At 40.4% G+C, this 128,664-nt stretch overlaps 9 protein-coding genes across 10 annotated transcripts; 5 read left to right on the forward strand and 4 right to left on the reverse strand.

Annotated features, from left to right (window-relative positions):
- Nucleotides 1-1,948: 1,948 nt before the first annotated feature.
- pkp3a (plakophilin 3a) lies at nt 1,949-18,621 on the forward strand. Its single transcript, XM_073471410.1, has 13 exons — nt 1,949-2,247; nt 8,270-8,364; nt 8,900-9,675; nt 10,864-10,987; nt 12,111-12,315; nt 13,600-13,774; nt 14,144-14,261; nt 14,352-14,516; nt 14,613-14,795; nt 14,884-15,037; nt 15,828-16,023; nt 16,177-16,264; nt 17,417-18,621. The coding sequence occupies exons 1-13, from the start codon at nt 2,025-2,027 to the stop codon at nt 17,456-17,458; spliced, it is 2,544 nt and encodes an 847-aa protein (XP_073327511.1). The 5' UTR covers nt 1,949-2,024; the 3' UTR covers nt 17,459-18,621.
- A 206-nt stretch (nt 18,622-18,827) lies between these two features.
- Nucleotides 18,828-27,597, reverse strand: sigirr (single immunoglobulin and toll-interleukin 1 receptor (TIR) domain). 2 transcript variants are annotated; one of them, XM_073471412.1, is made up of 10 exons: nt 27,370-27,597; nt 25,011-25,289; nt 24,580-24,787; nt 24,120-24,250; nt 23,161-23,301; nt 22,922-23,065; nt 22,557-22,659; nt 22,231-22,381; nt 21,047-21,224; nt 18,828-19,502 (listed from the first exon to the last, which is right to left on the reverse strand). In XM_073471412.1, exons 1-10 carry the CDS (start codon nt 27,437-27,439, stop codon nt 19,330-19,332), a joined length of 1,578 nt encoding a protein of 525 aa, XP_073327513.1. In that variant the 5' UTR covers nt 27,440-27,597; the 3' UTR covers nt 18,828-19,329. The 2 variants fall into 2 exon arrangements, with proteins under 2 accessions (XP_073327513.1, XP_073327514.1); XM_073471413.1 differs by having other exon boundaries at nt 18,947-19,502; nt 25,011-25,284; nt 27,370-27,526.
- Nucleotides 27,598-30,210: 2,613 nt separating this feature from the next.
- LOC141001475 (anoctamin-9) lies at nt 30,211-43,586 on the reverse strand. Its single transcript, XM_073472563.1, has 23 exons — nt 43,566-43,586; nt 41,441-41,515; nt 41,196-41,318; nt 40,953-41,089; nt 40,398-40,447; nt 40,256-40,314; nt 39,387-39,466; nt 37,945-38,079; nt 37,768-37,861; nt 37,628-37,688; nt 35,944-36,026; nt 35,744-35,848; nt 35,409-35,573; nt 35,292-35,328; nt 33,222-33,333; nt 32,975-33,032; nt 32,778-32,875; nt 32,489-32,685; nt 31,242-31,394; nt 31,009-31,156; nt 30,803-30,925; nt 30,526-30,619; nt 30,211-30,327 (listed from the first exon to the last, which is right to left on the reverse strand). The coding sequence occupies exons 1-23, from the start codon at nt 43,584-43,586 to the stop codon at nt 30,211-30,213; spliced, it is 2,325 nt and encodes a 774-aa protein (XP_073328664.1).
- A 4,763-nt stretch (nt 43,587-48,349) lies between these two features.
- ano5a (anoctamin 5a) lies at nt 48,350-68,520 on the forward strand. The gene is made up of 20 exons (XM_073471569.1): nt 48,350-48,590; nt 51,764-51,831; nt 56,878-56,985; nt 57,978-58,046; nt 58,717-59,001; nt 59,274-59,393; nt 59,586-59,701; nt 59,779-59,913; nt 60,022-60,127; nt 60,278-60,338; nt 60,574-60,725; nt 61,548-61,622; nt 62,136-62,364; nt 62,521-62,699; nt 62,811-62,908; nt 63,647-63,777; nt 64,064-64,269; nt 64,358-64,557; nt 64,908-65,013; nt 65,204-68,520. Exons 1-20 carry the CDS (start codon nt 48,521-48,523, stop codon nt 65,435-65,437), a joined length of 2,748 nt encoding a protein of 915 aa, XP_073327670.1. The 5' UTR covers nt 48,350-48,520; the 3' UTR covers nt 65,438-68,520.
- A 97-nt stretch (nt 68,521-68,617) lies between these two features.
- Nucleotides 68,618-70,065, forward strand: LOC141000756 (P2Y purinoceptor 3-like). Its single transcript, XM_073471573.1, has one exon. The coding sequence runs from the start codon at nt 69,021-69,023 to the stop codon at nt 70,041-70,043; it is 1,023 nt and encodes a 340-aa protein (XP_073327674.1). The 5' UTR covers nt 68,618-69,020; the 3' UTR covers nt 70,044-70,065.
- Nucleotides 70,066-72,054: 1,989 nt separating this feature from the next.
- On the forward strand, nt 72,055-82,696 carry LOC141000753 (vesicular glutamate transporter 2.1-like). Its single transcript, XM_073471570.1, has 12 exons — nt 72,055-72,140; nt 73,560-73,815; nt 74,250-74,368; nt 75,273-75,387; nt 76,381-76,468; nt 76,676-76,762; nt 78,422-78,564; nt 78,649-78,798; nt 81,264-81,396; nt 81,483-81,593; nt 81,690-81,817; nt 82,367-82,696. The coding sequence occupies exons 1-12, from the start codon at nt 72,055-72,057 to the stop codon at nt 82,694-82,696; spliced, it is 1,746 nt and encodes a 581-aa protein (XP_073327671.1).
- Nucleotides 82,697-91,986: 9,290 nt separating this feature from the next.
- fancf (FA complementation group F) lies at nt 91,987-93,800 on the reverse strand. The gene is made up of 2 exons (XM_073471572.1): nt 93,751-93,800; nt 91,987-93,479 (listed from the first exon to the last, which is right to left on the reverse strand). Exon 2 carries the CDS (start codon nt 93,423-93,425, stop codon nt 92,400-92,402), a length of 1,026 nt encoding a protein of 341 aa, XP_073327673.1. The 5' UTR covers nt 93,426-93,479; nt 93,751-93,800; the 3' UTR covers nt 91,987-92,399.
- A 639-nt stretch (nt 93,801-94,439) lies between these two features.
- On the forward strand, nt 94,440-114,849 carry gas2a (growth arrest-specific 2a). The gene is made up of 8 exons (XM_073471571.1): nt 94,440-94,607; nt 98,976-99,137; nt 101,909-102,039; nt 106,270-106,411; nt 107,603-107,666; nt 107,761-108,031; nt 108,144-108,251; nt 113,031-114,849. Exons 2-8 carry the CDS (start codon nt 98,993-98,995, stop codon nt 113,241-113,243), a joined length of 1,074 nt encoding a protein of 357 aa, XP_073327672.1. The 5' UTR covers nt 94,440-94,607; nt 98,976-98,992; the 3' UTR covers nt 113,244-114,849.
- Nucleotides 114,850-115,426: 577 nt separating this feature from the next.
- Nucleotides 115,427-120,315, reverse strand: svip (small VCP interacting protein). Its single transcript, XM_073471574.1, has 4 exons — nt 119,839-120,315; nt 119,490-119,540; nt 117,327-117,440; nt 115,427-116,747 (listed from the first exon to the last, which is right to left on the reverse strand). The coding sequence occupies exons 1-4, from the start codon at nt 119,899-119,901 to the stop codon at nt 116,733-116,735; spliced, it is 243 nt and encodes an 80-aa protein (XP_073327675.1). The 5' UTR covers nt 119,902-120,315; the 3' UTR covers nt 115,427-116,732.
- Between the last annotated feature and the right edge of the window lie 8,349 nt (nt 120,316-128,664).

Below are 128,664 nucleotides of genomic sequence, written 5' to 3' on the forward strand. Positions count from 1 at the left end.
GGAAGGATAAATCAGCTTCAGCTGAGGCCCTGTACACATAACATGTGGGTTTTATATAACAATGTTTACGATCCCTGTTAAATAAACAAATAAATAAAACTGTTTTTTGCAAAATTAAACAACCACTGGTGGAAGAAGCACTCACCTTACCAAAGTAAAAGTAGGAGCAATACCACAATGTAGAAATACTCTGTTACAAGAAAAAGACTTGCAAAAGTACACGAGTATTAGCATCAAAATATACTTTAAGTACCAAAAGTAAAAGTAGCCATCGTGCAGAATGGCCTATTACAGAATCACGTATATTATACAACTGAAATGTAAATAGTGACGCATGAATGTCTTCATCAATTTAATGTTGCAGCTGATATAGATGATGGCGCTAATTTCAGTTACTTTATTTACTATTACTGAATCTATAATAACATATCATAATTTATGTGTTTATTTATATTTTATATTAATAAACTGAGTTTAAAAAGTCACTAATGTGTAATAAATGTAGGGGAGTAGAAGTATAAAGTAGCATAAAATGAAAATACTCATACTTTTATTTAGTTGTATTACACCACTGTAAACAATACAGTTGAACTGTTGCATCATGGTGTTAATGAAAGAGAGAGTTTGGCTAACTTCATTGTTAAATTCACTGACTAATAATCACTGGACGGAATGATTGACAGTTGTTGAACCTGATTTGCCAACACTCTTACTTTCACTGTTTACATTTACTGTTTAAAAGGCCTGCAGGGTCCATGATGATACATTAAATGACTTTTTTGTACTTAAGAAAACAAATACACAGCACAGAGGAATATACTTTAAAAACTAAAACATATTAATACACAGGCACACATCAGAGCTTAACCTTAGTCAAACAGCAGTGGGGAATTATAACTAAAAGCAGGCCTAGTAATACAGCAGTATAAAAATAATCCCTTACAAATGAAAGTCCTGCGTTGAAAGTGTGACTTTTTATGTAAATATTATCAGCAAAATGTACTTGTACTCAGTGCAGAAACCCTAGTGTAATTCTATTATATGTATTTGTGTTTAAGTAATATACCACTGTTGTAGTTGTTCCAGGTGGAGCTAGCTTTAACTATTTTGCTGGGTAGTTTAATCTGAAACAGTGCATCATATTTTATAAGCTTCTTATTTGTTTTCTGAGTAAAATCTTAATCTACCAAGTAGCCGAGAAATAAAGCTGTCATATGGAATAAAAAACATTCCCCTCTGAATTGTCGTGCATTAGAAATATTAAGCAGCATGGTATGGAAATATTCAAGTAAAGTATAATACTTGGTCAATTGTAAATTGTAGTAGTCAACTTGAGTCAACTGTACGTTGGCCCCCGAGGGTCAGAACACAACATTTCAGAAAACATGACAATATTTGGAAAACACAATAACATTTAAGGACACATAACAACATTTCACGAAACACAACATTTCAGAAAACATAACCACATTTCATACATGTTGTGTTTACTGAAAGGTTTTCGTGTTTTGAGCCTATAGGGGCCACATTACATGTACTTACAGAAGCCTACCTCCTCCACAAAGAAAGTGAAATCAAATCGTTTTATTGTTGGTCTTTCCTTAAAAACCGTTAATCTGATTTGAGATCTGGCTGAACCAGCAGCACAGTGAGATTCTTATCTTAAAGAATAGCTGACCTGTGAGTCAGGAGCACAGGGCAGGTAGAGGCAAGATATATTAGAGGCAAGAGTAAAGATTATATTTGAGCGTGGAGACGGTGTGGACACTGAGAAAGACTTTATCCGGAGGAAGGCAATCATACTTTAATAAAGATGCAGACTGCGGCACAAGCTCAAAGCAGAGGAAGCAGAAGATCAGCACCTGTAATTCAGGTACTGTGATATCAGCTCACGAGGCTCCACCTCCTGCTGCTCCCTGCGCCTCTCTGCGCTCCTCCACACACTTCCAGTCGCGCACAGTCTGTCCACACCGCTGTTTAAGCCAGACGCCGTACTTCGCGTCCCGCTTTTTTAACTCGTCACTATGAGTGCCATGGCTTCAGATAACATATTTTTCTCCGCTTTACAGCCAAACAGCTCGGTCACCACCTACGGGCTGCCGTCCGAGATGCAAATCGGGAACGGGAGCTCCGTGTCGGACGCGGTGGCCAGAGAGCGGCGCGTCCAGCAGCAGGTCCAGATGAGAATGGCGGAGAAGTCCACACTTCCGCGTCAGAACGGGTCCGCCTCACAGTACGCCATGTCAGGTAAATAACAACAAGTCTTGACTCACTTTCATTGGGATCTACATGGGTTTTTATGATCAGCGTCATGACAGTGTTTCCGTGGGAGAGCGCACTTTGAGCTGGCGAGGCTCAGGGTGGGACTGCTCAAGGTAAACCACTCAAAGTCCCCACAGCTACAGGTGTCATTGTCTGGCATGGTACTGACATTATTGTCCCCTATCTGTGCTGTAGACAGGTAATTACAGCTCTTATCTAACCAGCCAGTCCTGTAACCTTGTTTCCTTTGGCTTAGCTCCAAATAACTGGCATAAAATTGGGCTGTAGGTTTGTTATCTGTAGCTGTTACAGATTACACATCAACAATTGAACATCTCTCATAGCAAATACAATATGTTCCTGTTTATATTTCGAAATTAAAACCCCTCCAAGGTTTATGTCATGTCACAGAAACACATCCATAGATTGTGAACTGATGGGTATTTTCCCTTTAGGCTTATCTACTGAACATTGTCCCCATTTACTGATTGTTTTGTGCATAAAATGTCACAAAAAAATCAAAAATGTCCTTCATAGTGTCTTCAAACATCTTGTCTGACAGTTTTGTCACGTTGAAACACAAAGACAATCAGTTTACTCTCATAGGAGACCAAGAAAATGAGAAATGTTCACATTTCAGTGACTTTTTGCACGAGGAATTACTTAAATGATTAATCCAATTTCAAGAGTGGATGATAGACTGATCGAGGTTGCTTCAAAGTTCCCCAAAGTGACTCAGATCAGTGTAGTTGCTTTTACTTTCAAATGCAAGAGTGTGTGTTGCACTTATATGCCCTCTGTGTGTGTGTGTGTGTGTGTGTGTGTGTGTGTGTGTGTGTGTGTGTGTACGCTTGTCTCATCTGCATTACTGAAGACTTCTTTGCATCAAATCATCAAGGAATTTGTCCATCAGCTGCTCTTGAGGTTCGTCTCATACGGCAGCGATCCTGTGTGTGGTGTACCTGCACATGAGAAAGGGTTAATGTGTAACAGGCCCAAACAAGCGCTGCTTTCATGAACTTCCCTGATAGCAGGCTGAGGTGAAAGTCGCCCTCTGTGGGATTGGGTTTCAGGTCTTACTCAGCTTTAAGAGGTGAGGGTTCGAGCGGAGGTACCTGGGAGATGACGGTGTCGTGAGAACCAGCAGTTGTGTTGTCGGTTTAGAGAGTTCACATTGTTAAACGGCGTCCGTCTGAGCCTAGTGGCACACAGACAGTCAAGGGGGGACTGTTACGAAAGCAGGGACGAGACTCCCGCAGGGGAAATTAAAGATTTCCAGGAAGATTTGTAATTAGTTTACTAGATCGTTATGACATATTTGATGGTCTGATGCGCTTAAAGAGCTGAATTAGAGTCAAGTGGCGAGCTCCACAAGGACACAGTGTTGTCTTGTGTTGCTTTTGAAATCTGGTGACTGAGGCCTGTACACCTGCCTGCTTTTCTCATGCAGACATTCCTTCACGACCCATAATTCATTGTGTTCCCTCAGATTACAGGGAGCAGCTCAGTGTCAGGTCCATTTTTATTTTATGATCTCTGAAAGTAGAATCTTTTTCTCACCCTTCTTGTTTCTGCAGTTTCCCAAGGCGCCAACAATACCTGCCTCCACAGAAATACATACTGCGCATGTCGTCTTTGATAGCTGGAATGTAAAAACTCACACAACTCCTCTGCTAAATGGGTCACAGCTTTCTGTCTTTACCTCCATTATAGTACAGTGTACACCCAGTAGGCTGGGCGAGATGTTTTACAGTGTTATCTCTCCTGGGGCTTTGCTGGGAGGAAAACATACCGTACAGTCATAAAATGCCGCCATGTCATATCCACCCTCGTTTGAGACACATTTCAGTGGTTTGTGGCCTTACTCTGAACTCACTTAAGACATACTTAACACTTTACTCTTAATTGACTCAGCAGACGAAATGTGTATCTCTGACTCAACTTGTAGCGTAACAATGTGTATATTTCCCAATGACAAACTGTCATGTGCAATGATTTAGCTAGATTCATCGCAGGATTTGTATTGTATATAGGTGTCATGGTTGTCACAATATCAGATTCTCACGACATGATTATCATGGTCAACGATATTATCGCAATATCTATAGAAATTTGAAAAAAAAATTAATGCAAGCAATCAGATCTATCTTTAACATTGTTTACTGGCAAATTAATTACTCTTTAAATAAATAATAAATACGTGTCCAAAAAGAATGATTACTATCAACTCCTCGTGAAAAGGCAACAAGATTAACTCATAAATAAAACGATGCACAAGGCCCAACATCTTCGCGGGATTATCACATGTGTATCATTAACACGTTATCAATATTTCATTTTTTAATATCATGGTAACTGTGGATATCACAACATTGCAAAATCCTTACTAGGTATAATAATATAGTGTTAAGTGCATTTATTACATTTGTATTGACCATATGTGAGCAGATTGCAACGCGATGTGAAAAATGAGACCAAGGAAGGAGTCTGACAGCTTCAGCTGCTTCACATGGAGCTGAAAGCTTGTCTGGTGCTCTCAGAGTAAGGCATTCTAGTTTCAGGAAAAACTACAGGAACCCAGTCCAAAGTGCAGTATAGTCCAGCACATGGATTAAGACAACAAACTTTTATTCACTGACTAGCATTTCGATGCCGTGTCTGTCTTCATGTGAGTCAGAAAATCACATGCCATCTAAAAGTTAGTCATCGAATAAAAGTTTCGCTCTTGGTTGTCTCTGCCCACCAGTGGGCGATTTGTTTATGTTGCATAATGCCGCTGGACTGTGGATTTCTTTGTGAATGACACAATTTTTCTGCAACAGTCCACATGATGTTACTTTATGCACATTCTCACTCTGCTAACAAAGAGAAACAGAAGCTAATGTTAGTTTAGAAAATGGCGCCAGCTAAGATAAACTCACAATCAGCCTCCACGGAGCCACTTTAATACCCAGATCTCTTCTTCTATTCTTTTATTTTCACTTCTTCTTTCTTGCACTGCCAAGGACAGCCATTACATCTCATTGACAATAAAGGCACTGATTCATTTAAAGTAGCTCATTGTGAATACCAATTAAAAACAAGTGCTTCAGTGTTCTTATATGAGAAAAAAACCCAGATGACTCTGCGGGAAGACTCCACCTCTGTATCTACATTCTTTAACAACTGCTGCATTTACGGCAGTGACTGTGTGCAGGTGGACAAGTCCCAGCAGATAGTGTGTTTGTGTGTGTGCGTGTGTGTGTGTGAAGTCTTGGCTTTATGACCGTTGTTCATTTTTCAAGACACCACAGAGAAGGGGGAAAAAAAGTTTTCTTGCCGACGGAGTTTTTAAGGTGTGTTTTCTGTTGCTAATTTCTGTTGGGCGTTGCCAGGGTTGGGCTGGGGCCGGGCCAAGGTGTCATACTCATCTATACCAACTGGTTTGGTGTGTGTGTGTGTGTGTGTGTGTGTTGTATGGAAATTAAGTGTGAAGGCAGCTCACACTTTTACATTTCCTTGTTTCTTTAGTAATGTGTCGGCACTTTTAGATTTGCAGTCGGACACATGTAAATCAGTGCCTGTGTTCACATTAGACTGGTTAGATTTCACCCACCTCAAGAACCAAAGTCAGTACATGTTGATGTTGATTGATATGAGGAGGGTAGAAGATAAGTCTGGTGATCATCTTTAACTTTATGATTGATGACATACCCCAAGAAAAAACAACAATAAACTGATCCTACCAATAAGAATAGTCTGTGTAAGCAAAGCCTGATCTACAGTAGTTTAATCCTTTGCGTCTGTGCGCCTCCATTGGCCAAAAACTACAGTTTTGTGTCCCTTTATTACAGTGAACATGGGCACTGTAGTTTATTTTGAGTCAATCCTACATACACTGTCCTGCTGCCTGCACTGGTGCACCAAATGTGAATTCATCCGCTGCTGAAAATAGTCCCAAACAAATGCTCTATATCCCCCAGTTTGAGTAAAGTTTGTGAAAAGTACAGTTAGGATTATTGAGCTTTATTTAGGAACAGAAGGGTTTGGAGCTGAGAACCACAGACAGGGAAGTGAAGGCAGACAGTCTTGAGAAACATCTAAAGCATCATCAGTTTTGGCTTTTTAATGGGATTTGTTGTGTGTTTGTGTGTGAGGGCACCTCACGCTTTTACATTTCCTTGATTCTTTAATAATGTGTCAGCACTTTTAGTTGCAGTGGGACAGTTTGAGAGTAAAATGCATTGAGAGAATGTCTTTGTGTGTCAGACCCAAGTGAAGGGTAATCAGAGACCGCTCAGGTCCCACTGTCAAAGAGTATGTGTCCACAATTGAATCACCAGTGCAACAAGACACCTGCTGCACTCCAAACCGTATGTCTTTCATCGTTTTAATAGAAGAGCCGTGCCACCCCATTGTGGCTGTCACGCAGTGATTAAATCTCCCTTCCTTCACTGTGCCACTTGCTACAAAGAAGAGGCTTTTGATCATTTTTCTTGTTTTCGTTGATCCTTTTTTTTTACTTTAAACTTTTCCATGTAAGCTAGGTCTGGTACACAACAAGTCAAAGAAACGTCTGTTTAGGATCATCCTCCCTCTTTTGTTGTTGTGTCATTTAAATTTGGAAACATGAGCTTTGTGAACATAAACAGGATTAAATTTTAATTGTTTCTCTCATTGGTCAGGGGTGACCCGATGCTATATTATTCATGTATGTGGCAGAGCTCAAAGATCAGTTGACACAACAAACGTCTTTAAGTTCCTCTCTTGGCCAAGCTTGTACACCAGGATAGCCAACATTGTTCTGCTTCTACATGCTATCAAAACAACATTAATCAGTGTTTTTAGACAAATTCAAAATAATAAGAAAAATGTAAAAATACATTTGTCTTTGCTGAATGCTGACTTCAAGAAGAGGCCTTTGTCTCATTGTCTGTGCACTGTTGACCTCTCAGTAGTCAGCTCAGGAACACAGTCAGCAGCTGAGTCAAGCTGCTTTCAGAATGCAGACAACTGGGAACTCCTTGCTTGCAAAAAGAGAAAATGTTTATCCATTTTTATTTATTCAATTAAGTTTACACAAGAGAGTTCTAACTCGACACATTTTAAGCACCACAGCAGTGCTTTTTGCAATCAGAGAGCTTCCGCTTGTCTTTGTTTTGTCTCGGCCTCCGCCTGTTCGTAGACTTTGCCCCCACCCTCCCTCTCAGCCTCACCCACAGAGTCAGAATAAATGCAAAAACTCCCCATGAAGTGCAGACTGGTTGTGAAACTTTTTTTTTTTTTACAAAAAAATGGGATTACAAGAAGTGAGAAATGACTCATTTAGACTTAGAAGTGCTTGTTCTCACCAGTTTTAAGTTTAGCAACACTTTAAATCAGAGAGGGAAAATCCTTTTTTTCATCACTTTCAGTTTTGCACATATTTTTTTGATTGATTCAAAGATTTCCAAGTCTTAACTTGATGGTCAGGTTCCCACATGTACATTAAAAACAGTTTTGGTTAGCTGTGGTCATTCCCTCTAAATGCCTTCACGATGCAGTAAATGATGGAGTCCTCATTCTATGCAAAATTATGTCTGGAAAAGTGTATCTGAAGTTGAGGCTTCAGCAGTCTGACTTAATCAAATGAAGCATAATAAATAAAGAAATAAAGAAAAAGTCAGTCTTTTTAGTACAATTCCCTCTTTGTGTTACTGTCAGCGTAACAAGGAAATGCCGTTGAACCCTCATAACCTTTGTGATCTTTTTGTTCCGACCCAGCCGTAACTCAAAATACGAGCTTGTTTTGCTCTAATGTTTAGACACATGGCTTTAAAGCACATCTAAAACTCATGTTCAAACGTACATGTGGGCATGAGAGTATTGTTTCAAGACAGACCTGAAAAAATGTGAATCTAATGTTACTGTTAGGACATGACGACAATATAACTAACAGTTATTGCCGTTGTGTCACTGATATATTAATTTGATGTGATACTGAATGTGTGGTATTCATTCATCATTCTGTTTTTCTGCTTCTTTCCAGACTACGGTGGCTCTTCAACCATGAAATATAACACCTATCAACCAGCAGGTTACAGCTCCAAATCATCCTACATGTACTCAGGCTCCAGAACAATGGTGAGTACTACATCATCTCACCGTTTCAGCATATATTCACACATATCCTGGAAATATTGAGCCAATCGTGTAATGTGTCATTCAGCGGGACGTTCCACAAAACAAAACAAGCACTAGAAATCAGTGACCCACTGCTGGTGTCACAGCGAGTCACCCAGGACTTAGTAGGTGTGGTATTTCACAGCAGGCTGTGATGAGATCAGCTCAGGGTTTTCAAGTCCGCCCTCTAGATTCCTACGGAGAGACACTGGATTTGTGCCACAGTAGTTTGAGCTCGAGAGACCTTCGACGTGCTTTCCAGTGTGTCTCAGTTTTATATTTGACCTCCTCTCCTGAATGAATCATATTTTTAGATGAGAAATCAGTATGACAAAAAATACTAAAGGTCTGACCTGTCTTTCTTGAATGTTAGTCACCTCCTTGTGATTATATTTAGAAAACATTTTTGTCGATATGCAGTAAAACTAATCCACCCACGCATACAGTTCATAATGAGTACACATTTGATTGTAACTACTCCTCTCTTCATCCTCAGGGTCCACGCGTGTCCACCCAGAGGTCGGGCTTCAGCTGCCGGTCTGCTGGCCCAGACATGGCCCAGATCCACAGGATCAGTGTCGGCGGTGGAGGGGTCAGTGGTGGTGGTGGTGGTGGTGGTGGCAGTTATTATCGAGAAGACATACGTTTAGGAGGCTACCAAGGGGGCATGAGGCAGCAAATGGAGCCCCTCTCCATGAACGCTGTGAGGCAGCACACTATGCAGGTGAACCCCTGGATGGTTGAAAGCAGCGATGCTGGCAGCCTGGTCTCCGACCGGGACGCCACCTACGCCCACCAGTACGCTCAGAGCGCAGTCAATGGCTACACTAGCCAGATGAGTCAAGGAGGAGGCACCATGAACTTTCCAGCACCCATGCGCCGGTCTCTTAGTGGCACTCTGTCCCGCGGCGGAGGGATGACAGGAGGAGAAGTGGAGATGGTCCAGCAACAACATTCCTTCAAAGGCCCCTCCCACCGCACCATCAGCAGGATTACAAACCGAAACCGGATGAGCATGGGCTCCATGTCTGGTGGGACCATGTCTGGTGGGACCATGATGTCCTCAGGTGGAAGCATGTATGGTGGAGGGATGGACAAAGTGGACACAGGGTTCATAAGTGGGGTGGCCTCTGCCTCCCAGGGGAACCTGATGCAGCGTCAGGGCACCCTGTCCCGCGCCATGTCAGTCAAGAGCATGCAGAGTGTGGGCAGAGGCGTGGACATCTTCAATGGGCAGATGGAGCTGGGAGCCAGCATGGGCAACCTCAGCGGGTGAGAAGATCACACGAATGTTCTCATATGATTACTGATAGTAATGCAGGCAGACACATGTAAATCAGTGCCTGTGTTCACATTAGACTGGTTAGATTTCACCCACCTCAAGAACCAAAGTCAGTACATGTTGATGTTGATTGATATGAGGAGGGTAGAAGATAAGTCTGGTGATCATCTTTAACTTTATGATTGACGACATATCCCAAGAAAAAACAACAATAAACTGATCCTACTAATAAGAATAGTCTGTGTAAGCAAAGCCTGATCTACAGTAGTTTAATCCTTTGCGTCTGTGCGCCTCCATTGGCCAAAAACTACAGTTTTGTGTCCCTTTATTACAGTGAACACTGTAGTTTATTTTGAGTCAATCCTACATACACTGTCCTGCTGCCTGCACTGGTGCACCAAATGTGAATTCATCCGCTGCTGAAAATAGTCCCAAACAAATGCTCTATATCCCCCAGTTTGAGTAAAGTTTGTGAAAAGTACAGTTAGGATTATTGAGCTTAATTTTCAAGCTTTATGTCTTCAGTAGAAACAGAAGGGTTTGGAGCTGAGAACCACAGACAGGGAGGTGAAGGCAGACAGTCTTGAGAAACATCTAAAGCATCATCAGTTTTGGCCTTTTAATGGGATTTATTGACATTAAGAAAAATATTGTATTGTATAGCAGTCTTATCCTTTAATTATGTTATAACACCCAATGACGGAGGTATCAGCTGGCGTCATCCCGGTGACTCAGTTTGTTACATTTTCCGTGACATTCTAGTGAATGTGATACGCACCAGTACGACGGTGTCACAACTTTCAGCTGGTTTAAGTGAGGGAGTGTGTGACGTGAGTATTTCCTAAGAGCTGTGGATTGGGAGGCGGCTCCATAGCGGCAGGACTGGTTTTGGGTGTGGCAGCTCAGTTTCAGGCCTCGCATTTCACACATCCCACAGCGTGTGGTTAGCTGAGCGGATATGCAGACCACTGTGTGATTTGGGAGAAATCCAACGAGCTGAAATTTGCAGACAAGAAACAAATCATCTTTGAATAATTACTGCGGCTGCTCTGATGCGTTTCATTCAAACATCCCAAAGACATTTTGTGCTGCCATACATAACAGCTGGGTAATTACAAAATGACTGTAAATGTTTTAGATTTCTTTGGTTCAGTTTGTCCATTTGCTCCATTCTGTAGGATCATGGCTTTGGACATGCCCGGAGCAGTGCAGAACCTGAGAGAGCCCGATGCGGAGATGCAGGTCCTGGGCGCCGCCTACATTCAACATGAGTGTTACAATGACAATGACGCCAAAAACGAGGTACTTAAAACCGATGTAACATGTGGTCAGAATTCCTCTGGGTCTTTTCCCTCTGCGATCCCTTATTATGAAACTCAGTTATGAAAATTGTTTTCCTCCAACTGTGGACGATGCATCAATTTTGTTGACATAAAGTAGCTTCAGTTTTCTGTTCTGGTGTGCTCTAGTTGTTCCACATGTTACTTGATTTTTGTCAGCACTGTAAACAAATCTGGACTCTGACCTGTGCTGAATGGCAGATACACAGTAGAGATTATAACTCTTATCTTACGTAACACACCATGTGCTTTTTAACTTGTTGAAGTTATCCCCAGCTCTGAAGATACAACATCATGTGACCTGGTTTTAAAAGTTTTCAAAATTATTTCATACTAAAAAGAAATAATTTGACATTTCGGGAAATTAATGTATTTAACTTCTTGCTGAGGCTTAGACGAGAAGATTGATACCACACCTATCTTTGTACGGTAATAAATATGGAGCTGCAGCCAGTTAGCCTAGCTTAGCATAAACACTGGAAACAGAGGGAAACAGCTAGCCTGCCTCTCTCCAAAGGTAACAAAATAATTTCTGCACCTTAGAAATATTTACTATACAGAGATGAGAGTAATATTGTCTCATTTATGTTTCGCTAATAAAGCAAATAAATGTATTTCCCAAAATGTTGAGCTTCTGTATGTCAGAATTTGGCAAATCATGGTACACTGTACAACTTCACCTCCAAATGACCAAGTAAACTAACAATTTTAAGGTTGTAAAGACTTTTTAGTACAAACAACTTACATTTAACTTTACATTTAATTTCTTTTTTCACTTGGTATTTCTGAGATAAGCGGTTTCCTAACTTTTTAAAATGTAAAGTCAACTTTTAAAAGTTACAGTGTATAAAAAAAGATACTGTGGCTGACAGCAATGCACTTTATGCTTAATGGATCCCTCCCAGGGACACTGAGATGAATGGCATGAAACACAAAAAAACATTTCTAAGTTAAAATAATTACAAGACGCCAGACTCAAATAGAAATAGAAAACACCTGGAATCACTTAATCATGGGAGAAAATAGAGATTGGAAACATTACCAAAGTGAGGAATGCACTAAGCAAAACTGTTTTCCTTCTCTAGGTGCGTCGCTTGAAGGGCATCAGTGAGCTGGTGAAGCTGTTCAACAGTGACAACCCGGAAGTGCAGCGCTTTGCCACGGGTGCCACACGCAACCTCATCTACGAGAACATGGACAACAAGGTGGCCCTGATCGACGAGGGCGGCATCCCACAGCTGGTGGAGGCGCTGAAGGAGCCCGACGATGAGCTTCGCAAAAACATCACGGGTAGGAAAATCCTGATGGCAGTCATCAAAATAAGAGACATGACCAAACAGGCAAAGGTGATCTCAGAACGCTTGTTTCGCCTCAAGTACAAATGAATGTGAATGAGTTAGTCACATAATTTGGATGCAACATGATCTTGGCAGTGGCCAAGCGTCCTTGAAGTGAGGGATAAACTTCTGATATTATTCTGCACCAAACAAATAGCATGCGGGTGGCAAGCTATAACAAGACACTTTTACGAGAATCCACAGATTATGAGGATTCACTGTAACTAAATCACAGTTCCTCATTCACAGTTGTCTGTTTTCAGCATAACTGGCAGTCATACTTTCTCACAAGTTAATGGTGAAATTCGGTGCAAATGGATGTTGCGACTCTGTAGTGTGGACATTTGCAATGTGTTTTTAAAAGTTTAGAAGGTGGGACTTAAGGCTTTTCTATAGGGTGTGTGAACTAGGTGTTAAGGCAGTGAGTAGGAGCTGTCTGGGCCTGTGGACTGACAGTATCTGCCGCTCCCTTTTATGAGTGAAGGCCCTGTCACTATCTCCTCTGGGCTATAACACCTTGATTAGTATCTGTTGGATTGCCAAAGAAATCACCAGTGACTACTCAGAATCTTGTAATAGATAACTAGATCATTTTCTGTCATAATAGAGATCTTATGTTACCCGCATAGTGACATCTTCACTGCCATTTGAGGTTTTGACAATGTAATCCTCAAGCAGGTAGTTCAACATTTGGGGAACAGTTAGCGGAGAAGACTGATACCACTCTCAAAGATGCAAACTACAAATAAAGCTACAGCTAGCGGCTGCCTAGCTCACCTTAGCAGAAAGACTGGAAACGGGGGATAACAGTTGGCCTGGCTCTGCACAACAGTAACAAATCTTCCTTTTGTTTCAGAAAACAGCTGATCCAGGTTAGCCGTTTCAGTGCTCACAAAAACTGCCTTCGAGCTCTTCTAAAGTTGACTGGTTAACACTGTTAAATCCTGTTAGTGTGACCAAACAAAAGGCAGATTTGTTACCATTGTATGGAGCCAGGCTAACTGTCTACCCATTTCCAGTCTTTGTGCGAAGCTAAGCTAACGAGCTGTTGGTCGTAGCTTCACACTGAACAGATAGACGTCAGTCAGTGGTGTTGATCTTCTCATCCAACTCTCTGCAAGAAAGCGAATAAGCCCAAAATGTTAAGGTTAAGGATTGTAAAATAATCAAAGAAACTACGAGAAAATGAGGCATAAATGACAGTATTGCTGACACTCTCCTGGTGTGATTTGTGCAGGTATCTTGTGGAACCTTTCATCCAAAGACACCCTGAAGACGAAACTGGCCAGGGAGACCCTTCCTGATCTGACCGACAAGATCCTCATTCCTCTGTCAGGCGGCGGAGAAAGTAGTGAAATCCAGCAATCAGCCTCTGAGGCAGAGATTTTCTATAACACTACCGGATGCCTCAGGTGAACCTCACTAATTTGTCTTCTTCCCTTTGTGGTTGCAGCATGCTCCTTCGTAGAAATGTATTTCTCCCTCGTTCACCCGTGTTCATCTTTTTCTGTCATGAGAGCTGATTTTGGTAACCTGTCCTGGCATGTGTCAGATCAGTTGACAGCTTCTTCAGCGTTTACCGCACCCATCACTTTTCACTGTTGTTTTCAAAGCTATGTCACTCCAACCTTCAGACAGCAGTTGCTTCGGCTCTACTCTGTTTATGTGACGCTGGAGGTGTTTTATCTCCAAATTATTTACCATGTGGGGAATATTTCCATTGCACCCTCAGTGATGTGTCATGATGAAATTAAAGCTTTAAACCTCTCACTCGCTCTCAGGAATCTGAGCTCTGTGAATGACAAGACCCGTCAGCAGATGAGAGAAACTCATGGACTGGTGGACTCTTTGGTGCACTACGTCAAGGCCTCTCTTGAGGAGAGCAAGGCAGAAGATAAGGTGAGACAAGAACAAGAATAATATGACAATCAGAATACACAAAACCCCAGGCTTGTGTATTAAGTTGTCTGTGTCTGTATGTATTCGCAGGGGGTTGAAAATGCCATGTGTGTCTTGAGGAACCTCTCCTTCCAGCTCTATGGTGAGATTCCTCCATCGGCTCTCATGCGCCTGGAAGGACCAACCAGAGATCAGGCCTCAGGGAAGGGTGAAGCCATTGGTTGCTTTACACCTCAGAGCAGGAAAGCCAAAAATGTACGCAGAAGTGAGATTTACCCATCAGCATTTTGTCAGCGTGGAGCAGACTGTTCATCTCAACACTGCCCTCTTTTATCTTTCTTCTCCTGACAGAGCAAGAACCAGGATCTGTCCACTTTCACCGAGGTTGCTCGGGTGCCAAAGGGTATGGAGTGGCTGTGGCACCCTCAGATAGTGGGAGTGTACAACAAGGTGCTGCATGAGTGTGAGATCAACTCCACCACCCGCGAGGCCGCCGCTGGAGCGATGCAGAATATCACCGCTGGAGACAAGAGGGTAAGCAACTTTTTTGTCTTTTCACTTGTAAAATCATTCAAATGCAAAAGTTTCGTATCTGAATTTCCTCTCTCTCTTCGTCCTGCAGTGGGCGTCAGTGCTGAGCCGGGTGGCTCTGGAGCAGGAGCGCATGCTGCCGGTGCTGCTGGACAACATGCGAACCCACAAGGATCTGGAGATGCGTTCTCTCACAGGCCTTATCCGAAATTTGTCCCGCCACGCCAAAGATAAGAATGATATGGGTACGTTTCTACCATTTTTTATCCTTGTTGGGTTTAAATAATTTGATACCTCTGAGTTGCCTGGAAATTAAATCATCTGTAACCTCTTTGGTAAAATGTGTTGTGGCCTTATTCGAGTCGAACGCCAGTAACCTGTGCGTTGTGAGATGACTTTAGATGGTTATGACGCATCTATGTATTTAATATATACACATAATGTGAATGTTGAAATGTAAATAACACTGAATTTATAGCACTGAAATATTTTATTTTGAAAAACATTTGACTGAATGGATGCTGGTGGAATTCTTTTACATTACCAGGAGGTAAATCCAAGTTGTGCAAATTCAAAAATAAAAAAATAATCCAGTTAAAAATAATAATTGGGTCTCTCAAATTGGATTGATTAAATTCAGACACCAAATGATTTACAATAATATTCCAAATTTCAACATTCAGGATACCAAGAATAGCCAATCGAGCCCGATTGGAATTATTCAAGTTGTCCATAACTTTAAATATTAATTATTAAAGTTCAACAATTAAAGTTTAAATTCGAACACAACTTTGTTTGGTAATATATTTGGTAAGTCTTTAACACTGAAAACTCAGCTCGTCTGTTTCATAATGATTGTGTGGGAGTGACCTGGTAACATAAACAAAAACAAACAACACCATGACTGTCATTATATAAAACAAGACAAAAAATACATACAATCTTCATATTAAACAACAAAACTGATCAAAGAAAATTGTGTGTTCATGCAGTGTTTTAGCATTTTATCCTAACAATAATTATTGGTTTATCCAGCCACGAAGGTGGTGAACAACCTGGTGATGAAGCTCCCTGCCAGCGGACGTGAGAAGGAGCCCTCCAGCGAGGTGGTGATCAACATCTGTGGTATTCTTAATAACCTGGTGACCAGCAGCTCTGTAGCTGCCAGAGACATCAACTTCTTTGATGGCGTGGCAAAACTGATTGGCATCAAAAACGAACATGACAACAGGTGAGTGGTCAGTGGGCCAAGTTAGATGTGTACTCACATGAACCTTGATACAGACATTTATACATCTGTTACAAAAAATATTACAGCATACAAATTCTTCACACACAAGAGTTTCTGTAGGGAGTGTTAACCTTGGATGAATCTTTTTTCTAGCCCTGGAAGGGCAAAAGCAGCCAAAGCAGCAGCCACAGTTCTCAGCAACATGTTCCAGTACAAGAAACTGCACAGCTCATACAAAACGGTAAGAAGACTGTAAAAAATACTAAAAAAGGAGCTCTGCAGCTAGAGGAGAGAGAGGAGCTTCTGTTGGTGCAGACTTTGACCTTGAAACTTTCAAGATCTTTTTATATGCACAAGAAAACTTAAAAGCATTATAGGTCTCCTTTAAGTGTTAATACATCTAAATAGAGTCCTTAAAAAGATTTCTCAAATTAGTGTTAAAAGTTAATTATAATAGCTACCATCAAATCTCACAGTTAGCAGATTTTAAACATTAAAAAGTATTGGTGAAACGTATTCTGAAACTATCTGCAATTTTCATCTGACTAAAGCTTCACTGCTTTTTTCCATCATCTTTGAACTTTGCTCTCAGTACTCATATATTATAGTCATATTTAATTCAGTAAAACATATTATCTATAAGACGCACATCAGAGTAAAACATGCCCTCAGTTTAGTATGACACTAAGAATCTTCAAAGTTGTCATCCTGTAACAGAAGCGACAACAAGTTAGATTCTGCTTGTTTACTGTCGAACAAAAGTCAAAACTCAGTGGAAAGTGTTCCCTTCATGGAGCCCCACCCTCGTTCTTATTTCACGTGTTTGTGCGCGAATGTGAAGAAGAGTGAGAGTGACAGACATGTTGTGGGCATGTGATTATGTGTGTGACGGATGACATTCCTGTAACTGTAACTCCCTCTTCGGTTGGGTGTCACATGTTCAAAACCCATATATCTGCTCACACTGCTGCTCTTTCAACGCACACAGTCCTGCACCTCCCCGTCTTGGGCAGGACCCAGGTAGGTTTACTGCCTTTCGCAGATTACAGCCTGCCCCTCCCAAGGGCGCGGCGATCAGGTTCAGTTCATTTCCTAATGAACAAGTCTGAGCAGAGCAAAAAATGCGTCAGTACTTGTCTTACATACATTTAATACTCAGATACCTGCAACACCTTGGTACATGCTACAAGAGGTTTGTCCAAGTTTAAAAAATAGCTTAGAGATCACTCCAGGTCACATTTCAACACAGAGGGAGCAGCTGTTGACACCTTTGTGGTTTACAGTTTAAGTAATATTTGAATAGATCCTTTAAGAAATAATACACAATCACTTACTGTGTTTCACATCCATACACTGTCATAACACTGCTTTTGTTTGTTTCTTTGTGTTACAGAAAGGGTTTACGAGGCAGGATTTTGCAGACACGACTATCTAAAACAAGGCTAATCTAGTTCACTTCAACAACATAAGCAGTCAGCACTGTACCACCCGCATTTGGATTATATCTTCTCAGATGTGCGGATGTAAATAGACTCTTTATACTATTCAAACATGACATAGGCTCAGTTTTTGTCTGCCGTAATTTGTGATGAGAACATGAACACACCAGTGGTGGAGGATCTACCTGATGGAAAAAGGACTTCCTGTATGTTTTTAAAACTCGATGGACAGCGCAGTTCAAGAAGTGTGGATCCAGTACGTTCGGACTATTGATGGACTCTGATACAAGTGTGTGCACCTTAACCATGTACTTTCTTATTTGTTTGAACACTGTATGTTTTAGTGTGGAATCAGGGATTTCTTTTCTGTCAGAGCAACATGTATTCAGATGTTTTTCTTTGGACAATCTGCTGGACACTTGTGCCTTATCTTCTCACTGTCGCACCTCAAATACAGCATCAGTGCAAACTAATGTGGAGCTAACTCTGCATTTGTGTAAATATTGCTTTCTCTTTTACAAAGAAATCAAATGTTTTTTATACTGTAGGTAAGAACTTTATACTTGTAGTTTTTGGATAGATAAATGTGTTTGTTATGTGTCAAAGTTATATAGTTAAAGGAGAATGTAAACCACAGGAGATTTATAGAAACACTGATAATTTGGATGTTAATAAATCTTGGGATAATGATTGTGCCTTCAAAGTTGACTTTTGTATTTAGGCAATGTGCCTTTTTAAGCTTGCAAAATCTCAGTCTGGTCATATGAAATGCTGATGAGTGACATCTATAATAACTTCAAACAGAACTCATATCAGCACAATTATGTCTGTTTGTTTTTCATTAACATGCTATTATAAATGATGCATGTCCATTCTGAAAAAGGGTGCGAGTGTGAATGCTTAGTACTTGTTATGTGTTTTCAAAAATAACTTCTTTTCAGATTGAGACCACATTGAAACATACTTTTATTGGCAGTTATAAGAGTTTAATTCTATTTGAATATTCATGCAAAAACTCTGGTTAAATTGTAACTATTACTGCTCTGTGGTGTAAATGGTGACCTAGTGTTTCTGTTAATATTTGCTTTTGTGTTGTATGGAGGCAGATCTATCATCTGGATGTTTTTCAGCCAATAAAGAGACAGATTTGGAAGTGAAATGTCATTTTGCGAGCATTTTTTCGTGTGTGTGCAACTTACATGGTGAAACGTCGGCCACGCCCTATTTACATATTTGCTCCTGCTCAGACAGGAACAATACCAGACCTGCCCTGCTGCACCCTTATTTAAGCACTTATTTCACTGCAGGTAATCATTGCTCCACGAGGACAGAGATCATCAGGCCCTGCAGAGGAATAGCCAGACATTTTGTCAATCTGCTTTATTAGCGTGACTGCCATGTTGTCATCACAGTCGGGTTACATCATACACAAAGCCACCACCTGTGCAGAAAGGTCAAGAACAGTGATTCTTCAGTCGTGAGCGTCCTCCTGCTCCAGTCGATGTGCAAACGGATACCAGTGTTCAAATCTGACTTAAGGAGCTTCACATGTATTTTTTTTCTGTCAGCTGTCAAATTAAGACAAGAAAACCGAAAAAGCAGACGATCTGTTCTGACATTGCTCTGCCCTCTGCTGGGGACTGGGACCTTGGCTGTGAAATAAAAATCATTCAAAAATTATATATATATGTTAAGTTAATTATTCTCCTGATTGACACACATAATTCAGATAATTTCTAGTACAATTTACAGTAAAATCAGTAAAAAAAAACAGCAAAAAAGTCTTTGGCAAGTAGAAACAACGAAGGTAACACTTTGATTTTAACAACACACTGTACAGGAAAGAAACAAATGAGGGGACTGTGGATCACATGTCCTCCTCAGTGACCAGGCAGTAGAAGTCTGAGCGGGCTCCGTAGTTGCGGGATCCCAGGTCCGATACGTCGATGTCTGAGGGTTTGGGCTCAGCTGCAGTAATGGGAGCAGCGGGGAGGACAGGAGCTTTACAGGCCAGGGCCTTGTACACAGGGAGACGCAGCCCTGCAACAAAAAGAGAAAATGAAACATGTATCCTTCAACAAAGCAAGTGCATTATATTTTTCTCTGATTAGGTGTTGAACTTTGAGCTGTAACTCCCATGAACTTGTATGACTTGGTTTTGGTCATATAAACTTTTTTGCCCCAACAGAAAGAGACACATTTAAGGGTAACATACTTTTTTACCATATAGGGACAATATGCCACACCTGGACTCATTAAAGAAGCAATACATAAGAAATTTAGTAAAAGAAAAATACAAAACAAAACAAACAAATATCATGTATCATGTATTGCAGGGACATATAACCAGCGAGCCCAGCCCGTCCTTTCTCTTAAAACCACTCTGACTTCCCAGTCCTGGCCGCTGGCTGCACGGCTAACTGAGCTAACTAGCTAATAGCAGCTACAGTTAGCAGTTTCTCTGGTGACATGTTGCACTGTGTGTACTTGTCAAACCGGAATAAAAAAAACAAACATCTTGACTCCTGATTTATTATTAAGCCACAGCCAGCAGTATTTTATAGTGTGTTCAGTGACAAAGCCACAGACCACATGTTGTTTATTGGCAAAATGAAATAACAAAGTGACGCCGGAAACTAACTGATGCGAAATAAATCAAAACTGAGCTGGCCTCAACTTGTCAGTGGCCACACTTGGCAGTTTTGTAACTCTGAACATAACATTAGCTTAGCATAAAGACTGGAAATGGGGAAAAAGCTAGCCTGGCTTTATCCAAAGATATTAAAATTAATCTACCAGAGTGACTCTTTGTAATGTTTGTTGTCCATACACAAATAAGTTGTTACGTGTTAATTAGTGAGCTTTAGATGTGCTGGTCGGCAGATTTTGTTGCCTTTTGGACTGAGCCAGGTTAGCTGTGTCCATGTTTCCATTCTTTGTTAAGCTAACTGCCTGTAGTTTCATGTTTAAGAGTAGGATAAAACAGCGATATCGATCTATTCATCTAACTCTTCGAGTTAGCAAATGCTGAGCTGTTCCTCTAACATGAAAGCATTTCCCCCTTATATCTACTTCACATGTCTTGATCCAAAACATCACAGACAAGCTGCTTTAGCAAATATGTGAAACCACATCAAGTCACAGGATTTCCTAGTACTGAGGTTACAGATTAACTGTACATGAGTCTGTGTTTTTTCATTCAAACTAGTCTCAAATTAGATCATGTAGATTAAGTTTTAATGGCACACTGCGTGCTGACAAAGAAAAAAGAGTCTCTGTCAGGCTGAGCCATGAATATAGGCAATAACATTTTATATTTAAGCATTTACATCTCTGGATTAGAGTTAGTACCTGGTGGTTGTTTCATATGAGCATGCTTGCTTCAGTATATTGTCTAAAGTTTAAAAGTTTGAAATACATTCAACTTGCAGCTTTGGTAGACATTTCTTCATTTGCATGTGCAAAACAATGAACGGCATTTTTCATTTACGCAAATGTTTTTTTTGCATAATGATATTCATGTAAAGAGTGCATCTAACAATAGTGCTTGAGGACTGTTCTGGTCCAGTAGCTGTGGTTCTTACCCAGATCTCCAGCAGGGTCAGTGTCTGAGCTGCAGTCCAGATAGTCGGGGTTGAGGGACAGCATGGGGTCCTTGTCGTCCTGTAGCATTGTCTGAGGGTCGCCTGCAGACTCACTGCGGAAGACGACTTTGCGAGGCATCGCTAAGGCGAGCTCCTTCCAGAAGACTGAGGAGGGAATCTGTGAACACAGAACACACATGACACAAAACATGGCACGTTACACCAGGCTTTACTTGAAAGTATCATAATATTTGGTTTATTTTGTAGATTTTTAATTCTTATTTGGATGTATATTTGTTTTGCACGTTGAAACACATTTCTACTCTGAGACAGAAATGCTTTTATTTGCCACAGCTACACAGAGCAAAACTCAGGCTGACATCATCAATGCTATGAATGATACCTGCGGCAATAAACTGACACTGCTGACTAACGACACTCATTATTCAAACAAAACAAATATTTATGATCACTTCATGGTGCCAGAAAACTCTGGCGCCATGAAGTGATTATGTTGGCTAAATAAGTCACCCAACCAAAGATGGTGTCTCCTAGATTGCAAGTAAAGAGGACAATGTGCTGGAGTTTTTGTTCTGTTCTTGCATCAGCTAGAAAATAATTTCCACTGCATTTAAAATCAACTTTGGCTCCATCAATATAATACTTTTGACCTTGATAATCTCAATCAGCCTCTCGTTATTAGCAATTTGGTCGTACATGCTGGGTTCAGTTGGAGGAAGGCGATACTTTTGTGCACTAATCAGGATTCAGCCAGTTTCGGATCATAAGGTGAGAACAGCCTCACCTTCTATTTAATGATATCTGATCAAACCAAACCCACACGGCCATAAGCAAGCAGATCTTGATCAGTGAGTTTTTAAGTGTTAAATACTTACCCAAAAAAATTATGTTTTTCTGAACTCTGATTGCTGCTTATCTATTTAGTCTTATAGAAAAATACTTCAAATTTAAAGCAGAGTTTTCAGAGGCTTTTAGAGATCTTAAAAATGTCTTTTCACGTAATTTATTTAACGTAATAGTGGCTTCAAGGGGAGCTATACTACATACTACATATTTTGCACATATTTCTACTGTATATATATATATTGTATATTAACATAATATATTATTTCCATGTGAGTTTGCTGAAATCCAGTTTACCCTAGTGACCCCTCCCATCTTACCACGGAGTTGTGCCTCCAGGTGAGTATGGTGAGGCAGTGCTGATGCTCACTGAGCAGCTGCTTGATCTCAGGCCTCATGCGTTTGGACTGACCCTCCAACATGATGAGGATGGGACGCTCACATAACTCCAACAAGTACAGAAAGCCCTGTCTGAAAACACACACAGCCACAGTACATCATGAAGGGACACAGTGTAGACACTGCAGTAAACAGCAGCAACACTGACCTCATGTGGTGTATAATAATGATGCCACTGCAATCTGTTTTACACAAAATATGAAGTGCAGTTTATTTCTACATTAAAATGAATCTGTGCGAGTCTGACCTGAAGTTATCGGAGCACCAGTCCTGCTCAAGGTAAGCATGAGAGAGCAACACGATCAGACGGCGAGAGCGGCTCATGTTCATCAGCAGCTCTGCAGAAGGTTCTGGAGACGCATAATATTGTTGTTCAAAGATCAATGTTAAAAGGGAACAATTTGTTACCCAGGGGGCTGAAACGTCTCAAAATTAACATGAGAGAAATGTATCACGTGCTGCAAATATTGCAGTCTGCATTTTTCAAATTGGTTTAACAAGCTGCAGCATATCAGGTAATGATTGTGACAGCAGAATCTTAAAATCCTGCGTCATGAAGATTAAAACAGACAAAAACGTTATGAACAATGGGTTGTATATCAGAAGTCTTACCTGAGCCAGGTAGGATTACGTTTTCATTGAGATGCACCTTGTATGTATTTTTAGTCTCCAAGTATGGTTTGAGAATAAAGTTGACAAACTTCCTGTCATGATCATTGTTCACATAGGAGATATAGGCATCATATAACTTGCCACCTGAGGACACGGAGACACAAGCATACCAGTTGTGTTATTACTACAGTCTTATACACAAGTATAGAAACCTCATATCACATCAACAGAAGTCTCACCATTGAGTTCATAGTCTCCGTAGGAGTTCTTGTACCAGAGTTTGATGTTCAGGTGACACCTGGAGTACACAACAGCAGCTACAGCCAGGAGGAGGAGGAGGAGGATGGCTGCAATAACAGCAGCTGTGTGGCTGGGGCTGCCTGAGCAGGAAATAAGCATCAAATCATCAACCAATATTTTAATTACAAAGTATGTCCCTATATGTAAAATCCTTAAATCCATCCACTGCGAGTGAGTTGTCATAGTGTGTGGTGCTCTCCCATCATAGTTTTGATGCATCATGTCTACAATGTACTTTCATACGCTTTCTGGTGTAGATACAAGACATGACTGGTGCTTCTCTTTATTATGGAGTCTTGCCTTTCACTATTTTCTCCAATCAACTTTGTCCCATTTGCGTGGCAGGTCGGCCAGTCGGTCCGCGAAATTATTCCCACCCTTTGGTGGCCACAGTTTTCACTGTAGGAGGCTGAAATTTGCCATGGAGGTCAAGTATGTGTGTGTGTGAAGGTGGCCTCACTCCAATCTGATCCCTACACACCCTCCAGTCACACTTAGACCTGCGGAGAGTGTCTTAATTAACAGGGAGGAACTGGCAAGCTTTGGGACGCCTTCTTTGACAAAAACAGGAACATTCACATGGCCTATGATACATATTTTACATATTTGCAAAATGAATTTTGTGGAAAGGCTGGTCATGAGCCAAAGGACAGCTGATTAACTGTTCATGTCCACTGGTAAACAAAAAAGACGGTGTTGCAGTGGCTTCATAGCCACACAGGCTATCTATTAGGCTGTTTGTGTGACTGCATGACCGTGTGAGCATGCATGTATGTGGTCGCAGCTATTGCGAATATTAACTTTTTCAGGAGGTAATTTTTTTAGATAGATAACACTAGTTGCAGGACAGCATGTAAAAGACCCAACATATGTAGGAAGGTATCTTGACTTGTCTTACTTATTGAACTGTCCAGGCGAAAGTCAGCTGAAACATTCCTCACTGTGCAGCTGTAGAGCCCAAAATCGTCCGGCTGTCTGAGGGTGATCCCTAGTAGACTGTTTACCATCAGCTGGCCGACAACAGGAGACCTGAAAAGTAGGACAGGAAACTTGAGCTTAGTTCCACTCTCAGATAATGTTTTTGAGGCAGGTACAACCCAGATTCCAGAAATGTTGGGACGCGGTGTAACCAAAAATAAAAACAGAAGGCAATTACTTTCAGACAAACTGTGTTTAGTGGCAACTGTTTTATGAAGTGTTCCCAAGCCCATGTATTAATCTCCTGTCTCTCACAAAGAGTTTTATCAAACAATCACATTGTGTTTTATTTATGGTTCACACAGCTTTCCAATGTTTTTGGAATCAGGGTTGTACACTATAAATGATGAAAAACTGATTTCTTAAAAGCTTCAAATCACCATGACGAAGTATTCTGCGTGTAGAGTGTGTGATTGGTGAGGGGTTGGCCATCTTTCCTCCACTGCAATGTGGTGTCACATTGCTCCTCTGTTGGGTCCCAGAGGAGGAGGGCGGTGCAGTTTAGTATCACAGAGGATCCCACATTCCTCCAGAGTCTGGTCAGGCCCCCATTAGGTTTAAACTCCGGGGCTTTGGAGCACTGGGACTCTGTGTGAAGACATACCACTGTTATCTGTGTTCACTCCAGACAATAGAGGCCTTCATGTGCACTGCACGGCAGGTTGAAACAAAATGCCTTCTTGCAGGTGTATCCGTTCAACTAGCCTCTTCAAGGACATAAAAACTCTGCGTTTACTGCAGAGACAAATAACATGTTACAGAGAGAGCCACAGATGACTTCATTGCACTTACACATGGACATAATATGTACCTTTAACTATGAGACGCACAGTGAACGATGCGGTGCTGTTGTCCTGTCGCATACAGGTGTAATTCCCTTGGTCCTCCAAGCTGAGGCTGGAAAACTCCAGGGAGGCCTTCCCTTCCTGGGCGACGAGCTGCTGGCAGTCCTTCTGCCAGGTCAGCTTGAGCTGTGGGGAGCTCTGGGGCTGAACAAGCTCCAGGGGGCAGTTCAGCCGATACGGAGGCGTCTGTTGCCCCACATAGAGCACCTGCTCCTTAAACCTGCTCTCATCCACACAGGTCTGCGCTACAAATAGAGACAGAGGGAGTTAGAATAGTCCTTGTTACATTAATTAAGCAACAATCAGACTTTTCTGTACAAAAAAAGATTCGGATTGCTCAAGTCAGGGACACATTCAGAGCTGCAACTAATGGTTTTACCTCCACCAAAGAGGTCATGTTTTCATCTGTGCCAGTTTTAAACAAAAACTACTGAACGGATTTCCACAAAACTTGGATGGAGGATGGGTCTTGGCCCAGAATAGACCCACTGACTTTTAGTCCAGATCCAGGTAAAAAGAGACAGATGCAGGAATTTTTTCTCACTTTTCTCACACTCACAAAGGAATAAATACAGAAGGTGTTTTTTTAGTTGAACAAATGCTTTACTATAATGTCACAAATGTCCTGACTAGGGGTAAACGGATTATCGGCCCTGGCCGAATATCGGAGCCGGTATTCAGCATTTTTCAGATTATCGGTATCGTTGATTTTTCTGTCAAGATTGCCGTTAAAATGAACTAATTTAAAAATGTGCTACTTTGGCTCTGATGCAGCATCCTCTCACACAATGTCCCGCCCACAACACTATCTGACTGGTTACACGTCACAATTAACAGCCTATAAACACTGAATAATCTGAATCTGCAAAGTAACTAGTGACTATATTTATCAAATAAATGTACTGGAGAGGAAGTATAGAGTAGCAGAAAATCAAAGTACTCAAGCCAAGTACATGAAAATTGTACTTACGACCACCACTGGCTGTTTGAAATTTTGACACAAAGAGTTTCATTTTACTACAAATGAATATCGGTCCCAAAAAGTTTTCTGTCTCCTTGATTTCTAACAATCTGTATCAGCCCTGAAAAAGCCATATCGGTCAACCCCTAATCCTCACAGACATAAAACTTAATATAGTCTTTAAATATAGTGAATATATAAATTCAAGATTATTATGGGAGAATTCATTAGCGTATATAAGCAAATGTACATTTGCAGTATGTATTACAGTATATCTTAAGTATATCTTGAAAGTGGCATATAGCTACAACTTTATTGACAACTAATCGATTAATCAAATAATTGTGCAGCTCTTGACACAGAGCACCGATCCTTTATGAGGCCAGGATTTGCTGTGACACTAACAACTGAGTCACTACTTGCCATGACCTGGCCTGAACTGACTTATTAGTGACTAAAATGAAAATAAAAAAAAGCTGTATTCACTGTGTCGGTCATGTCATGGTCACATCAAAGTAAGCTGAGTGTCAGCTGTATTGTATTGTTACATCTCTACTTTATGGTGTGGACAGGCAGCAATGAATAGAGAGGATGTGGTTTTCCTTCACTTTGAATACAGCCTGTGGAGTTTCATTAGACTGTGGAGTAGCTTTTGGCTGAAGACTGAGTGTCTAATGGTGCATGAAGGTGAACTTGTTTACTCTTTCACCCTGGCAGACTGAGAGCAAATTGCTTTTTGCTGACTGAGATGAAAGCACTGACTCTTCTTTGCTGTTTTAGGACGTATTCAGTGCTTATAACTCTCACATCAGCTGACTGCTCCTGTGTCAGGACACATCTGAGACAGTTTGACTAATGAGGACTGCCCTGTGGAAACCTGTTCTTCAGGGTATTCTGCGCATGCGCCCATCGTGACTGTTTGTGACCAAAACCGACGAATAACCCGAACAACTGCCCTCTCTGGTTCCTGTCTCGTCCCTGTCTAGTCCCTGTCTCGTCCCTGTCTGGTCCATCAATGGTTCCTCTCTGGTCCCTCTCTGTTTCCTCTCTTGTTCCTCTCTGACTTGCCTTTGTTTTATTTTCCTTGTTTTAAAACAAAGGGATATGTATCCGGGTCCAAAGTCCGGGTCTGGTCTCCATGTTGCCAGGCAACATCATGTGACTGTGTGGTACTGTGACCCTGCACACACACTGACAACATGTGTTTACCCATCCAGCATCCCGTCACTCTTACTCATAGTTCATTATGTACAAACATAACAAGGTGAATCCTACAACTATCAACACACTTAGAGTATTTAAAACTCGAGTTCACAATAAAAACCTTCATATAACTCCAGTAAACACATTGTATTCTTCCTTACCGGCTGCGTGGAAAGTCTTGTCCCATTGAACACAGCACACCAACAAGAAAGCGACATAAATCACAGCCATGAGCCGCAGTCTTCCTCCTCCTCTTCCTCAGGTGAGAAATGAACCGAGTGAAGATCTGATCTAACCTACATCACTGCCTGTAAGTAACGCGTTACTTTATTACAGTTTAGTTACGTGGAGCAGAGCCGCAGAAGTGACTGTGTAGACGTCAGTCTTCTGGTTGATGAGCTGCACCTGTAGAGACATGAAACTCTGCTGCCTATTGGCTCCTCGTGGTCACGTGACGCGTGCACCGGCTTTCACCTGCGTTTCAGTGAAACTGTAAAAAGTGAAGATAGGGGGGGGTGGAGGAAAACTAAAACAGGCTACATCCACTTGTGTGGAAACCCGTTTCCGTCAGTTAAACTAAAACAAAGGATGAAAACTTAGCCTTGATGAAAAAAATATATATATATTCCCATGGTATAATTATTATATAGCCTAATTATAAGAAAAAAAGGCAAACTTATGTGATAGAAAGGTCATAATTATGTGATAAAAAATAAAAATTACGAGGCATAGTCATAATTATTAGACAAATAGTCGAAATTATGAGATAAAAGTCTAAATGATTAGATAAAGAGTCATATAAAAAGTCATAAATATGACATAAATATCATAATGACTTTTTATCTAATCATTTTGAATTATGATATTTTGTCTAAGAATTTTGACTTTTTAAGTCTCGTTTGACGTGTGTGTGTGTATACCAACACAATGCATCCCTAAAGTAGACCTACTTTTTAAAAAATAGTGTTCAAATGTAGGCACCTTATACATGAAAAACTTTGGGTTGCCAGGTTGTTAAAAAAAAAAAAAAGAAAAACATTACATACATGTTTTCAGTGGCCTTTCAGTGGGTTTATTGTAGTGGTTTTAGTAGTAGTTTTAGTATTTTACAATCTGTGATTCATATAAATTGATCTTACAAGCTGTTTTTCTTTTACATTCATGCACATATTGCACTTTTTTTTGCTATCGCCTTATTTGTACAGCACATTGGTCAACTCTTGTTGTTTTTAAACATGATAGATGAATATTATTTGCAGTTATACATGTTGGTAATCCATTAAACCATGTTAACAAGTTTCTCAATTTCTAATAACCCATCTATATTGTAGGTGTAAATTTAAATATCAGGCTTAAGTAATCAAGGTTTTTCACGATCAAGTCTGCAGTTAACATGTCCAAAGGTTTTTATTTTTTTTATTTTTTTACCTAGATTGTAAGAAGCCTGTTTCCAGCAATTAAGTACAACAGGTAACAAAATAAGGTACAAATACTGAGACTAATAAATACCACTAAATGTGACTTCTGTGTACTGAAGGAATGCAAAAATCATAAACAATAGAGAACGAGAACCTGGTCTGGGTGTCCTCAATTATAGCTGCAGCCCTGAGGAAAACACTTACATAACTATTATTGAAATACTGTAGTTTAGACAAAAAAGGCAGATGACACCAGCACAGAAAGTTTTCACTTAAATTCAAAATCTCAACTATGACACACATTGTAATTGAGTAAGCCTAAATGTAAAAGACATAAGATGAGGCCAAAAGTTTCCTCTTTTATTCAATAATACAAAATATTCAAATGCAAAACATTCTTGTGTCTGATTAGCAAAAAGTCAGCAACAGAATCTGTCTGCAGCAAAGACATTCATCGCAGTGCATTTTTACAGTGTAAGGCAACATCGTAACACACAATCGGTACGGTATGTACAGGAGCAGTATAAATTAGGTTTAGGCGTTTAATAAAAACACTCACATACGTCTCACAAATATAGAGATCCAACAGTAAGCTATAAGTGCATTCTTAAAATAGAATAAGAATAATCTCATGTCAGTAAAATCAGTTACTGTACAATCAGTTCTGTCCAAGAAAAATTAGTCTGTCTTCAAAGTCCATTTCACAGATGAGAATCCAGATAGCCAGCACTTCACATTTGACTGCAAACAATAAAAGGGAGCGAGAGTCCCCCGGAGCTCTGAACTCTTCAGGGAGGTGATTAATGGCTTTGAAGTTTGACTCAACACTGTGATAGTCTGGACACTTTTAATGCACAAGGCAGCACTGGGTTCATATCCTCAGGGGGAAAATGTGTAACATTTAAGTGTCTGAATGCTGTCACGCTTCAAATGAACTGGAAGAAATGAAAGAAAGGATTTGTTAGTGGAAGCATCTACAAGAAGTGGTCACAGCACAAAGCACATCTTAAAAACAGACAGATTTGAATTGAGAATCTTGCTTTTGAGATCTCCACAAATATGGCAGGAGCACCTTTTGTGTCTTTTGTTTGTTAAAACTGGCAGTAAGGCTAATATTTAACTAGATTTTTTCATTTGAAATAATAATAAAAAAAACATGCAGTTCATGTTTGGACAAGAGATGCTCTCTCTTGTTCTCTCCTGTGTTCATTTTGATGTAGATTAATTCAGGGATTGCAGTGGCGCTGAAAACAAAGTCAGCAGAAACACTACATGTTCAGACTGACACTAATAAGGAAACTGCATTTCTTGTGAATCAGACACACCATGGACGATACCAGATCCAACAAATAAGATCAGTATCAGCACCAATACTGATCCAGCGTATCAGATGAGTGAATCCATAGCTAGGGCATGACAGAAAAACTTTGGGAACCGCTGTATTAACTTACAGTATGAACAATACTTAAGCAAAGTCACGAGAGGCATGTGTCATATTATATTACGTTATTGCATAACAGTTTGAAAACAAAGGGGCAAGAGCGGGTTTCTTACATTCCAGTCTAACCACATATTATTTGAGACTCACCTGAGTTCCTCTTTTAGCCTGTTGAGTTTATCAAAGAGTCTGTCGTTCTTGACCTGCATGGGAGCGCTCGGCACAAACCAGGCTGCAATGAACTTGCATATGACGACAACGTGCTGCGAGCAGAGAGGAAAATGTTAGGAATGTAAACTTACTGCACTGAAACGTGTGTGTGTCAACCTCGGTTTTAAAATAGACAAACAGAAAGCAGGGAGGACTTTGGTGTTGTCTTACTACAGTGCATAAAAATACAAACAGGAGGTCATAAGAAAAGGTGGTTAGCAGTTTCTTATAAAGTAATGGTTGGGACTCACCTCAAACAGGATGACAAATGCAAAGCGCACAGCTAAAATGAGCCAGAACTGAGGGGTTAAGCTGTAGTCCTCATTGCTCCTGTAGTCCTTGTAGCTGTGAAGGGTGACAGAAAGCAGATATTATCAGCAAACACTGAACTAGAATGACCCCTTTCCACTATGTTGTTATTCAAATTATATGTTTTGACTTGGGTTTCTTCTATCCTAAATCTCAGAGTCGTGCCAGTTAAATAACTCATCAGTTGTTGAAGACAAATAAGACAAAAAGAGAACAAACCTGCATTGAGAGACATTCAGGCCACTCGCAGTGACCATCTGACTGCCGGAAAACTCCTTGAGAAGGTTCTGGTCGCCCATTCGTGCGATGGAAAGAGAGTTGTTGATGTAGCCAGCCATGCAGCTTGAAAAAAAGAGAAATTTATTCAAATGTGGGCGTTGCACACAACATGACAGAATATAAACATTTTCAAGAAGAATTCTCACTCAACATCTGTTGCATTGCCTTTGGCACATGGGCCATAGCGGTACTGGTACACCAATCGAGGGATGAAGTCTGAAGATACACCAATGACCAGCCCGTTCGCAATGACAGCTAAGACACCGATAGCCTCCAACACATCTATCCACACACCTGAGCGAAGGAAACATTCAGTTTTAAAAAGGCAAACAACATTTTACAGTCATAATGCCGACTAAGACTCGAATGTGACCCTCACCGATATCGTTGGTTTTCTTGGGAACCAGTCTGCGCTCCAGAGTGACCATTTTAATGGCATCCAATCGTATCTCAATGACATTATTAATGAGGGCGAGCAGAGGAGCCAGAGGAAATGCTGCCACGAATATGGTGGTAAAGCTGAACTGGATCACTGAGGAGAGAGTAAAGAAGAATGTTATTTACCAAAAGCAGACCAGTATTTTACATGGACTTGCACCATCCTACTTATCCCTTGTGTTGTAAAAAATATTGAAATATTGATAAATATGAGTTCTGAGTATTTGAAATGGTTTCAATACTCATTCTGTGCAGTGTCGATACACTCGTACCGGCTGCTTTTTCTCATTCTTTATTCTTTTCGACAGTGAGTTGACACATTATTCCTAAAAGCTCAATATATAAAAAGAAAAACACAAATGTTTCTGTAAAACGTGATCTTTAATGTTTACTACAGCCTTTCTGCTGTTTTATTGCCATATTATATTTATCTTTTAATAAAACTCTCTCTCTATCTTTTAGCCCTCAATGTCGTGTCATTTTTTCACAGTGGTATCAAATATCGATATTTTTCAAGGTATTATATGTTAGAAATTTCAGTATCGTGACATCACTACTTATCACCTGTAGTTACTTGACATATACGTTTAGGGCTCTACAATCTCAAATTACCAGTTTCCCATCTACTCCAAGAAATGAATAAAACATTAGTTGGTGGTAGGGCCTTCATACCCAGCCCCTCTGTTTTGGAATTGTCATCCTACGCAGACTCGAGAGGCGAGCTCAGTCGACTCCTTTGAACATAAACTCAAAACACATCTTTTCACATCAGCCTCCAATCCCACTTAGTTTGCCCTAAATATTAAACTTCAGCTATCCAACATTTACTCAGTCAGTGCGGGCACAGTTATAGATACTTTACACTTTCTTTTTGTCCATATACACATGTTTTTGTGTATGTATTGTCTCATTTCTGTACGTTTTTGTATATTTTGCTGATGTTGCTCATTACCGTTATAGATAAATAGAAGAAACTAGTGATGATGATGGTTATGAAACTGCATGACAAAATGCGTTCTAAACTATCCTTGGTGTAGGTATAAAATAAAAAAACAGTGGTTCTTTTGTAAATAACAGTATTTTTTTTAATACCTCAGGGCCCTCCCACTTTGGGAACCACTGATGTAGACAGTGAACCATGACTTGACTTAGTGTTTTTGTTGTTAAAGCATTCAGCAGAGTACATACCCATCTCCAGAAACTCATTGAACAGGCTGAAGGAGTCCACATCGTTGAGACGGTAGTTGCTGAGCCAGTCTCGAAGCTTGCAGTTATCGCACAGCTCGGCTCCGTGTTTGGCCTCTGACTCGTCTTTCAGGTAGCAGTGGGCACATTTTCTCTGGAGCTTCTGTGTCCTTTTTCTCTTCAACCACCTGCAGAGCCAGCTGATGCAAACAAGAGACAGAGACCCAACACAGTAAAGTGGATATACAGTGCACATGTACAGTGTATAATCAGAAACCTGATTTACACTTACGGGCCGGTGAACTCAAAGACGTTGCTGATGGTTTGCTTGAGCACCATTATGATTGCCATTTGGATGAACAGGTCTGTGAGACATCCACTAGGATGACACTGAAATAAGACACAATATTTCACTATACGATACAAGAATAATTACTTTAAAAAGGGCAGTTAGTCATTATTAATGGGATCCATATTTATGTAACTCACCTCCTCTAACCGCCATTTTCCTGCAATTCGGACATAACCACCAGGATGGCCATTTATCCTGTCATGCACGTTACAAAAACACATCATTATCAGTTATATTAGGACACTGGGCGTTCATAAGTAATGTCAATGTGTTCCTTTTGTTTTGATATTAATTTAAGGTCCTTTAGGGTGGGAAGCTGAGTTTAGAGCTGAGTTATATGGTTGAAATATATGTTAGAAATCATCAGAGTCCACCGGCTCTTACCTGCCAAGAAAAAAAGCTACGTAGAAGAGGGAGGAGAAATAGGTGAAGAACTGGAAGGTGAACATCTTGACTGTGAAACTCTTTTCTGTGGCAGCAAATGATCTTGTTTTCTCTGGAAAAGACAGGCTTCATGTCAGTGTTCAATGCAGTTCACTATCTAGTCAGTGGATGGCACAATCTCACACACAGAAAAGCCCTGCTACAGATCTTAAATCTATTTATATTATTACTTATCCTTACTTTTTATTTATCTGAATAATTGTGTGAAAATGCCCACATTATTAAGGTACAATTAGCATTTCATTCAGCACTTCCATTTCCACTGGCTCCCTACACAATGGCCAAAAAGACTGTTTTTACACAGACGATCGACATATCACAGCAGGAAAAACACAGGTGCAATTAATGACCTCATGATGGCTGCAATTAATGTAGGAGTGCCGGTCCAACTTACCAGACATGCAGCCTCGCTAACATGGGGCAGTTCGAATGGACGGAGCAATCATTCATTAGAGTTACATCATTAATTACACCTGTGCTTCGCCTGCCATGAGTTAGAATATCTGTTGTAAAAAGGTCTATTAAGTTACTCTTGAGTCTGTATCTTGAGTCTCTATTATTACATCCTTTTTTGGTGTGTGACCATTTCAGTTGGAGAAATGTCTCCTCATGACCTCTTGTCACTTGTTGCGAGTTGTAAGTAGTTCAAAGTGTACTGTTCCCTTTTCCGATTGTTTCATTTTAGTAATCTTTAGAGGCTTGGCTTCTGCATTGTACTGTAATTGTAAACAAGTTGTTTTCCTCGATCTTGTTCTTCATTTCGCGAACCTTCAGGTTTGTCTTATGACCCTTTGGGTTCTCTGACCCACAGCCCTAATTTTAGTCATGATTCCTTCACCGTCTTCCTCTTCTACCTCTCTTTCTCTTTCAGTTCCAACTATATTTTCTGAAAAATCTACATCATGCCATGCCTCATGTTCCCTCTACTTGCCCTCAGTTCACCTCATCTGAATCACCTGACCCATCACACTTTACATTTCCCCAATCAGTGTATGTGATGGCCCAGTTCCAATGTCCATCCGGAGCCCTGAGCTCTTCATGAACATGATCATTACAAAGACACTGTGCTTGCTGCAATGTATATGTACCCTTGTCCTTGGCATTTGTAGAAAATATATATTTTGAGTTAATTAAAAAATGTCTAGTGTATATTTCCAGACCACTTCAGAACTTATAAACATTCTTCTAACTTAAAGGTTAGCATTAAATTCATTCTTTACCCCCTCACACTATTAGACTTTGACAAAAGTTAACTGGGAGTGGTTTTACAGCATCTTTGCACATATATAAGGAGGATCAAAGTAGCTCCAACATGAGCAGCTACAGCAGTTGTTTTTCTGTGATAAAGTTGACATAACAAAGTCGGGTAAACAAGATATTTTAGGCAGACTGAGTTGTGGTATTTTTAGCTTCGGAAAGATTATGTTGACTCAACCAGAGACTTTTACAGAAACTGAATATTGATTTTCATAAACTAAAGGATTTAAGGGCAACTGAATTATATGACTATTGATACTGATATATTAATAGTCATATAATAAGTTTATATGACTAGAAAAGTTTATTTGTTTTGAATCATTACAAAAATAGCCTATCTTAATTTCTCAATTTCAGTCAATTTAAAACTTTAAGGCAACACTAACTTTTTTAAGACAAATTTGATTTGTGGTTAATTCCCACACAGAGATTGGGAGAAAGTGGCCAACAGGTGAAAGCTCTTCACAGCTTCATAAAAAACATGTTTAAAGAAAACAGCTGTAAGTCTCCTTAGTCTGAAAGCTGCTGCGAGTTATTTGTCTGTTATCTGTGTGTCTGACCTGCTTTCTGTCTGATTTCCTGCCTTCTTGTTTCAGCCCCATGCATTTATTTGACTGCTCTCACTGGCAGCCACACTGGCAACTGAAAACCTGTTATTTACTATTCATTCAACAGTTTCTGACCCTAAAGCTCATTATATTCTGAAATAAAATTGTAAAAGGAAAATATTTTAAAGCTAAAGTGTAATTGTACCTATTTCACAGAGCTTCATGGCCACAATCCTGTTGATCTGCAAAGACAAAGACATGTCAGAGTCACAGAGGATATTTCTAATAGGAAACAGAGATGCACATTGAGAGACCTGTGTACCCGTGTCATGACGGTGATGATGAGGTAATGGAGGACGGCCCCTAGCATCATTGCTCCGCTGTTCGAGTGGTTGCTGAGAAATTCCCATGATCCTTCAGCCAAGAGCACTGCTGCAATCACCCTAAACACCACCAAGGCATGTGTCAGGCCGATGATCACCAATATCTGCAGAAACACAAAAACACTCATTTGTAACACCGTACATGTGAGGACCACCATTAACTCCGTCTTTTTTGCAGCACATGCTGAAACTTGAACCTCACGACTTTTATCTGCCCTAAAGATGCACAAGCCCTTTAAATATAATATGTGAAGAGGGTTAAAATGAGACCCACCATAGCTGTCACGCAGATCAAAACCAGAGTGCTGCGCAGATACGAGTGCTTGTGTTTTTTTGGTTCACATTTGGCATTGTTCACAATTTCCAGGATCAGTTCCTCCTACATAATAGAAAAAAACACAGCCATGAATTCCAATGAGCACTGACCTGGTATTATTGAAATATAATAAAAACAATGTATAAGACTGATCATACCTCCTCCTCACACCAATCAGACACTTTCCATTCGCACACGTAGGAAGCCCGATGCCTTTTCCAGAACTCCAAAAACAGTGTTGCTGTGAAGATCAGAGATGAGTTCATAAAATCTACTGGACCAACAATATGTGCACTGAACAACAGTGAGTTTTTAAAACCCAAATTCATTGTGATGCTGATAACTTATGCCACCTAGCAGTTTTGCACTAACGGCACAGATGCAATTTCCACCACTAGGTGGTTTTGTATAGGTTCTTGTGCACATAAAGATCTGAGTTAAAAAGGTCAATGTCTGCACCAACAGAAGGTCCTCTCTCCCACAGACAACACTGCTCCTTAAACGCCTCATCAGTAGTCTTGCCTTTAATTTTGTGACTTTGTGACATCACACTATGTCACAGAGTTACACATTTGCTTAATTAATACCTTGCGGTAAGTTTGGCATGTAAGAATTGATTAAGCACAGCTCCTCTATTGTTGTGAGCAGTGCTGGCTCAGGCGTGTGTAAGCTGACCAATGAGAGGAGACTGGGTAATTAGCTCCGGCTCCTCCTTTAAAGAGACAGGAGCTAAAACTGAGCGTTTTAGACAGAGGGGGAATACAGAGCTGCAGCACTGGACAGTATGAGAAAACTGATGTTATTTGAGCACTAAAACATTTAAACCCATTCTAGCAGCTGAAACAACTTATTAGACATACAGTTACAAAAACAGATGTTGTGTTTAAGTTTTAGGAAGCAAAACATCTTTGGACAGACTTTGGGTCAGGTTTAAAAGCTTAAGTTAAAAATAGAAAAAATGAATCAGCAGAAGAACACTCAGGAACTGATCCCTACGTCTTACGGGAAACTGCTTCTGCAATAGTAAATTGCATCATATGAGCTCCAAGCCTCGCTGAACTTTTCCTCAGATGGTGAAACCAAAATTAAAGTGTACTACTTCTTGTTTTCCATGAGTTTTTTTTTAGCGGTATTATAGGGGACTTCCATTCAGCTGGACATATTATCAATGTCCACTTTTCTTACCTTGACACATTCTTTCTCTTTCTGTATCTCAACCCTCCCTCACACACTTCCTTACATACAGTCACGTCAAGACTGCGGTTGCTGTTCTTGATAACCGGACTCTTCCCACAGCTGTTAATAAACTTCACTCAAGTAAATCCTCATCTTGCCTGAATCCTTACTTTGAACGACAGATATCAATTTAATTAAAAATGTACAAAAACACAGAGGTATTAAAAGTAGAAAAAACGAATAATACAGTGAAAGAGTATTTATATGTTCTTATAGATGACTGCATGACCACCCCCACTGCCAGATGGCCAGGGCTGATTAAGATGAGAGTAGCCAGGACGAGAAGGTTCTCTCAGCGATGTGGCATCTCATTGGCAGTGCATGTCTCAGTTATCAGTTATTTGTTCAAGTTGTCCTGTATAGCCAAAATTGTCTGGGCGAAGAAACAACAGAATTGGAGAAGAGTCCTGCACGCTGATTTTCAATTATTTTCTATCAAATGTGCCTATTTCATGTGATTTAATTGCTATGGAGCCAATTCCATCTCCAGGAAGTATGACTTTGTCAAATCACACTAATCTTAAAACTGGGATCTTAATATTGAAAATGCATGATTATATCTATCAACACAAGAGTAATTGTATCATATAGACACACAGCACTCACCCCACACTGCCATGAACATCGCAAAGAGCACTGTGCCGTTATTATCGAACAGCAGGCTCACCTGAAGGCAGACAAAACCAGCAGTGAGCACAAACAGACGAGCAAACATTCAGTTGTCTTTTGTAAATGCACTGATGTACCTTGGCATATGTGCAGGTGTCGGAGAGCTGCCACACTTTGCATCTCTTGTCACACAGTGGGCACATGACTGTGTCAGCCTCACAAACCTCCTTTCTACAACACAGTAGGCACTTCATTTATTACTGTGCACATGTTCTGTTATGACACAGATACTGTGGAGCTGTGGAGAAACTTACATGAGGGGTGAGCTGTTGAAGAAGGCAAGGCCATAAAGGAAGACTATGACCCCAATGAGAGCAGGCGGGATGAGCAGATAAGTGTACCAGCCCAACCACAGGTAGTACAAGGCCACCTTCTCACCAAAGTAGTTCCTAATATGAGAACACACACATTACCACAGACACACAGGGGAAAAAAATGACAAAACTCATGAGCTGGTGATATCTACTTGTACATTTGCAATTTATAAACATTGTATATAAAGATAGAATGACAACATTATACTTAAAGGTATGTACATGCGTTCTGTATATACTGTAAGAATATATAAATGTTTATAATATGTTAGTATGTTATACACGTAATGTACATGTCTCAGTGTTGCCAGATTGGTTAAAACAATACAAATGAATTAATTTAGAATTGTTCAATATTACATATTAATAAAAAACAACAATTAAAGTGTTCACAAGTGTGCTAGAACACAAAGGATGCTAAATGGGACAGTGTCACTATAAATGCCACCATTTCTGCCCTCTGCCTTGACACATAATGAAAAAATAAAGAAGACATAACTTATCTGACTAAAATGCAACAAGCCTTTTTTCCCAGTTAAAGTTCACCTCCCACACAATGTATGACACAATAGAGAGAGAGAAAAAAGGGAAGGGGGAGATGTAGGCTACATGCATTCTCATGCAAACACACGATGCGGTTGCTGTTACAATGGAAACACAGATTTGCAAATAAAACACTACAGCTCGTGTGTGCTTATATGGTAAGTCGTGGGTGGTAATATTAGTAACTCCTATCTCCTCTCAATATAATAAATACAATTACATCATATCAAAGTGAATAAAATGAATTCAATTTATGACTATATTCTAAATATACTGTAGACCCCAAAACGCCCAACTCGTCAGAAAACTTATATTGTGCAATATAATGTATAAAATCTGTTTAAATGTCACATAGACAGAAACACTGAATGTTCATCAACGTTAAACACTTTCATGTGGGTGTTTCAGTCTCTTGGTATTTTGAATAATTACACCTCCAGGACAACAAATACTTGACTGATTTTGACAAAGTGTGGAGTGATGATGTCATTGAATCTTGTCACTATGCTGATAGGCTTAATGTGGCTGACATGGACGACGCCAAGCTTATACTGTTTTTTATTTCAAAGTGGGAACATGTCGCATGCATGTTTGTGTTGTGAATCTGAAGACAAAGACAACAGCAACTCAGATCTGTGCCAGCATTAAGTACTGTACATCACTTTAAATAATGAGTCCAAACAATGCCCGCATCATGCGTGGGTGGTTACTTGATTGCTGTTGTCTTGTTAATACTTGAACCTATTTAATGGTGGGACGACATGGAAAACAATAACGCTGCATCAACTGCAAGTGTAAAGAGCGGAGTGATGAATAGGCTGTTATGTTGTAGTCCAAACCTGACAGCAGTTATGGGTTGCCCTTGGAGACAGGCTGTCCATCGTGCCCAGCTCTCCTTCAGTTCTCTCTGTTTCTTTTTCTGAAAGCAGACGGGAAAAAAATTCAAAGGAAACCACCAACATGAAGAAGATCTTCGTACATACTGGTTAAAACAGCATACAGTCAAATCTGAAAACAGGAGCTTACAATGTCGAAATATAATCTACCTGTGATTAAACTAATTTTACTGGTTTATACTTACAATTAAAAACATCTAAGATTAATTAAGTTTAATGCTGCTTCATATTTTGGGTTGGATATTTTCTTTTTTATCTTGATTTCATTGACATTTACCTTTGTGGAAACGACTTTACCTCCCACGGTGTAAACAGTAAACATGCTATATGTTCACATACAGCACCTATCAGTGTATGCACACACACATGCCCACTTACTCACAGGTTTGCATGACTCACTGCATTAACATGACTCACGTGGAACTCACACAGAACAGAAGAAGCCCCATGGATAAGAGGCAAATATTTTTAAGAATCTACAACCAAGTCCGGTTGCCCTGGATTCAACTCTCCTTGGATGACTCACAAAGCCTCTTTGTGAATTCTTATTTGGCAGCAATCTATTGTTTTGTAGGGCCACTGCCAGGCTTCACTTCATAATTTCAGCAGTTTTTAAGAAAAGCAAAACAATTGAGCAGCTACATGAAAAGAAGATATTTACGGGATGATTATAGTGTCACTTTCTTCAGTATGAGGATGTGTGGATCCTGTTTTCAGTCTTTATTCATACAGTCTTGAAGGTCCAAGTGAACTGTTTTAAGACCTGGTAGTAACGCATTGATCGTGATGAATAATAGAAACAGGATTTTTACCTCATGCAAGCAGAACCTTGCCTCAAAAACCTTCGTCTTCAGAAGATCCCTCAAACTCTCTAGCAAGAAGAATAACATGAAAGATTAGTTCTCCGGTTACCTGAGGAGCATCAGGAATGTAAATACACCAAGTCTGTCTCACCTCCTGTACGAATAGGGGTGTGATTCATGATGAAGTGGACAATCCTTATTCTGAAACGAGGACAAGAAACACTCGTGAAGCTGAACTTGCAGCAAGAGATTTCAAACTGTCTTTCAGATCATTTAGAAGATCACATTCATTCGAACACACAGACCAGGATTTCCTCTTCATGTCCCATATTTAGAAAAAAACGAATTGCATTGTCTTAATGTGGAACTTTTAGAGATCATTTGCACAAGACCAACATCCTACGGAGCATCTAAACAATCATTGTGTTTTAGTCATTTTACTAACAAGGGGGATGCAGTTTGGTTATTTTACTAACAAGCGGGATACATTTTGGTCATTTTGCTAACAAGGGGGATGCATTTTGTTTATTTTGCTAACAAGGGGGATGCATTTTGCTCACAAGGGGATGTATATTGGTTATGTTACTAACAAGGGAGGTACATTTTGGTTATTTTGCTCACAAGGGGGATGGCATCACCTCCTCATCCCCCCTACAATCGCCTACTGCCCATGATGGTCAAAAATAGCTACGGCAACATGTTTTACCTGGTACTGAGTGGTACAATGTTCTGATCCGAGCTCCAGTTACAAGCATCAGACACTTTGAGCAGATACCTGTACTTCTCAAAGGTTTCTTTAGGCGCTTGAATCCCATAGAAGATGAGATCATCATCTATAATTTCCTAACAGAAGTAAATAAAGACGGGGGAAAACAAGTTAATCATGACCTTTGCAAAGCATGTTCACCTGTAAAGTTTAAAGAAAAGAACGGGTAAAGATAGATCTTACTGTGACTTTCATGTTCTTCTTTTTCAATTCTTCAATGTATTCAGTTTGCTTCCTGAAAGCTTCCCTTTCCTGGTTTTCAATTGTTTTGGCAACCAGGACATAGTCGTACGATAGTGGTGTGTGCTGTGTGACAAAATAATAAGCAAGAGTCAGACTTTCAGATATTATGTGGATCCATCTTTTTGATTTTGAAGGTCTACAGGACTTGTTAGCATGTTGTTAAAGTGGACACATTAAGTTCTTACCACAGGAGGAAGTGATGTCTGGTCATTGCCATTCTCTCTCACCACTCCCATTAATTCCAGCAGTTCGATACTGGGCTGCATAACAAAATGTTGACAGATATTATCAGTCGAGGAGAAGTCCTCCCCACATGTACAGCAAATTCACACATCATGAGTGAGTGATTTAATTTTTAAAAAGATGCAACTGTGAGTGATATATAATGATTTTACTATAAGGGATAATTTGATATCATCACTCCACTGATATGTAATAATAAGCTTGTGAAAATCAGCTGAAAGGTCATCATCTGCACAGGAATCCTGTCTAACTCTGACGTAGGAGGTGTGTCAGTGAATGCCACAGTGCTGAGAGACACCTGTGATGATCCTGACTCACCGAAGAGGACTGTCAGTGAGGAGGGTTTAATCTCACCTGACTGAATGGCATGGCATGTAGATGTGCTCTCACCGTCATGACAATCTGTGCTATTCACAGTTCACACACGTTCCAGTGAGGCTAAAATAGGGAAGGTGTGGCAGAGCTAGAAATACAACTGATCATGCAGATACCAGTGGTATACAAACATCCCATTAAGTTCCTGGTTCGATTATAGTAGAATTACATGATATGGTAAAAAATGTATTGTGATTATGTTGGAAGCTATTGTGTTTGAGATATGATTCAGAATTGGCAAGAATTAGGAATAATTACATGTTTCTAATGGCCGATACCGAAAAGATGACCCATAAGTTTACATTATTGTATTTTTAGAAGAAGTACATTACCTGTTGTTTATACACACCCAAAGATAAGAAAGGCTTACACGTAGTGCGCTATTGTTTTAAATAATCAGACACCAACAAACATATTTGAAATTGAACCTTTTTTTTTTATCTCAAATGTTCACATTAGCAGCATTATCAAATATCAATAACATTAAAAACCAGCACAATCAAAACCTAAATGAATAACTAAAAACTTCAGTGTTGTGACATTGTAAATAACCCACAGTGATCATCAACACATAAAGTATTGATTTTGAGGTAGTGGTGGTGCACAGTACAGTGCCTTTATGGGATGTTAAAAGGGGGGTTTATAGTTGTCATTGCAAAATGTGCCAGCATAAAATTTGTTTGGGTTTGGCTCTCCTTATGGTGCGCCTCTGACTCTTAATACACACAATAAATGTGTTGTCTTCCTCTGAAACTGTAAAAAAAAAACGTCACCGGTGATTGGCTTTACTGTCTAGACTGTGTGTGACATCACAAGTGCAACAAGTTCCACTTTTTCTGCTTTCTTCACTGTGTTTATTAGTAGATCGAAAACTAACTTGTACTGTGAAAATATCCGCCAATGTATCAGAGTTTGTGAAATGTTGTGCTTGCTAAGTAAATGAAAGCAGTTTGGCTTCATATTTTTGGCTCAATGAATAGCAGATATTATAGTTTTCCCAATATTGAGCTGATAATATATCGTTAATACACTATAAACACTGTATACACTAATCAAAATGAGTTAGGGATACTGCGATATGGGTGCATATATACATGTGCATGGATATGCAATAAAAGTCAAATTAAATGTGTCGCATTATTTATTTTTTTGACCAGAACTATACACAAAACACAAAATAAAAATTCACATCACAGAATAAACAATCAAGTGAAACACTAAAATATCCCTGACTCATTTTGAGTAGCGTATACCGCACAGTAATTATCATTTTTGCATCACAATTTTAATTTTCCCTGAAAAAAATCATGATGATGTGACATTTGTTGGGGTTCTCTCACATCTGGAGGACAAGATGTGTAGACCAGGACACCTCTGCAGCACTTCACTACCACACATTTTACCTTAATCCAGCTTCTACCATTTGGTAATTACACTTAGCCATACTGTGATTTCGATTATATTGTGGTTAACTGTTCAGTCCTAGATTACAGCATGACTGTGTAGTCTTTAAAGGGTGAGGTCTTGTACAGCACTGGCTTCTGTTGGAGCTGTTTAGTCTGACAAGTGCAGGATTGGCAGTCACGTTCGGATAAAGCAGCAGGCCTATGAGAGCATAACAGCAGCTTTCAGTAGTAGCTCCATTATGTATCGATACAATCTCTGCATTAGTATGTACAGAGGGTCACCTACCTGCCTCCTGTGGACGGGCATGACGAGAAGGTGCTGAATGCAGATGCGACTTTCCCGGATTAGAGGAGAAAAAAAGCCTCAGGCACCAGTCAGTGATCCCGAAGGTGTCAGCCTCGCTCTCCGATCAAGCCCGACTATAAAACTGACAGGATCCCTTTTGAACAGGCTGCAAGGAACTTCCGTACTTCCTCAAGGAACAGACGTGCTGTTGTATCACTAGCTGAGGAATGTACAAAAGCGACTCTACCTGTTGCTGGTGGTGTCACACAGCATAAATCTTTGTAGCCTCCACCTGTTTTTGTTCTCAGTTCAGTCACTTCAGCGATGCGTTCATCAAACACACACAAACACAAAAAAAAAACACACACACACAGGGTTAACTGTGTGTTTCGGAGGCTGGAGACAAGTGTAGAGTATCTCGATGTCGCTTGGTCAGGTGCAGTGGAATGACATATTTCTGTTGCCTCCTCCTCAAGCGTGCAGACCAGATTAACACACACCAGCCGCTAGATGGAAGCAAACACAGTGAGTTTAAGAGCCTGCTAAAAGCATTGAGTTGGCTGTGACTGAATCCTCCCACTCATCAGTGACATTTGTTTAAAAAACCACAAAAAAAACCCTTCTACACTTTGAGGCAATTACAATTTGAAAGCATCTCGAGGTCCCTAATGGAAAGGCTGAGCTTCCTCCATTACCATCACCACAGCAAAATAGGTTATTCAGTCTTCAGTGACTGAACCAACATTAAAATGAACAAAATGGAGAAAATTAAGCATTTTTTTGTGGATATACTAAACAGGCCTATGTAGGTTGAGCATTAATTAAAGGATAAGTTCACCCAAATATGAAAATTCAGTCATTATGTACTCACGCCCATGCTGATGGAAAGTTGGGTGAAGTTTTCGTAGTCCACAAAACATTTCTGGAGCTTCACAGTCAAACAATGTTGCATCATTCTCCTGAACAGCTGAAGTAAATGGGGACTTGTTTTAAAAAACAACCCCTGTGCACAAATGCTTTAAGTTTAACAGCTACAGTCAAGATTACATCTTAAAAAGAGTTTGAATAACATCTTTTCACATCAATTTGGGATCTTAAGGCTTTTGGAAACGTTATACGAGCTGTATGGAGACATTATGTGTTTTCTTGCCGTTGAATATTTACATTTTAAAACAAGTCCCCAGCCACCTCAGCATTTGTTTAGAAGAATACTGCAATTTGCTGTGAAGCTCAAGAAATGTTTTGTGGACTACAAACTTCACCCGGCTTTCCATGAGGGTTAGTAGGTCATTACTGAATTTTTATTTTTGGGTGAACTTATCCTTTAATGCCTTGTGCCATTATGATAACATTTGTTTTGCAACAAATAATTTACCACAAACTAAATAGATTCTGGTATCTACAGTAATTATACAATCCCACTTTATTATATGTTTGCTCGTGGCAATTTATTACATTTTGTATGTAACAAAGGTAAATATTTGTGGATGAAGATTACAGTGTTACTGAAGGTTTCTAAGTTGCTCAGCAGTTTTACTTTTATTGACAATTTCCAGGGTCATCTATCGAACAGATTAAACCACCCAACAGTATATGAAACTACTAAACTTTACTCCACCTTAATGACTTCATTAAAATGCTGCTTAATGCATGAACAGTAACAATCCGGTAGATTTAAATACTACCATCATAAAAGCTTCATTCTGCATAATGAGTACTTTCGGCTGCTTTTAATAATTGACTGTATGTCAACACTTTTAATGCTTTAAGTATATTATACTAATACTTGATTGCAGAACTTTTACTTGTATGGTATTTTTCATAATTGTGTATTGTTGTGTTTGAACATGGCTGTATATTTCTAGGTATCTATCTGATCTATCTAAGTAGGCCTACTTGATATTTGTGAGCTTATACTCCATGTAATTCCCATGTCTCCCAGTCCTGTGGACCTATTTCTGTCAACCACAAAAAAGAAAAATGAACATGTCAGACGGTAGGCCCTCCACACCTTGTTATTAAAGATGATTTTTACCATTAAGTCTTTGAAACTGTGAGCGTCAGTGCACACCCAAGAAGACCCACATGTCAAAGGGGAGAGGCTGAAGAAAAAGTGGTCGAGAAAATAAGCAGCTGTATTTCTGTACCCGGCCACACCCCACAGAGACGGATAACATAATTACAACAGTACAGGACTGTGTAAACCACTTGAAGGGCGACAGAGGGGGCCGCTGCTACTAAATTTGACCGGAGTGGAAGTACAGGGTAGAGAGGTGGCTGGGAGGAGCTGGGAGCTGCTGATAGACGCTTTCCTGAACTCCCTGTCATAGAGGAAAACTGATATACAGATGTGTGAACAACAGGGAAGAGAAGCCAAACATCACACTACTGTAAACCAAACAAGAAACAACAAAGCAAAACAAAGCAAAGCAAAACAGTCCACAGTCATGGTCCTTGAAGCAAAGAATGATTTACTGAGGTCTTTTTACAATTATAGCTACATGATAATTGATGGTTCACCCTCCAGTTATAATGGGAACAGATGTCTCTCCTTAAATGTCTTAACTAAATCTCAGGTGGGAGACTGAAGTCTTTTTGTGGAAATCAATGATATAAAACAGTTCTGAAAAGGCATGAGTTAAGTATAATGTGGCTGGTTGTGAAGGAGTTCCTGGAAGCTCTCGCTCTCGACATTGTGCCAAACAAATTGAATCAAACGTAAATGATCTAAGGGAACATAGTGACAGAGCATTAAAACCAAAGAAACCCTTAGTCAGTCTTGGTTTAAAGGGCAACTCCACCAATGAACACATTAAAGTGACTGCCAAAGATTTATATAGAACTACATAGTAGACGCAAAGACGCCGCCTGTTCAATCCAATTGAATTGGAAGAATTGCTCTCCTAGCACGTACACCAAAAAAAGTTTTCTAGCTTCCAGGTTTACTTCCTGGTTATGCAGCCCACTGCATATGTGCAGTAGTGTCTCTCCGACTGGCCCCGCCCATAAGTTCCTTAAAAATTTCAAAAGTCGTAGCTTGTCATAAAACTAATGAAATCTAAGACTGCGAAAATACGTAATTATAAAAACTGTGATGTTGTCTCGCTGAACAGTCACCAAAACCTGTAACTTAAACATTGTAGAGCTAGTCGCATATATTAGTTTGCTCGCAGAACTATCAAACTACTGTTTCACATAACTGCAACTGTCAATATAGCCAGATTTATTGGAATTTCCCGCTTTTAAATAACTTTTCTGTGATAAGTTGGCGACCATGTTGGTGTTGGCGATGTGTGTTGAGCGAGACGAGGTAGTTCACTGAGCGGTTTCACACAAAACTACATGTTATTTTACCTAAATTACGACAAACTGTGACCCCCTTGACCCTGAAAATTATCTTTTAAATTGACAGACATCATATGTGTAGATCATGGCACAATTCAAGCAGGATCCAAAAAACATTTGTCTTATTAACTACCATACAGTAGTAGTTTTCCCAAAATAACTCCCATTGGTTCCACCGGTAGGGGCGTGACTTCGGCTCTCTATCTAGGTTCTATTAAAATCTATGTGGACTGCTTTTCAAAACTTGATGCCGACATTACCCACAATGCAACTCAGTCACCGAGTGACATCACTGGAGGCAATATATCATATTACATGCAGCTTCTTCTGGAGCCACAAATTCAAGATTCAAGATTCAAGATGTTTATTGTCACAGTGGAAACATAGTTTGCACCAGGCAATGAAATTCTTAATTTGCTAGTTTCCCTTCACACAAAATATACTTTAAAAAAAATAATAGATAAATAAACTAAACTATAAAGGGAAAAAAAGCATGTAAGCATGTGCAATGTTCGCATACAGCAGAAGGCACTGAAAGACATTGAAATATAAGAATATTGAATATATCCAATGCATATATTATGTACATATCCAATAAAAGCTAATACTAATAGTTCACAGGTGACTATAGTTCAAAGTATTGAATATAGTGCAAAAAGAAATATGTTACCTTTTAACAGTACCCTAACTCACATATTAACAAATTATATGACTTTGACTGCTGTTGAATATATTTAAGTTGTGTTGTAGTCCACCCACCACACCCACTTCACTTCTCTAGCCTATTTTTCAACCATAAAGTTACAAAAAAGATCCTGTTTTAAACACTGATGCAAAGTCAACAGAGACTCTCAATATATTTGTTTTATCAAATTGTCAATAACTTAATTCAATTTCTTTCTATTTTTACAGGTTATGGCTTCATGAAATTGTGGCCCGGATGTGAAAGTCGTTTCTGATTGGCTGACAGGTGTCAAATCTCAAACCATTTGAGAACCGTTAAACCAGCGACATACTCCACCAACTCTCATCTCAATAACATTCAGCCTCTGACTAGCTGTTACTTAAAAATAGGCAACTGTTTAGTTACAATATAGCATTTTTATATATTTTTCCTTTCTTGGTAAGTATAATACTGAGCTGCAAAAGTACAATTAAGTTAATAAACTCCATGGAGGAAAGTTCGCCTCCAACTTGCTTTCATAGCTAGCTAACGTTAGCTTCTGTATGCTAACACCTGCTAAATTAATCTGACATGTTTGGACTCCATTTAGCTATGTTAAGTCTTGACATGCCAAAAAATGTAGACATTTGGGTACAATATCTGTTCACCCCCAGGCAGGCTCAAACCATTGGCTTGTGGCGTGGAGCCACTCCCCTCACAAACCTCCCTCTGTGCCGGAGTAATGCAGCAGTCGGCGGTCGGTCAGTGGGTGAAGGAGGGCAGCCTGCCAAGTATCCTGGTCCGTTAGCTTAAGGCGTCTCTGAAGAGCACGGGTGTGAAGGAGAACAGCTCGGAGTTCAGACGTGGGACAGGACTCATCTGTCAGGGGAGACCTGTGTGTACATGAGGACCGGTAAACACGACCCGGGTACACGAGGGACTCAACATGAACCGAATAACGGGGAGAACAGGAGAGGACAGTTTGATTGAGATGAGCCCAACAAACTCTTACAATGGTGAGTAGCTAAAAGTCGGAGCCAGATGCGTATTTTCACATTTATTGTTGATCCTCATTAGTTGCTGTAAACCGTCATTAGATACCGTCCTACTGGGAAATCATAAGACTAAACTGAGGTAGGTACTGTATTCCCCAGTCTGTATGGCTTTAAGAAGAACTAAAAAATCAGGCTAAAGTTTTGAGGAATACTGGACAAATACTACATTTAAACTACAAACCTTAAAACATATTTCTGTCTAATTTTATCTATATTGTGTGTATATATAGCTTACACAAAAATAAACTTCCAAACAACCATAATGACATAACATTTCTAAATTGACAGCTAAGGTAAACAGCACACAGCTGACAAATTACAGTGTTTACTTCACTGTGCCAGCCTGTACACATTTGCACAACACATTTCAAATTAATTTAAATAAACAGTTTCTTAACTATTTTAAACTGTATCCACCCTGTACGGTACATTACCCCTTTAACGCCATAACGAGCTCATGGTCTGACTGTCTTTCCATGCATGCAGTGACTCAAAGCCTGCCAGCCTCTGACAGCTGGCCTGCTTACTGGAAACACTCCGTCACTTGCTAACAGCCACGTTATCCACCAGCACAAACCCCAAATCCTTCTCTGCTTCTTGCTAAAGTTGAGTTTTAAACAAACAATTAGAGAGAGGACTGCGTTTTTAGCCATTTATGGTCTGGCTGAATGGAAAATGAATCACCCTGGATGTTCTCCAGCAATCCTTACCTGAATGAATCAATACAAAAGTGTTGTGTTTCATCTGCAGCATGGAGAGGATTATATTATAGCAGTCTAGATAAGACTGAAGTGTGAGCAATCACTATAGGATCATGAACTACAGTTGGATTTTACTTCCACAAAACATCAGAACGGAACATCTTTGTTGTATTTCTGTTTTATGACAGGGGGCCAGCAAAACTGAATGTTCAGGTTGTAAATATACACTCACAAGTATTTTAGTGTTACACATCTCGACAGGCTGCTAGTATTTCCAGACAACACAGAGTTTAAATGAAAGAAAAACATAATCTGAGATCTAAGATCTATAATCTTTAAATGTAATTTTGAGGTTACTCCAACTGCACATTCGCACAAGTCAAAACAATGTGGACTGCTGAGAGGTCTCACAGTTTGCTTACAAACTATTTGTGTACAGGATTTAAATACAGATTCAAACCACGTTGAATTTACTGTAGGTACATATTTCCAAACTATTCGTGGTTGTGGATTGACCACGCAGATTTTGACTAACTGACTAGCTTGTTGTTGCATCAGTGCTCAGCCTGACTGTAAATATGGGTTTAATTTCTTGTCTTGATATGTGAACTGGCCTGTTAAAGCAGGTGTATGCATTCACCTCAACATGACTCTAAACATGATGACGAAAATTAGACAAACCCAGCCACTTTGTTTATATACAGAATTGTGTAGTTTGAAGTGAGGTTGCTGGATTTATGTTAACACCCTTGCAAGGTGGCAGTGGTAACACTGAAAACTTATGGCTGCAAAATTTACTACAAGAGCAGTAAGATCTTAGAGATCATATCACTGTTATTTCAATAAACAGCTGTATTTGTTTTTCAATTCAGCAGGATTTGCTTTGAATTGGGAATAAAGCTGGTTGTAAAATATCTTTCTTTGTGCAAATAATAGATGTACAGGAGGTCTGTTCTCTTGTTGGGTCGCTGTGGTAATGAAGAAAGACAGACAGAAGCAGCGCTGTGGCATTTCCACTGTGATCAGCTGCTCTCTCTTGAACAAAGGCCTAACTGTAGAGGCTTCTTAGCTAGGTGGGAAAAGTCTCTTGGCATAGCTGAGTGGATAATACTGGGTGCTCTAACACTTGTGTCCAACTGTGCAAAAATATGCTAAGCCGTTTGAGAGGTATTCTCATGTGTTGTGAAAGAAATATAATTTGGAAGCATCCAAACCTAAGTCAATATCATAACAGTTTTTTAAGGAGGATGACACAAAAAGTTGGCTTTAATGTTGGTGTGAAGCCATTCTCAAACTATGAATATGTGTTTAAGCTTTAAGTCTAAATCTGCTGTTAATTGTACTGTATAGTAGCCATCGTCAAGAATTCTTCAAGGGGTCACTGCTGGTGGATAACAGGCCTCCCTAAACTTCAACATCCTGCTGTATCTCCAAAGATACTGGTAACAATAAGTGTGCTGTGTATGCACGATAACAGCAGACTTGATTTTAAACTTCCAGATACAATTATGTGTCTCTTTGTTGTTAGATTCGTACTGTGAGACACTATGAAGAGCTTTGTCATTAAGTAGAACTTAAGTGAAAAACAGTGATTTAGTCCAGCAAAATAAAAAAGCAAAGATCTGCATCACAGACTGTTCTGCTGTTTTTCAGATCTGGCAAGGAGCTTTTATGATGAGTGTCATCCATTTTACTTTTGAACCACTAACTTGTACTTTGTTGGCTTGCTTTGTAATAACGGAGAGACAGAGAAGGTTTACATATTACATGGTTCGAATGCTTGTTTCAGGTCTGTGTAAGCACATTTTCTGTGTGGAGTCCAGACTAAATATAACCTCAGAGAGACCATCAATTAGGATGGTTGCATTTCTATTTAAAAACACAGACACTGAGGCTGAAACCTTGTTTTGCTTTATTTTTTTTGGCAATAGTCATGCCAGCAGTACATGATGCTTGTTTTTACTTTTTTCATCTGCCCTGCCTTTTCTTGATCTTATTTCAAAATGTACTCTCAAAGGGTTTAGTTGCATTTTCCTCACATGTTCCTCACACAGGCTGCTTTCACTCTTAAACACATCAAGGTGGTTTACCAGTCTTCTCAGTCTCATTTCCTGCAGTGACTCCTGTAGTAACAGAATTGCAACGCAAGAACATGGCTGTGTGTATTTGTCGACAGTGATCCTGTTAAGTCATGCTGTCTGGCCTGTGGGAGTGCTGCACAAATATAGACAGCAACATTTCCTGTCAGTCAGTGCTCCTCTGGTAACTCAAGCAGCTGTTCATGAGCCTGAAACTTAACTTTACTGCCACCAATCTGCCTGTATGAGATTTGCTATGCCACTCTTTATTGTTCTTTTGCAGTAATTAGAGGATTGTGTCATAATTAACACTGGTAATTCTGTTGTTAATCTAAGTGTTCCTTATGTCTTGCAGATGATATAAATGGCTACCAGCAACATGCCTCATCCAGTGCAGGATCCCTCCAGCAGGGACAATCTGGGGTAAACACCAAACTCACCATGTGCTCATATTTACTCAGCACCTTCATACAGACATTTCTGTAAAGCAACTTCTTTTGATTGTGCATAATCAGAGTGAGAGTTTCTTTTCATACGAATTCCAAATGTCATTACATATGTTTGTCTCAGAAAAGTTGGCAAAAAATGTATATATTAATATTTATCTTTCCAAGACTAATGCATGGAAGATATCTGTTTAGAAATGGTTTTATCTTCACCTCCAGTTTACCTCCTGTAAACATGGTAGCAGGAAGCTCACTGTGTACAAGTACAATGCTTTATTTAGATTTCCTTCCTTCTCTCCTTCCAGTTTAATAATCACACTGAGTTTCCTGTTGTAAATCCCCTATCGATCAACAGCCCACATGTGGCATTCAGCTTGTGGCTCTTAGTAGAGCCCATGGCATTTATTCACAGTTTTGAGACTACATAAATTTTTTCCAACCTAATCATTATAGTTTGCAAACTGTAAATGTCATGAGAGAGTCAGAGATAACCTTTATGCTCCTGTCTATTCTCCCCCTTTCACACTGTACTTAAAGTCTCCTTTAATGCCTGATGTGTGTATAGAGACATGTGAGTCTCTCAACACCAGCCTGGCCTCCCTGGCCCCCTCTGATCACAGCGACACTCCACAGTATGAGACTCAGACCTTAGAGCAAATCAATTCTTTGACTGGGGTAAGACACCAGCCGAGGACACGAATGCATGCTGCTGTGTCACTGTCCGTGTGTTTTTCTCCCAACTCAAACCTGTAACTGAGTAAGACCTGACTGTGACCATGCCTGACTTATAACATCTATTGGTTGCTAGTGAGTCTGTAACAAATGTTTATGTGTGGAGTGTCTGACATTTTGATCCGGTTTGAACAACAATTATATGTAAGGTTGCTGCTACAGTCTGTTGAATTTGTTGTGTTGTCAGGATTTCCCTCACTCTCCATTCGGTTCCTCCACAGCTGTCGAGAAAGCGGGCGCTATTCCTGAAGTTTCGTTCCAGGGTATGGCATGGTAAAACAGGCTTGTGATGTGATGCAACTTTATGCATATGTCTGCCTGCCTGCCAACCTTTATTTGCTTCTTGAGGAGAGTCTGTTCAGTGTTGAGTTTCTCCACCAGCAATCGATTCTCAGGGAATAAAGCTTGGACATTGGAGTTGAAATTGATATACATTACTATGTAGAGAGCTGATGTTGGCTTCTGAAGGGCATGTTTTTTTCTGAAGAGGGTAATGGAAACTTGCAGGCACGAGCTATGTGTTGATGCATCATGAGAGTTCATTAAAACTGGAAAAGTCCTTTTCACTCGGTTTGTTCTCACCTGTGATAATCGTCTGCTTCACTGAAGAGAAAGCAACAGTCTGGTGGTGTTACAGCATAATTAGAAAGTGCACACGCACACACACATGCTACTGCCTTGCTGTTTTTGTGTGTGCACATCCATGTCTATGTGTGCACTTTAAGTGTATACAGTCTATACTGTAATCATGACCCTGCCCTGTGCTCATGACAGGACCGAACCTGCTGTGGTTACCCGTATAATGAACTGTAGGCTTCTTCTTTTAAAATGTGGTCTTCCTTAAACGCCACCACCCCATTTAATGAAAAGTGGAATCATGACCCCGTTTAACAGTGGCTTATCTTTAGGGGGGAAAAAATACCCTGCAATAAGCTTTTCAAGTGATCTGACTCCCTCCAACTAAAGGCTATGATTTAGCAGAGAGGAAGATCATATCAAGGAGTTTTAGAGGGGAGGCAGCTGCACATCTATAAATTGCCTCTGTAATGAAGAATGGAAACAAAAGCTGACTGTATGGCCTTTCTCATGCTAGAAGTTTCAGCTGTATGCAACTTTTCTAGCTCTGCAAATCACTGCAGTTGATTTCATTGTTGATTAATCTGTCGACTATTTTCTAGATTAATCAATTAGTTGTTTGGTCTATAAAATGTCCTAAAATTGTGAAAAATGTCGATCAATGTTTCCAAAAGCCCCAGACGACGTCCTCCAATGTCTTGTTTTGTCCACAACCCAAGATATTCATTATGCTGTCATAGAGGACAAAGAAACCAGAAAAATGTGTACATTTAAGAAGCTGGAATCAGAGAAATTGGACTTTTTTAACTCCTCCAAGGAGGTTATGTTGTCACCCGTGTCCATTTCTTTGTTGGTTGTTAGCAGAATTACAGAATAAGTACTGAATGGATTTCCACTAAACTTGGTTGGAGGATGGGTCTCTTCCCAGAATAGACACCATTAACTTTTGGTGTGGATACAGATAAAGGAACAGATCAAGAATTTTTTTCCTCGCTGTAATTAACATTAAAAGATAGGGCGTTTTTTTGACATTTCCTTAATTTCTCCGGGAATAATGCATGGATCTTGATGAAAAAGATCAGGCTTGTTTAGGTGGCTGGTATCTATGAGTTAGTAAAAATGGGACTATTGGGCCTTGGCGGATATATGCGCTCAACTGAGTGCCATTCTAGTTTTACTTAAAAATTACTTAAACAGATCAATACATATGTAAAAATCTGGCAATTAATTTAAGCTTTAGCTGACAACTAGTTGATTAATCGTTGCAGCCCTCAATTTTTCTGCAGTGTTGTTAATGTGATATATTAGAAAGGTGTACTGAATCAGGTACAAAAATCTAGTATTTTCCTTTTTAAGCTCTAGAGAAAACCCCAATACCCCCATGTTTAGAACATGTTTGAGGATTGCAGCGATTTATTGCACTAAAATAATGCTACAATCCAGAGATATAGATGCAACCATTTACTAAACTTAGCAGTACAGAACTTTGTTCTTATATGCAAAGGAAAATAGAGAGAAGAGAAAGACTCTTTGGTTTTATATTGTTGAAATAATATAGCAAACAAAAAAATTGAGAAAAGAGAATTGCAACCCTGCCATGACATTTTGTAGAACTAATACCTGAGTGGATATGTAGAAAATGAGGCTAGACAGAGGAGATGTCCTCAGAAAGTCATGGTGTGTAGAGAGGATTCTACATCATAATGATATACTTAAAATCAAAGAGGTGACCAGTTTCGTAGAAGTTCTGTCCAACACTCTTTTAGCCCCAAAAAAGACATGCTTTCGAAGTATCTTTTTAAAGAAACCCCTCCCTGAAACTACAAGCCTATTTATCTTACACCATTTTCTACATTTACCCTCCTAATTAAGATGAAAGATGTGCATACGTCTGAACACCCAGTAGTTAAGGGTTTGTTGGCAAATGTAAAGAACTCTGTGGCCTCTACCAGCTTTTAGAGCTGAAGCAGGTCCCAGCAGATGCACTGATTCCATATGGCTGATCTATAATTACGGAAAATTAAAGAGTTTCTGCAGCGACGTCCCAGTTAAAGAAAGAACCCATCCTGCCATGGTCAACATAGTTCAATCCGGTCCGTGAGGCAATGTGGACCGGTGGTTAGAACATATGTTTAAATTGGGCTAAGAATACCATAAAAAGGTTGAACATGTAGACACAAATGACCCTACAAGTAAGTACAGTAGGAACTAGGTGTAGATCCCGCTGGAAACATCTTACTGAATATTTCTTAGATTTGTGCCAACATGTCTGAGGCAATTTAAGGGCAGTTCTCATTTGTAGTCTCCCTTTTGCACTTTGAACACTGTTGTTTCAAGCTCTCCAGATTGTATAATTGTCTGCGGGACTGTTGCTTTTATTCTCCTGAGGGTCAGTGTGTTACAGTACTATGATGTCACCTCCCCTTCTCTGGTGCTGTGCTCTTATTACATTAGCTAGCTAGCTGGCAGCAGCTATGCTTTCCCCACGTGCTGATGTCATCTCTAGGAGTCTCCTCCACCTCTCTCCTAGTATCCCTCCTCCTGTCTCTCTCCCTTTTCTGGATGTCTGAGCATGTGAGGGCTTGTCCTGGGGGGTGAGTGGACTGGATGGAGCCCCGCTGGCCGGGGGATCAGAGTGGAGTGAGAGTGAGAGAAGCAGTGCTTTCAGGGCCGGACTGTGCTCCATAGAGAAAGGCAATTTTGCTCTATCAATCAGCCGGCCTTTCCGCTGATGCATCATAACCATAAATGGAGTGGGCCATGGAGGTAAAGTGCTCTTCCTTTCCTCCCTAACCCACAGCAGTCTGACAGGCCAACTCTGTCAGAGCTACAGTATAGTAGCCATTGATGTTGTGATGCTAAATGTCTGAGTTCTCTGAATTGTATGCAGTCCTATGTATGTAGTTTATGTGGAGTAGCGATGACAGAGGTTCATGGTACGTGGTTATTTTTAGCTTTCTGAACAGCTGAAGCAGCACCAACAGTAAGCAGTCATACCTTCCTGTCCTCCTTTAAAGCATTCCTGTGTAGTTCATTTCTCTTCAGCCCTGTAGCGGCTAAAGAGAGAGCCACTAAACTGCTAGCATTTGCTGATACACATGCTTGGAATTTCCTCAGCCACCAATACAGGTGTTTTCAGATACTGTGGCTTTCAGGATTTACAGAAAAGCAGAGACAAATAGAGTACAACAATGTGAGAGTGTGAAGGCCAATATGGCTGCTGGATGTCCCTGATGTGTAGAGAATGGTATTCATTGAGTTGTAGTCCTATACTCCGTTGCTATGACACGTAACCTGAGATTGTGTGTAATGAGTTGACAGATGACCTGAATTAAAAGCATTCACAGGATTCTGGATTTGATTCTGTGATACAACAAAGACTCCTTTAAAAATCTCTTTTCTTCTTTTACAAGTGATCCTACAAAGGGGGGACACGAGCAACATAAAACATCTCAATCATAGCGAATGCCCTCCATTTAGCATGCTGTTTGTGTCTGGAGTGAAAATATGATAATCAGTATTCTTGACAAACATTCGAGTTTGATGTGGTGTGGAGGCCTTGTTGTTTGGGTTTTGCTGTTAGCCACTGACACATGCTGTAGACTGACTGACTGCTCTGCTGTGCTGAATGCATCCAGAGTCTTGTTAAGCTGATACTGTGCCTGTGTATGTGTGTGTTTTAATGTTGTGACCTCTGCACTATCTGGTTTTATAGATCGACAAACAACAACACAGTAAAGACTCGGTGTTCTTCCGTGATGGACGGCGCAGGATTGATTTTGTCCTGTCCTATGTTGATGATAAAGATGGCGAGAGAAAACAGGTAAGAAATAACCTCTCGGTATTGTTTACAGTTATATTTCCCTAGTTCACTTACTGCAAGCATATGTTTCTAATACCTTATATTTTTTGGATGTATGTTTTACAACGGTGGTGTTGTTATTGTATTTCCAATTCAGAATGACAGAGAATATAATTGATTGAAATCCTAGAATATCACATAAAAGAACAGTTGATGTTATCTCCACTTCTTGATAAACAATAGGAACTGTTTCTTACATGATATCCTCAGAGTTCACTGTGTGTGCCAGTGGCATACCCTAAATACCACAACACTGATAAAGTCAGATAAACTGTTCTCAGCTGTTTCACTAATCCTCTCAAGGAAATTTCTTAAAGGTCACTTTTAGAGATACACTTACAACCCTATTTTCTAAATCTGAAGTATTTCCATACTGTTGCTGGTCTATTTTATCAGCTGTGAAGGGCTGAAAGGCTTTTAGTGTTTGACACTGAGCTGTTACTCTTCACATCTCTGTGCCACCACCCCTTGGGTATGAGGCACTTTTTACCCACCTGCTTCATCAGTGAGTTAACACACAGACCTCTGGCCTCGTCAGGAAGTCGCTAATTTTTTCCGCTATACGAGGAAGGGCAGACAAGAGGCCAGTTCCTGTGTGTTATCCACATGTGCTGTAAAATGTGACTAACAAGCTCTAACAAGGATGTGCATTTTTTCATTTCTGTTAGCCTTTTTCTGAAAACATTACACCTAATTCCAGGTGATACGAGGTCATCCCACTGCACTACCACAAGGGACTTTCACTACCTTTTTCCTGTTTTTTCACTACCTGTTGTTTTGTTTGAACAGGTCTTACTTTAAAATGTTTCGAATCACATTCAAACCTGCTGCACTGACTGTTTTACATGTTTATTTGTGTTTTGACAGATGTGCACTCTTCGCCTTTTACACTTCATATCACATGGACTGAATAAGTAAATGTCTGTATTTTTGCATTGTTTTGTTTTTTAAAGGAGAGGAGGAAGATGTATGAGGCCAATCTAGAGAAAGTTGGCCTGGAGCTGGAGATGGAAGATAAAATGGTAAGAGCATCAAGTTACTGCTTTGATTATGTAGAACGTAAAAAGGAATTAAATGGCCCACAAAAACACATGTATCTATGTGTGTGTATTTTCTCACATATCTGTCTTATTTAGAATGTAGTCTAGTTTAACAACGACAAAACAATGCTAAAAAACAAACCAGTGTCTTCATGATGCAGCAAAAGCAAACACTTGTCTTTATACTACATAGTCAGCAAACTGAATTTTACATAAAACTTGTAAAAAGGACTTTGCAGGGATCTCCTTTCATTCATGAATTGTGGTTTTAGTTTTAAATAATTTTAACAGTACAATAACCATCTCAGAAAATGTCACGGTTGAACAGTATACAGTATTTAGTATATATACTGTGTACAGTTACAGTGTGTAAAGGAATGAAAATAGAAGCTTTTGTTTTTTTTATCAAACAAATGCTTTATTATAATTTCACTATTATTATGTCCTGACAAGCGTGGAACTTGATAAAAACTTGAAATATATATATATATTTCATAACACTTATATGGTAGAAACTCTAGATAAATAATTGTACACTATATGATAACTCTTCATTCTGAATGTACTGTCTCTCTTGAAATCGGTATACTAGTATACTGCTGCAACCATAGCCCTACGCTCATTATACTGTGACATCTGTCTCACTCATCAGGAGTCAGATGATGGAAAGACTTATTTCGTGAAGATTCACGCTCCTTGGGAGGTGTTAGCCACCTATGCAGACGTGCTGAAGATCAAGGTCCCGTTCAAGGCCAACGACATCCCAGACAACAGCGAGATGCCCATGAACTGGCTGTCCACCCCCTTCCGTCTGCCGGAGCACATCATGCACCCTGAGCCAGACTATTTCACAGCTCCCTTCAACAAGGACAAGTCTGACTTCTTCCTTATCGACGACAAGGAGACGTTCTTCCCCCCTTCCACTCGCAACAGGATAGTAAGGATGCTTTGACCATAACTGTCTTATCTTGTTTGTGACCTTCATTTGAAAACATTCCTCTGACATTGAGATCATGCAGTTCTGTTTGCAGGTTGACTCACATGGTTACATTTTAGTTCAGTTTTTGAAAAGGCTCCTTTAATTGACGAAGCTTTAAATTCAGTAGGTTATTTCTGTTGAATAAATAAATGTCCGTTATCTTAAACTGCTGTAAATACAGACTATTCATAATTCTCTTTCTATCCATACAACTTTCTCTCTCTGCCCAGGTCTACTACATCCTGTCCCGCTGTTCGTACTTCAGGGACGAGTGTGGAGATAAAGACAAGAAGGGAATCAAGAGGTTACTCAACAACGGCACCTACACTGCTGCCTTCCCGCTACATGATGTGAGCCTCTTCTAGTGAACTTTTGGCACTTTTTTATCATTGGAAAAAGAGTCTTCAGTGGAATGTGTACTCATTCCTTTCCAACAGTAACATCCTGTTAGAGGCAATGTTGGACGCTCATTGCAAGGATGAATAACATTTCAATAACTCAATGAATGTGTTAGTGACCTGTTTGTTTCTGTGTGCACACAGTGTAGATACTGGATAAGATCGAAGGACCCTAACTGCGAAAGTGAGAGATACAATCTGCACAAACACTGGGCCAGATTTTTCTGTTTCTTTAAGGAGCAGCCTCTCAATCTCATAAGGTACAGCTTGACCATAACATAACTTAATATGTCAACAGGGGAATTTACAACAAATATGTTGTCTTTCCTTTCAACAGGAAGTATTATGGAGAGAAGATAGGTATTTATTTTGCTTGGCTTGGTTTCTACACTGAGATGCTGTTGTTTGCTGCAATAGTCGGGACCATTTGTTTCGTCTACGGATTCCTCACCTACGATGACAACGAGTGGAGGTGATTTTTACCAAGAATACTTTTTGTAGCACTTTAAGATATAATTTCTATCATTGTCATTACTCCTTTTATTGATCCTTTTATTTTATCCTTTTCATTTCCCTACAGTAAAGAAATCTGTAGTGCGGAAATTGGAGGTAAAATTGTCATGTGCCCGCTGTGTGACAAGAAATGTGGCTACTGGAAACTGAACACAACATGCAACTCCTCATGGGTGAGACATCCTGGCTTTTGGACTGAGTTGTTTTTGTTCATCATGATTCATGTTCTACCCACATATGTGACATTTAAAGGATGGTTGCAGCTGAGTGTTAACAAAGGATTTTTTTCATATCTCACTTTCTAAAACATGTTTTTCTTACAGCAATCACACCTGTTTGACAATGTGGGAACGGTGTTTTTTGCCATATTTATGGGTATATGGGGTGAGTAAAAAAAAGTCTGCTCTCTGCATTTTGTATTTTCTAAACCAGTGCACCACCTAGTGGGAGCTGATGGACTATTATTAGTCATTTCAAATCACTGTGAATCACTGTTACTCACTCTCACTTAGTTTTCATCTACTGAGCCACTGACAATTCTGCTACCACACCAATATAGTAGATTTGAATGGGGGTCAAGGCACTGAAAACTGATATTTTGGGGTTATATGCTCTGCAGTGACGCTGTTTCTGGAGTTCTGGAAGAGGCGACAGGCTCGTCTCGAGTACGAGTGGGATCTGGTCGACTTTGAGGAGGAGCAACAGCAGCTGCAGCTTCGGCCAGAGTATGAGACCAAGTGCACCAACCGCAAGATGAACCGCATCACTCAGGTGTTTGTGTGCTCATGAAATACTAATATAATGTTCTAATGTATAGATCTAAGTCTTTCTACAGCGCTTAACCAGACAGATATGTAGGACTTGGACAATTAAAGCATCTGTTGTTTTTATTGGATACAGGTTCTTCACACTGAGTTGATTGTAGTTATTCATCAAGGCCAGTCCCTGGACTAAACAACTGGTTTGACTGGAGACTCTTTGACTAGAACAGTATAACGAAGTAAAATTGACCTGCTGTGATTTCAGGGAATCAGGAATTCATAGTAGTGATAGTAGCAGACACAGACATGTGAAATGAACAAAAACAGGGTGTTGTAATTTTCCTTCACTACATCCCACCCATCTTCAGGAAATGGAGTGGGTGCTCAAAAGGACTCCTTCTGACCTAATGGGCAAATTACTTCTGTGCTGGGCCACCGTGTTACTCTGGGTAAGGGTAGCACTTAACGTGGAATGCCAAATTGGTGAGGAAGAGGTTTTGGTGTGGTGTAGCTTGTATGAATAACACAGACATAACTGGAAAGACGGAGAGGCACAAGTTTCCTTCTGTACTACATTACTGTTTCTCTTGTGGATGAGCATTTTGAAAAGGGGTTTTGCAAAAGCATTGTTTCACCAGGAGACCGCTAGATGAAAAATTTGGACTGGGACTGAAATGCCTACCCAAAAAGAGCTGTGACTAGGCAACCTCGCACTGCCTCACATCTGAGGCCAGAGTTAATTAAAGGAAACTGGCCTTTTAGAGCTGTCTTTTCAGGATATAACAAAGGGTGACTGACTCCCATGTCCATGCTTTGCTTGCTTATGATTTAGGAAATGGAGCCATACTTACCTATAACAAGCAAGTGTGCACGCACATGTCTGTCTGGAGCCACCGTCCTGTTCTGGGTGAGCATTGTATCTTTGGTGTAGGTGATGAATCTAAACTGCTATCGTCCTCTACCTGTTCCTTCACCCTATGTCTTTATTATCTTTCCTATCACACTCTTCATCATTTTCACTAGTATCATATGACCAGGGAAAATCTGTATAAAACCTCAAAGAGATAAAGCTCTCTTAAACAGCTGAGACCAAGTCAGAACACTCCTGCATGTTTATGCATGGCACTTTTAAGACCCATTTAAGACCAAAGTTTTATGACTTTATACAAACAGCACATATTTTATTACTGTTGTGTCTTGTTTGTAAAGGAATGTATCATGTGAATGAGCTGATAGGAAGTTTATGGGCATGTGTACACACTTCAAGCATGACAGTTACTCCTAACGTCTGTGTTGGCAATAATTCACCTCGCTTCACTCCTTTGTATGTGTTTTGATGTTGGCATGTCTCACTGTACTTTTGTGACTGTGACTTCCTGTAGTTGTCTTTGATGTTGTCACTGTTGTCTCTGTCCTGAAGATCTCATTGATCATTGCCTGCATCATTGGGGTGATAGCGTACCGCCTGGCGGTATACGCAGCCTTCGCCAGCATCATGAAGGACAATCCCACCACCCACCTGCAGGTGGTCGGTCCCTTCATCACGCCACAGCTGGCAACATCTGTCACCGCCTCCTGCATCAACTTTGTCATCATCATGATCCTCAACCTCATGTATGAGAGAGTGGCTGTTTGGATCACTGACATGGGTGAGGGTCAGAGTGAGAGAGCGAATCCCAGATTATTCAGTTTCCCTGTCTTTATTTAACCATTGTGTAACTGATAATGATCCTTGAAATTGTGTTAAAAAATATGTTCCTTTTTTGGTTTATGTTTTAAATTTTTTATTCCCCTTGTATCGGCAGAAATTCCCAAGACTCACCTGGAGTATGAGAACAAGCTGACGGTAAAGATGTTCCTCTTCCAATTTGTCAACTACTACTCCTCCTGCTTCTACGTGGCTTTCTTTAAGGGCAAGTTTGTGGGCTATCCTGGAGATTATGCTTATATGTTTGGCCCATGGAGCAAACTGAGGAATGAAGAGGTACCAGATATAATTACATCATATTAGATTATAACTAGTAATTCAACTTGAGCCTGAGATAACGTTTGTTTCCTTCCCATTTCTCCGCTCTCTTAACTTGTCTACATTAAGTGTGACCCTGGTGGCTGTTTGATTGAGTTGACCACCCAACTGGTGATAGTGATGACTGGTAAACAGGTGTGGGGCAACATCCAGGAGGCTCTGGTCCCGTGAGTACTGACCATCTAAGGCACAGTTTATTTGCATGCAGATACAGAAGGGTTGAATTCACACACTCTTTAAAGGCTTGGCTTGTGCATCAAATAGATTTTTTTTCCAGCTTTTCAATGTTTAGAGTCATCTCTGTTAAGACGAGGATTTTTTTGTCATAGAGCCAAAAGAGGCTATAGACAAGTACTCAAAGCAATGTCACCAGGTACTTACTTACCACTACTCATCAGCTTGTGCAGAGTTGAACAAAACAGAGATTTCTTGCTAACGAGCTGGCTTTATGTCAACACAAAATCAGTAAGTTTATGAAATCCAAAGAAAGACGGGAAGGCATTTTAATATGCAACAGTCAAAAGCACACAGGTATAAATAATACAATTAATCATGACTAAATCACATTTAGCTGCATCAGTTTCAGAATCCTAGTTTTGTTCATGGTGGCTCACTGTTACACTGTCACAACTCACTGGGACACTAAAACTGATTAGAGTCATTGCGTTGCTTTTGCTACTATTAGTCAGAATGTCTGCTGTGAAAAAGCCTATTATCAGTGGCTGCATAACCCAGTGTCCAGTCAAAACAAGTGAAGAAATTAACTTTGAGGGAGGGGTTCAAAGTTTAGAGATGCGGTCATCTGTTTAGCCATTGTTTACAGTTCATTACAGCCTCCTCTCTGGCTGTCAGAGGGGGAATTATGTTCCCTCACTGCTCTCTATCGCCCCCTTGTGGTCGTTCAGGTGGCTGATGAACTGGTGGGGCAGCAGGAAGGCACGAAGCCACCCAGAGAGTCTGTACAGCCGCTGGGAGCAGGACCACGACCTGCAGGGCTTTGGACAGCTTGGCCTTTTCTACGAGTACTTGGAAATGGGTAAAGATTCAGCACACAGTCAATCTGTTCACAGAGAGAAAGATTCAAAGACAAGCCAAGCTGCAGTCAAGACCATTTTAGATAGATAGATAGATAGATAGAGAGAAAGAGAGAGTGTGAGAGAGAGAGAAATGGATAGATAGATAGATGGATGGATGGATGGATGGATGGATGGATGGATGGATGGATGGATGGATGGATGGATACACTGTTCTCTGAGATTCTGCAGATGGTGCTGTTTCCCTCCCATTGTCTCTCACTGGCCTCTTTCTTGTCTGTGTCCCAGTGATCCAGTTTGGTTTCATCACGCTGTTTGTCGCCTCCTTCCCCCTGGCACCCCTGATGGCACTTATCAACAACATCATCGAGGTCAGAGTGGACTCCTGGAAGCTCACGACTCAGTTCAGACGTCCTGTGGCAGCAAAGGCCCACAGCATCGGAGCTTGGCAGGAAATCCTCAATGGGATGGCCGTACTCTCTGTTGTCACAAATGTGAGTGCCGGTCTACATCTGTGTGCTTTTTATCACTCATTATTTACTCTGTAGTTTTCTTAACACTGTTTCTTTCCCTGCTTTCCAGGCGTTCATTGTGGCCTTCACTTCTGATATGATCCCTCGGCTCGTGTACATGTACGCCTATCAGCCACAGGGGGAGATGAATATGAAAGGCTACATAAACAACAGCCTGTCGGTGTTTAATATCTCTGAGTTCAAATTGGCCAACAGGCCGGAGGATGGGGAGAACCCTTTCTGGTTCAACAGCTCCATCACTACCTGCAGGTGTGTGAGATTTGGGGATCTGTATATGAGAGAGAGAGAGAGAGAGAGAGATTTTTTATGTTAATATGTGACTGTGGGGGAAGAAGTACTTGGATCCTTTGATAAAGTACTAAAATAATAATAATAATTAAAGATTATTCTTGATTTCTTGTACAGGATTATTACCTGCATTAAGGTATTAAAAGTAGAAGTACAGCATATGAAGCCCTTTGTCCTCAGACCCTTGATTTGAATAACTAGTAGTTTACACTTCAATATCAGAGTAATTATTTCTTTTTCTATTTTCATTTGCACAACAAAGTCTGTATAAAAATCTGCAGGAAATGTGAGTCTCTGTTCTTTCTTTGTAGGTACCGTGATTACCGCTACCCACCTGGCCATGAGAAGCAGTATGCCCACACGATGCAGTTCTGGCATATTCTGGCTGCCAAGCTGGCTTTCATCATTATCATGGAGGTAAAACCAGGCTGCAGCGCTTTCACCAGCACCACCAACACTTACTGGGCAGCAGGCGATTGTTAAATTAATAGTAACACCCATTTTCCCACACACAATTTTTCAGATGAAATGCAAATCCATGCAGAGTTACTTCTGCAGCTCTTAGCTTTGAGGTAAAACTCACCTGTTGTGCTTTCTTCCTCCGCAGCATGTCGTGTTTCTGGTCAAGTTCTTCGTGGCCTGGATGATTCCTGATGTTCCCTCTGATGTGAGGGCTCGGATAAAGAGAGAGCGGTACCTTGTCCAGGAGTATCTCCATAACTATGAAGTGGAGAAGCTGAAAATCCAGCTCAGCCAAACCAACCACGAGGAGGAGTGCTGCTGCACACCCATGATCTACCCGTCATTACCCAAACATGAGGTGCTGTCAGAGTGTCTCTAGCCCAGCGAGCTGCTGGTCAATCAGCTGGACATGATGGGAGGACGTGGTGATGTAGATTGCCCTGCTTGTGTATTATGATACTGACCATCACTTTGCTGTAGTGCCTGTGTTGTTTGTGCCAGAAACACACACACACACACACACACACACACACACACACACACACACACACACAGAACTTTATCAAAGAGCTAGAGGTTTCCTCAATTCACAGCCATCCCTCTTCTACTTATCTGCTAATGGTGGAAGTGTGCACAGGTGAAAGACCAATTCTCCATGCATGCTGAAACATGAGGCACATGGCTTTGTCTCATATTTATGGCTTTTCACTCTCTATGTTGTAACCATAGTGCAAAGGATAATCAAAATTTGCTGTATTTAAAGAAAGGAAGGAAATACACTGTGTCTAAGACAGGCAACTTACTGGTGATTTATTATAAAGCTATTTATTCAAGTGCCACTACGAGTAACCAAAGATTGAATGCCTTATATATGAACATATATATATATATACATACATAAATATATGACAAAGTTATGATTGGCTCTATCTGCCAGTAGAATAATAATTGATATTATTGGAGACTGAAAGCTTGCTTATGATGAGGTCCGAGCACAGACTGTATATAAAGGTGGACAATGCGTCTTCATGTCCTACTGTACAAAATTGAAGCCAAAATATCCTATTTATGATTGCTGCCATCTTGTGCTGATGACATTATTTGGAGCCAGAGTCTGCATAGCACTGATCAAGTGATGGAGGTGGAGCAACCTATACACACGCCGACTGCAGCGCAAGCAGGGCTCAGTTGTCAATCCTGCTATCACAACGTCATCTTTTTATGGCATCAATTAACTAATTAAAACCAAACTTTTCAGAAAAATGAACACTTTAACCGCATGATAAGAACTACCTAAAATGACAAAAAATACATCTTTGGGAAAAATTTATTTGACGTGTACTTTGAGTTTTTAGTTTGGCACATGTCGACCCGCTAAATTGAGGGAGAGGGATTTAAGACCTGCCAACAGGGAGCGATCAAGTTTTGGCTTCACTTTTAGGTTGTGTTCATACCAACCATCCTTATATAGAAAGGCAAAGTCACGCCCCTTCTGGTGGAACACCATTGCATGTTATTTCAGAAGAAATGTGAATGGAAGTCAATGGCAAGAGACAGTATAATATTTTTTTTATCCTATTGTGTGAATTGTGCCCTGTCTTACACATATGATGTTTGTCAAGTTGCAGTTTGTCATAAAACTTATCACATAAGACACTGACAGACTGCAAACCCAACAGTCGTCTAAGTGATGTCGTCTCATGTTACGCTCACCAAAACCCATAAGGAAACCTTATTGAGCCAGTTCTGTTTATTAGCTTGCTCACCACATCGACTAACTCTTCTTTTGCTTAACTGCAGCTCCCAGTATGACCAGACATGTTGGGATTTTCATGTTTTTTTGTGCCAAGGTGGCGGCCATGTTGGTCTTGTTGACGTGTTTTGAGCGAGACGATGTAGTTTACTGAGCAGTTTTACACAAAACTAAATGGTATTTTACTACTTTTATGACAAACTGTGACTTTCCTTACTTGCAAAATTACATTTTAAATTGACTAACATCATACAACTCGAACAGGCTCAAAACATTTTTTTATTTTTTATTTATTCAATACATTTATTTGTCTCTCCAATTAACTACTGTGAGATTTTCTTTGCAAAATGAGGTCCCATGGTATATACCAGAAGGGGTGGGACTTCACCTCTCTATACAGTCAATGGGTTTGAATATTTCCCTTGTTCATATGTACAGCTGTATGAAGGGTTCCAGTGTCATATTCTGTACATTCATGTTATGTTTTTTTGTTGTTGTTTTACAGTTACTGCAACAAATGTGAGCATTGTTTATTTGACAGCATTGAGGTCACAGCACAGATGTAACAAAACTTTACCAAATTATTTTCCTCACTACACTGGCAGTGCACCAGTAAATCAGCTAGTCACATTTACCTTTAATCTCATAACAGCCCGACAGTTTCTCCAGGACGTAATCTGACATGTAAAGTATCTTTTTTGTTATGAAGACAAATCTGTGCTGCTGTAACTACTGTGAGTAAGGACCGATGGTGTCCTGCAATGGCCAGTTTTTGAGCAGCTGGTGCATGTTGACTTTTTGACAGTGAGTCCAGAGAAGTGTAAAGCCTCTGAGAGAGTGAAGAGATCCCTTTTTAATGTGCCTCTGTTTACCAACATGTCGACGCTAATGAAAGCCTGCCCCTGCCTACTGAACTATGTTTGCTCCATTACACAAAGCACATCAGCCATCGCCCACTTCATGTGCTGCTGGTTTCCTCAGCTGTGTCTGTGTAGAGAAGGAAAGATACACATTCTTTTTTTTTTTTTTTTATTTTGCACAAAGCACTTAATGAAACTTGACTACCAAACCCTAAACATGTCAGTCGAATTGTTGTCATGACACTACGTATTCACAATCAGTGTTTTGAAGGAGCAGTGTGTGGTAATCTCTGTTCATTTAAGCGGAACAAGAGTGGCATGTAGGTAAGAAGGTGATCCCTGTTCTGAGAAGAATGCAGCTTTTTGTTTTTAATTATATGAAGGACATTTTATGTTTATCAGGCTGCCTACATAGTAATACGTGAGAATTTTCTGTTGTTGAAGTATCTAAATTTTAGGTAAAATAGCTGTCTTGCTGTGCTACAAACTCTGACCACTTAGCCAAGAGCGATTTTGGATTGTTCTAGTTTCCCTTTACCTGCCCTGCGCTCAGCTAAACTGTTGCCTGTTGATGCCTTAATACATCTAATACTTTGTTTTCTATCTGTACATCTCCTTTAAACTTTTTTTTAAATGTCTTTTTGTCTTCTTTTATGTTTTAGTCATAATGTTTTTTATTTTATACTGTCACCAAGCTCTGAAAATGGTGACCCTGTTTACTGTATGCCTAAATTTACAATCTCTTGTTTTCATTCATTTGTTTCCTCTTATTTTTTGTAATTGTCCTGTATCCAAGTGTGTATTGTAAACCAAGACTAATCTCCAAAATAAAGTACCAGTTCAACTTGAGTAATTGTCGGATCAGTCCTGAGTACTGTGGACCGCCAGCCTCTTTGCCGAGGACATGAAAGTTGCCGTTCACATAACAGATGGCCTGAGAGAACACTGATAACTATTCAGTGTTTGCTCTCACTGCTGGTGGGTGTGCTTTACACCAAAATATGTTGGCATGGTTGATTCACTTGGCACACAGAGAAGCCACTGTAACAAAGACATGGGCAACACTCAGGTTCAGGTAGGTTGAATGGGTTCACTGTGGGTTTAAACATGTTATATAAGGTGAGATAAAGTTGTTTTAGGTATTGTAGTTATTGCAAAGAATGGTTTGTAAACTATCTCTCTATATCTTTAATGTTTCTGTAATGAAGCTCAGGGGGTTTAATTAAAGTTTTCCATGAAGAAACTGAGGGTAGAAATCTTGATCTGTGCCCCTGACCATCCAGCCTCCAGAGGAAGCCTTCTGCCACCTGGACACACATCAGGGTTTACCGGTGGTCCAGCTCTACGTGATGCCGTCCTTCTTCCTGGTGGTTATGATCCTCGGGCTTCCCCTCAACCTGCTCTCCCTCTGGGTGTTCTTCCACCGCCTGCGGCGCTGGACCCGCAGCACGGTGTTCCTCTTCAACCTGACCCTGGCTGACACCTCGTGGCTGGTGGTCCTGCCTTTCCTCATCAACTACCACCTGGACCATCTGTACTGGAAGCTGGGGCTGGGCTTCTGCACGGGTGTGAGGATGTTCTACCACAACTACTTCTACCTGAGCATCTTCTTCGTCACCTGCATCAGTGTGGACCGGTACCTGGCCATCGTGCACCCTCTGCGCTCCCTGGTGCTGCTGGGCCGGAGGCAGACCTGCCTGCTGTGTGTGGCGGTGTGGGTGGCCGCTGTGCTCCTCAGCATACCTGTTGCCACCATGAGTATGATCCAGACTTGCCCTGGGAGCAACCGCACCGTCTGTACCCTGTACATAATGCTGAGTGAGACCACAGAGAGCCTCCCCTACACCGTCGTTTGCTCCGTCGTCGGTTTCTTGCTCCCGCTGCTCTCCATCTGCTACTGCGGCCTGCACAGCCTCAGAGAGCTGCGCCACCGGCCCAACCGCCCCGACCCGCACAACAAGCAGCGGCGGCTCCGGCGGGTGCTGAGCACAGTCCTGGTCCTCTTTGCGCTGTTTTACCTGCCCTACCACGTGTGCCGCAACGCAGCCGTCGTGATGCGGGCAGTGTACCCCGACAACCCCGCCTCCTGGCAGCGCGCAGACCTGGCCTTCTCCCTGCAGATGTGCTTGTGCGGCCTCATCACCTGCGTTAACCCGCTGTTCAGCTGCTTCATAGGCGGACAGTTCAGGAGGGAGTTTCACGGCACCTTTGCTCTCCTGCTCTCCCAGTGTCCAGGTACACATGTGGCCTCCAGGATATCTAAGCGGACCCGTCAGACGGTGAGGACGAGGCAGGGCATGTCCACTGTGGCACCTGCGTGCGCAGTGTCTGAACCCAGCCATAAGGAGCTAAGAGACATTTCAAAGAAATAATGTTCTCTGTCTAATACTTGTGTAAGACATCATGAAAAAGTATTGAAAACCTGAGTAGCCTATGTCACTTGTTTAATCACTTGTTTTGTTTAATTTGCTGAATAAGATAAATACTGTATATAACAAAGGTTTCCAGTCTCCTTTGTCTCATTTACTCTCACATCAGTTGAGCTCAGCACAGTCACAGGATGAATGTCAGCAGTGAAAATTTCCAGCCATGTTTGTGGCAACAAAAAAATGACAATTCTGATGGGAAATCAAGTCGTCTGCAGCCGTGTTTGTGGCGACAAAACTGGGTGTTTTTAACAAGACCTCAGGACGTCTGTAGCCATGTTTATGGTGTTTTTAAACCAGAGCTCGGAACAATTTCCAGCTGTGTTTGTGGCGACCAAAATCTGATATTTCTGACTGGAGGTTTGGCCTCTGCAGCCGTGATTGTGGTGACAAAACAGAGTGTTTTAAACCAGACCTCAGGACACATGTTAGCAGTTAAAATTTCCAGCAGATTTGTGGCAGCAACAAAAAACAATATTTTTATGGGAAATCCAATCATCTGTAGTCGTGTTAGTGGCAACAAAACCAGGTGTCTTAAGGAGACTTCGGGACATCTCCAGCTGTGCTTGTGGCGACAAAACTGGGTGTTTTTAACAGGACCTCAGGACGTCTGTAGCCATGTTTTTGATAGCAGTACTGAGTGTTTTAAACAAGACCTTGGGACATTTCCAGCCTAGTTTGCTGTTACAAAACCAGGTGTTTTTAACAAGACCTTGAGACACCTCCAGTCATATTTGTGCCAACGAAACTGGGTGTTTTTTCACAAGACCTCTGTACATCTCCAAAACAGGTATGTTAAGCCAAAACATGATCTGTTCCTGACCCTAACCAAGTGGAGAAACATTTTAAATGGGACCATCAAAGAAACATAAAGATGCAACATAAAGAGGTGTGAATTGTTAACATATCTGTGGTTTTGCAGAAACCCGATTTTGCCCCTTGCCAACATGTATTCTGGTGATGGGGTTGGGTCTCCTGAACTTCCTTACACAACACTGCCTCTGTGTGGTTGACTGCATACTGTACTTTACAGTCTGGCTCCACATGCGTGAACAGCATCTTTCTTGTGGTCAGTAAAAAAACAATATTAAGAGCCCACAGTTTAATTGACTGAAAAAAGCTCTCGGCACATCTGTCCCTGAAGTTTTAGCAGGGCTTTAAACACCGCAGGTCAAACTAAACCCGAGAAATAACCGGATGTAGAGGGAGGGTGGTGGTGGTGGAGGAGGAAGAGGAAGAGGAAGAGGGGGGGATGCTTTGTGGCTGCTGCAGTAAGTGTTTATAAGTGGTCGGAGCCCATCCTGAAATCTTTTTCTTTTCAGTGAGATAAAAGTGAAGGAGGGAGTTTATACATTTGGCAGTTTTGTCTGTGGATAGATGTTGAAGTGTTGTGACTGAATGAGAGGAGCAGGGAGGAGGAGGGAGGAGGAGGAGAGAGGAGGGAGGAGGGGCGCTGCTCGGAGCTGCTGACAGGTAGATGAGCTGTGAGCTGTCCGCGGTGCTGAAGCCTCCTCCGGCTGCCGCCTCCACCGGAGATCCTCACCTCAGATTAGACCGGAGCTCCTCCAACCTGCACCGGCTCAACATCCACACTTTCCCCCACCTCCATTTCTCCAAGAACACTGAAAAAAATCGTCAACTTTTGTATTTGCTATTTTTCTGTTGAGGTTTTTCCAATCGCTGACGGGATCTTAAGATGGCACTGCATGGATTAACATTGCGCAAGGCAGAAGCGGACTTATTTGACTGCTGTTTTGTGACTGTGGAAGCAGCCCTTTCAGACTGAGCGCTTTCTCCATTTTCCTCCTCATCTTTTCCAGGACATCGAGACGTTTTTCTGCTCTAAAAGACCGAGGCGCGTTATTTGGATTAATATCTTAACAATATGCTCTTTTATGCAGCACTTCCATTTGTTATAGTGTTATAGAAATTAAAAAAAGAAGAAGAAGATATGGATATGGAGCCAGGAAAGGAGAAAGCTCCCCCCACCACTAAAGAGGGACTAAAACAAATCGCAGGGAAGGCCCTCGGGAACCTGTACAGGTAAGAGAAGAAATACACATTTCTGCATGTTTTTTCATCGCAGAATTACATTTATTTATGAACCAATAATGACGGAAAATCCAGATGTTAACATCACACATGAAACGTGCGCTGACTTCAGATGCGCTTATTAGTGAATTACAATGAAAGCAGGGGGGGAAATCTCCTCTTTCTGAGAAGAATCACGGGCAGGATGCTGAAGGCAGAGTCGTGTGGCCCGAATATTTAAGGATCAGATATTTCCCTGGAGGATGATCCCCTCCACCAGCAGCTGTGGGTGTTTTTTTTTTTTTTTTTAATAATTAATGAAACAGAGCGAGTCGTGACACAAGGTCGGAGGATATCTATTACCTTATGTATCCATCTGTATTAATTCAAGATCGATGGACTTTCATATCAATTGACTTCCTTTATTCTTTATACTGTCACCAGGAGCTAAAAGGGAAACTGATAAGTGACTGAGAAACATTTTTTAAAATCAGAGCAGAGCAGGATGAAGAGGAACAGCTTATCGGGTGTATAACATTGATTTATGTTTTAATTCACATCGGAAATGTGAATAAATAGGTTGAATAAAAAGCAGGAAAAAAGGATTATAACACAAATAATCTGCTTTTATAAAATACACGTATTTTAGATGAACATTTGTGCAGAAACACATGAAATTCGTTTATTTTTCTTGGTCTTAAAATGGCTCTCAGGTGTTGAACTTGATTCCAAGCTGCCACACAGAAACGTGACTCGAAGCTGTGAAAGGAAAAAAAAAAATCTGTTCATTCATTTGAGCTGTAGCAGGCCTGTTATTGCTCTGGACGAGGCCTTCACATCTCATTCCTCGGCTTTTAAATTAACCTTACATTTCTTTGCGGCAAAATCCAAGCGAGCCAAGCAGAAAAGCCAAAGACACATTTATGAGAGCTAATTAAAAATAAAAATAAATAAATAAAAAAAGGCGCTAAATGAAGTCTAAACAACGGTGATGCTGGTATTGCTGCAATGCGGTATTAAGGTCATTTTCTCTTCGTTTGCCAACGAGCCTTTCTCTGACAGGAACGTGGAGAATTTCAGCAGGGAACGAAACGAATAATTAAAAATAAAGATAATGTCGAGGCCTGTCGCTGAAAGAGCAGAAAGTGAGGACGAAAGCCAATTTCCTCTGCAGAATAAGATGCAAATCACCTGTGAGAGGCGTGAGAATAAATACATGAGGATATTCAGGTGGTTTTTGAACGTTTTCCTGCAGAAAATCAACGAAATCTCACATTTTTTTTAACCTCTTCTGGCTCTCGCCCCCTGCTTCTTTTTTTAAAAAAGCAGCTGAATCTGCAGGATGTTTTAATTTCACACACCAACACAAGTGTTGAATTTGAACTTTAAAAAAAAAAAAAAAAACGAGCATGTCATCGGCTTGTCGTGCAGGAAGCTGGAGAAGCGGCAGCAGCCAGGTGAGCAGATCGAGCTGACCGAGGATGGGAGACCGTCGGCGGAGCAGGAGCGGAAGGCGCCGCTGTGTGACTGCACGTGCTTCGGCGCCCCGCGCAGATACATCATCGCGATGCTGAGCGGCCTCGGCTTCTGCATCTCCTTCGGTATCCGGTGTAACTTGGGTGTGGCCATCGTCAGCATGGTCAATAACCACACCATCCATCAAAACGGCAAGATCATCATCAAAGAGGTGCCTGCAGACTCCGCCCCGTTACACCCCCGCACACGAGCCACCGCATGTTCGATTTGATGCGTGATCAGGCCCGCAGCCTGGATAGGGTTTGGTTAAACACACATTAGAGAGCCACAATTGAGTTTATCTTTACTTTTAAATTGTATTTCAGGCGTTGGGCCTGTGAATTATAGTGAGTTAGAAGCACATTTGTGTATTTATGGTCGCAATTTTCCTAAAAAATCTGTTTATTTTGTGCTTTAATAAGTAACTGCAAACGTTTTTAAAGCATCAAATAAAATACGTGTCTGTCTGAAATTATTCTCCACTGACACACTTTGATAAAAAGCATTTCAACGAATAGCCTATGTTTCACCGTTTCACACCTGTTTTTTGTGCTTCCCTCCTGGAAAAGTGCTTGAAATTTGTGTTTATTTTTGTGTGTCTGAAAGAAAGCGAAATTCAACTGGGACCCAGAGACCGTGGGGATGATCCATGGCTCCTTCTTCTGGGGCTACATAGTTACCCAGATTCCAGGGGGGTATATATCCTCCAGACTGGCTGCAAACAGGTACTAAAACTGAGGGTGTCCATATCTCTCAATATCAGTTAGACATGTCTCTATTTTAATTTTCAGTGTAGATGTGAGTGTGATATTTGTGCTATCCAGTCAGTGCATGTCATGGTTAGAATAAAGGAGTCTGACCTTACAGCAGATAAACTGGGGATTTGGCTGATGCACACCAGGCGTGCCTCCTCATGTTAATGAGCTCCCATGGGACCGACATGTCTAATCCTTTATGTTCAGAGGCATGGCAACCACCTCAGCCAAAGCCCTGTGTGAAATGCGGTTCTGAGTAATGATTGCAGTATGATTTCAATGAGCATATAGCACGTGATTTCACCAACAACTGATTAGTCAGCCACAGTTGGACAAAAGGAGTGGAGAAAATGTGCAACAAAGGGAAATAAGTCTTTAAAAAAATCCCATTATAACAACAAAACTGTCAGAAAATCATGTACATATATTTACAGGAGGAGATAAAGGTCGCAGTATTAGTCCTCCTGCATCAATATGATCAGATTGTTACATTTGTCATGAGGGAAATGGAGCCTAAATAAGATGCAAATCTTTGAAGAGCTTCATCATGCCAAGTCAGCTGAGCCCACTGACGCCTTCTGCTGCAAACACCTCCTGTCCTCACTCCCCTGGAAACTGAATAACTGCCTGTTGTGTGTGTGTGTGTGTGTGTGTGTGTGTGTGTGCCATCCAATTAGGGTGGATTTATCTTCCTTATCTACGTTTATTCTGCCAGTATAGTAACTCCTAACGCTGTGTAGACCATTTTTAATGTTTCAATCTATTTAAAGGGTTTGAAATTGATCAATATTTCCACAATGTTTCTTGTTGAATGAGATGATCTTGTTCTGATAATGTTCTGACAAATAATCCCAACACGCTGTTTATTATCCAGAGTTTTTGGGGCTGCCATCGTGCTGACATCCACCCTGAACATGTTCATTCCCTCTGCCGCCCGGACGCACTATGGATGTGTCATCTTTGTGAGGATATTACAAGGGCTGGTGGAGGTACTGATGCACAGTTTGCAAATCACATCCTGACCTTTGAAAGACTCAAAACTGATGCCTCATTATCAGGCTGAGGGCTAAACTCGACCCCTAATGAAATTGTGCTGACATTCATGTGTTTGACCACGTTTTACAGACGTTTCTCGGCTTTCTGTTTGAATGCAGCCCATTATGTTCAAACTCTATTCATAATACTGTATGCAATTGTTAGATTAGTCTGCAAACAGCACAAAACCCTGAATATCAGGGCTTATGTACGTTGGTTTAGCTGGCCGAAAACAGCTCCATGTTCACATAGAAACACAGAACAAAAGAGATAAAAACCACTTGATGCGGGCGGCTCCCACAGCTCAACAGAAAGGGAAAGATTTCAGAGAGCGATGCTTTTATGAGACTGAAGGTCATCCTCTTTTGTTATTTTGTTTTGCTGCATACTGCTGTTTCAATAGCAGCTCAGGAACACTGAGAGAGAGAGAGAGAGACAGAGAAAGCGAGCCGCCTGCGTTCAGCACCCATCGACTTATTACTGCAAATTAAACATTAGCATTTCAGGGTGTCTCCCACTGCAAGCCCCAGCAATTTGTGTCTATCAATAGTTGATTGTATGCCACTTAGTGTGTAATGAAGATTTAATGGGAGCAATTCAGTTTTTTTTCATGAAGTGGGTAGTCAGCCTGAATTTGCACTGACTCACACCTAACTCATTAGTCTCTATTAGAAAGGTCAGCTGCAATTCATGTCAGTTTGTTTGTTATTAACTACAATTTGTCTTGTTCGTCTTCGGCAAATGAGATCAGACTGCGTCAATCAAGCAGAATACCTTCACCTGTAAATCCTAATGACTGAAAGTGAGGACATGGGTGTAAAATGTGTGGATGATTTTAACAAATCCAACAGTTTAGAGGAAGGTTATCAAGAAAAGTCATATTGAAGTGAATGGAAAATGATCCTCATGTGTTCACACTGTGGCTGTAATGTTTCGTCACCATGCAGGGAGTGACTTATCCAGCCTGCCACGGGATCTGGAGCAAATGGGCCCCGCCGCTGGAGAGGAGTCGTCTGGCAACCATCTCCTTCTGTGGTACAAAATCTACGCACACAGTCAAACAGCTCATTAGCGTCACGTATATGTTACTCATCATATTCCCTCATGCAGGTTTAAAATGACAAAATATTGCTCCCAAAATGTGCCTGAACATGTTTGTCACTAAACACTGGGACATCACTGCTCTCTGAATTAGCAGCCAGGATCAAATTCTGCTCAGTCATGATGTTTTGTCTTGTTCAGGATCCTACGCTGGTGCGGTGATAGCCATGCCTCTGGCTGGGATCCTGGTCCAGTACACAGGATGGTCCTCTGTCTTCTACGTGTACGGTGAGTCTCACTGTCATGAACTTTAAAGATGTAATATGTGACATTTCTTCATAAAAATGTCTTGAAAGAGACCTTGGTTGTATATTTTGTTGAGCTGTATACTTAAATTATCCCAAATGTTTGCAACAACAATAATAATAATAATAATAATAATAATAATAATAATAATAATAATAACAATGATATATATATATATATATATATATATATATATATATATATATATCTGAACCAAGTTTGCTTTACAAAAGAAAATTAAGCCAGACAGAGCAGATAAAATGTGAACAAAGGAAATAAAAACAATGAAATGAATAAGATCAAATATAAAGATATACATTTAAAAATATACATATTTATAAATAAGAACAAGATGTTCAAACCCAGAGAAAGCCTTATTTTATTCAGGGTAACAATAACTTCTGGGAGAGAGAGAATGAGGAAGGAAGTCAGTGTGACTAAACGTAACGTGAATAAAACCGTGAAACTTGATCTCGTCTGTGAACATTTCTGTCTGAGTCATGCAGATGGATTTTCATCAACAGTGGTGGTTGTTTAACAGTGAAGACAACCCAGCCCATGATCTGACGTCTCTTACATCTTTTGTTTTTTGTCATGATTAAGTGACTCCTACAGGCAGAAATTACATGCTGTGCATTTAAAGTGAGACTGTAGAGATGAAAAGATCAAAGGAAAAGTTGAAGTCATGATCATTAATTACAACCTCATTCAAATCAATACGCTCAAGAGTTTTACTGCTGCAGCCTCACATGGTCTAGTATGACCAATAGCCTATGGTGGCTAATGTGAGCTAATGTCAGCAAGAAATGTTTGTGTTGTGTATGTTTTATCGACTATTATCCTGTAATTGTCTCTTGTGGCCACAGCGGTCTGGCTTTAACATACAGTTTTCCAGTTTTAATTCCTCTTAAGTATCTTTAAGGTTGCAAAATCTTATACCTTAATTCTTATTCCTCAATCCTTACTGACAATATCATATATTGTAGATCAACGCAGCATCATGACAATAAAATAGTGACGAAATGTAATAACCCTAATATTTAATAGGGTTCACGTACATGGGCAAGAATTGTCCATATTTTTTGTGATGCTTAGCAAATCCTGTACATATACATAAATATTAAAGATGAAATTTCGTCAGTATTTCATAAACTATTTTTATTTATTTTTTTAACAAATAACCAGAATGACACAGACCACAGACTGGATGTGATCCCTGTATTCTGTTGTGACAGTCCTCAACTTTGTTATTGTTCAGATATTTAATGTTTCATTCATTCAAAGAAATCTAAGACGAAGACAGTCATGCTCAGTCACAAAAACAATTTGAAATTTGTGTCCATGTACACAAATCCTGTAGATTTTCTTTCCTGACAATTTCATAAGCTGCTGTGACACTATGTTGTGTTGATTCTGTATCAGCTTGTTTCATCACTGAAGCTGTTAAATGATATCAACAGTCAAATATTCAAACAACACGTTTGTTGAGGGTGCACACAACATTTCAGTCAGACATATTTGGTATCTTTGAAAACTTTGGGATTTTCACTAGAATTTTGAATAAAGCTCTGTGGGTCTGAACAATGTGCCGTCATGACTGAAATGTTTGATTCTTGACGGCATCCCTCATGATGTTCTCAGGATGCTTTGGGATATTTTGGTACATGTTCTGGATCTTGGTGTCCTACGAGAGCCCGGCGGAGCACCCGACCATCACTGACGAGGAGCGCCGTTACATCGAGGAGAGCATCGGTGAAAGTGCCCAGCTGATGGGCGCAATGGAAGTGAGTTTGCTAATCTGAATCCCTTAATTCATATCACCACACCAAGTGCTGTGCGTGCAGCTGATTCTCTTTTTGATTGAACAGAAATTCAAGACCCCGTGGAAGAAGTTCTTCTCCTCCATGCCTGTCTATGCAATCATCGTGGCCAACTTCTGCAGGAGCTGGACTTTTTATCTGCTCCTCATCAGCCAGCCTGCATACTTTGAAGAGGTGTTTGGCTTTGAAATCAGCAAGGTAAATAAATACCTCATAATGGCTGTTGTCTGCCGTAAAGATATATTTCAACACCATTTGATCCAATGTTCAAGATTACAAACTGAGGACATCTTAGATATGAATTGCTCAAGTTCTGTGCAGTTTAATTTGCATAAAATGATAAATTAAATTCTCCTTGATGCTCGTGCTATGATCTGTCTTATTCTTCACTGAAAAGTGTAAGAACAGTATGAAGCTACAGAGAATTATCACCAGAATCTGCAGCTCCCTTGGCTGTACGAAGCTTCATAGCATCGGTTTCCAGTGAAAGAGGCTCTAAAAACCCACTGCACACGACATGCTCAGCATCAGACAGACACAGTTAACAAAGAGGTGGTGAACGTAATGATGAACAGTTAGGAGCTGAAGAACCAGAAATTTCCATCAGGAGTTTGGTACAGAACAAAAACAGCACTATAAAAGAGTGAATATTTGACTTAGATAGATGTTGTGGACAGAAACAAGACTCCAAATAAGTTCAAATGGTGATGAGTCTCATTGTTGTGCTCACAACCTCCATTGTTGCGAATCATTTGTTGCAGGCTTGCAAATTGTCATTAGAGTCAACCTGAAGTTAATAGTTTGTATTTGTTAGTGGTATGAGGGAAACCTCCCAGCATGCACCAGACTCATGGAGTCTCATTTAATGTGTTCCTGCCTTGTAACAGGTGTTTACTATGTGTTCAACGTCTCTACTGTTTACACAATTACTCTGTTGTTTGTCAGTTATTAAGAGCAAAATATGGTTAGTTTTATGGTGTTACTGTAAGTGTGACTGTGTGCACAATCAGTGACAACCTCCATCATGGATACGTACCTGTAGTATAGCAGTGTATCACTGCCACACCAAAACACAAAAACTGATCAGTATCATATAATCACGTGAGAAGTTTATGGTGGCAACAAAATATTCTCACGTTATTACGACTTACAAATGTATCTGATTTTAAGAAGAAGCTTCTCTCCTTGTAACAATATACTATTTGTTGTAATGTCAAACATTTCACATAAAAACTTGATGATTTACTTTTACAACATAAAACACTTCACGTTATAACATGCTAACTTCTATTGTTACAACTTGCAACCACATAAACTTCTTGTTATAACATGAAAACATATTTAATGTTAAACGTTTTACAGTGTGTTAAAAAAATTCATCATCACGTTATAACATAAAATATTGCACATTATATCAAGATATTTTCACGTTATCAAGACATGCAAACACATTATAAAACAAACTTTTCTTGTTGTAACATGAAAAGTTAAAACAACATAATATATTACAACATGGTAACTGTGATATAACTTATATCATTATATATCATTATATCATTATAACATTAAATCTTTCATTTATAACCTGATAATAAAGCATTAAAATATCTTGATATATGTGTTGGTAACACTTTACAATAAGGGTACATTAAGTAGCTAACAATTAATTAACAGTTAACTAATGTGTGTATTAATCATTTGCTGTTCATGTTGAGTATGTAAACATCTTTTTTTTCTTAATAAGTAATTAAGGTACACATTTGACAATTGTTAACAGTTAATTAATGCTTATTGTCATATTGACTAATATATAACTAACTAAGGTAAATGAATCTTTACAAACTAATAATGTGTAATTTAATACCTTAGTTAACATGAACAGCATTAGTAAATGATTACTAGACGCTAATTAACTGTTGGTTAATGTTTATTACTGCATTAAGTAATTTTGATTAACGTACCCTTAATGTAAATTGAAAAAATGTTTTATGTAAAAACATTAACTTTTTCATGTTATAACAAGAAAAGTTTCTTGTTATGACATTATACGTTTGAATTTCATAATAACGTGAAAATATCTTGTTGTAACAATTAACTTTTCACGATATAACAAGATAAATAGCATTAGTCTTTTTCTGGTGTTGCAACAATACATTTCCGTAATATAAAGTGAAGTGACTGCTCTATTACAGTTTTGAAAAAAGCAGTTCCAGTAAGATTATTGGAATGAAATATAATGATCAACTTGATCAAGTATTTTGTTTTAATCATTATCATTTTATCTGTTCAAGGATGAAAATCTTTCTGTGAGCCCTTTTACAAAACATGGAATAATATTAATCCCTTGAAACAATCGTTGAAACAAAGTGTATTATTCCTGGTTTGGTCATTTTCTGCCCCTTCTGTCTGTGAGACAAAGCAACAGATTCCTCTGAATCTCAAAATTTTCCAATTGAGAGTGCGAAGCATGAATCAAGCCGGTCTGGCAGGTGTAATTCAGCCTCGGATGGGCCGCTATGATTACTGCAGGTGAATCACTGCTGGGATGTGATGCTGGAGTCAGAGGTTGAAGTGGACGCAAAGATTGGCTGTGAGACTTTTGTTATGACAGTCTCTTTGTGGTTGTCACATTTACTTCAGACAAGTGTTTGATGGTTTTTCAGGTTGGAATAGTGTCTGCGCTCCCTCACTTGGTCATGACCATCATCGTGCCCTTGGGGGGCCAGTTAGCGGACTACCTGCGGACCCACAACATCATGTCCACCACTATGGTCCGGAAAATCATGAACTGTGGAGGTGAGCATGGATAATCATATCTCAGTCTGTTATCATAATATTGCAGAAGTATTCCTCATTACTTACTCTTGTTTTGTTGTTTCCAGGCTTCGGTATGGAGGCCACTCTCTTATTAGTGGTTGGTTATTCTCACAGTAAGGGGGTGGCCATCTCTTTCTTAGTTCTGGCGGTGGGTTTTAGCGGATTTGCAATATCAGGTGAGTCTCGAAAACAATGGAGTCTACTTCAAATTCAGATTTTTCTGCCATTCAAAAGAGCACAAAACTCAGAAAATGAATTCCTTGTTGCTGTAGGTTTCAACGTCAACCATCTAGACATCGCCCCTCGCTATGCCAGCATCCTCATGGGCATATCCAACGGTGTGGGTACCTTGTCAGGGATGGTCTGCCCTCTAATAGTGGGAGCCATGACGAAGAACAAGGTGAGTCATCTTTATTTATACAGCGATGTGAATGTTACTTTTAAACCCACTGATTGTGAGGTGTTATTTATTGATTTCAAAGTCACAGTGAATCAGCAGATAGAGCATCTTTAGCTTTAGCTATGTGGGTGGGGTTTAGTTGGGAGAGGGATTTAGATTAGATTCTACAGATTTTATTGGATTGGTCAAAAGTGGTTGTGCTTTTGCCGAAACAGCTCGTTACGGAGTTGTGAAGTGATGGAGCTGTGCAAAAGCCCACTGCTGCGAAGGCTTGTTGTTCCAACAATGGGGTTTTTAGCCCTTAACGTCTTAGTGTCGGGTAAGGGTTCGGGTATGTCGTCTGATGTAAAGCTAAAAAGCCTATTAGGAGCAAAACCCTCGCCGATTCAGCACCATGGACATGCCAAACCTGGCAACTCACACAATCTAGATTGATAAATAGCACTACATGTATATCATTTTTGACTTTGTGGTGAACTGTCCCTTTAACACATCATCAAGGCCTCTAAGAAGTGACTCAGGCTGGCTACAACTGTTTTCTGTTTCCAGACTCGAGAAGAGTGGCAGTACGTCTTCCTCATTGCCTCCCTCGTGCATTACGGTGGCGTGGTGTTTTATGGGCTCTTCGCATCTGGGGAGAAACAGCCATGGGCCGACCCTGAAGAAACCAGCGAGGAGAAATGTGGCTTCATCGATGAGGACGAGCTGGCCGAAGAGACCGGCGACATTACGCAGGGTTACGGCGCAATGGGTGGTCCGGCTAAGAGCTACGGGGCCACTGCACAGCTCAACGGAGGTTGGGTGCAGGACTGGGATAAGACGGAGGAGTACGTGCAGGAGCCGGTGGGAAAGATGTATTCTGAGCGTGGCTACTCTTAAACCAGACAGTTGTGGTGAGTCTGCATACAGAAACAGACTCGCTGCATCACAGATTGCACAAATAAGCATTATCTTAGATATTTAAATCCATTCTGTGTATTCAAGTAAAACGGTTACTAGTTTCAAAAAGCCAGTGTAAAGAAATAGTTCATTGCAATGCAGAACAATCGTCATTAGATCACATGTGTCTCATCACATCTACCTACTGTAGGGCTTCACTATACAGAGAGCGGCTGCAAAGACAACTGCAGGCCTATGTTGTACTTCTTAGGCACCCAAACCTCATCAATCTACTTGAACAACATGAGCCAGACGACACTGCAGTTGACCATCATATAGGGTCTTTCTCTGAAATACCACTCTGATTGCACTGAAACTATAAGTATTCAAAAACAAGATTCTATTCTGTTTCTCAAATGTGTTTTATGTACTGTATATACCTGTATACTGTTTCTGTGAGACTATTGTGGATTTTGGGTCGTTGATCTGTGTTAACATTAATATAAAAGGCCATATTTTTCATGGACAGTACCTTTTCAGGGAGATGTCTGCTTGCAAAAAAGGTCTTCTTCTTCTCAAGCGAGGAGGCCTATAATACACTATGACAAAAATAGCGTGAGTGAAGTGGAAACCGTAGACTTTTAGTGTGTGTTTGTTGCATGAATTTGCTCAGATCAATGTTTCAGGTGCAGCCGCCGCCTCACAAGTCATTGATAGTCCTCATTCAGCCTGCTGCTTCGTTCTTAGATAAGTGTCTTCTGCCATTATAGATAATAAAAATGAACTCTCATAATCAGGTTTCCAGTTGTGATGTGAGAGAAATCAAAAAAGTTTCGAAGGCGGTTGCTCAGAAGACATTGTTTATTGATGTTTGGTGTGCACTGCAATAAATTCTGTGTACCAGCCACCACCCATCACACTCTGTTTTGTAATGTAACGCTGGCTTGCTGTATCTAACTGTAATTGTTTTGGAGTCATGTGATGATCAACATTAAGGTGTGTGTTTTAACAAATTACTAGTGTCTGGAGAATCCAGCTTTAGTGCTCATGATGCAGGACGTATTGTTGCATTTTGACAGCGAGGAATGCAGTACTGTATGTGAACAACCAGGTTTTTCGTGATCTCTTGGTGTTTCTCGGTTGTTCTCATCGTCACCAAAAGTACTTTATTGACACTTTGATATTGTCACGTTTGAGTGGACCACATGAATTAATATAGATGGCTCTTCCACATGACTTTATTTGCTCTTTGAACACTTTCTTCATTTGCTGTATGAAATCTGCAAGGATGTTTAAAATATATGAATATATAAGAATGTTTAAGATGACCAAAAGATGCTATTACGGCTTTGTGCCTGAAATTTATGTAAAACAGATAAATGTGATTTTATGGCTTCTAATATTGTGTTTAATGAAGAGGTATGTTGATGTCAAAAAGTGTTATAAAAAATACTCATATCATTTTATAAAAACAAAGAACCAAAAGTCACGTTTTTGTCATTCTTAGTCATCTTTTCATCATGTGTGCCGATGTGATGTTCTGCAGTATGTAGGAGACTGGAGGCAGACTAGCTAACCAGTTAAACACCTTCTCCAATCAGCGTCATGCATCTCCTGTTCTCCCCACGTTCCTCATTAGTAAATCAATGGCTGAGGTCTCTGGAGTCCAGGGGAGAGTATCGAACCTGGTGGCTTGGTAATTGGTAAAAGAAGAGAAAACAGCAACACTAATGCTATTACCAGAGTTTACATCCCTACAAACCTGGATCATTGTCTGCCTTCCCAAACAGTCCTGACTTTAATATGCAGCGTAAAATCTGCTGCAAAGGTGTCATGTCAACGCGTAAAGGTGTGATGAACCTATTAAATCTCACAGCAGCATCTCACACTTTTCTGAATTGTGCAGAAATAGAGCAACATCAGGGGCATGACTGTAAAAGAAACACATGAAAATGTTGAATAGTGGATTATTAACAAATTCTGTTTTCCCTCAGTGTGTCCTCCTCTGCACAACTGAGGGAAAACAATGTTACATTCAACACATTCAACTATTGACCCGCAGCTCCTGCACTAAATCTACTCACATGACAAATCAATACTGTTTAACTCTGGAGTGTGTTGGGCTTTTAAAACAATAATGCTCCTAATGAAAGTTTAAATTCAGAATAATAGTTGGTGACAACAAAAGTCATAAGACCTTTACAGTTATCGCTTTATTTCCTGGTTATTGTTTCATGTTTGAGAGAAAAACAACAAACAAAATTGCAGCATTAATGCGTTAATGGTGATAACATTTTGTACACAGTTAATTTAAATGTAACTTGAGTGCAGCTGAAGACTTTAGATTCCTACATTGTCTATATGACGTTAGAAACACATGCAGTGGGTCACAGTTGAAAATAGGGACTTTACAAGGTGAAACCTGAATGCAGCTTTGTTCTGTGATGATGCCGTCAAATCAAAATCTGTAACAGGATTTAAATTATTAAGCAGATTTTGTTTAGGTTTAAACTATTTTTTATAAAAGCTTGATATCCAGGTCCCATGTAGCGGATTTTGTATGTTGGTTTGCACACATGCTGAGTATGTGCAGAGTCCCTCTTGAACCGAACTGTAAACCTACTGGGACATCACCCATTGGTTTGTGGATTACCTTTTTGAAGTTTGGTCGTGGCCATCTTGGTTTTTTGGGGCTAAAAGTGATGATATTTCAATGAGATGGTGGAGCTGGTGAGGATATCCAGATTCTGACTCAAGGACGTTACATTAAATCTGGACACAGTGTTGGAGGCAGAGCCCCTTTCATTCCTAAACTGCTCAGTGGCGTTTTGATAGGATCTTCTGTAGACTTCTGCCGGCCGAGCTGGCTAACATCCGGTTTAGCACCCGGCTAACTTGAATGAGGATAAAATAATTGAATCGTGCAGCTTCTAGACCTTCCCCATGTTATTGGACCGAATGGTTAAAATTCTGACAGTGAAAAAAGTCATTTTGTGGTGGTTACGATGCTCAAAAAAATGTATCCACCATTTTACAGACGCTTCTTTCACAATGTAAGCTTATGTGGAAAAGTCTTTTTGGGCCCCAGTGCATCAAGCAACGATGTAATTACACATTTTGGCCACTACGAAAACAAAAATGTACATCATGCTGTATTAAAGAAGGCTTGAAACAAGCGACTGAGATCATAAACTCATTTGGAAACTGTTTACTGATGTTGTAAATCAAGTGGGAAGTAGAGTAATTTTCTCATGAGCTTACATAAAAATCGGACTTCTTTCTGAAACCAGTAGTCGCCCCATGCTGGCCATTACAAAGATGCAGTTTAAGGCAGTTCCACATTGGCTCCACTTTTCAGACCCAGAAGCTACTTCCACTGTCTATATAGTCAGTGATGACAGTCGTGAGTCATGAGAGAGCTGATGGAGGTCTGGTGACTCACAGTTCAATCTGAAGTCAGATGTGCACACAGTGAACAACAAAGGTGATACTGCCCTCTGTGGCGCCTCTGTGCTGCTCTGCTGTGTTTCCAACACATCACTCTGTAGGCCGACAAAACTGCAGCACATCAGTGAGGTGGTGAATAATTCAGGGAAAAATGGCGTCCATCCCTCCACATGCATGCCCTCCGCGCTTCTCTCTGCAGCAGGAAGGGCTCGATGGCGTGTAAAGCTCCAGACAAATCAAAGACTTGGATGACTGTGCCTTTCAGCCTCTGCAGGGTGGGAATGACTCATATGGAGCAGATTTAGAATGTGAGACCAACATCTTAAAAAGTGTGAGACCATCATCAGAGGTCTGAAAAGCTTCTTGAAGGTCCTCATTACGCATGATGGCGATGTGACCAACTGGCAGCCATTAAATGTGGTTTGTTTTCCACCTTCCTCCAACTGTACAATAGGTGAAAAAATGTGCAGAAGAATCTTGCAAATGATGCCCCTCTAACCTGAGACGAAATGATAGACAGGCATGAAGTTAGTTGGGGTGGGTGTTAAGGTGTTGACCATCATGTTGATGCACATGATGGACAGTCTGAATCAATTTAATGTGCAGCCGCAGCGTTGAGTCTACAGTTAGTCTGTGTTGACTGATGCTTCGATCACAGGAAGCGGCTCCATGTCTGAAACACTTCCTCTAGCAGCAGTGGCAGCAATTACAATAAATCTCAGTTTCTCCTCCGATTATCTGGCCAGCTGAGAAGGGGAAACCATTAACGCTCAACGCCGCCTGCCCCTCGGTGCACATGTTAATTTGACAGAAACACAATTGTGCCACCAGCCACGTGGAACATGTTTTCTCATGCCTAACCAGCCGTTGTGGTCATGGCTGTTGATCCGGTGACGTGCCTGTTGGGGCGCTCGGTAATTGGACAGAATCTGGTGTCGACATTTCATTCATACGGTAGAAATTCTTCACCAGCCTCCACCTTCTGTGTTTTTGCAGCATCTCAGACTTAGTTATCACAATGCTGTTGGTGCTGTTTGTGTAATCATGAGGGCGAGAGAAGGGGGATTGAGTAGTTGTCAGTATGTGGGGCAGGTGCAGTTTGGCTCCTGGGGGACTGTAATGGGATGAGGCCCAGCCAGAATGAGTGTTTGATGACGGGGTTGCACTCCTCCCCTGGGACGCTGCCTGCATGCAATTATCCTCCTGATCCCTTCTCTCTTCTCTAGTCTGCAGCCCAAATTGTACACAGCAATCTCTCTGCACTGCTTTTTTAACTTACAATCTAAAATTCAGCTCCCTCATATGTTAAAAGATCCAGTAATTATAACCCAAAATCTCAAAGCAGTGCTGGAGTAATTACTGTTTTATGACACCCTCCAGCATGACATTACACCAGCTCCGGGCAATTGAATTTACAAACTCCTCCTTCTCCTCCCTTGATAATTGCTTTATTAATGGAGAGCTTGGCACCCTGAATCAGTCTGTCTTACACGTAATAACATTATATGTCTCTGCTCTCCTCCCTCTGCCACACTTTTTTTTTTTAAAGATTGTTTCCAAAATTACTCCCCTCGTGATTTTTTAAAAAGCTCCTGTTTTCTCAATGAGCTTCTGCTTGAGAAGAAAAAAAACTCCTCCCTTTTGCGATATGCAAATGGCGTCCACTGTGAAACATCTCCATCTTGTTTAGCTCTGTGTGCTATCATTGTTTTCATCTGTGCATACTTTCCAAGCTCACTGGACCATTTATAAGGATCGAACTAGATTTGATCTCAGCCACGGTAATGAAAGGAGCGATGCTGTACATTTTTTAAGACCTGTGAGGATTGTATCGTCCACCATCAAAAGAAGAGGAGGGAGATTGCTACATCCAATTGTTTTTCCGTCCACAGAGCTGGTTTCCTACAGTTGCATGTGAGGTAATCTATCACAGGTCCTTCCACTTCCCCTCCCCCATATCACACTGACGGCTTCATACCCTCCTCTCTACAGCACGCTCATATCATGCTCCTATCTCACACACAGACAAAGGACGAGAGGCTGATAAGATTTTACAAGATATTGGCACTGCGTCGCTTTGAGATCTGAATAAAATGATGACAGAATCTGCAGATTACAAAGCTTCCATTTATTATTTTGATCTCCTGCACATCATCTTTTTCTTTTACATGAAAAAATGGACATTCCATAACCACCAAAAAGATACAATTGATAGTGATTTACACAATTTATTCATCTGTAGATTGGTCTCCGAATTATTCAATTAATCATTTAATGATCAATCATGTAACACCAGAAAATGGTCATCACAATTTCCAAGAGCCTCAAGTGATGCTGTCAAGTGTCTTGAAGATAAACAAAAGATAATTAAAGGCTAATTCTAAATATTTTACACATTTAAGTGTGTTTACGGGTCCAAGATCACCTCATGTGTGAAAAAAATAGTATGAAGCTTTCTGTGGCTCCAGAGGAAGCTGCATGTTATCTGATAACCTGCCTCTTAAACGTATAATGTGTAAAATTGGTGGAGTTACCCTTAAATGCAATATGTTAAGACAAGGAAAAGCAGCACATTTTCACATTTGAGAAGGTTAAACAGGACTTAAACTATTAATCGATCATTAAAATAGTTACTGATTCATTTTCTGCATCGACTAAGCTCTACTTTCTTTCTTTTTGTTACCAAGATGAACAGCAGCCACTGTTTCAACCCTCTCCCTCTCCTCATGTGCCAAAATATAGCAGTGTTTCTGCAACCACAGCACCTCACTGGAGTGTCTGACAGTGCAGTTTTCATGGACAATGTGAATTTCTTTCATCTTGTTCTTCTGCAGGAAACATCACACCTCTCCCTTTCATAATAAAGCATCCATCTCTCCCTCACAGCATCACTGCCTTGGTCCCTCTTCTTGTGTGCATGCCTGATGATGGCGGCCACTGATCACCGGCGTCTCTCTGAGTGGGACACAGGTGTGTGGAGGGGCCCTCCTGCCTCTGTGATCCGTCACCAGGGCCAGACAAGAGCCAGGCTGGAGCGGCTTAGGCACGTGCCGAGGGAGGGCTCTACTCCTCCCCTCTTCCACCCCGCCCCTCTGAGGACTCCCTATTCACAGCACCAGATGGGGGCTGGATCTGAGTTTTAATGAATGCTATCCTTCACGACCCGCAGAACAACAGTCGCCCCCAGCACGTCTCACTGCAGTTTGTTGCTCCACGCTGACACAGAACAATAATACACTGGACAGAAGGAGAAACATAATGCGAGAGGAGGAAATATTTCATATTTCATTGATAATTTAACATCCAAATATGATATTTTCCTCACTTGGGAGGGGGACAGAAATCTTACTTAGTTCCACAAATACTAAACTCACTGTTGAAGAGATTAGCTGCTACTTCAGTTAACACATCTAGAAGCCAAGCAAACATCACACATTTAAAGTGGGTTGGAAATAGATAACATGGGGCTGTGTCGACCTCCTGCTGTTTGAAGTGATACAATAACACAGCCCTGTAATTTTGCCGTGCAGGTTGGGAGAAGAGGGCAATTTGTTCACATTTAAGAGTCAAAAGAGCCGGTTGGTAAATAGCTGCTTCATGTAAGTGGGGTGGTCTCAATGCCCAATTTAAATCCAACTAACACAGCTCTCTGTCAGAAGATTTTTTGTCAGAAGATTGACAATAATGGGCTTTCCTTTATTATCATCAGTTGTCAGACATGTGGGTATTTTTCCGTATAAATAGTGGGCAAACATGTTTTCATTTATTGCACATAGAGGGAGGAATAGGACTAAATTGGAGGCTTCTCATTCGGAGTCAGACAGTAACACATCTGATCATCACCATGGCTGCTTTACCCACTCTGCCAGTTATGTGTAAGGCTGTGAAGAAGAGCGAGAAACACAAAATCTAGCAATGAAAAAAACCTGTCAAAGGCCAAAATGATAATGTGCTGCCTGGTAACATGCAGAGGATGAAAATCCTCATTAGTTTGCTGAATAAACTCCAGAAATGTCCCTAAATTCTTCCATACCCGGCTGGCTAACATCTGCTCTACACCCACACGATAAAAATGTAAAGCTTGCATATATTTATAACACAGAAGCAGGTGAGATCTGTTCAATCAGTGCTGGTTTCCATCCAGCCAGATGCATATGCTCTTCATTGGGTAGAAATAAATTGGTTGTGTACACGCCGCCCCTTACTCAGTGACCCTTGTCTGTCTCTACGTGAATTGCTTTCATGGTGTGTTAAACGAGCCGTGGTGGTGTTGGTGTTTCCCTGCACACGCTCTCTAATCCGCTGTCTGCCAGCGTTATGTCACACACCAGCTATTGTGGAGGGTTTGATTGAAGACGGCTGATCTGACTAACTGATCCCTCACTGCAGAGGTGCTCTGACACATGGACGATGTGTGAATTGGCAGTCAGGTCACATGACTGGCGTTAAGCCAATCAAAATTTTTAGATGCAGACCCGAGTGCGGCTTTGTGGCGAAAAGGCAATACTGACAGATGGTGTGTGAGAAACTGAAATGATTTGAGGTGTGTACAGTTAGAGAAGGGGTAAATTGGATCACAGAATCCTTTTCCTTTCTCTGCTTATTGACATTTCTCTGCAGCTTGTTGTCCTTTAAAACAATTTATCAAACTCATCTCTCTCTGCATGTCTGCACAATATGGAGACAATGTTCAGACTATTTTTTTTTCAGGACCTCATAAATCATCAGCTACAGAATGATATTAAAACACCACATCCAGAATTATTTGGTCGTAAGGTGGAATTTACGATGTTAAATGAAGCCTTGAATCTCCAGAGACCAATTTATAAAGTGTTAACTATTCAATGCCTGACAATTACTTTAAGTTTAATTCAGTCAGGTCACGTGCTTCGACCATCTGTCCAAACCCTGTAGGCTGTGAATGTATAACAAATATCCAATTGTATTGATAAAAAAACAAACAAGAAAAATAACTAATAATACAAGGTGCATGGATACAAATTTCATACAAAAGTTTACTGGGAAAGAAACAAGCCCTCGCAATGTATTTTAAGGCTCACCAGGTCAATAAAGGTGAGCATTTTCTGAACGTTATTACTTTATATTTTTCCATCCTGTAAATTAATCCAGTACGTCGTGTTTCTGATTCTATGTTAGTGTGCGTTCAATTAGATTTCACAAGCTGAGAAACAATGCAGATAAGGAGTCAAGAATTTAAATGTTAGACAAACCTCTGCGAATGGCTGGACAATGTTTAACAGTTGTGTGTGACTGGCTTTTGTTACTAATGCTGATGTAAAACCTGAGTTCCGGTGTCGATGCCAGAAAGATATTTTTTGACACATTCTTCTGTAAGAATACACACGTTTGTCCTACAAAATCACTTTTTTCTTTTAATAAATGTTCCCTAAGTTCTTGAATGTTGTCTAAATCTAGGCAGCTGTAGAACTTTGCCTGAATAAAATTAAGACTCAAATTAGAAATATTAATAAAACTGTGCGAACAGAAGCAGAGACGAATACGAATCTGAGCAGGCACTTGATGTCAACTTTCAGTCATTTACAGTAGGGATGGGACAATAAAAGATTTTAATCGCAATAAAAAACATTCACAATAAGTTGTCCGGGGTGAATTTTCATTATCGGGATAATCATGAATGTCCTCATTTGAAAAAGCTGTCTAACCTGCTAATGTACAGTGCAATATTGGTTTCCTGATTTATTTGAATTGCCTAAGCCTGTCACCATGGCTGAAGGCATGGGTTGCACATTGTATCCCCCATAAAGTTAAATCTGATGTGTGTAAATTCTGCAGAGTCCAATCTTAAAATCAACAGAGAGATTAGGTTACCACAATGTCTTTATCCTTTATTTGTGCAGGAGGGCCTTATGATTTATGACTTATTTAAGATTCTTTGATTGTTTTTCACTAAAAAAAAGATGTGTCCTGTATGTGATTCAAGGTAAGGTTAAAGTGATTCCAGCATGTTTTAGTGCAATTTTAGTTTTTGTCTTAAAGTTTTAAGAATATTTTGTTAATCGTAAATCCACATTATGTTAGACAGGATAGTCGTGACATGACATTTTCATATCGTCTCATGCCTAATTGACAGCTTACAATATAACAGACACATTTTGTTTGGCATCAAAAATGTAATGATGTTTAATACCCAGCCTTTAGTCAAACATTACATCAAAATATAAAAAGACACATTTGGCCATCTCTTCAGGCTCTGCAGACACTCAAAGACTGACAGTCAATTGTTTAACGCTGACAGGAGGTCTCCCCACACACTCAGACCTCTGACATCAAAGTCTCCATCAGAAATTTTCAAAGCATTTAGCTCTTTTTCTACATCCTCCCTCAGAGCGGGACAGGCCTCAAACAAGGCCAGAAAATGCTCAGTCAATCTCTGGAAGGACACGGTTTGATTTGTGTTGGTTTGAACCCATTCACCATCGCTTATGCTGTACTTCATATCAGAGGCCCACTTTTTCAGCACACCGCAGTATGCATCTCTAAATTTCAGGTGGTTTTTGGCGAGGTCTGTGAGAAGTGTAGTGTGCAGTGCTGAACACATGTGCTGTAGCTCACTGTGTTTGTTCTGCAGCCAGTCCAAGAGAAAGTCCTGCGAGGCGGTCTGTGCAGCAGAGGTTTTCGTTGTCAGCAGAGCTGCAGCGATGACCTGACAGAAATGTTCTGCTTCTCCTTCACATCCCTGGAGGACGGAGTCTAAAAAGTGCTCTGTCCGGCTGGCTTCACTGCCTTGGCTCAGCAGAGCAACCAGCCTCTCCATCAGCATTACCCCCTGAACCTCAGCATCAGCACCAACAGCTGACAAGCCTGTGAGAGGACTCAGGACTTTACAAGCAGATTTACACTGGATGATGTGGCTGCAGAGGCCTGTGACATCCTGATACTCACTCTGCTTCGTGTTTACAGGGCTGTCAAAGAGTATCTTCAAGATGGAGCAGGGCAGATCGGGATTGTTCAACAGACCAACAAGCAACAGGTGCTGACACCGGGAGAGGTCCGAGAAGGAGATCTCTGTGTATCCAGGGAAAGCACCTCGCAGACTTTGATTTGTGAGCTGCAGCTGCTTCTCCATAATCCTCCTCGTAGCGGGATTATTGTGAAACCTGTTGAAGACGTGTTCGCAGTACCGGGCCCAGTGAAAAGCTCTGGTCAGAGTTTGTTTATCCCACTGCTCCACCGCATCGCTCTGCGCCGCCACGGCCAGCAGCTCCGCCGTGCTCGCCAAGTTTTTCAGCACCGCCTCCATGTGGCGCTCTCTGCGTTCAGAGTCCAGCCTCTGAGCCCCTCACAGGCCCAGTCACTGCGGAGGAGAAACACAACACTTACAAACTGTCCTCTGTCGACGAAAAACCGCTAACAGGTTGTTGAGCTAGCTAGCAGGCGAGCAACAGGTTAGCTGGACTCGAACAACTTCAACGTTAAACAAAACTTCCGGTGTCAAGTTTCAAAACAAAACGCTTTTTAACACATGTGGGTTTCAGTAAGATCTGCGTTAGGATAAAAAATGAACACAACACATTTGTAAATGTATATTGAGTGAAGGTAAACATAACTGTTGTTGTTTTACTCACTTATCTTCGCATTTTTTGACAACCGGCTGCCTGTAGCTGGCGCTTCTGCTTCTGCGCATGCGTGCTTGAGGAGCTTTAGCTAACATAACTTCCTTCAAAATAAAAGCCCAACGATTAATAGCATAAAAAAATGCAAAAAAATCAGTACACACACGCACGCACGCACGCACACACACACACACACACACACATTTTCTTTTTCTGTTTTAAGTGTGTTTTGTGGCTATCATACATATTTATGCATAAACTGTCTGTATTATATTATATTATATATTGTCAGTACAATTACAAATACAAAGCCTGTCTTACCTGTAGGATTAGAGAAAAAAAAAAAACTTTCATACATTTCTGACATGTTATTCGTAGTTTGCTTCATAATGGTCGTCATGCGTTGCCATGTACCATTCAAATGTAGTACTCACAGCAGACACAAGTGTAGGTTTGACAGTGGGATCAGATTACATGGGCACACAGAAGAAAAACAAAAGAAATCCATGAAATCGAAGTTTTTCAAAAGGTCGAATTTCTGCGGCTGACCTGCTGAATTCAGTCCAGAAATGTCACATTGAGGCAACACAAAGAGGAGAGAGGAGGGAGGCACTGCCAGCAGGATCAAACTTCCCTCCCATCATCATCATCAGCAGCAGCAGCAGCGTGCTGTGAGTGTAAATGTGTGTGTGCAGTCAGATCCCTGTGCAAACGCGCAGTGAGATAGACCTCCCCAGTCCACATTGCTTCAGTGTTTTGGAGGCTAACCTGTGGGTCGGTGCGCCGCTGTGTAAAGCATGAAAACTGGGACCCGGCAGCTCACAGGACGAGTGAGAGGAAGGTGCGCACCAACGAGCTGAACCCTCAGGGTGAGCACAGATAAGGAGCTTTTATTTATTTATTTATTTTGGAGAAATTGTCGCTGTTTTATCTGTTGCCAAATGAATTTCAGACTTTTGAATGTCTTTATGCATATTCTGTTTTAGGCTGGGGGTATAACTTGGACTGAATAGCTTCCTGTTTGCAGAATAATGTCATCTTTGGTAACTTTGGCTCAGCTAAATCTCACTTCTAAAAAAGGCTTGCTTTAAAAAAAATGATCCTAAATGTAATTTAAAGCATCTTTAATTAGCTGACACATTTTGTTCAGTTGCTCTCAGTCACTTCAGTGGTTTTAATTAGTGGAGGCTCAGCTGGATTACAGTCATAACTCATCAGGCGTCCTCCCTTGATCCTATTTGCAGAGAGGGGAAATGTCTGTTGTGGCTGTTTTTTTTATTTTTTATTTGCGACAGTTGTAAAGCAGGAGACAGTTTTTTAAAACCTTATTACAGTTGTAAATGAAATGTGCTGCCGAGTGTTTTAATAGCCCAATGCAACACAGTCCAAAACCACTTTATTGCACTAAAATAGACATAGCACCAAAAGATCTGAATGGTACTGGGAAAAGTTTATCAGTCAGTGTTTTAAATTATTGGAGGTAAAATGAGAATATTCTGCTTTTTTTCCCCTATTTTCTGCTGGAGACTTTATTGGCCACAGCTGATGATACATTATGATACCTGAACACAGCACTCACTCACAACACACAGTGCTTATCTGCTGTAGAAACATGCTGAGTTCCCTTGTTTAAATGGACAAATCAGCCTCCAGATCAGTTTACTGTTGTAGACGAGAAAGGCATGAAGGTCGGCGAGGGTTAGGAGGACAGAGCCACTCTTGTTTTCTTTCTAATTGACGTGATTCAGCAGGCGAAATTCCCATCCATATGCCTCTCCTGGAGCGATCTGCAGCCAACCGTGGCAGTTTATGACGGCTACTCTGAAGTCATGAGGCTTCTCAGTATGGGAAAATGTATATTTGTGTGTCTCTGTGCATTCTTGGGCTATAAATCTACTGTCATCTCTAAATGAATCAGCAAATTCAGCAGATGGTACATGCTACACAAAGCTTTTGCAGAGTGTTGGTGTTGGCTGTGTTTTTGGCCTGCAGCTGAAGAGGTCAGGCTGCAGTGTGGTGAGAGGAACCAGGTATGTTTAACACCAGCTGGTTGTTACTTTAGGACTCTGTCCTGGGAAAAAGAGGGGGAAACCCAGTGTGATGTCAATTCACGATGCTGTCGAGAAGGATACAGCCTTTGAACCCATAATGCTTGGTGAGAATGTATTTTTCAGGTGCTTTAAGAAGTAGGAGAACTGAGTCAACACGTAGGAGAATCCTCCAGTTTATCTGACAAATTCAAAGTCACAAAATATGAAGGTACTGTGTCGTTATTGGGCAGTGATGATGTGTAAATTATGCATTCTTTTTATATTTACACATAACACAAGTAAATGGACTTGTATGAATGGCTCTTGTCCTGTGAGACATGAGAAGTTGTCCCACTGCCCTTGTTCTGTCTGTCAGCCTGCACATGGGAATGTGGCACCTGTGTGTGAGTGCTGAGCTCCAGAGTTTAGTGTGTGTACGCAACGAGGAGCTCTTGTCCCCGGGAAGATAAGACGACCTTGGTCGGACATCAAGGTCCTGATGTCCAGTGTTGCACCACAGTGTGATTTGGTTACAGCCAACTCCAGGGGGACCTTGAAATGTTACACAGCTTTAAAGGTCAGATTCCTCACATTGTGTTGCACTCCCTCGGTATTCGGAGGACATTTTCAGCCATCACAGACTATGAAATTGTTGATGGCAGTTTTGCTTCCTTGTTTGAATGAGCCCTTCTTATGATTTGCATAAAATATCCTGTTGCTATTTGCCTACCGCAGGGAACGTAAGATGTTCCTGCTTGTGTCCGAGCTGGAGGCAAAACTTTTTCTATGCAGCAACAATATTTCATTGTTTCATTGTGTGCTCTATGTTCAACCCACTGTAGTGTCTTTAATGCCACCCAGACAAATAATTTGACAATAAAGAATATCACCAATCTATGTTGTTTTCTAAACAATAGAAAAGTTAAAGGTACAGTTCGCCCCAAATAAAAATATTTTCCATCTTACCTGTAGTGCTGTTTATCTATCTAGATTGTTTTGGTGTGAGTTGCCGACTTTTGGAGATATCCGCTGTAGAGATTTCGGCCTTCTCTCTAATATAATAGAACTAGATGTCACTCTTAATAATACATTTCAAATACTTGGCAGCACTGCCTCTTTCTAGAAATCATGACTCTGGCTACTCAGACAATCCACAGACATTGTTGTGAGCAGTTTCATGTAGGCAACTCTTTTCTTACTACTCAACTACACCCTTAAATCGTACCATAGATTGAAGCATGCATCTACTCATGGATGGGAGGCTAGCTCGCTAAATTAATGTTACAGCTCAGCCAAGAAGGAAGGAATGTTTACATCCCACAGTTCAATGTAATGTGAGAAGGCAGACATCTCTACAACTGATATCTAAAATGTGCATAAACATATGTATTTTTGATTTTGAGGTGAATTGTCCCTTTAAGATGTGCATCTCAGCTGATTTACTACCATCTGGTGCATTAAAGGGAGCAGCATATCACCAGAGTAACCGCTAACTGCTACTAACAATAGCTTCCATTAGCTAGTTAGCTCAGCTAGCCGTGTAGCTAGCACTCCTATTAGCTGACTCTGCCTGCACTGGGAGCTTGGAGCACCAGGGGTGTTTTGGTGTTGTTTGCTATCCCACTGTCACCCCTTGAGGTATAAAATGACTAGAGGCTAGCTGGTTAGCATGCTAACTTCCGTAGATATTTCAGCAACACAATACAAAGACGTCTTTGACATATGGTCAAGGCTGTTATTTCTTCATATTCTGTGAATAATTTTAGTTCATTTCTGAACATATTGCACCTTTTAAAGAACCCCATTTTTAAACAATTCTGAAAGAGTCTTTGCCCATTTTAATTTATTTCCTTCTTAATTCTTAAAACGGAGTCTTTTGATTGCGTGACAACAACAGCCTACAGAATAGTGTAAGACTTGAGTAAAAAGGTCCTCAGTATCGTTGTGATGCCACCATGTCTCATCCTTGAAGTTGACTTCTGCACACTCCATCTCCACGTCCGTGTTTGGAGAGGTAATCACACCTCCCGTGCGTTCAGGCTGTGAATATGAACTGCAGAGCTGTTGATGTGTGCCGTTCTGCGTCTGCTCTTACATCTGGTGCCCAGTTGTTTTGTCAATTACTCACTTGTCTCAGCAGCAAATCCACTAATGGAGTGACTCTGGACTGGAACTTGAATGATTTTGACATTACAGCTCATACACTGAAGGATTTGGCACCCTGTAGCACATTATTGGAAAAGACTGCGAGAAATGTCTCATTTACTCAATGACTTCACTCTGCAGGCAATAAGAAGCTGTTAAATATCGCTCTGAATATTGATGTTGAACACAGTTTCTCCATCAGGCTGTAATGTAAGGCCTGTTGCAGTGTCGAGTGGATTGGATTGATTTAGACTGTATGACAGACTGTATCACAGATTGCAGAAGGAGCTCTTTGTTTGTGTCAAAAGTCCTACTGTCTGAGTCTGGCTGGTATAATAGTGTCTGTTGTCCAGTGAAGAGGGGGACAGGAACTGTGCTGTCAGTGCCCATGAGAACATCTCTTGTCATCAGGTGAACTGTAAACCAAACCAGGATCTGGCCTAGAGGACAAAAGCACTCAGATCTCGTGTATTCATTTGATCCTCCGCGACTCCTGTTGGGAATATTGGGCTTGACTGGCAGCTGGAGAATAGTGTCATGATCATTTAGAAACAAAAATGTTAAAAACGTCCTTTGTTAAAAGACTTATTCCTTCTGCTATCATAATGAATCACAACCTATATAGCTTCTTACTGGTTTCGTGAAGGATAAGTTCACCCTAAAAATGAAAGTCATTATGTACTCGGCCTCGTGCTGATGAAAAGTGAAAAGTTTCCTAGTCCACAAAACATTTCTGGAGCATCACAGCAAAACAGCGTTGCAGCCTTCTCCTAAAAACTGAAGTAGATGGGGACTTGTTTTAAAACATAAAATCAATAATAATGATAATAATAATATTATGTTATTACCTAAAGTTTAATTAACTCTAAATTTACCATTTATTAATGATGGTTATTATAAAGTGTTCCCAAAGCGTAGCCTGAGAAATGTCCATGCAGTTAAATCATAATAATTGACATCCTGCAGACAGCACACATTTAAAGTTTACATTGTGTCACTGTCTGTGCTGTCTTTGTGTCTCCACCTCCTCCTCCTCCTCCTCCTGCTCCTCTCCTTCTTCAGGCCGTCAGTAGGGAACCATGTGCAGCTCCCTGAGCCCCAAACAGCCTAGTGGCCCCGGCCTCACAGACATGCAGCAGTATCACCAGTGGCTGGCCAGTCGACACGAAGCCAGCCTGCTGCCCATGAAGGAAGACCTGGCCCTGTGGCTCACTAATATTCTCGGTAAACAGCACTCGACACACATTACTACATACGAGTAATCCCACCTTCCTCAGAACAAATACACGGTGCTGTTGCTGATTCATTTAAAACACTGTCCTAGAAACACCTTGACATTGAAAAATGTTCTCACCTTTAACATTAATTGAACTGGTATTGCTGTTGTGAACACCTCTGCAGCGGACTGAGATCAATCTGAACCTCATTACAAGCTATTTCAAAGTGTGTTTCCATGTTCACACACTCTCCCATAGATTTGCCTTAATTGAATAATGGGCGTCATTAAGATCTCCTGAATAATGCACAGCCAGTGGTGGAGAATAAGCAGAAGATTAAAGAAGATTTGTGCAAGGTTGCTGTTGTATAATAAATGACCCCGTATAGTCGTCTTCAACACTGCAGTCTCAAAACAAATGCATGGAGCACTCTGAGGATCTGATTTGAATTAAGTGACAATGGGGTGTGCACGAGGAATGTTAAGTTTCAGGTTAAAACATAATGGACTCGGCATGGATATTTGGACGAGAAGAAACAGTATATTCAGTAACTAAAAGCAGTAGTAGTAGTAATTCTTGTATTTTTGAAATAGCTACATGTTAAGTGTGTTTCATGTGTGAATGATTTATACTAAGTTTTGGAATTGGTCCAGTAGATCGTCTCAGCTGGAAGCCACGACATGGCTGCGTGGCCGCAACTTCATTCTCGACCGTCAAAGTGACGTCCACTAAACAGGCTTGTTTTTGCCGCTGACAGACTGAGATAGTGTGTTTGTTATTCTGTGCCTGACAACGTTACGGAAAAGATTCCTACAGTGATGGACCTTTTTGTGTTTTGCTACCAGAACCACAAGTCTCGTTCTAGGTACTGTAAGTCTTGATCTGACATTGCATGAGATGTGAGTTGCTGCAGGAAGACGACCGTGAATGCTTCCAGACAGAATTTATTTCCAAAGGCATGGATTAATTTTTACGGATTCTGACAATCTAAATGAGGCAACAACAAGATTTCAGACGGAGACTTCTCCTTGAACGAGACTTGTGTTTCTGGTAACAAAATGCATCTTATTTTTTTTTTTTTAACAAAGAGGTCTATCTCCGTAGATGATAGTGACACGTGACAGACACGTCAGCAATCTCAGACTGTCAGTGGCAAAAGCAAGCACTTTTAGTAGACGCAACTTTGACGGTTGGAGTTGCCCCAAAGGATTACATTGCAGCATATGGAGCTGTATCATGGCTGCCAGCTGAGTAGATCAAATTGACCTATTCTATCAGTTACACAACAAAGCATGTAAATATAGGGCTCAGATTTAAAAATACTGCAATTTCCCTTTAGAGACTTAACTTTGACGTGTTCCTCTAAAAGGTGGCAATTGGAGGTTTAAAGCTGCAAAAAGTGATTTTGGAGAAAGATAGCTGATTGTTAGTCTCATTACCAGGTCGTCAGAGACTGGCCTATTGGGTTGGTAGGTCGGGCTGGCCACCAGCCCAATAGGGGAATGAGACTCAACAATCAACTCTCATACAAATCGCCCCTTTAACTGTGTCACCAGTGATCAAACAGTGTGGACATAAAAATGTATTTGTTAAAAAAACTCAAATTCTCAAAATTCCTCGAGAGTTTAAGAATGAAGTTAATGCTCACTGAATTTCTGGGAGAAAACTCTCCATTGACTAGTGTTTTATAAGCATATATTATTTTCTTTTTTTTATTTCTTTTCCTGTGTGTGACCGACTTAAAACAACTTCAGTATCTTCCCTATTACCTCTGGCGGACTCTGTGTTTGCACTGTAACCAGCTGAACTAGAAACCGCTGGTCCGCTGCGGTGAGGGATCAAGGGCGTAAAAGAACCAGAATCATCCCAGTAAACACACAGTATCAAACCAGCATGTTGGTTTAAGCCAAACACAAGAAAGAAGGCGCTGATATGCTCGGCAGCGTTCACAGTTGCAGGTAGGAGGAGCGGTGCGGTGTAACGATGAATCCACTGATTGAGTGGGAGGCGAATGCCTGCCGATACCGATGAGTCACATTGTTGTTGTGTTGGGAATTTATAGGGCTGAGTATACGAGTTTCAGTATTTCTCTGAGAGCCCTCTGGAATATATTTTCCTCATACAGCGAGGAGCGAGCGAGAGTTTGAGTGTATAAGACGGGAGCTCACTGAGTATTTCTCAAGATTTCAATCTCTCTTTTCTGGGCTCAATTACAACATTTGGAACTCATTAAACGCCGAAGCCTGAGACCCCTCCTCCTATAAGCACCAGAAAGGGGATTTTAAAAAAATCTCTCCGGTTTCTTTCCACAGACACCCCCCTGCCACCACCTCCTATTTCACAATGATCTAACTAAGAAGGAATGGTCCTCTGGAAGTCAGTCAACTGGACACCACATGTTGATCACCAATATATCTCTGCAACTGTGCAGCATAATGACACATTACTGAGCACAATCAGATGCCCCCTTTCCATCTGACCCTGTCTTTGCCACTCCTCTGTGTAGCACCAGAAAATCCCCCCAGATTCCCCCAAGTCATGTTGTAATATTTGGACATTTGGCTTACGCAGAGCTGCCTAAACCCGGCAGCACAAGCCAAGCTCAATCAGCCAAGCGGTTTCTGAGAGTCAATAACACTGCACCGAGTTCAGTTCCAATTGGAAGAGGGCTGGGGATTAAATTTTATTTCCTTATGCTGTATTTATATTCCAAAATGAGCATTTTTATGTTGAATTTATTGCTGGATTTTCTTCTTTCTTTATGTGTCCCTTGGTCAGGTCTGGAAATCACCGCTGAGAGCTTCATGGATCGCTTAGACAATGGCTTCCTGTTGTGCCAGCTGGCTGAGACACTGCAGGAGAAGTTCAGGGAAAGTAACGGAGGCCTGCCTGCCCTTGGCAACAGCAAGGTACCGAGTAACCTGAGGATTACAGTAGTCTAGCATGATAACGGTTACAGCGAAAACACTAATCTGGGAGCCAGATCTCACCTGGAAGTGTTCCTTGTCTGACTTTGTATGTGAATGATTTGACAGAGGAGTGATCTTGAGAGAGGAGCCATCATTCACGCACTATCTTATTAGATCATTTTGACTGACAGTTACTATGGTCTCAGCTATTTCAACAATCCTCCTCCTGTGTGATTAGAAAAGAATGTGAAATCCAGACGGCCATGTTTGATATTTGTTTTCTGTATTACCACGTTAAAGGGGCTCCGTGGAGCTTCTGTTTTGTGCCTGAAGCTGGTCGTTTGTTTATGTTAGAGGACTCCATTTCTAAACCAACGTTGGCTACTGTTGCTCCCCATGAGCGGAGAGGAGAGAGGCACTGAGACACTGAGAAAATCTGACCTTAGTCCTTCATAAAGAAACCCACAGTCTGGGAGAATTAAAAAACGTAAACAAACCATCTGCAGGCTCGTATAGGCAACTGAGAGAGACGGCGATGGTTTCATTTTTCACGTCAAGGAAAATCTGCTCATATATGGCCAATGAAAAGTGATTAATACATGTAAATTTCTTTTCAAGATCCCTTGAATTCTGTTTTCTGTATCATTTATAAAGACCAGACTGCTTGGAGACAAAGATAATGATGTTTTATTGACTCTCTGTGAGAGCTACACCCTAATATTAGGTTTCTCTCAATAATATCAATAAAAGCTATAACTGTAAAATCCCTCCAATCTCTTATAACCTTTGGAGAGAAGTAGAAATGACAGAAAGACACTAAATAACATCAAATATGATGTCCCCCCCTCAGCAGTGACCATGAATCCCAACTTTGCAAGGAGCTCCACAATTTCAGAAAAAGCAGCACACAAAGGGTGGGATGGTTGATGGGGGATGGGGTCTGCAGCCTTCAGCAGGGCCAAAAAAGAAAAAATAAAGACTGGCAAGGACACATTAACTGATGGGGCCCCACATCCCCTGTGAGAATTGGCAGAACTACGATTAAATGTTCATTTCTAGTGAGCCTTGAGTGAGGGTTTAATGAATTGTGTAAGATTAAAGGGTAACCCTGCAAGTTGTTGTAATTTAACCCAAGCAATCAGCGCATTCGTGTATTTTACTGGGTCAGTGCTCAAGAAAACAAACCGATTGGGGTGCAAATCCTTTCATAGTATCAGTTTCAGAGCTAATGCAAGAAGGTTTGATGTCTTCAGCATATGACTGGCAAGAAAAAATGAAAATATTTGTCTTTTTTCCCATGAAAACATCATAAAGTATTGAGCTAATTTTCCTTGACTGGCCTTCAAAATAAAATTTGGCTTCGTAAGTGCAATTTTTTCGATCTTTACTTACTTACTTACACATTGAACAAACGTCTGGTGCTCAGCGGGATTACGTGTTCCTAACAGAGGGAGACAGTCATTAGGGAATGTTTCGGTCAAGACGAGACGCAGCAAAAGACTCTTTTGTTGGCTCTTCAGTGAGAGTTGTTGATGTTTGCACTGAGGCATTACTGTGCTGATGACGGTGGGTCTCCTGATCTCAGTGTGAGTGCAGCAGCGCAGATGTGAGGAAATACTTGAGGTCAGTGACCGTGGGACGGCGGAGCAGCCACTGAAATAGAGGATCTTATTGATCGTAGAGAGACACAGCAGAGGAGTCCTGAGTCAGATAGAGGTCTGCCCTAACTCAGGCTGTGACATCAAACAAAGTTGCATTATGATCTTTTATAGCGAGCATGATTTATTGCGGTTTGTCCACATTATAGCTCCTCACCGCTCCAATTAAGAGCTTTTAGTTCGACGAGCCATGAAAGATTAATCAACCACGCCTGATACTCTGCACCTCATCTTGTGTCATGTTGAGCTTATGATTCATGTAAAACATTTGTTGCGTTAGCAGCTTATCAAGGCATTTTATAAGCTGTCATTGATCACAGATACATGTTACCACTTTAAAGAGAACTTCCATCTGCTTTGAAGCGTCATTATAAGTTGGCGTGTGGGTTTTTTACTAAGTGATTCCAGCAGAGAGAAACGATGAATCCATTTGCAGATGCTGTCTTCCCACGTGTTTACATCAATCAATATCAACTGCAGATGAGTGAAGAGGATATTTCTTTCTTGTCTTATCACCACCATGTGATAAGTTCAATACCACCACCATATCTAACTAAGGACAAGTTCAACATTTTAGGAAATATGCTTATTTGCTTTCTGGTAGATGATTGATACAGTACCACTCCTATATCTGTCCTTGAAATCTGAAGCTACAGACAGCACCTGGTTAGCTTAGCTTAGCACAAAAACTGGAAACGGGAAAGCAGCTAGCCTGGCTCCGTCCAGAGGAGACAAAATCTTCCTACAGCACCTTTAAAGCTAATAAAGACTGCTTTTTGTTTAATCTTGACAAAAAACAAACAAACCCAAAAGCCAGAATAAAAGTTACCCAGAATGTTTCTGCAAAACCAAAGATAAGTTCAAACTGAACATTTCATGATGTTGGAACTTTACGTTTATTTTGGTTGAAATTTCCATTTCTGTTTCTCTTCCCTCTCTTCTCGCCGCTAGGCATAATAACACTTGGTTAGGGTGAGGAAAACATCATGTTTTGGCTCAAAATACCTGTTCGCCCCAAAAACAGCTGGAAATATCCCCACTGGTGTGACTCAAAAGTCATCTAATAAGCATATAATGTGAATGTGATATGCTACAAATGTCAATCTTGGACGTAAATGTGGTTTAAAAACAAAACTTTCAAAAAATACTTGGCAGTTAATCAGACGAACCATCTGGGTATCACTGTCTATCACAGGCTAACCTCAATCAGATCAACAGTAGGAGAGCACTTCCACCAGTGGAGCCTGTTGATAGACTGATCAAAACTCTTGCCTAAGTCAGTTGGAATAAGAGGGAAAATATATTTCCATCAAGAAAGGATTGAATCCTTTTCTTTACGCTTACTCTTCCTCTGACCAATATAAACTAACAAAATAAAAGTATTAATAATAAAATTACACTTAAACATACTGGAATCACTTTAACCATCACAGATAGGACACATCTTTTTTTAGTCAAAAACAATCAATCAAAGAATCTTAAATAAGTAATCATAAATCTAAAGGTTTTGTGAGGATATTCACAATTATCTCGATTGACGATTATCCCGATAATGAAAATTCACCACAATCAACTTATTGTGAGTGTCTTTTATCCCAATCCGCGATAAAATCTTTAACCGTCCCATCCCTACTCATTACCCCTGAAGCTTTAGAGGTGCTGGAAGGTGGATTTTTTAACTGCTGATCAAAGCCAGGTTAGCTGTTTCCTCTGTTTCCAGTCTTTATGCTAAGCAAAGCTAACTGGCTGCTGGACATGATTATCTCATCAACTTTAGGATAAATGTTGAACTATGCCTTTAGTGCGCATGCACAGCTTTGATGGTAGTTGCGTTGAGAATATGCAGCAGGTCTACTTAAATCATCAAGTTCATAGTAATTTTAAGCAAAGTACTTATCCTTATTATTATTAAATATGCATTTAATTCAGCAAGCAACCTCAGAAATAATAACACTCCGTTCTGATCGTTAGCTGCAATGTGTGGTGGACATTATTTCCTCAGGAATGCAAAGTGATTCAACAAAAGAAAAGGATCCCAGAAAAGTCAAAAGGAGAGCCTGGAAAGAAAAGAAAAATACCCACAAAAGCCTGCATATTTCCAGCATGAGCTCACTGCACCTTTCTCATAGCACAGACGCACATATCCTGTATAAAACCACAGCAAGGCGCATAAATCTCCCTGAACAGACCGTGTGGGGGCTGAAACCCATAAGCATGTCATTTGATCCCGAATCATAGAAGGCCTGGTAAAGTAGCCCCGGTTTTCTGAACCGCCATCTCCCATATTGATCTGTATGGAAAAGGTCCCTGATTCTGAGCTGAAACCAGATCCTTGACAGATGGAGAAGAAATCAGTGTAGATAAAGAGTGTGTGGCTCTGTGTTTTGATGGAAATTCTGGGGGTTGGGCTGCACAAATCAGCCTGGATGACATTTGTTTTCTCTTTGTCAAACACACAAGTAAAAATTCATGTTCAGCACACTGTTGACGTGCTGTTCATCAATGAATTTGGGGGATATTCTTCATCCTAGCGTACATGAAGACATCTTGTTAACCTCTCTGTCTCTGGCAGAATATTCCCAATCGGAGGATACCATGTCGGCAGAGCGCTCCCTCCGGCTCCTTTTTTGCACGGGACAACACGGCCAACTTCCTGGCCTGGTGTCGTAAGGTTGGAGTTGGAGAAACATGTCTGTTTGAGTCGGAGGATTTAGGTGAGTGAACTCTTTTTCTGCATCAGACCGCTAGAAAATCACAAAGGACACACAGGCTCCAGTGTCCTCATTGGGCTTTGGCTGTCCCTGGCACTGCTGGGGCATTGGACTCAGATTTCTATCTCCTGTGAATGGCGTGTTTGTGCAGGTAGAGCGATCACGCAGGTTGGGCTGCTTCCCTCTTCTTTCCCTTTGAAGCTCAGAGGACTCACATCTCCAGGCTCTGATTCAACTCCTTTGACATGCACACAAAGCTCACATGGGCAGCAGCAGCAGTCTGCTGGGAGCACTGTGATGGGAGCAGCTCTACCTGACCACAAGGACGCGTGCATCTCGAATAATATGCTCATGCACGAAATGTCTGAAGTAAGACAAAGGGAGCACAGACAGAAGGGTGTGAGTTAGGGAGAAAGTAGGCCAACGCTATGCAAATGTTTTCCTCAGCCCCGAGTAGGGACATTTTCTCTTCCTCTTTCTCACTCAGGGTTTCATCTATGTCTCGCTATCTATTGCAAGCATTTTTTTGCGTGTTATGTCACTGAAATATGCTCGCAGTTAAGATATGTCTGGACTGAAATGGTCCTTACACTCAGATGTTCAGTATGTGACCCCGAGAGTGACAGAGATACCGAGAATATTCATACATTCCTGTAATTTCTGACTAATGGCTGGTGGACCATCGCGAAGCAATTTGAACTATGCAAATCATTTCTGAAGGCCGAGTTACACACAGAGTTATCTATCAACACTGCACTGTCACATGAAGCAGACATGTAATTGTGATCTAAAAACCGCTGACACATGTCTTCTTTCTTTCTGTCTGTCTTCCTCTGGATGGATTTATCAGTTCAGCAGTAGATGTAACAAAACAAGGTTTGCTATCATGCAGTGGATATTTTGTCTATAATGCATGGTCTGGTGTGTCACATGTAACGTACATCTTGCATCCACCCTCACTGTCTGATCATATATTCTGTGAGGTTAAAACAAACACCTGAAGCCTTTCTGAACAACGCTCCTTTTCATTTTATGTGGACTGCAGAGGAGAGGAACATTTGAATGCATGAAGCTCATTTTTGTGTGCCACTTACCATCACACAGCCACCCATCATCACTTTATCATCTTTTACCATATATACAATGTCTATATGCTGTAATTACACAATGCTATAACTTGATCTCTTTCTGCAGTTCTTCATAAGCAGCCAAGAGAAGTGTGCCTTTGTCTTTTAGAGTTGGGACGGATAGCCTCAAGGTAAGGTCTAGCTATTTTACCATTTCCTTCTTGGGATTGTTTAGCAAATACCCTCTTAATTCTATTCTTATTTCTCTTGTTTCCTTTGGTCTAGGTACAATGTGGAGCCTCCTGGCCTTATTAAACTGGAGAAAGAGATTGAACAAGAAGAGAAAGCACCTCTACCACCCCTCTCACCTGTATCTCCAGCCCAGCCCCTCCCTCCATCTCCTTCCATATCTCCTGCCCCATCTCCTTCCCCGTCTCCTGCCCTGTCTCCTGCCCCGTCTCCTGCCCCATCTCCTGCCCCGTCTCCTTCCCCGTCTCCGACTCCTACCAAAGTCACTTCCAGCAAGAAAAGTACAGGGAAGCTGTTGGATGACGCTGTAAGTTAGCAGCAGTTTACCTCTGGTGTTGTGTCCACGAAGGTGGAAATCTGTGACATATTTATCTTTGTCTGTGTGTGTGTGTGTGTGTGTGTGTGTGTGTGTGTTACAGGTAAGACACATCGCTGATGACCCCCCCTGCAGATGTCCGAATAAATTCTGCGTAGAGAGACAGTCACAGGGCCGTTACCGCGTTGGGGAGAAGATGCTTTTTATCCGGGTGAGTTTATTTCAATAAGATGTATGCATCTGTTGGAAAATTTGAACAGTGGTGGAAAATGTATTGAAATACTTCATGGGGTTAAACATAAAGATACCACAGTGGAAATATTTTCAATTCAGAATAAAAGTTGTTTTTTCTCTGTTTTAGTGTTGTATTACTGATTTACATGCAAGCAGTTTATTGTTGTTGAGGGACGTCCAGGTGTACTGTAACTGTACTTCAGTTCAATATTGAAGTACTTGTACTTGCCTGAGTATCTCCGTTTTTATTCTATATGTGCTTCGCTTCATTTCAGAGGCTATTATAGTACTTTTTATTAATTTATTTGACAGATATAGTTACTAATGATTTCTTTGGTCAATATTTTACTCAGATCATATAATCAGCATCTGCTAGCCAATTTATTTATTCAAATTAACATAAAAAGTTCTTTAAAAGGTTAGAATTAGCTCCACTTCCTTCCACCACTGAATACTTTATACTACAGTATCTGTGTACTATTTGCTAGCTTATTGTCCAAGTATGCATCACATTATCAGAAATGGAAAAAAAATATTCGGCAAAGTAATTAGTAACTGCAAATGCTGGATAAATGTATCTGAGTTAAAAGTACAGTATTTTCCACTCAAATGTAGTAAAGTAATGGTATAAACTGGGTAATATAGAGCAAAGCACCAGTATACAGTATATAAACTGAATTGCAGGCAAAAATATATCAAAGTTAATTGACTTTTATTGGGATGATGTATTTTATAACACATGGACAGAGAAAACCTCATAAAAATGACACAACTTCATATTTTTGCTGATACGCTTTCATCCATTCTATTAATTTTTAAATCAGTGTCCATAAGGTCTCACATTGCAGTGCAAAGCTCTTTTCATTCTCACAGCATATGGCCGTATGTTGATTCTCGGGGCTGGGTTTGGGATGAAAGTAACCTATTGTGTCTGGAGAGCCCGCCTTTGCTGTGAGGTCTCATTTGCTGCGAATGGTATTCTGACAATGTCCGTCTTCAGCCAAACATAATGTGTTAGGAAAATAACATCCACACATTTCCATATGATCTGTTGACCAAGTTATTACCTGGAAAATATTTTACTCAACTACATTACTCAATACTGGCCTCTGCATGAATCACATCTTATAATAACATTGAATCTATCAGCCCAGGAAATGTTATTTGACTTTCTCTGATTAGTAGTTTCTCTACTGGAGACAGACAAATGGAGGCTAACACAGATTAAAGAAGTAGCATTGGTCCCCTGGGGATCCTGGTTACTTGGCAACCCACAACCAGGATTCACACCTCGAAGGTTGTGATTCACGCCGTCAGTATGTTCAGGAAGAGAGGACCTTCAGAAGACAGTTTACTCTTGGGTGTCCTCTGCTGTCAGCCTGTTATATTGCAACTGCTAATGTCAAATCTCAACCAAATCAAATGTCAGTCAGCGTCAGGTTTGGATGAACAAGGCTCTTTTGAAATATTTGTGAGGACAATGAGAGTCTAATTTACAGCTAGAACAAGACTAACAACAAAACAACATAAATCTGAATATTTATCATCATTTGATGCCTCCTCAGTCTTCATTGTGTTGCTGAGCAACCAAGGACAAATTGTGAGAAGCTCACATGCCTTACCTTACATGTCAATTTTGTTTAATAGATTCACATTTATTATAATATAATATAATATAATATAATATAATATAATATAATATAATATAATATAATATGATGTAATATAATATTATATAATATTATATTATATTATATGTTTGCCTCAAAGGACTTTGTAATCTTTACAGTGTACTATTCCCTCCATGCTTGGACCCTTGATTTCTTTTTGTGATCTTGGGATTAAATAGTTTTCCCCTCTTTTAATGAATACATAACTTAACATTTGAATTTTCACTATCCATCATCGAGAAGTGGTGAAATGATAACAATTTGTCAGATTACCTATGTTTATACGTCTGCAACCTAGAAAACAGCAGCATCACAGTATCCCAGCATTAAAGCTTCCCACTCTGTGCATGGCTTCAGGAGAAAATGGCTGCTGTGTGAATATGGTCTATGGGTCTCCCTCTAAATTCCACCTTACATGCAAGAACATTTCCTAAACAGTGCATTGCAAAGTAAAAAGAAAAGCAAAATATCAGTAAAAATTAAAAAAAATTAAAGCCTCTTGATTCAGTTAAAACATAATATCCTCCAAAAAACCCTTTAAAAGGAGAACATTCGGGGAGATCAACAGACATGCACTAGATGTTGTACGCACAGAGTAGACAGAAATTGCATGTTTATTATCATGTGTAATCGAGTGAGATACATCATCTGATCAGGCCAAAGCAAGTGTTAAACCTCTGCTCCTTTGTCTCTCAGCCTGCACTCTTCACAGTCAAATGCTTTAATTAAAATTCCTCGGATGGTTTTGCCCCCCAGCAGCTGCTTCCACTGAAAAGGCATGAATACAGTCTGTCTGTATGCAGCCGTGGAGTGAGGACAACAGTGGCATGCAGCACATATATGGGTCTACTCCACAATTATCATGACATGCCTGAGAGTCTGACCTTCTCAGCTCCTGGAAAAAATGAGGTGGCTGTAGCCTCAACAAGGGGGCAGAGTAACATCACAGTGTTTGTGAGAAGTGCTGTCCCAGATCAGCCCCGGGCCCCTGTCCTTCTCTGGACCGCTGAGGAGGGAATGGGCTTCAACAAGGGTCTTGTCCCAAAGCAGCATGATTGAAAGCCCTCTGCGTCACACAGGTCCATTAAATCCACAGTCACAAAGCCTGAGGGTTTGGCGCTGGTGATTGGAAGCAGTGCCCCGCCAGTGCCCTCCTGATTGATTCTTCTAAGAGGCTTATAAATGTTGGATGTTATGCTGCTGGAGGGCAGGAGGCCTCATATCTGGCTGGACTGAGGTGACAATCTCATGAGGTAGTTTACCCTTTTTATCAAACGATTTAGTTTGGTATTTGTCTGAGTCATTCTCCTATTGTTTGTGTTCTTAAAGACAAACAAAGCATCCTAATCTTAACAACAACTACTTAATTCCTTCTTAGAGGGGCCTTCCGTAAACAAGCTTGTTTTACTGGTGGTGTAATGGCATGTTAATGAGGTGGGAGGTGATACGGCTCCATAGAGGCAGACGTGTTTTGTGCCCATAGCCTCTGGGAAATGTGAGTGCCTGAGCACGCAATATATCAGAGCCTTTAATTTCTTCTTCTGCTTATTATAATGGCCGATGTTGCCATGGTACCCAACCTTGAGAATGTGCCCTAATGTGGCAGGTGGTATCTTTTTGACGCAAATGGTTCAGATCAAACAATGAAAGAAACACTGCCTATAAATCATTGGTTAAGCAAAGCATTTAGGGTTATTTTATTGATTCAATAGCTTTCTTTTTTTTTTTTTTGTTGCCATGCTAGCATCCTGGCTCAAGGGATGGCAATGTCTGTCTGTCTGTCTGTCAGTCTTTTTGGTCAAGACTGAAATATTCCAACAGCTATTTTGATGGACTACCATGAAATTTTGTTCAGACATTCATGATCCCCAAAGGATAAATCCTACTGATTCTGGCGATCCTCTGATTTTTCTCATGGCGGCACCACCAGGTCAGAGCTTTCACTTATACAGTGAAATATTTTAGCATCTACAAAGATAGATTGGCACAAAACTTAGTACAGACATTCATGGTTTCCTGAGGTTAAACACTAATGACTTTGGAAATGCCCTCAATTTTTGGTTAAGGTTTGCATATGTGGTTTTGAGTGAAATATCTCAACAAATATTGGATGTATTGCCATAGAATTGGGTTAAATTGTAATGACTTTGGTGATTTCCTGTCTTTAATGTAGCACCAGTCATTCCAATACTTTGATTAACGACCCAGCTGTCCCATCAGCCTCTGCTGTGTTTAACGCAGATGTTGGCATGCTATCACGCTAAACTAAGAGGGTAAACCATAGATTTATGTAGAAGCCAGATGCAAAGACGGCGCCCATTCCTAAACCCTTGAGAATTGGTCGAAAAAAGGTTTTCTAGCCTCCGGGTTTACTTCCTGGTCATGCGGCCCACTGAATATGTGCAGTTTCCCCCGCTGGCCCCGCCCGTGAGCCCATAGACTTTACACTGTGATGATGGCACAGATTTTTAAAATGCTTTTCTCAGCTCTGGGAAAATTTTACAAATATGAAACTGTCAACAGTTTTACAGACGCCACAAAGGAATTGAATGAGATTTTTAAATAAATTATCATCAGTAATTTGGATATAATGACTAAGTGGGTAAAGGCGAGTATTAGAACAAGTAGAATATTGTGGTAAGTTCAGAAAACTACATCATTTTGCTGTAATGCAGCCTTTAAAACATGAGGAAATGACAAAACACACACCATATCCAAAACCTAAGATGATATATAGCCTCATATTATGATAATTACTTAATATTGATATATTGCACAGCCCTACTGTGGACCGTTTGTCTTCTTTATTATGTAATCAAATCAAACAGTCAATTATTCTGTATTTGAATGTAGCCTGGTCAAATGGCATTAGGCTGCTGAGAGCTGGAGGAAGCTTCCCTCCAGGGACATCAACCGGTCCGAGGCCCCCCAACATCCATCAACAGCCTTATACATCAAAGCCAAGCTTAAGTGTTCATTCAACTCAAGCCTCAATCAGTGAAATGACATTAGTCCTATAGAAGCAAGGACTCAGCTTTGACACACCGACATCACAAGTGACACTATAATCCTATTCCTCTCTGCAGATGCTGCACAACAAGCACGTGATGGTGCGTGTTGGTGGAGGCTGGGAGACCTTTGAGAGCTACCTGCTGAAACACGACCCCTGCCGCATGCTCCAAATCTCCCGGGTGGAGGGAAAGACGTCCCCCGTCAGCAGCAGCAAGTCTCCCAACATCAAGGACCTCACCCCTGACAGCTACCTGGTGGTGGCAGCCCACTACCGCAGCAAAAAGTGAGGACACAAGACTGAAAAGTGGCATTAATAAACTTGAAGGAGGATGACTTCTTGCCGTTGTTTACTGCCTAACGGATGTGGCTGTGTAACATATCCCTGTTCTCATGCAGCGCACTTGTGTAGTAGTGATGCTTTGGCTTTGTTTTCTGTCTAAGAGAATTCAGTCAAATGGATGTTTGTCAGCAGATAAAGCCTTGAATCACACTCGTGGGCCGTTAACAATGTGTTTTATTTAGTTTTACGGAAGAAGCCCCGACCAGCTTTGAATTTTTTACAATATAATGAGTTAACTGGGTAAAAGTGAAGCTGTACGTTTGTTTTTTTTAATTACTAATTGTATTTTAAGCAATATATCACTTAGAGTAGGTAGAATCTTTACAGGTTTAGGCACATGTGCTCCTTTGATATAATCAACCAGGCCTGTGGTACTTGCTGTGTATGGTACTGGCTGCATTTGTTGTAGGTGCTGAAAACAGAACTTTTTCTGAATGACATGATGTAAGTGGTGGAGGTTTCAGGACACTTAAGAAGCCAATATTCTTGAGAACCTGGCATGTGAAAGAGTAGAAAGCAAATAGACATTTTTTTACGAAGGCATGAAACAAAATGGCTCATACACTGCAGAGTTACAATATCCACTTATTTAGTGCACCCAAGTAGTCACGCCTCGAGCAGCACTTGACTCAGATGAAGAGCGGTGTTTTTTTGGAGCATCACTGCTTTGGTGCAGTGAATAAGAGATATTGGAACCTTGCAGTGTGCAAGACGTTTTTTTTGTTTCATGTTTTGCTCACTTTCGACCCGCCCTTTTTGGTTTGGATGTATGTGTAAACTCCTATTTTTGCAATGTATTGTCCCTCCCCCTGTTTATTTGCCATTAGGCTGATATTATTATCCTAAATGTGATAAAGCAGCCTACATTGAATACATGTGTGGTCGCAGTTGGCATTGCGCTCAACTATGACATTAGAAGAATAAGTTGAAATCTTACAGTCCAAAGAAATGTAATTTACCAAATCTATAAATGATTCTCCACTGTATTATAGTTATAGTTCCTATAAAACCTGCCAAATCCCTCATACAAACCAAACATGGGTGATAAAATGTTACAGCTTTTTTCTTTTTCTTTATTTTTTATCAGGCTAATAAAGCAATGCTTAGAGTGTTTACAGGTTGAATAACTACTCCATGCAGTGCATTTTTATACTTTTGCCATTGTTAATAATTAGTCATTATTGTGATAGCTCCTATTTTGTATCATTCCTATGGACAATCACCTGTATGCAGCATGTAGTTGATGTTTGATTGTTAATACAGCAGATTTACTCAGTTGAGGCTCTATAATTTGTTGTATGTTACTGACCTCTGGAGGTAGTGCAATCGTTGAAACTTGATGGATAATCTCTTTTTCAAAGGTTTAGATTCTGACACTTACTAGATATAATTCATCTCTTGATTCAGTGTATTAATTTGTACAACTGTTCTACTTTTCCCCTGGAAATGAATATGTGGGATGGTATAAGATCACTGGCTATGCAAAGCACATATGTCCAATTTCTGTTTTTAGATGTAAATTTTCAATAAATTCTCAAACCTTTTGAAAATAATTTTTGAAATATCTACTTTGTATATATTTTAAAGACTGGGTAAGTTTTCAGACCAAAAGCCCAATTCCTAAAAGGTGCAATACATAACAACTGTCCTACTCAAAACAAATAGGAGACAGTATATCAGCAGAGAAAGTTAACTGCTGCCAACTGGCTAGCTGCTGTTAGCTAGTTAGCTCAATTAGCCGTGCAGCTAGCAGTACTGACTGGAAGTTTGGAGCACCGGGGGAATGTTGGTAGATACATTGTAATACATAGACGTCAGAAAGCAAAAACTGTTATTCATTCCCATTCTGTTGATAATTCAAGTTAAGTCTCCTAAGTTTTCAACTTAAATTCTTACATATTGCACCTTTAAAGAGGAGTCTGCGTCGGAAATAAACCTAATTCTCATACAGTATATGTATGTAAAAGATATTGGTAAATTTTGAACAGATCAACTGTAGACTTTTACAGTTTATTCCTCAACTGCAGAATGTTACAAATGGTACCACTGACTTTATTAACTAAATCCAAATCTTATCTGAACTTGAATCATCTTTGAGTAAAACAACGACTCATAAAATCCACACAAGAGTAGCAGAAATGTGTTTTATTGTAGCAAATAACATTGGCTGGATTTCCTGTTCTACAAAATGTCGAGAGCACCGGAAGCATTTAAGGATCAAGTGAAGGCTGTAAGAAATGCACTCAATTTAAGCAAGTCAAAGGAAATACTTCATCACATACTGTACACACTTCACTTATTCTTTTCCTTCATTTTTACCTGTTACTATAGTAAATGACACGATTCTCTCCCAACAAAGTGTGAGCAAGCATATTTGCTTTTCACCAAATGTTGACAAACTATGTGCAAATACATGTCTAATGAAAGCTTCTGTTTGTCATATGGCAATTCACAAACACATTCCATATCTCATTTAAATTAAGCAGGCATCACATCAATGTTTGCATACATTACAATTCAATGCAATAAACTATTTGTGCAGAGAAAAATCAAGACAGAAAAGGCTCTATTAAATGAGCAACAGCAGAGACCGGAGCAAAGTGCTATAGGCTTCTGTTTGCTTGAATCACCCTGGTGACTGGTTGTGAAACATATTTTCAACATCGACACCTCACGTTGCCTTCCTCATTATAAAAAGGGACTCCCATGTGAGATGCTCTCTCAAAAATACCCCAGGGACAGGCAAAGTGCATGACGAGTTCAGTACAAACCAACAACTTATGGCACTGTTTGCACTAGTCTTTGTGTCGCCAACAAATAGAGCAAAAAACAAGGTGAAGTTAGTGTTAACTGGTTGCTTATTAAGGTAGACGAACCCTAAAATAAGCACTCTTACGTTTCTTTGTAAACATAAATTGTTTGAGATGTGAAATGCATCATTTAAATAACGGATTTTTGGAGATGAAAAAAAAAACAGCTTATGGATGTGGATTTACAGTAACTATTGTTCCTCGATAATGAAAAGCAAAAACTTTGTAGTGAAAAAGTTTGTGTTGAGAATAGCTTAGTCTTAATATGACAAGAGAATAATAGTCTTTTGTGTCAGCTAATGTTAGTCACTGTAAGACTAATCAATCATCTAATAAACTAACAGCCGGGTGTGTATATGATGCGTCATCCCCGACTCCAAAGGTCCAAACCAGCTTGTATAAATTGGCAACAAGGGGGTAAGACCTGCTGTTCTGTCTGTAAGCACTTCAGATTGTTTTGCATGGAGCATGACAACTGTAGCTGTTTGTCTCATAACATCGTGAAAGAGGCAAAGAAATTAATCTTAAAAGTGGACAGTAGTTCAAACACCTTTCAAGTCATCTTGCAGCAATACTTATTCTTTCAGCCTCCAAGGTTAAGACTTCAGGTTTCACCATCAAGAGTTTCAGCCCACCTGCCACTAAAGAAACAAAGACGGAAAAATCATGAGAACAATCAAAGTTTTGTTCTCATTTTGTCAATCTTAATCTCAAATTTGTGTAATATTTTGATGTTATCTCGTACTAGATTTAAGATTGCAAAATAACAGTTTAAAATCACAGTTGATTTATACATTTTACAGAAATTTGACTGCATGATTTAAAAAACTGGTTTACAACAATACAAGTGGCTGCTGAAGGCATCAGAACTCACCCACAAATATTATGACATTATCCATAAAAACATATATTCTCAAAGCGATTATGATATTACATTTATTAATATCATCCGGCTTCACAAACAACTAAATCTGTACGAAGCATCAGTTATGTGACACAAAGAATCTCTTAACGTTTCTTCTTGACATAAATGTCAGCTGAGTAAATGCATATAAACAACATCACATATAAATGTGTGCCTGCGTTCATGAGATTGACACTTGAAAGTGGTTCAGTATCACTACAGGGTGCTCAAACATATTAATTTGCAATAAACCTCAGGAATGATATTAAAGATGCTCCAGTTACAGAAACAGCTCGAGGATAAACACAAAACTAACCTTCAGCCCACCTCCACCCGACACAGAGGTGCTCATCGCCTGTTTCTCAATCTCTTCCTGTTTTTTCCTTTTCCTTTCGACTGCTTCTGGGTTTTTGACACCCCTGTATGTTGTCTGAGAAAGAGAGACAAATACGATCAAGCACTAACAGGCAACAACTTCATGAAAAAAACGTGTTTTATCTTATTTATATGTTAAAAGACATATACAAGCAAACATGCGTTAATATTTTACCATGACCGTTTACATACAAAAGCACAAGGCATCTTCAAAAAGGGAATTCAACTGCCAAATAAGGTAATTCAGGGAAAGGATGGAGCAGCTAACTGGAGTGTGACCGTGTGTTAGGGCTTGAGGTTTTCATCTGCGGTAGTACAAGTGTGATCTGTCAGGGTGTCAGGAGTTTCGAAGATGAAAAGAGTGATTTGGGGAAAGAACGTGTTGCAGCTGAGACATGAGCCAATCCATAAGATTCACCTGGCAAAGAAGGGTTATATTCTGGTCCTTGTCTACTTACCTGGATACAACTTTAGCATGGCGCTTACGGGCGTGCAAGTGGCTTTTCTGTACAATAAGAAAATCACTCACCACACTGTCAAGTGCATCTACCTTTAATGGGGTGTATATATTTAACACAAGGCTACAAAGTCATACTATATTCAGTTGCCAGATTTTTATTACTATTAGATACATCTGGTGAAGACAAATGCAGTCTGAACAACCCAGCAGTACATCCTGTTGTTGCAAAGGTTATAATGTTACGTTTGTGGATAAATTGTCTTAGAAAACTGTTGTGCATTATGGTTATTTTGGAGGCTGTTGTGTGTTTTGCTGTTGAATTGTATTGTGTTGGTCTGTGAAGAGTTTCTAATGAGGGTAGACAAAGTGTCAGAATAGCTTCTCAGAACACATTACCAGTGGTGGAAAGTTACAAAGTACATTTACTCAAGACTGTACTTAAGTAAAATTCTAAGTTACTTGTTCTTTACTTGAGTATTTCAAAATTTTTTTTTTTACTCCACTAAATTTATTTGACTGCTTCAGTTATATTGCAGATTTAGTTAAATAATACAAAATATAAAATCAACAAATAAATGATAATTTAGTACTATAAAGTAAGGTCAAACTTTAGTGTGAAGCTGGAGCAATATATCGGGCAGCCAATAGTACTGGCTGTTAACGGCCTGTCACAGACATATCAATATTGGTGTATAATATGTTGTCTGATATGTGCTGATATAAAAACTTGTTTTTGTTATTAGGACAAATGCAGAAAAAGATGCTAGGGGAAGTTAATAATTCTAAAAATTCCCAGTTAAGTCTACTGATTCAGTGCAGTGATTATATTTTGGACAATGAAGTTCATTGTTAAACTGTAAAATATCCTGCCTCCGTTACGAATCTGTGTCACGAGTGTTTGACAAAAATTTGATGTTTTGATACTGGATTTTTTAAAATCCCTAATATTGTACTGGCATCAGCCAAAAAAAAAAATCCAGTTTGGTCAGGCTTCACTTTATTTATCCCTGACAGGAAAATGAAAAGCTACCAAGCAGATGAACTATTGTAGCTTCAACATTTAAGTGATGAACACATTAATGCATCCATAACTTGAGTACATTTTGATGTTAATACTTTTGAACCTTTACTAAAAAGGGGCACTATGTAGTTTTGGAGAAGAAATTCAAACTCTGAATTTTAATATTTACAATATCAATGAGATAACAAAACAAACTCAGAATATGTCTTTCCATAACTGAATAAACAAGCTGTTCTCAGAGGAAAATAAGGTCCCCGGAACACTGTTTGAAGCGAGAAAGGTGGCAGGGTCCGCCACATATAAACAGTAAAAGTGAGAGTAGTAAAGTAAAACAGCATGAAATTGTGTTCCCCAAAACTACATAGTATTTTCTTTTTTTAATGCATGAGTTTTGTTTGTAACTGAGCATTAACACTGTTATATTTTACTCAAGTACTGATCTGATTGCTTATTCCACCTCTGCACGATAAAATTCAACAACATACCAGATAATAAATCCTCCCTTCATGATGTTGGATTTATTGCAGGGTTGTTGTTTATGGAGTACCTTTGATTCAGCTTTATGACACCTAACAATCTGGCAACCAAGCGAATAAATACACTTAACTGACTAAATAACTTACCTCTTTTTGCCTCTTCTCGGCGGCCTCAGCTAATTGTCGTCTTCTTGTCTCCTGAAACACCACATGTTAAATGTTGTAAGCCACAGCTGAAAGCAATTGTCCTCACTTCACTGCCTGTGTTGGGCCTGCAGCATACTTGTCATGCCAGTGTTTACAGAAGCTAAACACAGTCGACACTCCTGAACATATTAGGGCCTGTTGGTGTCCGACATGTGATTTATCAAATCCATAGTTAGCTCTTGTTTACATTAATTTGCATCAATTCACATTAAACATTGTGATACAGGCGGCACATTCTTACTTTACTAATGACACGGCTGGTGATAAAAGTTTAAGGAAATTAACTTACAGGATCGGGAGTGACAACAACGTCGTCCGCTGCTCCACCAAAGCACGGTAAGCACATCCCCATACTTGAGTTGTTATCCCACGCAGAAAAGCAACGTAAAAAATGAGTTATCAGTGTCTGTTAGTTAGCCTAACTTACTAACTACCTAACTAAGATAGCTGGTAAGCCACTTTTAGATAGAAGAACACAGAAGCAGCAGCTTCCACTCCCATATGCAGTTGCTGGGTCGCCTAGCATAACGTTACCGTTAGCTAACGGCTTCTGTTAGCTACTGTAACGTTAGCATCCTTGCTAGCAGCTAGTTTAAGCAACCACTACAAGCCAAGTTACGTCTCCAAGCCAGCGGGTAAATTACTCCTTCTCGCACCTCTTGTTTAACCGCCTCGGCATTTAGAAAGGATCTGTGTGAAGGTCTGGTGTCGAAGCTAAATGATTTTGCTCTGAGTTTGTTTTGGTCGGAGTTCAGCTGACTGGACTGTTCAGCCAGGGTGTGTTCAAGAAAGTTGCAGTTGCGGTTGTCTGCGAGCATGTTATAAACACAAGAAATAAGCAAATTTTCATGTGAGCAGTCAGCACACCACAACACTATTCCTGTTTTAATAGATAATTAATCATTAAGCGGTAGACATCTTTACTTCACTATGTTAAAATGTGTGTAATGTAGAATAGTCTGTGTTAAAGGATCTTGAACGCAGCTCGGTGTGACGGGTGGGTGGATACTTCACGCTCCAATTATGATATCTGGTCCAACAGCACCACCGTGTGGCGACGGGCGACACGTGTAATAATCGCCATGGTGAGGATGAGAATATAATACATGATGAGTGCTAACCTATATACTGATGGTGTGATTTTAATTCACATACGACTAACGCAATAAATTAAAATATGTCCTGGATCCATTACCCTATAACGAAAAGCAAACACAGTGTGGGACCTCCAGCCCATAATATAACATACCAGGGCGACATGAGTACTAATAATAACCGATTATATAGGGATGTCACAAGTGTAATTAACCTACATGGTGGCAGATGATGCCAATATAAGTCATAGTCAAACCTACTTTTTAAGAGAGTGGACTGACTCTCTTCTGTTGTTATAATTTGTTGTCAGTCACTAATGAGAAAGCTCCACGTTAAATGAGTAATGCTCCATACAGCAGCTCCCTCCAATCAATATTCTGCAATCAATAAGCTGAGAGTTTAATGTTGTTGCTCGCTTCGTCACCCGACAACACTTTAAACTCCACCCATCCATCTTGCACCGCTGCACCGCCCTGGCTACTACTGCTGCACAGCTCAGTGTGCTGCACAGTGAGATTGACAGACTCATGAGACAGCAAAGCCTTTTCTACAAGTTGTCACAGAGGAACTTATTGATGGGGGATTTGTACTGAAGGCGCAAGTACGTGTAATGGAAGTCAAGGTGTCACAGGCTCTTGGCAGCTCCTCAGGTAGGTTTGACTCACCTCTGAAGGAGGCACAATGAGAAATAGTTGTAAAACTGCAGCTGGCTTTGAAACTGAAATGATTCAGTCGCTGCTGAATACTGAAATTGATCTGTTATCTAGGCATGCTGTGATACTACTTATGATTAGGTCGTTGTTGTTAAGGGGTTGCAGTCAATGTATTGGAAATCAACATTTAAAATGAGGTTGAGCACCTGTTCTTGTAACATCTTGTAGAAAATTCAATGTATATGTTCTCTGTCACACACTCTCTGCTCTGCACTTTAAACAAGTCCATCTACGTACTATAAGTATGTATTTAACTGACCATTTTGGTTCACAGTTCTTTATTATAATTCAAAAAGCTGTATGAGTGCAGAAGAGTTTTTTATTCAAATCCTATGGTTTATCTATAGATGAAAACTGATCCGTTAGGACTGATTTATTAATGAAGTGAGATATGTAATTAATTAATAAACAGGAAAGTTAGAGTGGCATCATCAGTCAGTGGATTGTTTAAAGAATCCACACGTCCGCTTCCTTCATGTCATTTTCTTTAAATGAGAAATAGATCACACAGACGGGGAGGAAGGAGAGCGTGACTGTTTTCGAGGGAAATCCAGCAAACATGTCCAGCGTCATTCAGTTTAATGAGCTCTCTAATGCATGAACACTGAGGCTTTTATTAGCCGTTCTAAATCATCACTGCCTCAGGCAAGAGATGAAAATGGCAAAAACTGTGGTTATGTCCTGATGGCTAATAGGACAGTGTTTTCATCTGTGTGGAGCCATGTGGATAATGTTCAGCGCTGTGCAGAGACTCTGAGAGGGACATGGGGGCAAACTGTGACGTGGTGGCTCTGCTGGAAGCTGGGTGAAGTATTTACAATATAGTATAAATCATCAAGCGTTTGAGTCTGGTTTTAGATCGTTCCGCGTGTGCCCCCTCACACCATGTTTTTGGTCACTGCTCACCAGTGACTATATTACGCAAAGATGTCAAAGAAATTGTCTTCAACAGAGTGCCTTCTCATGGACTAACACTGGAGTCGTGTGCAGGAGGAAGACATTTGTGTCTTTTTATTCTTCTACTTTCTCACTAATCCTCCGTCTAATGAACTAAAATGAAAATGTGTATTACATTAGCAACTTCTAATAAAACAATAATCACTTTCTGCGCCAGTTTGCTGGAAGTCAAGGTCCGTTTTTTGGAGCTACAATTTTTTGAGAGTTTGCATGCTGTTTTATAATGATAGTCACTGTTTACAGTTGTGTTCAAAGGCTCTAATGTTTGCTTCCCTAATGCAATTTGGCTCAATAACTCAACTCTGTGGAACTCCACATTTTATCTGCACACATTCAATGACTGTTGTGATTTTATGGAAACATTTCTATGGCCTTAAGTGATCATTACTGAGTAATGTAAGCTGTTTAAGAGACGTAAGGCACACAGACCAGGTAGGAGTCGCTATCATGTAATGGAAATACACTGTAAATGCTCTCCAGACTGGATTAGCTTATATGTAATAAAGTGATAAACACTGACGCCCCCTTTATTCAATTGATAAGTTGCTGGAGAAGATGTTCATCTGGCTGCACTCAAATAAAATTACATTTTCTATATCAGCTGCTGACGGTTCCATATTTTAAAGTGTTTCCGGGCGTACACTCATTCTAAATAACCATAATATAATCATAACCCCCTTAAGCTCATCAGTCATAGAGCCCAACTGTACCAGGCTCAAGTGTCATCCCTCTGACTCAGGTGTTTCAAGTTGTTTGTGATGAGAAATGTTAAAGATATCATTAAAAGTTAAGAGACCATCTTGGGATGGGACCAGCTGTGACGCCCAACAACATGTTGATGTTCCTACCCATGACTACTTAGCTGTGATTACAACATTGTACATGACTATAATAAGTGTTGATGGGTCGGATGTACACCTGTCGCACCTGTCATACACCTGTCAAGTTTTGCAACTGCATCTTAAAGAATGTGCGCCAGGGACGTAAAGTATCGGGGATGCCATCCGTCTACTTCTGGCCTCCTTGCTTGGTCCACGTCCATCTATGAACTTGGCCTTCATTTTCTTAACTACACACCTGTGAAAGTTCGTGACTGCAGACACTGTCATTGCTGTTAAAAACATTTAGCGGATCTCTAAAAGAAGTTTCTGTCTGAATTTAAACCATTTCTTAATGTTTTAATTGAAACATTGTCACTTGATACATTTAAAGGTTCACTATTAAGTTTTGAGGAAGAACTTTTAACCACAAGAGAAAGATCTTCACTGACCGATTTTTATGCCTAAACAAACTAAATAAACAATCTCTCTGTTTTCCTCTGAGAACAGCTTGTTTATTCAGTTATGGAAAAACATAATTTTGAAAAAACAAATATTTCTGAATTTGTTTTGTTACCTCATTTAAACAGATACACACATTTACACGTATACAGTATGTATACGTTGTGGTCAAACGTTTACATACACTTGTAAAGAAAACGTATATCATTGCAGTCTTCAGTTCCAGTGATTTCTACAGCTCTCATTTTTCTGTGATGGAATGAGAGGAACACAAACTACTTTGTCACAAAAAGCATTCATGAAGTTTGTTTCAAATCTTTTGATAGCCATCCAGAAGCTTCTGGCAGGCCCCTTGCTGAATTTTTAACTACTCCTCTTGACAGAGTCGGTAAGGTTCAACTAAATTTGTGGGCGATTGATTTGTGTTTGGGATCATTGTCCCGTTGGAACACGACACTCAACTGCACCCAAGACCCAATCTTCTGGCTGATGATTCGGGGTTTTCCCGAAGAATTTGCAGATAATCCTTCATTATTCCATTTATTTTCTTTAGACCACCAGATCCACTGGCAGCAAAACAACCCCACAGCATAATACGACCACCACTACGTTAGACAGGAAGTAGCAAAGGCTTCTGTCTTGCACGGCAGCCTCTCAGCCCATGTTGATGCAAAATACACTTGACTGTGGACACTGACACCTGTCTTCCAGCAGCTTCTATTTTTTAGCGGTTTATGGTTGATTCTTGACCATCCTGACCAATTTTCTCTTACCAGCAGATGATAGTTTGTGTTTTCTTCCTGATAGTGGTAGTGACACAACTGTACCTTGCACTTTATACGTACAGACAGTTGTTTGTACAGTTGATCTTGCGACCTGTAGCTGCTTTAAAATGGCTACAAGTTACTTTCCTGACTTGCTCAAATCAATAATGTGATCTTTCAGATCAATGCTGAGCTCTTTAGACTTCCCCATTGTAGTGTTTGTGGTCTAATGGGTGTATCAAACAAGCCCTGTTAAAATGGGCCCAGAAAGTCATCAGCTGTTATCAATCAGAATCACCCAGAAGCAGTTAAGAGGCCGTGCTACAAAGAACATTTCATTCACACAACTTTTTATAATCGCCAAAATTATTGATTGTTCAAGTTGCTGTATGTATATTTTGGATCCAGCAGATTCGGTCACATTTTCCACCTACAAATATCTATATCAGATTTGAGTGTATTCTGCATTACTCCCTCAAAGCCTGACTGTGATTTTCTAAATGTTTCTTCATCGCCTCCATGTTAAAGGTAATTTCTGAACCACTGCTGTTTTGGTAACATTATATTACACATGTTAAAGAAAGTGAGAAAAAATACCTGAATCCTCACCAAACATAAATAGGGTCTGCTCTGGGCTGAGATCTATCCTCCGTCCAAGTTTTATGGGAATCCGTTCAGTAGTTTTTGTGTAATCCTGCTTACAAACCAACAAACCAACCAACAAATAGACAATGGGAGAAATCACCTCGCCCCCTCAACAGCGCTGGCTATCCTTATCAAGGTGTCAGCTTTGATATTGTATTATTTTGATAACCCTATGCAGTCAGTGTTGAGTGTGAAATACTTTGGATGAGCAGCTCTCAAGAAAGCCGAAAGCTGCAGTGCCAGAGGCCAAGCAATCGGCCCTGTTCTGAACAGACACGTTTTAAACGGGCACTCCGCTAGTAATATTAAAAAAGAACAAACACGTGTTTTTAAAATGATTCCTCAAATGTGGCAAATACTTGTGGCAAAGATGGAGGCAGTTCAACAATAAACTTTATTGTGAAAACTGACATCGGAGCACTGAAACAGTAAACTCCACTGGAAATGTAATAATCATAAATTAAACATATCAAAAAGCATTAACATTTCTGCATTAACAGACACAAAATACACACCGATACTACTATATTTGTGTTAGACCAATATCTGCCAGCTGATAAATCTGTCAGCTTTAATCAACAAGCGTATGATGTGTTTGTGACATTTATTGCAAAGTAGTAATGTAGTCACAGTCATAGTAATTGTATTATCCAGACAGTCTGGCTTTGGATAAATGAAACCTTTACATGGTTAATGGAGTCACCCTTTCTCCCAGCAAACCATCATAGATTCAGGGTTATTTGAGAGTGGAATTTAGTGACTTTAAACTTTGAAAGGTATTTGTTTAAATAAATAATCAATTTGCCAGGAAGTTCTTGCAGGAAGTACTCACTCATCAATCGATCTACCTGGTGTGTGTGCAGTTTGGAAAACTTAAGGATAGTGTATTGCTGCACTTAGACTCCAGCTTTAATGGACAAAGCACATTTGAGAGGAAGTGAGTGTTTCTGACCAGTTGTCTAGACCTCTAGTAACCAAGACGCAGCAGTTTCCATAAGCTCGTTGTTATTTCTTTGTCCTCCAGGTAATCTCTATTAATGTTTGTCAGTGAAGCAAAACATTTTGCTGTATTATTCAACTGTATCACAACCCCCCCCCCCTTCTTTCAGGCTTGGGTTACACAGCCCTCTGGTAGCAATTCTGTTGCTGTCACGAACTAAACCGTGCACATTCAATATTTAGCATTTCAATAACGCACTGTACGCACCAGCATGTCTGGCAGCAATGTGTTGTTTTATGTGGGCTCCACATCGTGAGGAGCTGCTGAAGGGAGAGGTCGCTGTTGAACCTGTGGAGAATCATTTTCTGAGATGTAAAGTACCCCCGAATATTTGTGAGTCATGCTGTTTGGACTCTGAGTGCAGCCCCTCGGCTCTTCCTGTTGGTCTTAATGAAGCTGAATGCGCACAGGAGGAGGGAGAGCACACATCAGCGCACACTGAATGAAAATCTCTGACTGTAGATGCTTATTTCTCCATCGTAAACAAATTAAAATGCATTATTGTATGCTAACTTGGTTAACCCTGGCAGTGACCTGTGTAGGATTCAGAGTGGTAGCCTCTACATTATGTAATGAAGCAATTACAGCAACATTATGGTTCAGTGGCTGTATGAAAAAAAGGGCAAGGATGAATTTATAATGTGCATTAAGCTGTTGTTCTTCTTTTTGTGCTGATTCTTCCCCTTCTAAACATCCACATTGTCAGAGGGGAATGTAGTATGAAATAATGAGACAGTTTGCTGTGTTTGAAAATGAGCTAATTATTTATCCACATGAATTAATAGTCTACATTTCAGTTACAAATGTACAGTTGAATCGCAAAACTGGCTTAAGCAAAGATTTAGCCTGGTCAAACGAGTTTCACAGCTGGTCTTTGAAAGCCAGAGGCCTCATTGTTCTCTATTAGTGTCAAGTATCAGAGGGTAAAAAGGAATTTTAAAGACGTGTTAAAAATGTATGAGGGCAGTAACACGAGAGGAATAAGTAGGGAGTTGGACCGCTGTGATCATCTACCAATTTTACTGATCTGAACGCACAAGCTCGTGCATTTTCCCTCTGATGACTTAAAAAACTGGTGTCATGCGTGCCAGGATGCCCTTCAAAATAAAAGCAGCAATAAAATGACATCAGTACTGTAGACTCACACCACTTTGTCTCATGTTGATGTGTTTGTTTTCAGGATCATGTCATCAGGACAACTGTATGTTCCTGCCCCTGCTGGAGAGTCAGGCCTCCAGCTCCTCTGGAGCCGACAGGCCTGCTACCATCAATCCCACCATCAGCGACTCAGTGTCCTGGAGCTCCTCGCTGGCCAACAGCACGGACACCGACCAACACTCTGGTGAGTTTGCCAGGAGCAGCGGTGAATCAAGTTTTCTTATATCCATTACATCTAAGCTCTGCCCATGCTTGTTGGGCATATTTCTGCACACCTAATGTGTAATAAAGTCAAAGCTTACAAAGACTTATTCCTTAATGAATATGGACCATGCTGACTCTGCCATTGTGGGTGTTAATCAGGCTGTCAAACATGTAGATTCATCTACCGGGCAGCTAATTAATAGACAGAAATGAGTTAGCATATATTTTATAATTTATAAAATAACAATGAAACAATAATATGTTTGAAATGTTTGATAAATAACTTCAATTTATCATTGCATGAACACTAAATACTCTCTGGTTCCAGACTCTGGAATGTGATTATCCACCACTTTTTTCTGTTTTATCCCATTATAATAAAATAAATGGGTTTTGGACTTTGTGTCGTACAAAACAAGTCATTTAAAGCAGTGATGTACGATAATATCCATGCAGCATTGTTATCAGCTGATAATTCATTGAAAATTAAGTACTGGCATCAGCCCAAAATGAAAATTTCTGCTGATAAGATGACCGACCCAATCACCAGAATTAATGTTGCCAATGTACATTTCTGCAAACCATGGATATGCTGAAACTTTAGGATTCCTTGTGTTCTAACTTTACGTATCTTTAGGTTCAGTTTTCAACACTGTGCTCATGTGGCATGAGGGATGACCTGTTGACTAAGTAGTTTTCTTATCTTGTCCAGTGAAGGTGCACATTTAGAAAAGCACTATATGTCTGCATCTGACAGTGGGCCATTGTGATAAGAGTTGGCTTAATAATATGTGAATTTCATTACAGAAGAGACTTGATGTTCTCTGCAATTAGGTGAGGAAAAATATGTGCGTACATCAGCCAAAATAAGCCCTCATATCAGGTATCAGCAAAATTCCAATACCCTGCACTCCTAATTTATAGCCGGTAACTTGGACTATGGGAAAATGGGATGTGACATTTTTTAACTACTTTCTGAAATTCTATGGACTAAATGATTTATTTAAAAAACAAAAAGCATTGATAGACTAACTGATAATTGCAAAAATACATTGCAGGTTTGACCTCTATTGACTATTTGCTCTGAACATCTAAAATTACTTCATCAGCAGATCCCTCAGCAAGCCAGTAATTTAGCTGCATGTGTTGTAGAGGCCTTTCTTATTCAGGAGCCTCTAGCGCAAGCGGAGACTTCTTTAATTCTTTGAAAAAGGAAACATAAAACCTTTTCATACAACGAGAGGTGTGCTGAATAGGAACAGCTTTGAGTATTTCTCAGTGAAATTAAATATCTCCACC

This window comes from Pagrus major, chromosome 8 (assembly GCF_040436345.1).
Source record: "Pagrus major chromosome 8, Pma_NU_1.0".
In the NCBI taxonomy this organism is placed as follows: domain Eukaryota; kingdom Metazoa; phylum Chordata; class Actinopteri; order Spariformes; family Sparidae; genus Pagrus; species Pagrus major.

What these genes read in the sequence shown, in the direction of transcription:
- pkp3a (XM_073471410.1), top strand. Translation starts at nt 2,025, where the DNA reads ATGAGTGCCATGGCTTCAGATAACATATTTTTCTCCGCTTTACAGCCA. An exon ending in CTCACAGTACGCCATGTCAG is followed by an intron (nt 2,248 to 8,269) that starts GTAAATAACAAC and finishes GCTTCTTTCCAG; the next exon opens with ACTACGGTGGCTCTTCAACC. An exon ending in GCTTCGCAAAAACATCACGG is followed by an intron (nt 12,316 to 13,599) that starts GTAGGAAAATCC and finishes TGATTTGTGCAG; the next exon opens with GTATCTTGTGGAACCTTTCA.
- sigirr (XM_073471412.1), bottom strand. Translation starts at nt 27,439, where the DNA reads ATGGCTGTGATTTATGTCGCTTTCTTGTTGGTGTGCTGTGTTCAATGG. An exon ending in TCGCCTGGACAGTTCAATAA is followed by an intron (nt 23,302 to 24,119) that starts GTAAGACAAGTC and finishes TTTCCTGCTCAG; the next exon opens with GCAGCCCCAGCCACACAGCT. An exon ending in TGGTGCTCCGATAACTTCAG is followed by an intron (nt 22,382 to 22,556) that starts GTCAGACTCGCA and finishes GTGTGTTTTCAG; the next exon opens with ACAGGGCTTTCTGTACTTGT.
- LOC141001475 (XM_073472563.1), bottom strand. Translation starts at nt 43,586, where the DNA reads ATGCCCGTCCACAGGAGGCAG. An exon ending in AGACATCACTTCCTCCTGTG is followed by an intron (nt 41,319 to 41,440) that starts GTAAGAACTTAA and finishes TTTGTCACACAG; the next exon opens with CACACACCACTATCGTACGA. An exon ending in CTGAATGTCTCTCAATGCAG is followed by an intron (nt 30,620 to 30,802) that starts GTTTGTTCTCTT and finishes CACCCTTCACAG; the next exon opens with CTACAAGGACTACAGGAGCA.
- ano5a (XM_073471569.1), top strand. Translation starts at nt 48,521, where the DNA reads ATGAACCGAATAACGGGGAGAACAGGAGAGGACAGTTTGATTGAGATG. An exon ending in CTGCCTTCCCGCTACATGAT is followed by an intron (nt 59,394 to 59,585) that starts GTGAGCCTCTTC and finishes GTGTGCACACAG; the next exon opens with TGTAGATACTGGATAAGATC. An exon ending in TACGATGACAACGAGTGGAG is followed by an intron (nt 59,914 to 60,021) that starts GTGATTTTTACC and finishes ATTTCCCTACAG; the next exon opens with TAAAGAAATCTGTAGTGCGG.
- LOC141000756 (XM_073471573.1), top strand. Translation starts at nt 69,021, where the DNA reads ATGCCGTCCTTCTTCCTGGTGGTTATGATCCTCGGGCTTCCCCTCAAC.
- LOC141000753 (XM_073471570.1), top strand. Translation starts at nt 72,055, where the DNA reads ATGGAGCCAGGAAAGGAGAAAGCTCCCCCCACCACTAAAGAGGGACTA. An exon ending in TCCAGACTGGCTGCAAACAG is followed by an intron (nt 74,369 to 75,272) that starts GTACTAAAACTG and finishes TTTATTATCCAG; the next exon opens with AGTTTTTGGGGCTGCCATCG. An exon ending in GAAAATCATGAACTGTGGAG is followed by an intron (nt 81,397 to 81,482) that starts GTGAGCATGGAT and finishes TGTTGTTTCCAG; the next exon opens with GCTTCGGTATGGAGGCCACT.
- fancf (XM_073471572.1), bottom strand. Translation starts at nt 93,425, where the DNA reads ATGGAGGCGGTGCTGAAAAACTTGGCGAGCACGGCGGAGCTGCTGGCC.
- gas2a (XM_073471571.1), top strand. Translation starts at nt 98,993, where the DNA reads ATGTGCAGCTCCCTGAGCCCCAAACAGCCTAGTGGCCCCGGCCTCACA. An exon ending in GGAAGCTGTTGGATGACGCT is followed by an intron (nt 108,032 to 108,143) that starts GTAAGTTAGCAG and finishes TGTGTGTTACAG; the next exon opens with GTAAGACACATCGCTGATGA. An exon ending in AGAAGATGCTTTTTATCCGG is followed by an intron (nt 108,252 to 113,030) that starts GTGAGTTTATTT and finishes TCCTCTCTGCAG; the next exon opens with ATGCTGCACAACAAGCACGT.
- svip (XM_073471574.1), bottom strand. Translation starts at nt 119,901, where the DNA reads ATGGGGATGTGCTTACCGTGCTTTGGTGGAGCAGCGGACGACGTTGTT. An exon ending in TTGTTGTCACTCCCGATCCT is followed by an intron (nt 119,541 to 119,838) that starts GTAAGTTAATTT and finishes GTGGTGTTTCAG; the next exon opens with GAGACAAGAAGACGACAATT. An exon ending in CCGAGAAGAGGCAAAAAGAG is followed by an intron (nt 117,441 to 119,489) that starts GTAAGTTATTTA and finishes TCTCTTTCTCAG; the next exon opens with ACAACATACAGGGGTGTCAA.